General features: G+C 49.8%; 14 protein-coding genes across 20 annotated transcripts in view; 8 read left to right on the top strand and 6 right to left on the bottom strand.

Moving 5' to 3' along the window:
• The window catches only part of LOC120693189 (protein TOC75, chloroplastic), a 4,830-nt gene extending 307 nt beyond the window's left edge, over positions 1-4,523 (top strand). Inside the window, exons 1-7 of the mRNA XM_039976612.1 lie at positions 1-1,095; positions 1,439-1,660; positions 1,798-1,905; positions 2,505-2,699; positions 2,790-3,038; positions 3,408-3,662; positions 3,838-4,523. The exon at positions 1-1,095 is cut by the window's left edge and continues 307 nt beyond it. Of these exons, the coding sequence (XP_039832546.1) occupies positions 1-1,095; positions 1,439-1,660; positions 1,798-1,905; positions 2,505-2,699; positions 2,790-3,038; positions 3,408-3,662; positions 3,838-4,077 (2,364 nt within the window). The 3' untranslated portion in view covers positions 4,078-4,523. The remainder of the gene's footprint in view (positions 1,096-1,438; positions 1,661-1,797; positions 1,906-2,504; positions 2,700-2,789; positions 3,039-3,407; positions 3,663-3,837) is intronic.
• A 29,698-nt stretch (positions 4,524-34,221) lies between these two features.
• Positions 34,222-35,965, top strand: LOC120687568 (pentatricopeptide repeat-containing protein At5g59600-like). Its single transcript, XM_039969582.1, has one exon. It carries the CDS (start codon positions 34,299-34,301, stop codon positions 35,706-35,708), a length of 1,410 nt encoding a protein of 469 aa, XP_039825516.1. The 5' UTR covers positions 34,222-34,298; the 3' UTR covers positions 35,709-35,965.
• LOC120687571 lies at positions 35,957-39,504 on the bottom strand. Of its 2 annotated transcripts, none has more exons than XM_039969584.1 (6): positions 39,230-39,504; positions 38,974-39,119; positions 37,977-38,027; positions 36,972-37,193; positions 36,781-36,883; positions 35,957-36,686 (listed from the first exon to the last, which is right to left on the bottom strand). In XM_039969584.1, the coding sequence occupies exons 1-6, from the start codon at positions 39,313-39,315 to the stop codon at positions 36,140-36,142; spliced, it is 1,155 nt and encodes a 384-aa protein (XP_039825518.1). In that variant the 5' UTR covers positions 39,316-39,504; the 3' UTR covers positions 35,957-36,139. The 2 variants fall into 2 exon arrangements, with proteins under 2 accessions (XP_039825518.1, XP_039825519.1); XM_039969585.1 differs by lacking the exon at positions 39,230-39,504 and adding an exon at positions 37,413-37,573.
• A 209-nt stretch (positions 39,505-39,713) lies between these two features.
• On the top strand, positions 39,714-41,533 carry LOC120687573. The gene is made up of 3 exons (XM_039969588.1): positions 39,714-40,089; positions 40,218-40,384; positions 41,223-41,533. Exons 1-2 carry the CDS (start codon positions 39,781-39,783, stop codon positions 40,350-40,352), a joined length of 444 nt encoding a protein of 147 aa, XP_039825522.1. The 5' UTR covers positions 39,714-39,780; the 3' UTR covers positions 40,353-40,384; positions 41,223-41,533.
• Positions 41,534-43,248: 1,715 nt separating this feature from the next.
• Positions 43,249-44,701, top strand: LOC120687572 (E3 ubiquitin-protein ligase RDUF2-like). The gene has a single exon (XM_039969586.1). It carries the CDS (start codon positions 43,475-43,477, stop codon positions 44,309-44,311), a length of 837 nt encoding a protein of 278 aa, XP_039825520.1. The 5' UTR covers positions 43,249-43,474; the 3' UTR covers positions 44,312-44,701.
• A 3,363-nt stretch (positions 44,702-48,064) lies between these two features.
• LOC120687569 (aspartic proteinase PCS1-like) lies at positions 48,065-50,747 on the top strand. Its single transcript, XM_039969583.1, has 2 exons — positions 48,065-49,696; positions 49,806-50,747. Exon 1 carries the CDS (start codon positions 48,497-48,499, stop codon positions 49,694-49,696), a length of 1,200 nt encoding a protein of 399 aa, XP_039825517.1. The 5' UTR covers positions 48,065-48,496; the 3' UTR covers positions 49,806-50,747.
• Positions 50,748-52,427: 1,680 nt separating this feature from the next.
• On the top strand, positions 52,428-56,376 carry LOC120691246 (E3 ubiquitin-protein ligase SDIR1-like). 4 transcript variants are annotated; one of them, XM_039974274.1, is made up of 9 exons: positions 52,428-52,583; positions 52,817-52,999; positions 53,111-53,168; positions 53,262-53,314; positions 53,450-53,678; positions 53,760-53,895; positions 54,057-54,135; positions 54,572-54,685; positions 56,037-56,376. In XM_039974274.1, the coding sequence occupies exons 2-9, from the start codon at positions 52,919-52,921 to the stop codon at positions 56,166-56,168; spliced, it is 882 nt and encodes a 293-aa protein (XP_039830208.1). In that variant the 5' UTR covers positions 52,428-52,583; positions 52,817-52,918; the 3' UTR covers positions 56,169-56,376. The 4 variants fall into 4 exon arrangements, with proteins under 4 accessions (XP_039830208.1, XP_039830210.1, XP_039830209.1 ...); XM_039974276.1 differs by having other exon boundaries at positions 52,429-52,583; positions 54,057-54,105; XM_039974275.1 differs by having other exon boundaries at positions 52,477-52,999.
• Positions 56,377-56,843: 467 nt separating this feature from the next.
• On the top strand, positions 56,844-60,063 carry LOC120690669. 2 transcript variants are annotated; one of them, XM_039973410.1, is made up of 3 exons: positions 56,844-57,119; positions 58,976-59,625; positions 59,719-60,063. In XM_039973410.1, exons 1-3 carry the CDS (start codon positions 57,028-57,030, stop codon positions 59,778-59,780), a joined length of 804 nt encoding a protein of 267 aa, XP_039829344.1. In that variant the 5' UTR covers positions 56,844-57,027; the 3' UTR covers positions 59,781-60,063. The 2 variants fall into 2 exon arrangements, with proteins under 2 accessions (XP_039829344.1, XP_039829345.1); XM_039973411.1 differs by having other exon boundaries at positions 56,845-57,119; positions 58,874-59,625; positions 59,719-60,025.
• A 1,805-nt stretch (positions 60,064-61,868) lies between these two features.
• Positions 61,869-64,526, bottom strand: LOC120688610 (methylmalonate-semialdehyde dehydrogenase [acylating], mitochondrial-like). 2 transcript variants are annotated; one of them, XM_039970980.1, is made up of 8 exons: positions 64,167-64,461; positions 63,898-64,090; positions 63,413-63,470; positions 63,155-63,306; positions 62,976-63,066; positions 62,453-62,533; positions 62,309-62,363; positions 61,869-62,130 (listed from the first exon to the last, which is right to left on the bottom strand). In XM_039970980.1, the coding sequence occupies exons 2-8, from the start codon at positions 63,981-63,983 to the stop codon at positions 61,937-61,939; spliced, it is 717 nt and encodes a 238-aa protein (XP_039826914.1). In that variant the 5' UTR covers positions 63,984-64,090; positions 64,167-64,461; the 3' UTR covers positions 61,869-61,936. The 2 variants fall into 2 exon arrangements, with proteins under 2 accessions (XP_039826914.1, XP_039826913.1); XM_039970979.1 differs by having other exon boundaries at positions 61,871-62,130; positions 63,898-64,081; positions 64,167-64,526.
• Positions 64,527-64,610: 84 nt separating this feature from the next.
• On the top strand, positions 64,611-70,491 carry LOC120688609 (probable tRNA (guanine(26)-N(2))-dimethyltransferase 1). The gene is made up of 12 exons (XM_039970978.1): positions 64,611-64,983; positions 66,897-67,163; positions 67,264-67,351; positions 67,434-67,555; positions 67,931-68,070; positions 68,161-68,233; positions 68,391-68,479; positions 68,580-68,685; positions 68,784-68,996; positions 69,492-69,686; positions 69,798-69,875; positions 69,989-70,491. The coding sequence occupies exons 1-12, from the start codon at positions 64,891-64,893 to the stop codon at positions 70,292-70,294; spliced, it is 1,770 nt and encodes a 589-aa protein (XP_039826912.1). The 5' UTR covers positions 64,611-64,890; the 3' UTR covers positions 70,295-70,491.
• Positions 70,492-82,946: 12,455 nt separating this feature from the next.
• Positions 82,947-84,155, bottom strand: LOC120692064. Its single transcript, XM_039975275.1, has one exon. The coding sequence runs from the start codon at positions 84,029-84,031 to the stop codon at positions 83,723-83,725; it is 309 nt and encodes a 102-aa protein (XP_039831209.1). The 5' UTR covers positions 84,032-84,155; the 3' UTR covers positions 82,947-83,722.
• Positions 84,156-104,462: 20,307 nt separating this feature from the next.
• Positions 104,463-105,494, bottom strand: LOC120689306. The gene is made up of 2 exons (XM_039971605.1): positions 105,326-105,494; positions 104,463-105,157 (listed from the first exon to the last, which is right to left on the bottom strand). Exons 1-2 carry the CDS (start codon positions 105,492-105,494, stop codon positions 104,463-104,465), a joined length of 864 nt encoding a protein of 287 aa, XP_039827539.1.
• Positions 105,495-105,975: 481 nt separating this feature from the next.
• LOC120689305 lies at positions 105,976-107,954 on the bottom strand. The gene is made up of 3 exons (XM_039971604.1): positions 107,724-107,954; positions 107,557-107,607; positions 105,976-106,854 (listed from the first exon to the last, which is right to left on the bottom strand). The coding sequence occupies exons 1-3, from the start codon at positions 107,952-107,954 to the stop codon at positions 105,976-105,978; spliced, it is 1,161 nt and encodes a 386-aa protein (XP_039827538.1).
• Positions 107,955-116,144: 8,190 nt separating this feature from the next.
• On the bottom strand, positions 116,145-119,097 carry LOC120690796 (laccase-10-like). Its single transcript, XM_039973604.1, has 6 exons — positions 118,727-119,097; positions 118,401-118,552; positions 117,890-118,137; positions 117,674-117,802; positions 116,629-117,585; positions 116,145-116,538 (listed from the first exon to the last, which is right to left on the bottom strand). The coding sequence occupies exons 1-6, from the start codon at positions 118,823-118,825 to the stop codon at positions 116,408-116,410; spliced, it is 1,716 nt and encodes a 571-aa protein (XP_039829538.1). The 5' UTR covers positions 118,826-119,097; the 3' UTR covers positions 116,145-116,407.
• Positions 119,098-136,199: the final 17,102 nt, after the last annotated feature.

Raw genomic sequence — 136,199 nt, 5'->3', positions numbered from 1 at the left:
GCATCCTCCTCCGCCATACGCGCCGCCGCTTCGACCGGCGCGCACCCCGGCCGCGACCCGGTCCCCACCGAGCCCAGGATCGAGCTCCCCGCGGTGTTTACCCTCTTCTCGGAGGCCGCTAAGACCGGCGCTGCCTTCTTCATTGCCTCTTCTGGCGCGGCCTTCCTCCTCGGCTCGTTTGGCGTGTTCGGTGGCGGCGGCGGCGGGGGTCTCTTCGGTGGCGGCGGCGGATGGGGCGCGGGGGGCGGTGGTGCCGGCGGCGGCGGGGGTGGGGGCTTCTGGTCCCAGTTGTTCTCCGCCGGCGCGGCGAACGCGGACGATAAGTCGTCGGGGGATTGGGACGCCCACGGGCTCCCGGTCAACATGACGGTGCCACTCACCAAGCTCAGCGGGCTGAAGAGGTACAAGCTGTCCGAGCTCAAGTTCTTCGACCGTGCTGCGAGTGGGGGCGGCGCCTACACTGGGCCGGAGGATTCCTTCTTCGAAATGGTCACCCTGCAGCCCGGTGGTGTGTACACCAAGTCGCAGCTGCTGAAGGAGCTCGAGACGCTCGTCTCCTGTGGCATGTTTGAGCGGGTTGATCTGGAGGTGAAGCCCAAGCCGGATAACACCATTGGTCTCACTGTCTCCTTTGTGGAGAGTGTGTGGAGTGCCGCGAAGCAGTTCAAGTGCATCAATGTGGGGCTCATGTCGCAGTCGGGGCAGGTTGACTTCGACCAGGATATGACAGAGAGGGAGAAGATGGATTACCTCCGCAAGCAGGAACGTGATTACCAGCAGCGTGTCCGAGGTGCAAAGCCCTGCATCTTACCGGAAAGTGTACGTGGGGAGGTACTGGGAATGATGAAGAAGCAGGAGAAGGTGAGCGCCAGGATGCTGCAGAAGATCAGGGACCATGTCCAGAAGTGGTACCACAACGAGGGTTTTGTATGTGCCCAGGTGGTTAACTTTGGAAACCTTAACACCAATGAGGTTGTGTGTGAGGTTGTTGAAGGAGACATCACCAAGGTGGAGTACCAATTCCAGGATAAGCTTGGAAATATTGTTGAAGGGAATACCCAGCTTCCTATCATAGACCGAGAGTTGCCGCAACAGGTATATTGGCTACAACCATCACTAAACATGTTATGATGATTAGCTTCTGGTAATTCTTATGACATTCTATTTGACTAATGCAACTCATTTACGAGCCGCCCTCTAGGAAGACTTATATGGATTTATAATGAAAATGGCCTGTAGCATGCATACGTACTTACACTTGATGTTAGCCGTTATGTTTGCTGCTGCTGGTCTTCAAGAAAAAGACAAAAAAATGTTGTATGGAGTGCATCGTATTTAATTATGAGTCTCCAATACTCATTGCCCTGACATGAATTTTCTCCTAGTGTGTTTGCGACTTCAGTATTCAATCTGTAATTACTCTACTAATCTTTTACAGCTTCGACCTGGCCACATCTTTAACATCGGAGCAGGGAAACAAGCTCTGAAGAATATAAATTCACTTGCTTTGTTTTCCAATATTGAAGTGAACCCACGTCCTGATGAGACAAAGGAAGGGGGTATAGTAGTTGAAATTAAGCTTAAGGAATTGGAACCCAAGTCAGCTGAAGTAAGCACAGAATGGAGTATTGTACCTGGTCGTGAAGGCAGACCAACTCTGGTAATGTACATTTTGATTTTCAAACATCTGTTCCTTCTGGATTCTTTATATATAATTGCTATACAAAAGCTATAGGAATAAAATACCTCTTGTTATTTGTTTTGTGAACCTCATATCTTATGGCTACTTCCTTTTAGGCATCCATTCAACCTGGAGGAACTGTGTCCTTTGAGCACCGGAATATCTATGGCCTAAACAGATCAATTGTTGGTTCTGTTACCTCCAGCAACCTACTGAACCCTCAGGTTGGTTGGTGATGATTTTTTTTTTGTGAGCTATGTTGTCTCCAGTTTTTGGTTACTATAACCTTGGTCACTTGGTGCTATCTACTTGTAAGAGGAACATGTTTAACAATGAGCGAGTCCAGTGTGGCATTCTTGATCTTATGTTAGTTTCTCTATTTCGTTAGACTGCTGTATTTAAAATGCACATGTGTCATTGTTTACAATGTCATGTCTAATCCATAAACAATTAGAGCAATGGCCCTACATAGCATCTGAAAGGAATTATATTTATTTAACACTTCTGTCATAGAGAAGCCTGAAACTTCATTATTTTTCTGTTGAAATATGTTTTAAGTATTATTGGCCTTAATACCACTCCATTATGATGGAAATGTAGCACACTGGCAAGCGATGCAGTTCTCTGACAAAAAAACAGTCATGTGATGTGTCATTGTTACTTTGTCAGCGTCATTAAGAAGTACCTGTGTGTTTGTTGGCGATGTACTCTATATGTGCTGGATAGGCTAACATCTAACTGTCTTCTTGTTGGGTTTCTGCTAATGCATTTATATATAGTTCTTACACTGTGCACTTATCTGTGTTTTTTCTTTGATCTATAGGATGATCTTTCATTCAAGCTTGAGTATGTCCATCCTTACTTGGATGGTGTGGATGACCGTAGTAAGAACCGCACATTCAAAACTAGCTGCTTCAACACCAGGAAATTGAGTCCTGTCTTTGTTGCTGGTCCCAACATGGATGAAGCTCCACCTGTTTGGATTGATAGAGTTGGATTCAAAGCCAACATAACAGAGGTTTGCACAATATTATGTTCACTCAATCTTATGCATGGTTCTGTTCAAGAAATATTTGTAACATGATGAAACTACTATTTGGATTCTCAGAGCTTCACGAGGCAAAGCAAATTCACATATGGCCTTGTGGTTGAAGAGATTACAACGCGTGATGAAACTAATAGTATCTGTACCCATGGTTCTCGAGCAATGCCTAGTGGTGGTTTGAGCATGGATGGACCTCCCACAACCCTTAGTGGCACTGGAGTTGATCGGATGGCATTCCTACAGGCTAATATAACTCAAGACAATACCGAGTTTGTAAATGGTGCAATTATTGGAGACAGATACATTTTCCAGGTATGCTATCTATACCCTTGTGGTTTCGAGGACATACATTACAGTAAGCTTTCAAGGTTCAATCATTTTTCTTGTGGCACTAAGTAAGACTCTTTTTAAATAAGACCCAATGTTGCTTATTTATTTGAAAAGAGACACATTATACCTTCTTTTATTTCATCTTTTGATTTTTTTTTCAATTCAAGGCTTGGTACAGTGCACCAAATGTTTCGATGAAAGCTTGCGATTAAATGTTTTTTAAGCTCTTTTTTGGCTCAATGTTAATTGTTTTTGAGCCTCTATGTTGAACTCTGCGCTGATTTTTATTACTGACTATTAGAGTTTCTCATGGTAAAATACATATACTGAAATTTTTTTCCTTGGTTGCAGTTGGACCAAGGTCTTGGCATCGGAAGCAAAAACCCATTCTTCAACCGTCATCAGCTTACACTGACAAAGTTCATCAATTTAAATAAGCAAGAGAAAGGTGCTGGCAAGCCACTACCAGCTGTCTTGGTTCTTCATGGTCATTACGCTGGCTGTGTGGGAGATTTGCCAAGCTATGATGCATTTGCACTTGGAGGGCCTTACTCTGTTAGGGGCTTTAGTAACGGTGAACTGGGTGCTTCTAGGAATATTCTTGAGGTATGCATTACCAGGGAATTCTTGAATTTCATACCATGCATCATTCCAATCACCATAAAGATATATTTCCCACATATTCGTTTTGATTCACTGCTTTTGAATTAGTACCTGTATTGTCACTTGGGCATCGCAATGTGGTGCAGTAATTAATGTTTGTGTCTGTTAATCTATTCAGCTTGCTACTGAGTTGCGCATCCCTGTAAGGAACACCCATGTTTATGCATTTGCTGAACATGGCACTGACCTTGGGAGTTCTAAGGACGTGAAAGGGAACCCTACAGAATTCTTCAGACGTGTTGGTCATGGATCTTCATATGGTGTTGGCGTCAAGCTTGGGTTGGTAAGGGGAGAGTACATTGTTGATCACAATACTGGTACTGGGACCATTTTCTTCAGATTTGGTGAGAGATTTTGAGTGCACTTCATTCCGCCATTTGGGAAGGCACAGATATTCGAGGCATGCCATTTAACACAGCTGAATCCTGAAGAGAGATGCTTGAGGAATGTGAGAGAATTCAAATGGCATTGGAGCTCTGCTGAAATAATGAAGCTTTGTTATTTTCTGAGGAAGAGTGATAGCATAGTGTGAGATGAGTTTTTTTTTTAAAATGTAGGATGTAAGGTCAGGTATTTAGGAGCTCGGAGCTCATAAAAAAATATGGAACGTTCAGAAATATTTGACCCTGTCTCCTGTTTTTATGGTCAATCTGGCAGCGCTTCTGTCACATTGCCAAGTCGTTTTGCCATGTACCGTTTGTTCAGTTGGTTATTACAGTTTTTCTCCATTATCAGATTGTGTATTCTAGCTACGCTATGCCTTGTGTTGGATCTGAATGTTATCATTTGTCTGCGGCTTGTTTATTTTCTTTCTAAACCATGACTGCTGAGTACTGGGTTCAAATTCGAACTCAGAACAGACAAGATTTGTGTTGCATAGTTATGAGTATGATTATTTGGTAGGGCTGTGATATTCTAATTCAGATAATGTCAGAAATTAACTTTTGTATGTTGATTTGGTTGCCTAATGCCTATTACAGTACTGGGGAAAGTTTCAGCTGCAGGGCGAATTCGAGAAACAATTACAGCAGAGATCGATTTTACTGGAACATTAGGAGTCTTCACCTGTTTACGCAGAGAAACAAGTACTATCTTGGTTAGGGTGCAAATTGGTGATCGTGCATCTCCAACTCCAATTGGTTGTTGGTGTAGGACACTTTTTGGGCTGAAGGAGAGTCACAACAGCTTATTCGACAAGGGCGAAGCCCAGGGAAAAATAGTCAAGACCAAAATAACAGTACGAAAATCAAAGCAACACTGTAATTGCTCTGTCTCCAATAATCAATCCCATGTACAATTATAGGGGGGGTGTATTTATAGCCCAATGGCTCAACTACCCACTGGTCAAAATTTCTACAATACCCTCTAACTGCCACAAATACAGAATATTCCGTGTGCTCTTAGGTAATATCAAGTTTATAGACAATTCAGTGGATCACAGCTGGCCCGACATGTGGGCCTCTGTCAGTGCTGGGAGCCCTTCGACATTAGGCGCCTTCGCTGTCTACTCTTCGCCGCCGTGCAGGACGGGTCGAGCGCCGCACTTCGATCTGGGGCCTTGATCGAAGTTACTTCGCCTCGAGGCCTTCGCATCGCCTCAAAGCTACTTCGCCTCGAGGCCTTCGCTTCGTCTCAAAGCCACTTCGCCCCGAGGCCTTCGCTCCGTCCCGTGCCTCGTCGCGTCCCGGTGTCTTCGCACCGTGGCCGAAGTTGGCTCCCCCAACAGTAGCCCCTCGAGGCTTCGGATGCTCCTCGGGGCACCCGAAGGCTCGACTCTCTGGCGCGTGAAACGCAGCCCCAAGCGCCACCCTTCGGGCGTACGAGCGCGCGAGGACGACCTGAATATCTATGGAGTCAAAAGAGAAAGAGGGAGGCCTGCTGGCGAAGTTAGGAAATGTTTTTGTTTCCTTCGCGAAATTAAATAGAATAATTAAATTGAGAAAAAGACGGAACAAAAGTTTTTGGCAAAAGATGTCGTTATCCCTACGCCTCTTCGGATTCCCTCAACATGGTGTGAGGGCAAAACAGACATTTTATGTCGGCGGCGCCCCCCCCAAGCGTCATGGGCTGGGGGGCACTATATAAACTGGAACGGGGGGAGCTCACGTTCTCCACGCCTTAGCCCCCAGCCCCTGACGTCTTCTCTGCTTTTGCTCTCCGACACCTTCGCACTGCGCTGGTCGACTGATTCGCTGCGGCTTCTTTCTTCGGCCGCTGCGGCTTCTTTCTTCGATCGCGATGGCTTCTTTCGAAGTCATGGCGCCTCGCGATCGAGTTCGTTTTCGTCGAACCAACGTCCTCGGGAAGAGCTACATGACACAAGGCATGATCGAAGACCTGGAGAAGCGAGGTGTCGTTGGTGCTGGCCTCGCACGGCCTCCTCCTACCGGGGAGACTGAGGCAAAGCCTCGTTCTGACGAAGTCGTGGTTTTCCGCGACTTCTTTATCGCCGGCCTTCGATTCCCGCTGGATCCGGTTGTGGTCGAGATCTTCAAGCTCTTCGACGTCTACACCCACCAGATGACACCGACGTCCTTCGTCCGGCTCAGCCTGTACATGTGGCAGACGAAGACCTGCATGCTGAAGCCTACTGCTACGGGCTTCGGTCGCCTCTTCAGATGCCATTTCCAGCCGAAGACCGTGTTCGTGAAGACGGGCGATGTGTCTACAACTTCGGAGGCGGAGCCCCAATTTGGTGTGTATACCTTCACTTTCCACGGCACCGTTTCGAGCCTCGTCGTTGCTTATCGCAACAGGAGGGGGACTGGACTTCGATGTGGTTCTACCACAAGGTCTCCGTTGACGAGGTGACGCGAACCCACCCTCTCGTGGTGAGGGAATTCAGTCCGCTCCGGGAGCAGCCTCTGTCCGTGGAGGTGGACAAAGGGACGGAGGAAGCGAAGGCTCACATTGCGATGATTCGCGAGGTGTCTAAGGTCTTCGGGACCCGCGATATCGTCGAGGAATACATCGCCTGCAAATGTTTTCCCGTTCGCGAAGGGTGGTCCATTACTTCGCGGGCGGGAAGGGAGAAGCATGTGGGTGGTCTTCCGATGCCCAACTTCTCTACGTCTTTCGGGATCACAAAGGATGGTAAGATCCTGGTCGTATCTTTGTTTTTTTAAGTTCCTTTGTATCTTTTGCGCAGAGGTGGACCCCGTTGCCATTGAAGCTCTGGCGGATGAGGCCATTGGCGTTGAAGCTGCGAAGGAGCGAACCCTGCTTGAGTCCAAGTTGGGGGGCACTCGAAACAACCGGGTGTTCGCCTTCTTCGAGATCAAGGCTCCTCGACGCGCCGCCGACGCTCGGCTGGAAGAGGCTGAGGAGAGTAAGAAGACGAAGGGGGACCCTTCGGGTGCTGCCGAGGGCAAGCAAAAGAAAATGTCCAAGGGCGGTGGTAACACCGGGGCTCTGGAGAAGAAGAAACACAAGAACGATAGCGGAGGGACGCTTCCAAAGAAGCGCTCCAGTCTTATCGACGCCATTCTCACGCAATCCCCTCTTCATAGTAAGGGGGATTCTGAGGACAAGGTGGAGTCGAGCGGGAACAGCGCAACGGCAGCGCGAAGCCCCGTTGCTCTTGTTAATGTGGCTCCGGAGCGTGCGGTGCCCATTTTCTCGCTCCAATTCAGTGAGCCGGAGCCGGAGAGTGATGATGAGGTTACGCCGAAGCCCCGCAGTGCTGCTGGCTCTGGTGCGGAAGTCGAGAGGCGTGCCGAGAGGACGACTTCGTCCTCTTCGGGCGAGGAGGAGGAGGAGGAAGCTAATGCAGCGTATTCTGGTGCGGCCGTGAAGGGGAAACATATTGCCGCCGAGGGTAGCTCAGACGACTCGGACTCCTCAGATAGCAGCAGATATTTGATGAGTCAGTCTAACCCTTCGGAGATTGTGGAGGCTCTTGGGATGAGACATGCGAAGCTAATCGGTGGCCAGGTTGTCGGGAAAATTCGTTTCGAGAGCGGGCAGCATGAGCGGGACTATTTGGCCGAAGCGGCTGGCTCATTCTGCTTTTCGCTCATGGAGTGAAGGCTCATGCTGACTGGGGCCGAGAACGCGCTGCAATGTGCCGAAGACCTTGCGCTAAAGTCTTATGTTGCAGCGAGGTGTGCCAGTCGACTCTTGAATGCGGAGCGCGATCAGCCTCTGCGCATCGCAAGTCTGGAGCAAAAGGTTCGTAGCCTGGAGGAGGAGAAGGCCGTGGTTGAAGCCGAGCTATCTGCTTCGCGCGCCAGCGCAGAGACGGAGCTGCAAGCCGCCCAAACTGAGGCGGCCGAGCTTTGCCGGTCGCTGGAAGAGAAGGCTCAAGAGTTAAAGGTTGCGGAGTGTCGGGAGCAGGCTGCTACGTAGGCGGTTAATGCCTACTGCGAAGCTGTTCGTGCTGGTGCCGAACCCCTGCAACGTGATATCGCTGCCTTCCTTGGGACTATGGGCCTGTCTGCTCCTGACCTCTCTCCGACTGCCAACTCGATTTCTATATCTGAGCTGTTCCGCTGGCTTCACGCCTGTGTCTCCATGGCTACCTCCTGCAACCGTGCAATGGGTGACCTAAGCGCTACGGTGGCGGTGCGATCCCTTAGCGATGCGTTTTGCAAGTTGCTTCCTGAAGGCGGTGGTGTTGAAGCTGCCGTGACGAAGTCCCAACTGCGCTCAATGCGCGATTCAACTTTTGAATGGCCTTCGCCAGACGAGGTCCGCCCCGAAGCTCTTCCTCCCCTTCCAAAGAACATTGCGAAGAATTTTACTGCAAGTTTCTTCAAGACATGCGGGAGGGACCTCGTCCGGGCTGAAGCGGAGCGACTTCAGAAACAGGTTTGCTTGCGGTCTTTTTGGGCAATGCCGTTCTGTTCTGTTTTGATACTAATTTTATTTTCCTTCGCAGCTTCAAGACAATGCCGAAGCCTTCGCACGCGCCTTCCTCGGACCTACCAATGCGGGGAATCTTCAGGGCACTTCGGCATGCGGCGCATCAGCAATTGCTGAGGGCAAAGGTGGCCTTGGCGCTCCCTCTACAGACGATGTAAATGCCACGGGGCAATGATTTCTAGATGTAACTATTTTGGAGGAAACAATGTTTTGTAAGAAACTAATGCCTTCGGTGTCTGTGCAGGACCCTGCACTGGAACCTGTGTGGATCTCCGAAGGTACCATGCCTTTATGGATGCGATTTGGTTCTTTTCATGTTGCTGGTCAGGCCTGGGCTAAGTATCATTATGATCATCCCTGGGGTTCGTTTGCGGAATGGTTGGAGCGCTTGGAACGGAAATATGATAGGGATAACGCGAAGTCCAAACAATTTTGGGCTGAGTTTTCGCGTGATCCAAAGAGACAGGCGAAGATTCTTGCTGATAGATCGCTTCGTCACGAGATGAAGCGTATTTTAGATACGGAGCGCCCTTATACGCCAGCGAGGGGTCTTCTTGAGCCTAAATCGGAACCCGTCGACGAAGTCTCCGATGTCGGATGTTTTGTATATCGTCTGCAAGGGGACATTATGTCCGAATGAGACTCACGGCGAGCTTCGCTCGTTTTTAGGCCTGGAATTCGAAGCATATTTGCGGAAGACGGCCGAAGAGATAGTTGACCGCGCGGTCCGCATGGTCATCGAAGATGTGGACCGCGTTGTTTTCAAAGAGGAAACTTCGAGTGTAACAATGTATTCAATTTGATGGGCGAAGCCCTTTTTGTAAATATAAGTGTAAATGTTGTTTGACCGGAAAGTGAGTCCCTTCGAGGACAGTGTTGATTTTTGTAAGCGAAACGCCACCCCCCCTTCATTGTGCTTGGAGGGTGGTTTTTTTTTTGCGAATGTGGGTCTTCGGCTTCGCGAAGCCCCACTTTTCTTTTATTCTTCGAAGAGCCACCCCTATTAAGGTGAGTTTCTGTCCCTTCGAGGACGCATTATAGTTGTTGCGAAGCGCCACGCCCTTTTGCATGATCGGAGGGCGACATTCATAATTGAAATGATTCTTATATATTTTACGAAGCCATTTATATTTTGCATAGCGCCACCCCTATTTTGTTTGTTCAGGGTGTCCCACGACTGCGAGTGCGCGATATTTTTGTTCGTGAAGCGCCACCCCCCCTTTTGCGTTCTTGGAAGAGTGGGGCACATTACTGTCGTCGTTTCGAAGGTTTTCAATGCCTTCGGTTTTCGCACGATGGTGCTTTCTATGCCCTCGGCTCTTTGGCGCGGAAGGACTTTTATTTGTGGTGGCCTTCAGCTCTTTAGCACGTTTAGGCAAGCCCTGGGCCTTCAGCTTTCGCTCGATAGGACTTTCCATTTCCTCGGCGCTTTGGCGTGGAGGGACTTTTTGTAGGGGGCCTTTGGCTCTTTAGCACGCTTAGGCAAGCCCTGGGCCTTCGGCTTTCGCACGATAGGACTTTCCATACCCTCGGCGCTTTGGCGCGGAGGGACTTTTATTGCCTTCGGCACTTTGCGGAAGGTCTTTTCGACTGGGAAAAAATAAGAACTGAGGCCCAAGGGTGCTGCGGGCCGTTCAGCTCGGCGAGCCCTGGGCTCATTTCTCGAAGTGTTAATCACGTACAACGCACTGATGACTCCCCCCTTCGCTGCGACGAAGGAGGATAGATGCTTCGGTGCCTTATCAAAGGATAGTTTTTTATGGGGACCTTGTTTATATTTCACAAGGGGTTACATCGGGTTGCCGCCTCGTTAAAAACCTCACACCTTCGGCAATCACAGCGATTTGCGCGAAGGCTTCCCCTATGAGGAAAAGAGTACGGGCCCTTGAATACATTGTTCAAACTAATTGAATTATATTACAATTTATTACAAAAAAGGAAAATGAGGGGAGACTAGACATAGTAGCGCTGAAGCATGTCTTTGTTCCAGGAGTACGGTTCTTCAACTCCTTCAAGTGTGCGAAGCCTGTAGGCTTCGGGTCTTGCCATCGAAGTGACTATGAAGGGTCCTTCCCATTTGCTGTGCATTTTACCTTGTTGCTTGCTCTTTGGGATGCGACGGAGTACGAGGTCGCCCTCTTTGATTTCCCGAGGTCTCACCTTCTTGTTGCGCCACCTTCGGGTTTCCTCCTGGTACTTGCCGAGGTTGATTGCCTCTTGTGTCTTGATGGCTTCGATCGTATCGATCGTTGGTTTGATGTCCTCGTCCGGCATTTCGGTTCTGTATAACCCATGTCAAAGTTCTTCTAGTGTCATTGCCTCTTTGCCGTAGAGGAGCTTGAAAGGAGTAAACTTTTTTGGTCTCGATTCTATCATGTTATGAGACCAGATTACTTTTGGTAGCTCGTTAACCCACTTGCCCTTCGGCTATTCTGTGATGTTCTTCTTGATTGCGGAGAAGATGATGCCGTTCGCTCTTTCGACTGCCCCATTTGATTGCGGATGGTACACTGAATGTGGTGCAGTCAAACTGCTTGCCATTGTCAACTGTTACTTCTTTGGGTACGCCGAAGCGGCATACGATGTTCTGCCAGAAAAATTTCTGCAAAGTAGCGGCTGTCGGTGTCCTGACCCGGTGGTCCGGCACCAACTAGTGATGATGCTATGTGTTCCTTGTCCCAGATGGTTGATGCAGAAGGCAACACAGTCACACACGGGTTTAACCTGGTTCCGGCCATAGGGCCGTACGTCCAGCAAAGGGATGTGCGAGAGCACTGTACTGTCTTGCACCGGGGGTGCCTGTAGTAGGGGGTACAAGCGAGGCGAGAGAGGAAGGGAAGCTCCCAGATCTCTGCTAGAGGAGGAGTTGATTGAGGCGAGTGCCAATATCGGGATTCAGGAGAGCGTATGTGCTCTGTGAGTAGTGCTGAGTGTTATGTTCCACCAGATCCCCCCTCTTTTAAGATATAGCCTGCCTCCCCTTTTATAGACACAAGGAGGGGCGGTGTACACGTACAGAAGGGAGGAGAAGTCGTTGTCCTTTCCCCGAGTCGAGGGGGTGCAGTGGTCGAGCACTGTAGAAAGTACACTGTGGAGTATGGTGCCTGGCGTGACAGTCGTCCTTGGCCTTGCGGAGATCGCGCCGGTGTCCTGGCTACTCCAGTGGGCAGCGTGGTGGTTCCTGTGGAGGGCACCGTCCTCCAGGCGTGGCGTGGCGGCGCTCCGAGGGTTCTGCAGGTCAGGGTCCTGTCCTGGTCAAGGTCGGAGCCGCTTTCGAGGGTCGTGCCCAAGCCGTTCGAGGGTTCCACGGAGAGGAAAGTATGAAGGAGGTATGGGGAGTTGGCAGCACAGTGGATGGAGCAGTGCCGAGCATGTCTTGCACTGTGTCTTGGTTCCCACAGTGTCGCCACAGCGTCCGAAATGGCGGAGCAGTGATCAGAGTTGGCAGACGGGACTCCGGTCACAGCCACTGCGCGGAGTGGCTGCCTGACGCCGTCTGACCCGGATGCTGCAGAGGAGTGGTTGGAATTTAATGACTATGTACGGCAAGCGGGTGAGCGGAAGGGCCGTTTGTCCTTTCCATCGAGGGGTGGCCTCGAGCGAGGCAGAGACGATCCGCTCCCCCGAGGGTAGGCCTCCCACCCTCGAGCGAGGCGGAGATGCGGGGAGTCCTCGAGGGTCTCGGCGGGAGGCCCTCGAGAGAGGCGGAGATTGCCCCGCGGGTTCGAGGGGGGTGTGGATGGGCCGTACTGTGTACTTGGACCGTGGATTGGGCTTCTTTGAGTCCTTTCCTTTCCTTGGGATTGGAGGGAGGCTTGTAGGCCTTCGTGGGCCCGATTGCCTAACATGTGTTTGTGTTTTTAGGGCGATTTTAGTTCCCTGGTTAGGGTGCCACTAATCATGGTACCCGACATTAGCCCCCGAGCCTTTGTAGGGGTGAGCATCAGCCCTGCAGAGGCTTAACCCTTCGAGGGCATGACTCGGGTGCTAACCGCGGTGGTCTTGGTTTGCCCGACGGGGGCGCAACGGTGCTCCGGGGAGCATTGTTGGAGGAGTTTGATCCGGGATTAGGGTTCGTCGTTGGAGAAGCAATGAGGTGGCCACTTCGAGTTGTCTATGCAGATCATAGTCACTTCGAGCACCGCGACGCAGCCGTTGGGGATGTCGCCATCGTGCCGCTGAAGGCATTCGAGCAGGACTGCAGAGGATTTTGGTCCTCGAATGTGTGAAGTTTCCTCCATGGTGGCACATCAGCGCATCCGCCGGTGTTTTCCTCGAGGCCTTGGAGGAGTGTTTGCACTCGTCCAAGGGCTATAAACGTCGCCCTGCTTGGTTGCTTTACTGGGGAGGCTGCTTAGCTTCCTTTTCAGCCGGCATTGGCGTTCGTTTCAGCCGGACTTGGCGTTTTTTGTGCTGGCGCAGCGACTCGGGGTCCTGTTGAACCATCTGGCGGACGCGCGTTAAGAGTGGGGGGTTTTGGCTAAACACGTGGAACTTCATAATCAACGGTTGTCGATCTATTCGAGGGTGCGGTCTGAGCCGCGGTGTGCGAGGAGTCCCTAAGCCCTGGCCTTCGTGAAGGCGTTCAGGGGACCCTCGACTTTTATTACGACCCTCGTCGCCCTTCCGCAGGGAGGAGGGGTGAAGCGCACCATGCTACCCATGCCCGGGCCACGAGCTATGGCTGCTTCAGTGAGCTGTTATCGGGTGGTTCAAGTGGACGTCCATGCCCCATTCGGTAAGGGTCGGCTTGTGGTCCATGGACACGTCACATAAAGCGCTCGCAAAGGTTCGCTAGGCGTGGCTCGGACCCATTCGATAGGGTCCGAGGGCTCGATGCTCTCCCTCGATGGGATCCCCCTACTAGGCACCCTCGACTGGCCTTGAACACTGCGTAGGATGTCTCAAACTCCGCGTTCGAGGGTAGCTTGTACGGCACATCCATGTAGTCCCTGACTCTGGTGATCTGGGGCGCCTGTCGAACCCTCGACGGGCCAGGCTTCGAACCCCTGATCAGTAAGGCCTCGAAATTTATTTCCTTCGACGGTAAGGAATCCCCGAGGGAATATTCCGTAATGGTTCGCTAAACGGCGCGGAGTCCCCGATTGTGCGCGCCAGTCTCCCACTAGTCGTGGGCTACGTGGCCTAGTACGCGTAGCGCGGTGCGGGGCGCGCCTTTTCAGATGGCTGCCTCGGGTAGGCGAAGAGGCGTGGGCGGCGGCTGACGGATGGAACAGTGCTACCGTCGCGCCGTGCCCGTCGGTTACCGCGCCGTAATTATCGCTGAGTGCGCACGTGGGAGACTCTGTGGTCGTGGGGCTCAGCTGCCGGTGACAGCAAAATCTACCGCATTCAATGCGGTGGATTCAGGCCGCGGCGGTGAATCCGCCCGTCTTGATGGATAAAGCGGGGAAGGGGGGATTGTCTGGGCTCACCTGGCCACTTTGCCTTTGTCTCCCCTGCCTTCTCCGCCTCCCCTGCATCCTGAACCCAGAGCTGAGTGTGAGAGGAGGAAGAAGGAGAGAGCGAGAGCACACCTTAGCCATCATAGAGCTTGCTTCCCCGCATTCCCCGGCAGTTCGAAGCGGTCGGATGTCCAAGAGCCGTTGCCGTGGGGGAAGTCCACCGCCACCGTGGCGGTTTTGGAGCAGCTAGTCGCAGAGAGGCTGCTTCCGATGAACAACAACTCGGAGCGGCCGGCGTGGATTCCCCGGCGGCTGGAGGAGACCGAGATGAATCCCCCCGACGGCTACGTCGTGAGCCTCGTGCGGCTCCACGACCAGGGATTTGGTGTCCCCATCGGCAGATTCATGCGGGCGCTGTGCGAATACTATGGAGCGGAGCTGCACAACTTCAGCCCCAACTCCATCTCGCAGGCGGCGGTCTTCGTCGCCCTTTGCGAGGGGTATCTGGAAATTGAAGCACACTGGGATCTGTGGATCCACCTATTCCATGGCGAGCTCTTCATCGAGAACGTGCGGGGCCAGCCAAAGAGGTACGCTCGCGCCGGCGGCCTCATGCTCCATGTGCGCGGGTACAGGTCGCACCTGTACATCCCCAGCAAGATGACCACCAATAACGCCGGGTGGACCTGAGGGTGGTTTTACCTGCGCAACTTCGGCAACCGGCTCCCGGCATTCACCAACAAGGTGCTCCGGGAGAGGCCGGAGAAGTGGAACTGGAGGGTGTCGCCCCCACCGCATCAGGCCAGGCTCGAGGTGCTCACTAACGCGTTGCAACGTCTGGCGAGGAAGGGGCTGACGGCGGCGGCCGTCATCGCAAATTTTCACCGGCAGAGGGTGATTCCTCTCACGGAGAGAAACCTGCCAATTTTCGACCTCACCCCCGAGGCCCCGTACCCGGGCTCAAGGACGTCGAACGTGCCGCTCCCCCGTGACATCGCTGCACGGAGGGCGAAGAGTGCATTGGCGGAGTTCCCCGACAACCCAGACGATCTCTGGGAGATCAAGATGTGCCCCAAGATGGGGTACTCCTCTCCCCACTCCTTGATCCTGACTTGGTTTCATTTGCAGGGGGTGAGCCACAATGGCTATACCTCGAAGCCCCCGGTCCCGGAGGAACGCGAAGTCAACCGCCTGCACGGAGAGGCGGTGAAGAAGAAGAATGCGGCGGAGGAGGCCGCCGCCAGGAAGAGGAAAAGGAAGGAAAAGCACGAGAAGGAGTGCAAGATTGCACGAGCGGAGGGAAAGCCGCGGCCCGTCACGCCCGAGTCCACCGAGGAGGAGGACTCCTCTGACGTGGAACACCAATTTTCGGATGACGACAAGGCGGTGACGGGCGCGGGCTCCCCGCTGGTCTATCGAGGGGCTGGCGGCAAGGATGTGACGGTGACGTTGGGTGAGGCGAGGCTCACATCAGGATCACTGGTGGAGCCGCCGCCCGCAAGTATAGAGCGGGGGGCGCCCACGCCGGCGGCGGGACGAAGGTCGCCCGCGGCGGTAGTGGGCAGGCGATCGTCCACGCCCGTGACGGGGCAGAGGTCGCCCCCGCTGGCGATGGGTCAGAGGACACCCGCGCCCGCGGTGTCGACGGGCGGCGGAGGATCCGCGGCTAGTGCGGAGACGCCCGCGCAGACAGCCTCGGGGCTTTAGGCCGATCCGAGGGCGACACCCTCGGGTCAATCTTCGGGAGGTGTCTCCGTGCCGCGGGCCCGGAGGAGCGGCACGGGCAAGCGCAGCATGAGCGCCCGATCAGGGTAAGTGATCTTGATTTCATCCTTCGTATTCGTTTAATCGACACTCCTGTCCTGTTGACTTCAACGCTTCTTCCCCGATTACCCAACTACGGGGCCATCGCCAGGGATGTGGCCCAGCTTGCGCCGGCCAAGGCCCTCAAGACCGGGGTGCGCGCAACGCCGCACACGGCGCCACAGCCCCTGCCCGTAGTGGACATAGTGGCGGAGGCCGCGAAGCTCCAAGATGCGATGGCTCGAGGGGCCCAGAAGGCCCAACTGGCTCGAGCACCGGAGAGTGGGGGCGACGCCGGCCAGAGCGGCGTTGTAACGGCCGCTCAAGCCAACGCCGAGGAGGAGGTCGGCCGGGGCGGTGCGGATGATGCCGCCCAGTTGGACGTCAAAATCGAGGCTGGTCGGGGCGACGCGGATAGCGCCGCCCAGCCGGTCGCAGGAGGAGGAGCTGGTGGGGACGCACTGGAGCGCCCCGCTGGCCGAAGAGAGGAGGAAACCCCCGCCCCCGAGCCCCCGAGGGCTGGGGTCGAGGGTGTCACGGAGGAGGAGTCGGCGCCAAGGGCGCCGGCAGTGGAGGAAACCTGCGTCCCGGAGCCTGCAAGGGCATGGGACGAGGGTGTTGTTGCAGCGGCGATGGCGCAAACGGCGCCGGAGAACGTGGTGCCATTTGTGGAGCTACTGCAGAGCAGTGGGGAGTATGAGGGCTCGGGAGAGGTCAACCCCGTTGCGGCGGCCAGTGCCACTGACAAGATCACCGAGTTCGTGTCGGCCTCCGCGGAGGTACTCGGCGTGGGAACATCCGAGGAGCCCCGTCATGGGGAGATCATCCAATCCGGGGTCCCCTTGGAATTTCTCCACAGCAAGCAGGAGGAGGAAGCGGTCTGGAAAGCATAGTTCGAGGTCAGCTCTCAAATTCAGGACCACCTAGACTGCGCCCTAGGGCTTCACCGGACGACGGACCTCCAGATCAGTCAGGTAGGTGGCTCTCTTCCGGGAATCCTTCGCATTTGGTCTTGATTTGGTGAGTTTCACTCACGCTCTTCTATTTGCAGCGGCTGAGGGATATTTCATGCAAAAAGAGCGCCGAGCTAACCCGGCTGTACTCTCAGATGCACTGGCTCGAGCAGCACAATGCCGACTTGGTGCTCCGGAACATCGACAACAACACCAAGATGACAGACCTAGGGGCGCGCTAGCGGGCGCTAGAGGAGGAGCTAGCGCGGACCGCCGGCGAGCGCGACGTTCAGAGGGCCGCGGCGGAGCAGAAGGCTCAGGAAGCTGAGGCGCAGACTGCCGAGCTGCAGCGTGTTAAGGCAGCGCTCGAGCAGAAGGAGGCCGAGCTCCAGCGCAAGGAGGCCGAGCTCCAAGGTAAGGAGGCCGAGCTCCAGCACGATAAGGCGACCGTCGCTACGCTAACCGGGACCCATGAGGAGAAGGGCAGAGCCCTCGAGGAAAAGGAGGTGGCCGTCTGTAACACGGAGGCCGCCCTCAAGGCGAAGGAGGACTCCTTATCCTCGCTCGAGGAGGTCGCCCGGGTCCAGCAGGAAGGGGCGCAGAAAAATATCGCGGATGAGTGTTCGAAATTTCATTGTTGTTTGATCTGAGTTTATCGCAACTTATCTTGGTTCCTCTGATCAGAGCTGAAGCAGAAAGTGGCGGACGAGACTGCGGCGAAGGAGGCTGTCAACATCGCGCTCATGGCAGCACAGGTTGAATACGCTGAACTGGAGCGGACCGCTGTGAGCGTGTGCCAGGAGCTCAAAGGGGACAGTGCCGTGTCTGGTAGCTCGGTGGTCAGCCGCCTGCGAGCGCTAGGTGCCCTGATCGCCGAGCACGCCAAGAGCACTTTCCGCCTCAGTGTCCTGCGAGCACTCGCCGTGGCCTCGACGCACTACATTATGGACCTTCAGAGGGTGTCGTCGGGGTACGTCGTCCCAACCGACGCCGATGCGGATGCTGCGTCGGCCATCATGGATGACGCCGCCGCCGTCGTCGAGGAGTTTGCCACCGTCCTGGCCGGGAAGCTTGAAGCTGACATCCCCCACATAGCTGAATTCGATGCCGTTGAAGACCCGCAAGGGGGGGATGATAACCTGTAGGAAGTCTGGGCCTCGGAGCCTGTATAATAAGTTAGTACTTTGTCATAATTGTACTTCTGGATTAGGTAATTTGTTAACGTATATTGATGGTGTGGCCCATCGAGGCCTTGTGCGTTCGAGCCTTTGTTTCTCTACTTTATTTCCGTGTTCATGTATGCGTTTTAGATAGGCCTCGGCGAGGATGATTGCGTTCACAAGCGACCTGGACATAGGGAGGTGAGTAGGGATGCCGTATCGCGGCCGATCCCATTTCCTAGTCGTTTGCGCCTTGCGTCAGCCCTTTCTAAGTATACGAGAAACTTAGATTCGGAAAATTTTCAAAAAAACATTGGCGATTTTTGGGGACGTTCGAGGGTTCCCCCCGTAGTAGCCCCCGAGGGAGGCTTGGCTTTGCCGAGGGTAAAGCCAGACGTACCTCAGTGTTCGTGCGTATCCGAGCCCCCGAGGGTCCGAATAGTTCCCAAAAAATAAATAAGCAAAGCATACTCCTTTATTATTTCGGGACATTTTAAATACGAGTACAAATGATGTACAAATAGCTTGGAATTATAAGGATAGAAACGACGTAGCTGCTGTATGTTCCAAGAATTGGTGAAGACTTCGCCATTTTCATTCGCCAACTTGTACATGCCGGACTTGAGCACCTTAGCGATGATATATGGGCCTTCCCACGGTGGTGATAGCTTGTGGTGGCCCCTGTTGTCCTGTCGAAGCCTCAGCACCAAGTCCCCTTTGTTGAGGTCTCGGCGCCGAATTCTCTGCGCTTGATACCTTCGCAGGGACTGCTGATAAGGCGCAGAGTGTAGGAGCGCCATGTCTCGAGCCTCATCCACTTGGTCCAGCGAGTCCTCGCGGGCTTGCTGGTTCTGCTGCTCTCGATAGGCCTTGAGCCTCGGTGACCCGTACTCCATATCCGTGGGGAGCATGGCCTCGGCGCCATAGACGAGGAAGAACGGGGTAAAGCCCGTGGCTCTGCTTGGGGTCGTCCTCAGGCTCTAGATAACCGAGGGCAGCTCTGTGAGCCACCTCCGGCCAAACTTGTTCAGCTTGTTGAAGATCCTCGGCTTGAGGCCTTGAAGAATCATGACATTGGCACGTTCCCCTCGCCCATTCGTCTGTGGGTGTGCCACAGCCGACCAGTCCACGTGTATGTGGTAGCTGTTGCAGAATGCCAAGAATTTCTTGCCCGTGAACTGGGTGCCGTTGTCGGTGATGATCGAATTCGGGACCCCAAACCTGAAGACAATGTCAGTAAAAAACAGAACCACTTGCTCGGATCTAATCTAGCCGATGGGTCGAGCCTCGATCCACTTGGAGAATTTGTCGATTGCCACCAACAAGTGGGTGTAGCCCCCGGGCGCCTTCTGCAGTGGGCCAACGAGGTCCAATCCCCACACTGCAAATGGCCATGTGATGGGTATAGTCTGCAGAGCGTGGGCCGAGAGGTGTGTCTTTCGAGCGTAGAACTGGCAACCCTCGCAGGTCCGCATGACGTCGGTGGCGTTGGCGACCGCGGTGGGCCAGTAAAAGCCTTGCCGAAACACGTTACCCACGAGGGTGCGCGGTGTGGCGTGGTGACCGCAGATGTCAGCGTGGATGTCACGGATCAGCTCCTTACCCTTGGGAATCGGGATGCAGTGTTGCAAGATGCCCGAGGTGCTGCGCTTGTACAGCTCTCTGTCGATCACGACGAAAGACTTGGCTCACCTAGCGACACGTCGCGCCTGTGCGCGGTCCGAGGGTAGCACCCCTCGGTTGATCCAGTCGAGGTACTGGTCGCGCCAGTCTTGCGAAAGTGGAGCCTCGTCGATCTGCATTGCCTCGCCCTCGTCCTCCGAGGGTGCCTCGTTTTTGGTCTCTATGGGCTCGGCCTCATCCGCCGAGGGGTTCCTGCCGGGGGGGGCTCGGTGTTTGAGGGGCCTGGTCCCGCCGGACCCTTGAAATCGACGGAGGGCTTGGTGATGTTGCGAGCAAAGATGTTCAGGGAGACGGTGGTCCGCCCTGATGCGATCTTGGCTAATTCGTCAGCATCCTCATTGTACTTGCGCTGTATGTGGTTGAGTTCTAGGCCGTCGAACTTGTCTTCAAGGTGGCGCACTGCGTTGCAGTATGCCTCCATTTTCGGGTCATGAAAGCTAGACTCCTTCATCACTTGGTCGATGACGAGCTGGGAGTCACCGTGTACGTCGAGGCGCTTGACGTCGAGCTCGATGGCGATGCGGAGGCCACTGAGGAGAGCCTCGTACTCCGCCATGTTGTTGGACGCAGGGAAGTGTAGGCGAATTACATAGCGCATGTTCTCTCCGAGGGGTGAGATGAAGAGGAGGCCGGTGCCGGCACCAGTTTTCATCACCGACCTGTCGAAGTACATGTACCAGCATTCATCTTGGATTTGCGGTGGGGGCAGCTGAGTGTCCGTCCACTCAGCGATGAAGTTGGCCAAGATTTGGGACTTGATCGCCTTGCGAGGCGCGTAGGTGAGAGTTTCTCCCATCAGCTCCACAGATCACTTGGCAATTCTACCCTCGGCTTCCCTATTGCAGACTATCTCTCCTAGAGGGAAAGACGAGACCATGGTGACGGGATGGGCCTCGAAGTAGTGGCACAACTTGCGCCGAGCCAAGACCACCGCGTATAGCAGCTTCTGGATCTGCGGATATCGTGTCTTGGTTTCGGACAACACTTTGCTGATGTAGTACACCGGCCGTTAGACAGGCAGAGCATGACCCTCCTCTTGTCTTTCGACAACGATCACCGCACTGACCACTTGGGTCATCGCAGCTACGTATAGGTAGAGGGGCTCGCTGGCTATGGGTGGTGTGAGAATGGGGGCATGAGTGAGCGATGCCTTCAGCCTGTCGAGAGCTTCTTGAGCCTCGGGGGTCCACGTGAAGCGCTCAGTTTTCCTCAGGAGTCAATACAGAGGCAAGCCTTTCTCGCCGAGGCACGAGATGAATCGGCTAAGGGACGCCAGGCATCCCATGATCCTCTGTACCCCCTTTAGGTCCCGGATCGGTCCCATCCGAGTGATGGCCGAGACTTTCTCTGGGTTGGGTTCAATGCCCCGCTGGGAGACAATGAAGCCCAAGAGCATGCCTCAAGGGACCCCGAAAACACATTTTTTCGGGTTGAGTTTGACCCCTTTGGCCCTTAGGCAATCGAACGCGATCCTGAGATCAGCGACCAGGTCGTCCGCCTTCCTAGATTTTACAACGATGTCATCGACATATGCCTCTACGTTCCGCCCGATATGGTCCCCGAATACGTGAAGCATACACCGCTGGTATGTAGCTCCGGCGTTTCTGAGGCCAAATGGCATCGTGACATAGCAGTACATGCCGAATGATGTGATAAAAGAGGTCGCGAGCTAGTCGGACTCTTTCATCTTGATTTGGTGGTAACCAGAATAAGCATCAAGAAAGGATAAAAGTTCGCATCCCGCAGTTGAATCAACGATTTGATCAATACGCGGCAAAGGAAAGGGAACCTTCGGACATGCTTCATTTAAACTAGTGTAGTCTACGCACATCCTCTAACTTCCATTCTTTTTCTTCACTAATACAGGATTAGCTAGCCACTCGGGATGGAATACCTCCTTGATGAATCCGGCCGCCAGAAGTTTCTGCAACTCCTCACCGATCGCCCGGCGTTTGAGCTCGTCGAAGCACCGCAGGTGCTGCTTCACCGGCTTGGAGTTGGGTCGGATATCAAGGGAGTGCTCGGCGACCTCCCTCGGTATGCCAGGCATGTCCGAGGGGCTCCACACAAAGATGTCTACATTGGCATGGGGAAAGTCGACGAGCACCACTTCCTATTTGCTGTCGAGGGTGGCGCTGACCTGTAACGCCTTGTCGTCGGGGTGATTCGGGTTGAGGAGCACCTTCTTGATACCCTCGGCAGGTTCGAAGCTGCCCGCGTGCCGGTGCGTGGAGTCCAAGGCCTCGCTTGCCATCTTGTCGAGGGTGGCTGCGAGGGCCTCGTCCTCCACTTGAGCCTCTACGCGCTCGACACACTCGACGTCGCACTCGTAGGCGTGCTCGAACGAGGAGCCGACGGTGATGACACCCCTCGGGCCCGGCATCTTCAGCTTGAGATAGGTGTAGTTGGGGATGGCCATGAATTTGGCGTAGCAGGGACGACCAAGGATGGCGTGGTAGGCTCCCCAAAACTCACCACCTCGAAGGTGAGCACTTCCTTGCGGAAGTTGGCTGCCGTGCCGAAACAGACGGGTAGGTCGATCTGGCCGAGGGGTTGGACTCGCGTCCCCGGCACAACACCATGGAATGGCGACTTGCTGGGGCGGAGCTTGTTCAATCCGATCCCCATGAGCTCCAAGGTGTGGGCGTACATGATGTTGAGGCTGCTACCTCCGTCCATGAGCACCATAGAGAAGCGGGTGTTGCCGATGATGGGGTCGACAACAAGCGAGTACCGTCCCGGGTGTGGGACGTAGTCGGGGTGGTCCTCGTGGCCGAAGGAGATGGTGTCCTCCGACTAGTCGAGGTAGGATGGCGTGGCCTTGGTGACGGAGAAGACTTCCCAGCACTCACGCTTGCGCTGCCAAGAGGTCATGTTCGTCGCCGGCCCTCCGAAGATGAAGAAGGCATTCTCCACCGGGGGGAACTCGTCATCTCCACCTTTGTCACCAGCATCCTTCTTCTTGTCTTCATCGCGATGCGCGACGCGGTTGTAGTACTTCCGGAGCATCTCGCACTGCTCGAGGGTGTGGTTAATCGAGCCCTTGTGGTAAGGGAACGACTTCTTGAGCATGTCGTCAAACAGGCCGCCACCGCCTCGAGGGGGGCCTCGAGGTCCTTTGCGGTCCGGGGTAGCGACGAAGGCCGCGTCGGAGTCCTCCGCCTGTCCCGGTCTGTGCTGGTTCGGTGGGGCCGGATTCTTTCCTTTCTTCCCCTGCTTTTGCTTCTTGGCGGGGGCGTTGATCTTGGCGCTGCTGCCCTCTGCGGGTTCATCTTCCTTGCGCTTGTTCGCCTTGTCGTCAAAGATGGCACCAACTGCCTCCTCGCCGGCGGCGTAGTTGGTGGCAGCATTGAACATCTCGTTGGTACTGGCGGGACGGCTCAGCGCAAGCTCGTGCACCAGGTTCCTGTACGTCGTGCTTTCGAGGAAGGCATTGATGACCTTGACATGGGTGACGCTGGGGAGCTCGGTGCTTTGCTTGGAGAAGCACCGCACATAGTCGCGCAGGGACTCATTGGCTTTCTGCCGACACCCTTTGAGGTCCCAGGAGTTCCCAGGGAGCACGTAAGTGACCTGGAAGTTGCCCATGAACATCTTGACTAGGTCGGCCCAGTCGTGGATCTGGTCCGCGGGCAAGTGCTCGAGCCACGTTGGTGTGGCGTCAGCGAGGTAAAGGGGGAGGTTGCGGATGATGACCGCGTCGTCCGTCGCACCGCCCAGCTGACATGCTAGGCGGTAGTCGTTGAGCCAGACCGCGGGATCGGTCTCGCCCGAGTACTTGACGAGGGTGGTGGGCTGTCGAAAGCGCGGGAGAAAGGGAGCGGTACGAATCTCCCGGCTGAACACATGGGTGCCCGGAGGTTCCGGTGACTCGCCCCTGTCGTGCTCAGGGTCGAAGCGACCACCCCATCGAGGGGTGTACTTCCTGTTATTGATGATGTTGCAGGCATCGCCGTCGCCGGCGTGTCTGCGCGTGTCGTGGAGTCGCTCCCTTGCTGGAGCCCTTCCGATGCGGTCGTGCACCGAGGGTGCCTTCGCCCTGTCTGCTGCGGCTACCTTGCCCTTTCCTTCCGGGGGGAGAGTGCACCGAGGCCTCGCGGCCCTGGTGTGCTGTACCCCCGGCCTTCGGTACTGTCGAGCGCATGCGAGACGCAGAGCTCTCGGCTTGCTACACAGCATCCTGCTATATGAGCACCTGTGGCTCGTGGCACAGGTTGGGACCCAAAGTCGTAGATGGCTCAGGCATTGCTTGGAGTAGGTAGGCCGCAGCGACGAGCTTCTCGCTGGCCGTCTTTAGTTTCGGTGGTCTGTCGACGTTGTCGGCTAGGATCCGTTCATGGGCGACGCGCCCCGCCGCCCGGGCCTACGCGCCACGCACGGTGAGCTGCTGCTCGAGCGCAGTGCGCAGCTCCTGCATCTGCCGGCGCTGCTCATCGAGCCTGGCTTGAAGCTCCTTGAGTTGTGCCAGCTATGCCTGCCACGCCGCCGTGCTTGACGAAGAAGAAGGGGTCGCGACATGCACCACCACTTGGTTTGCTTGCGTGTCTGCCCCGCCATTCCTGTTATTGCCCGGAGCGTGTCGATTTGCCCTTCCCGAGCTCGACCATGAAGCACTCCCGAGTGGGATCGTAATCCCCCTCGCTGGAGTCCTCGGAGCAGGTGAGGCAGTACGCCGCTGCGAGCTGGAACGAGCGGAAAGCGTCGAGGTCACGGACCCCGGAGTAGTCCTCAGTCTCCTCGGCCGTGAAGTTGTCTATGAAGAAGTTGATGTCGTCGGCGATCGAGCCCGCCGTCTCGGGGTAGGAGTCGTCAGGAGATGACGCGATGAGGTTGCGGATCGAGAGGAGGTGATGACCTGTCAGATCCTCATACTCGGTGAAGTTGGTGCTGGATGAAGAGTCATAGGTGGCAGCGTTGCGCATCCCGAAGGGAAAGGGCGACGGCGCAGTCGCGCCCTCCCTGGGAGGCGCTGGGGCTGCAACCGATGGTGGTGCCGGCGCAGATGGCGCCGAAGCACGTGATGTCGAAGTGGTGGCTCCGTCGGCCGCGACACTGAGCTGTGACATGCCAACCTCAACCCACGTGGGGGAGCTGAGGCATGCCGCCCTGCGCCGCTCCATGCGCGCTTGTCGCGAGCGCTGGCCCGAGCGCCTGTTGCGCCGAGCTGGTGAAGTCGGAGCATCGGGGTTGCGTCTAGGCGAGAGGAGCTCCATGAGGTAACCGTTGCTGGTTGCCCTGAACTCAAGACTCCCGAACCGAATCTCGTATCCCGCTGGGAGCGGATCCGAGGCGCCCATGGGAAATGGGATGGATTTGCTCGCCATCCCTGGAGACAAATGGGAACAAAAGAGAAATGTCACGCAACTACCCCTACCTGGCGCACCAACTGTCGGTGTCCTAACCCGGTGGTCCGGCACCAACTAGTGGTGATGCTGCGTGTTCCTCGTCCCAGATGGTTGATGCAGGAGGCAACACAGTCACGCACGGGTTTAACCTGGTTACGGCCGTGGGGCCGTACGTCCAGCAAAGGGATGTGCGAGAGCACTGTACTGTCTTGCACCGGGGGTGCCTGTAGTAGGGGGTACAAGCGAGGCGAGAGAGGGAGGAAAGCCCCCAGGTCTCTGCTAGAGGTGGAGTTGATTGAGGCGAGTGCCAATATCGGGGTTCAGGAGAGTGTATGTGCTCTGTGAGTAGTGCTGAGTGTTGTGTTCCGCCAAATCCCCCCTCTTTTAAGATAGAGCCCGCCTCCCCCTTTTATAGACACAAGGAGGGGCGGTGTACACGTACAGAAGGGAGGAGAAGTCGTCGTCCTATCCCCGAGTCGCGGGGGTGCAGTGGTCAAGCACTGTAGAAAGTACACTATGGTGTATGGCGCCTGGCGTGGCAGTCGTCCTTGGCCTTGCGAAGATCGCGCCGGTGTCCTGGCAACTCCAGCGGGCGGCGTTGTGGTTCCTGTGGAGGGCACCGTCCTCCAGGCGTGGCGTGGCGGCGCTCCGAGGGTTCTGCAGGCCAGGGTCCTGTCCTGGTCAAGGTCGGAGCCTCTTCCAAGGGTCGTGCCCATGCCGTTCGAGGATTCCGCGGAGGGGAAAGTATGAAGGAGGTATGGGGAGTTGGCAGCACAGTGGCTGGAGTAGTGCCGAGCACGTCTTGCACGGCGTCGCAGGTTCCCATAGTGTCGCCACAGCGTCCGGAATGGCGGAGCAGTGACCGGAGTTGGCGGACGGGACTCCGGTCACAGCCACTACGCGGAGGAGTGGTTGGAATTTAATGCCTCCATAAGGCGGGCAGGTGAGCGGAAGGGCCGTTTGTCCTTTCCGTCAAGGGGTGGCCTCGAGCGAGGCGGAGACGATCCACTCCCCCGAGGGTAGGCCTCCCACCCTCGAGCGAGGCGGAGATGCGGGGCGTCCTCGAGGGTCTCGGCGGGAGGCCCTCGAGCGAGGCGGAGATTGCCCCGCGGGTTCGAGGGGGGGTGCGGATGGGCCGTACTGTGTACTTGGACCGTGGATTGGGCTTCTTTGAGTCCTTTCCTTTCCTTGGGATTGGAGGGAGGCTTGTAGGCCTTCGTGGGCCCGATTGCCTGTTTTTAGGGCAATTTTAGTCCCCTGGTTAGGATGCCTCTAATCATGGTACCCGACAGCGGCCGTGATGTCACGAAGCGCCTTGGCTTCGATCCACTTCGAGAAGTACTCTACTGCGACTGCTGCATACTTGAAGTTTCCCAGAGCTGTTGGGAGGGAGGGGCCAGACCGGAGGTCTTAGATGGACTTCTTCTGGTGGGAACTTGCTGTAGTGGGCGTGCTTCTGACAATTTGGGCAGGTGCGCACGATTTCGTGGGCATCCGCCACGGTCGAAGTCCAGTAGAACCCTTCGCGGAAAGCTTTTCCCACCAGAGCCCTCGTGCTGATGTGCGAAGAGCACATTCCTGCGTGTATTTCTTGCAGCAACTGCTTGCCTTCGACTTGCGAGATACATTTCAGCAACGGTGCGCAGACACCCCCTCGATACAATGTGTCATTGACTATTGAGTAGCTTCGCGCCCGAAGGGCAAGTTGTTTTTCCTCTTTCTCGTCCTCTGGTACAAAATGTCCCCGAAGGTAAGCCATTATGTTCAACCTCCAGTCTTCGCTTGATATTGCATTAACAAACTTTGCCGGCTCTTCGGCACAATTTACTGAACCACTTCTGATTGTTTCAAAAAACACATCCGAAGGCAAATGATTATTCTCTGCTGCTGCCTTCGCCAAGACATCTGCCTGTTTGTTCTGAATTCTAGGGAAGCTTCGCACACTGAAACCCAGAAAATATTTTTCCATGCTGCGGATAGCTGCCAGATACTTCGCTAGCTCTGGCTTGAGTGCTCTGTATGTTTTGCCAATGTGGTTAGTGATGAGCTCGGAGTTGGACTTGATGGACAACCTCCTTGCCCCCAAGTGCTCGTGCCTTGCGAAGGCCTAGAAGCAAGCCTTCATATTCTGCAATATTGTATGTGCATCCTAGAAATTCTAGCCTCGCTGCATATTTGAGCTGAGTCCCCGAAGGTGCTGTGATGATTGCCGAAGCGCCTGAGCCGTCCTTGCAATAGGCTCCGTCACATTCTAGCTGCCAGATTGCTTCAATGACCGGAGGGCTTTGTGAAGGTGCTGACGGTGTCCAGTCAGCAACGAAGTCTACCAGGACCTGAGATTTGATTGTGCTTCGCGGGACATAATCAATGGTGTGGGATGCCAACAGCGCTGCCCATTTTCCGATTCTTCCTGAATCCTCCTTGTTCTCAAACATGTCCCAAAGGGGAAAAATGTTGGGACCCTGATCTTGAAACTTTGGAAATAATGGCGAAGCTTCCTGGCTGACATTACCACTGCATAGGCCATCTTCTCCATTTCAGAGTAGAGCAACTTCGATCCATTTAGGGCTTCGAATACGAAGTAGATTGGTAACTGTTTTAAACTGCCTTCGACCATTCTCTCTTCGACTAGTGCCGCGCTCACCGAGGAGCTTGAAGTTGCAATGTATAACAGGAGCTCTGCTCCAGGCGAAGGGCTTGTCATTACCGCGAGGTTTTCCAAGTACTTCTTCAGGTCTTCGAAGGCTTTGTCTTGCTCAGTACCCCAGTGAAAATTTTCTGTGCCCTTCAGCACCTTGAAGAAAGGGAGTGATTTTTCTGCGGACCGCGAAACGAATCTGTTTAGCGAAGCCAGACGGCCTATCAAATTCTGTACCTCCTTCTTGGTCGAAGGTGGTCGCATTCTTCTGATGGCTTCGATCTTTACTGTATTTGCCTCGATGCCCCTCTCTGTGATCATGCATCCAAGAAGCTTTCCCCTTCTGACACCGAAGACACACTTTTCTAGGTTCAGTTTGAGCCCGTGCTTGCGAAGGTCTCCAGAAGGTCTGAAATGTGGTCTTCGCATTTTTTGCATTGCACGACGACATCGTCGACATACGCGGAGATATTCCTGTCCAGCTGTGTGTCAAGCACTGCTGCAATGGTTCTATTGAATGTGCAACCTGCGTTGCGAAGCCCCTCGGGCATTCTTACATAGCAATAAGTGCCGAAGGGAGTGGTAAAGCTGATCTTCTCCTTATCTGACATCTTCATGAAGATTTGATGGTAGCCGGAAAAGCAGTCTAACATGCTTAACATCTCCGACCCTGCCGCTGTATCTACCAAGGTGTCGATGCGAGACAGAGGAAACTCATCCTTCGAGTAGAACTTGTTGAGGGTGGTGAAGTCGATGCACATTCTCTAACTTCCATTCTTCTTTGGTACCATGACTACATTTGCTAGCCATTTTGGGTACTGTACTTCACAGATTACACCAGCATCGAGTAACTTCTGAACTTCGCTTTGTGCGGCTTTTTTGTGGTCTTCGGACATTGTGCGAAGATGTTGCTTACGCAGCTTAACCTTCGGATCCACCCTTAGCTCATGCTCCATGACTTCCCGACTGACTCCTCGCAGGTCCGAAGATGACTATGCGAAGCCATCCTGGTTATTTCTCAAGAACTGGATCAACCTGGACTCTTTGGCCTCTTCTAGACCTCTGCCTATCATTACTGTCCGATCCAGAACATCTTCGCAGAGCAAGAATTTTTTGGTGTGCTCAGCCGGCATGACCCCTTCTTTGTCGTGCCGCTCAGAACTGAGTGGCTTCGCTTCCTCTTCTTCGCCATCGTTGTTAACGACTTCGATTGCGTGCACATTTATCATGGTGCACGATGCATTGTCTTCGCATCTCCTGGCTTCTTCTTGGTTGCCGAGGATCGTGATGACTCCTCCAGCTGTTGGGATTTTCATGCATAGGTAGGCTTGGTTGATAACTGCTGCGAATTTGATGATACTGTTGCGGCCGAAGATAGCATTGTATGGGTAGGCGATGTCTACCACGTCGAAGGTTATGAGCTCTGTTCTCTGGGTATTGCCTTCACCAAAAGTCACATTCAACTCTATTTTGCCGAGGGCTTCAATTCTTTTACCCCCGAAGCCGATAAGTGGGTATTGGGACTTGTGTAGGTTCTTTTCTGTGAATCCTATTTTCACGAAGCATTGCCAAGTGAGGACGTTTGCGGAGCTGCCATGTCAATGAGGATCCGACCTACGTCGTTTCCCGCAAAGTGTACATAATTTCTGCCAGTGTTTGCCCGGATAACAAGAGGGTCGTTGTGTGGGTAATGATGAAGCCTGAGATCGGCTTCGGAGAAGGTGATAGGGACGTGGGACCAGGGAGTGCGGAAATGTTTGCATTCGCAGACATGCGAGATGGTGCGGAGGTATTCTTTCCTCTGACGCTTTGTCTCGTGCACTGGCTCATTCGATCCACCGGAGATGGCATTGATGACATTCACCGTACCTCCGACCGGATCATTGGCTCTCTCTGGAATCGTACTAGGTTCTAGCTTCGGCGGTGGAGGGAGGTAGTTGGAGGCTTGTGGCTGAGGTTGAGGGTGCCACCCTTGATGTGGCGCCGAAAGGGTGTGAATTTGCGGGAGGTGTGGTGCCGAAGGTGCTGGAAGGGCCGGTGGAGTGTATGTGGGGTTGTAGTGGAAAGTTGGGAATGATGGTGACAGGGTAGGATATGCCGAAGTCCAGTGAGGTTGCTACGGAGGCTACCACTGTATTTGTGGTGGCAGGCCTCGCGGCTGGTTGTTGTGGGTATAGTTGACGGGCTTCGGCGGTTGTTCGGTGTTTGCGGCTCTATCCAATTCTTCTTTCTTCTCCTTGATGAGGGGGCACTCACACGTCCAATGACCTTTGTCTCTACCATGAATGCAGCAGTAGGGCACTTTTTGCTTTCGGCCGGAATTTTCCCTCCGACCCCTATTGGAGTTACTTCGGTCGCTCCTCCCTCCTCTGTTGCTTTGAGGCCGGGAGTCGCGGGCTTCATCACCGGAGACCGTGTTCACGACCTTTGGGGTCTTCACCTCTTCTCATTCATCTCTTTGAATCTCCGGCGCTTTCCTTTGTCTGAGACGCAATACTCTTGCATAATCTCAAAGAGCCTGTTCAGGGTCTTCGGCCTGCGGCGCTCGAGGTATTCTCCGCACGGGCCAAGACTTAAGCCTGCGATTGCAGCATCGATGATGGTCTTCTCCGCTACATCTGGTGCCCTTGCGCGAAGCCTGACGAGACGATGCAAATACTCTTGCAGTGTGGATCTTTCTTGCTTCAGGTTGTGGAAGTCACATGAGTTGACTTCTTCAGACTTCGGCGCTCTGAAGGCAGTGGTGAGTTCTCTTCGGAGTAGGTCCCACGTGTGGATGTGTCCACCTAGGAGGTTGGAGTACCAATGCTGAGCGAGGCCCTTCAGCGAGAGGACAAATGCTTTTACTTTGCATGCCACGCCGCCTCCGGATGCTTCAATGGCCGCTTCGCACTTGAGGAGGAAATCTTTTGGGTCGTAGTCCCCATCGAATCGTGGGAGAATGGTGGGGTTGAAGCGTGGTGGCCACGGGAGCTCTTCGAATTCTATGGAGAGAGGTGTGGCAAGGTCTTGTTCTGGATGAAGGTGTTGCAGACGAAGCTGATGTGGTATCACATACTCGCCTTCCTCTTCATCCGAGTACTGTTCTCCTTCAATGAGAACGGGTTGTTGGCGAAGCCTTTGAGGTTGAGGCGCCTGTTGCACGGGTCTGGAGTCTTGGCGAAGGGGTTTCATCATTACCAGACGATCTCGAATGGCTTGCCGCATTGCCTTGCAGCGAAGTTCTTTTTCCTTTAACTTGTTGAGTTGCTCCTCTAATTCTTCGGCGGTGAGCTCTTGCCCTTTTCCCTTCGCTCTTGTAGCTGCCGGTGCATTCGATGTGCCGGCTTGTGCTTGCTGCGCTTGACGGAGACGCTCGGAGAGGCGTGCGTCGATTCTCCTCATGACTCGGATGTCTTCGACGGAGATGCCGAGGTCGTGGAGATCGACCTCGAAGTCCCCGTCAGCGAGGTCTTCGGCCTCGAAGTCTTCGCCATGGTCTTCGGTGTTGTTGTCGTTGCCGTTTGTCGTGACGAGGGTGTTGTCCGTCGAAGGCGGGGCTTCGGTCGAGGCGTTGGCCTCCGAAGTGCCAGGGTTTGGTTTCTTCTTTGCTGCCATGTGGTCGTGCCAAGGACGAACCGCGGGTGGGCGCCAAAACTGTTAGTGTAGGACACTCTTCGGGCTGAAGGAGAGTCACAACAGCTCGATTCGACAAGGGCGAAGCCCAGAGAAAAATAGTCAAGACCAAAATAACAACACGAAAATCAAAGCAACAATGTAATTGCTCTATCTCCAATAATTAATCCCCTGTACAGTTATATGGGGGGTATTTATAGCCCAATGGCTCAACTACCCACTGGTCAAAATTCCTACAATACCCTCTAACTGCCAGAAATACAGAATATTCCGTAGGCTCTTAGGTAATATCAAGTTTACAGATAATTCAGTGAATCACAGCTGGCCCGACATGTGGGCCTCTGTCAGTGCTGGGAGCCCTTCGATATTAGGCGCCTTCGCTGTCTACTCTTCGCCGCCGTGCAGGACGGGTCGAGCGCCGCACTTCGATCTGGGGCCTTGATCGAAGTTACTTCGCCTCGAGGCCTTCGCATCGCCTCAAAGCTACTTCGCCTCAAGGCCTTCGCTTCGTCTCAAAGCCACTTCGCTCCGTCCCGTGCCTCGTCGCGTCCCGGTGTCTTCACACCGTGGCCGAAGTTGGCTCCCCCAACATTGGTCAGGGGCAAAATGGTCCGCTCACTTGGGTTGTAAACTGGAAATGAAAAGGAAAAGACAGAAAACGAGAATAGGAGAAGAAATCCCTCGTTTCGAAAAAATTCGTACACTCAATATCATATTTTAAAAGGCTTACGAATTTAATATCAAGACAAGTGAGATGTGTGTATTCGATGTCAAATATCCAAATTTCTCTCCAGTTCTCTTTAGTTCAAAGTTTTGTACTAACTAGTAGAGTGTATGTGCGGCACGCACGTATTATAGAAAAACATAGTGAAAGTTTACTTTTATATATTTATATTTATATTTACATCTGAATCTGAAATTTTTGTAAGGCGTGCCAACATACCACAATCATATCGGTAAACTGAACATATGCTAGGTTCAAACTCTACTGCACCTCCAGTCCTCGAAGATCGGTCTGCAATATCCATGGTTCATGAAACTTTATAGCAATAGAAAAGAGTCTGTACAAACAATAATTTCATCACCACGTTTCAGCTTACTAATAACTAGCAACACTACACAACTGATGCCAAGCCCCTTATAGAACTTCATAATATTTGAGTGTATTATTTTAGGTGCCGCACTTGCATTGCTTAGGCAAATATGCCGCTTGAATATTGGATGGACATTTAGTCGAACACCTTATCTGCAATGATGGGGTTCTGCCGCCACCGTTGTCGTGAGATGATGTTGCTCTTCCCTACGGCAGCCCTACAGCTCTCCCGTGCTACCGATGCGGCGATGCCCATCCCATGATGCAAGACTGCGTTGTCCAAGAGGTCGGCTTGGAGCTGAGGACCGCATACGACGTGGCTGCAGGTTGCTCACGGCCAGCGCGCAGCTTCCTGCTCTTGGGTTGCCGCCACTCGCAGCTCTGTCCTCTCGCTTTGTTCTTTCTTCTCCACAACACCAAGTATCATCAATCTCTCTCTGTTCGTCCTCTTCCAAACGCTGTCGAGTAGCAGAACCATTTTTTCCTTCCGCAGGCACAGAAGCAGCTAATCAAAGCACTACCTCCTTTTGCCAAACCAATCAGCAACACATCATCTCGCTTCTATCACCACCGAGCAAGCAAAATAGCGCCTTGCGGCTTCACCTCTTTCTATTTCACGACATCAACATCTGCAGGCGGCGGGTGGAGGTCAATGGCAAGCTGCACGGTGCTACAGCGTGCGTGGATGATAAGGGTTTGCCGCGGCTTTGGAGCGCAGCAGGTCGGAGCCAGGGAATTTACGGTTGGGTATGCCAAACAAAAAAAATCAAAACTAATACGTAATATAATAGACAATTAAGTTATCACGACCATAATAAGTCCATGATAATAACCAGTGGCAGCCTCCTTCGTGCTGGTGCTGGGGCGCTGTTGCTGGAGCGGGGAGGCGCCTGCGGTTTGCCACTGTCGGAGTTGCCATTGCCGAGACGAGGAGGTCGGGAGGAGGGAGCCGAACTGCCGAATGCCGGTTTTAGGGACAAACGGAGGGCCAAGGGCCGGAGGCGCACTGGAGCAGACGCGGGAGCTGGGGGACTGTGGTTCGGGGCGAGCTGCAAGCAGAGAGACAGAGAGAGCAATTCTTTTGCATTTTGGGCTTTCTTGATGGGTTTTGTTGAATTGGGACCATAAGTTGTATATGATACTCTCTCCATTTCAAAATAAATGTAGTTTTTTGCTTTCAAATTTTGTCCCATAAAAAATATAGTTTTAGCTTGTTATGAGATACATCTAATTAAAGCAATATCAAGTACCAAGAAAGTATTGCATAGAAAAAATGTATAGAGCCAATCAAATATTCAATAGATATTATTTTTCTAGTTCCAATATGTATGCATTCATTGAGGATCCAGAAAACCAAATAAATAACACGGTTTTCATTCACAATTGGTAGAAGTAATTAGAGGTAATAAAGTCATTTCTTCGAATGAGTAATGTGTTTGAAATTTTCTAATACTACACTCTTTATAGGATGAAAGGAGTAGTATACATTTATAAATACGTATTAGCATTTTTCCCCAAATCTTGGGTATGCTTAGGCATATAGGGGCATACCCCTGGCGCCACCGCTGGTCGGAGCGGAGCAGCCGATAGGTGGACAGGCTAGCGGAGAAAAGATCAGTGGGTACGGCGGGCGGGTAAGGACACGGACGCGGTGAAAAAAACAATTGGATTTGGGGAGAAACATGCTCTATCTTGTGATTTTTATGGGTCTTCACCTCCTCCCACTTCCCTTGATCCTGACACACGGGTCCGGCGTAAGAAGTACGGTGAGCCTGATTTAGGTGAGAAAAATTTACAATTATTTTCGATTTTTATAGATTGTTTAAAATAAAATTCGATTTTGAAGGGCTAGTACAAAATTTTGAAGTAAAAAAATTGAATTAAAAAAGTTGGAGGTGCACCTACGAATTACTAATTGACACCGCTAATCCTGGTACCATTCGCAAGAGGAACGTAACTTAAGATCGGCTTGCAGTTTCCCGTTCGAGTTCCATGGATGAACGCGAACGGGCATAGAGCTCATGTGCGCAGGTGCAACATCCAACAGCCCATGGATGAAGCAGCTGACGAGTGCTTCCCGGCAAGGCCACCACGGCCGCGTCCTCCACCTCTTCTTCACCCGCCTCCGACCCGGCGACCGCGGTGCGGCGGACCCGCACCCCGCGGCCGTCCCCACGGCGCTCCGCGCCTGCGCGCGCCTCGGGGACGCCTCCGCCGGCCGGCTCATCCACGCGCTCGTCCTCACCCGGTTCCCGTCCCTCGCCTTCGACGCCGTCGCCGCCACAGCGCTCCTCGACATGTACGCTAAGTGCGGCCTCGTCGCCAGCGCCCGCAGGGTGTTCGACGAAATGCTCCGCAGTCACGACCTCGTCGCCTGGAACGCGCTGCTCGCGGGCTACGCGCGCCACGGCCTCCCGGAGCGCGCGCTCACGCTGGCCATCAAGATGCGGGGCCAGGGCCTGCGCCCCGACCTGGTCACATGGAATGCCGTCGTGTCCGGTTTCGCTCTGGCCGGCGACGACCAGATGGCCGAGGACTTGGTCCGCGCCATGCAAGATGACGGGTTCCTGCCGGACGTGGTCACCTGGACATCTCTTGTCTCCGGGTCGGTGCTGAACTTTCACTACGACAGGGCGCGCACACTGTTCCGGAGAATGGTGGCCGCCGGCACCCGCGTCCTGCCAAGCTCGGCCACGATTGCCAGCATCCTGCCTGCCTTCGCCAATGTCGCTGACGTGAAGCGTGGTAAGGAAGTCCACGCCTACGCCGTCGTGACCGGCGTCGAGCAGGACCTTACAGTAAGCAGTGCTCTGGTCGACATGTACGCGAAGTGCGGGCTCGTGTTCGAAGCGCACCGGCTGTTCGACAAGATGGTGGAGAGAAGCACGGTGACATGGACCTCCATGATCTTCGGCCTGGCGAATTCCGGCCACTGCCAAGAAGCCATCAGCCTCTTCCACCGGATGCTGGGCGACGGAGCAAGGCCGGGCCACCTGACGTTCACCGCAGTTCTAACGGCTTGCAGCTATTGTGGCATGGTGGAGCTTGGGAAGGGCCTGTACCGCGCCATGAAGGAAGAGCACGGCGTCGAGCCGAGGCTGGAGCACTACGCCTGCATGGTGCATCTGCTTGGCCGAGCGGGGATGCTCGCCGAGGCGTACGATTTCATCAAAGCCATGCCCTTGGAGCCTGACTGCTTTGTCTGGGGGGCGCTGCTGGGAGCATGCCGGAGCCATGGCAACGTCAAGCTTGCCGAGCTGGCAGCGTCCCGCCTACTGACCGTCGAACCGGCTAATGCAGCTAATTGCCTGCTGTTCTCGGACGCGCTGGTGAGCGCAGGCAGACAGGATGATGTGCTGAAGATGAAGAGGTTGGCTAAGAGAAGGCGCATGAAGAAGCTCGACGGCTGCAGCTGGCTGGAGTCTCCATAAGCGAGGGCGATATCATTCGTCTGACATCAGAAAATAGCAGAATTGATTGATCATAGATTCACTTCAGGTTGACCATGGCTTCGCGGTTCCTCAGAAGCAAATGCGCAGGAGGGTTTAGGTTAACCTCTATCTACCCCCTTCCTACAGTAATACATGACTGTATTGGATGGTACCGTTACCGTGACTATTAGAAAAAGAACATGCTATGCAGACTACTGTAATTAGCAGAAATGTTATTATTCACAGTATTTACTCAACATTTAGACACAACATATTTATTTATAACCACTGAAGTACAGCGTAACAGGGAGTTACTGTACATACATAGCAACACCAAGGTAATTTTGGAACTGGATGCTATTTACTTCAAGTACAACGAAGTAGCATGATCCCAGCTTCCTCTCTCATGCATGGTCTGCCCTCCGGAACGATCAATGACTATGGGAGTTTGATCCACCATTTGGAGCTGGACCCAAAAGCAAAACCATCCCACCCCCAGTTTCATCTCCTGATTCTGATCTCTCAACAGGGGGTGCCCTCCTAGCAGAAGCTTGGCGCATTGGCTCGAAGAATCTACCAGCCACATCAGGAGGTTGCTCGAAAGATTCCTCCCCAGGCAGAACAAGGAGCCCTTCATTCCGGAGCATGGACGGTTCATTGTAACATGCGATCCACAATGAGTCAACAAGCTGCCTCTCTTCCCGTGCAGCATCCAGATCTTCAGGAGTCATCGTCCTTATGCTTTCCATGCGTCTCCGGAGAAGCCATCGTAATCTGTCATGCTCTGCTAGTAGACTCCTATTCCCCAGTGTTGTGTCCCTTGCAAGCTCAAGCAAGCCCCCTAATGCTGCTTCTCTAACACCAGAGTCATCGCTGGATGCCAAACACATCATTAGGTGGGGGAAACCTAATTGTGCAAATACTGAGCAATCTGAATGGCTTTCGCTGAGCAGATAATGAATCAGACTCAATGCTTTCCTGCAAAAAAAAAGAACAAACATCTTACTCAAAGAGCATGTTGGCAAGGCATTTGCTGAAAAAAAATCACGCAGAATCAGATCGATTATGTTACCTCTGAAACCTTGCACTCTCTGAATTCAATGCATCCCTCAGTCCTATATATCCGTTGGCTAAACGAAATGCAGCAACTCCTGGTCTGTTGTTTCGTATCAATGCTGATATTAAATAACAGACACCATCAGACAAGGAAATTTACGATAATAATATACCCTTACCATCTAAAAACGTGGACAAAATACTTACAAGATAGTGCACCAAGAGCCTTTGTGCGAGCAGTAAGGTCAGGATCTGATCTGAAATTGGACAAGAGGGGCTCAAAACCACTAGCTTCCATGACCAACTGCTGGCTGGTTGGATTGTTCTGAACAACTGTTGTCACCACATCAGCTGCTTTTGCTCGGATACGGGCATTAGAATTTCTAAGGTACTTGATAACTGGAACCAATCCACCAACAGAGTGCAAGTCTAGAACACAGCAGAGAGGGAAAAATAAAATAAGTAATTCAAATAACAAAAAATTAGCAAAAAATTATTGTAAATTAATATTTTCAATTAGATCAATGGATATTATTGCTTCATTGCAAACAGTCAGTTCATCACAAAGTCAATTTTTTTTTTCTAATGGATCAGCTCCCCTTGAAAATTTGTATGGCAGCATATTGAAAGGGGAAGCTGAGAATTCACCTGAACTGCAATATTCTATTGCCAACAAACCACTATAGTTGCCTCCATCCATTTGTTTAGCCACCTCAACAGAAACTACTAATGCCATTGAATCATCCAATGATGTGAATGCATTCAGTTTGACACCAGTAATGCATGCCTCCAAGTGCTACCATGGTCTCCTACAGATGGAATTGTAGATTCACTTAAAAGCAAATAAAGTTGAGTTCATGTATGTATAAGTGCAACATTCATAAACCTTTATACATGCAGCAATTACCAACTGACGCTATTGGAGTTCTAATGGAGTTCCTGAGGATTTTAGGGTAAATTTTGGGTAGAATATTGTGCAAAGATGTGGTCCCAATGAGCCATCCACATCAAGGACACTCAAAAATCTCACGAAGGAGGTACCATGTTATATGCCACAATCGGAGCCATATTTGGGCTAGGGTGGGGGTCATACTAAGATTATAAACAAGAAGTTGATGGCAAAATAAGATACCCAACATGTAATTCTGCAAAGTTTACTTACTTAATTGATAACAAGACATGGGAAAAATTAAACATGAACATGGAGCATACCATTTGCCATGTCGATAGATTCAACATGAACCTCCAGCTCACTCAGCAAACCTGCAATTTTCAAAGCACGTGGATTAGTACCAATCAGGTATGAGGACACCATCACATACTAAATCGTCATTTCTGTTGAAACGTGCCTACAACCCTCAGATAGATACCAATTGTTCAAACAATCAGACCTATATCAAGTACGAAGATTAGAAGTACGACGGAAAGTGAAATTGGAATATATCTTCTACCAACCAAGAAAAAGGTGAAATTGGGAATAGCAGTGGTATTTGATATCTCGAACCACACAGAATATTCAACATTAGAGGAACAACATAATGACATAGTAAACTCTTTTCCCTTTCGAGAGGGAGGATCATTCCCTAAAGTAGAATCGTCTATTCGTTATACTGAGCTCCAATTTAGGATTCGAAGTTTAGCTCCAATGTTAAATGGGGGCTGCCTCTATTTTTTAGGGGCTTCTAAATTTGAGCGGAGAGGCCTGTAATCAGAGCATCTCCAGCAATAACCCCTAAATCGGACCCTCTAAATGTTAAATGGGGGCTGCCTCTATTTTTTAGGGGCTTCTAAATTTGTTTCAACTCCAGTAATAGCCCTCAATTCCAATATATAATAGAGGGCTCCCTAGAGACCCCCTAGGAATGGAGGATGGAGGAGGAATTTTGGAGGCCTCCCCAAAATAGAGGGTGAAGTAGAGGGTCTGCTGGAGTGCAGTTTTTTGGTTTAGCCCTCTAAACTTGGGATAGGGGGCTGTTTAGAGGGCCTGCTGGAGTTGCTCATAAGTGAGAAATACCCCTATTATTCCAATCAATAAGCTACCTAAAGAAAAATGGCTCGCCCGAATGCCCGATTCCATATCCATAACCCATAACTGAAACTCATCAACCAAACTAGAATTTGACCGCTCAAATGGACACTTGTAATCCTAAAAACCTATACTAGCATATGTGCTAAGCGAATCCCATCAACTGGGAATTGGCGCTCGTACCTTCGATGTCGTCGTGGGTGATGCCCTGCGCCTCCAGGACGGCGTGCGGCGCGCTCATGAGCAGCGCGATCTCCCGCATCCGGCTCACCACGTCCACCATCATGTGCCGCTCCACCGCCTCCGCCAGCCACCGCCGTTCCTCCTCGCTGCCGACCGGCGCCACCGAAAACCAACACGCGCTTCAGCCACCCACAACCAGAAGAAGCAACGGACACACCCCGCCTCCTTCCCACCATCAACCGAACGTCCCCCTTACCTGATGGCGCGGGACGGCCCCGCCCCGTCGACGTAGGAGAGGCTCCATTTCAGCAGCCCCGCCCAGCTCAGTCGATCCCCAGCCATCCCCGTCCTCCTCTTCCTATCCTCCCTGATCCCACGGCGCTGCCGGCGAAACCAAAAACCACCGCGCGTCCGCTGCGGTTGCTCCCTGCGGTTCCCGGAGCCGGTGATGTGCGTGCGTGCGTCTCCCTCGTGTCGCGTGCGTTCGTTCGCGGCGATGCGAGATATTTCCAGTTCTGGATAGATCAGACTGCGATGACGACTCGGGGCCAAAACGCCAAACAGACGCCGAATGCGGTCACGTCACGACGGTGTTGGGGGAAGGTTGGGGATAGGGACGGATCTCTCTGGAATTTACTCGGCTGTTCGGGCCCATGCGCGGAAGCTTAGTGGGTCAGAACAGCCCGTGTTGGGCTTGGCCGAGGCCTAGTTTTTTCTGATACGGCCCAGGCCTTTCTTTCTTCCCTCTCTCTTTCGGCCGTTCGTTTCGACCGTTCATTCGCTTCGACGGGCGCGAGGGACGGGATAATGGCGGCAGCGAGCTCGCTCTCCGTGCTGCCCCTCGCGCCGCGGAGGCCTCTCCTGCTGAGGCGCGCTGCGAGGAATGTGGAGGGAGGAGGGGGAGGGGCTCCGAGGCCCCTGCGCCTCGCGAGGTTGCGGCTGCGGCGCGGGCGCCAGGCCCAGGCTGCTGCCGCCGTGGCCGGCGACGCCGAGTTGCCTCTGGAGGAGGCGGAGGCCGCGATGAGGGTCGCGGCCGACGACGACAGCGTCACCGCCACGGTGGTGTCCGCGCTGCTCACGCTCGCGTTCGTCGGCCTCTCCCTCCTCACCCTCGGGGTGCGTGCCTGGGGCTCCTCGAGTGGCGAAATATTGGTCGTGTTGCGACCCGGTGTGGTGTTGGATGGTCGGTGCTGATCTCGCCAGCCTGTGTTTTTGGCTGGCTCTCGTTTCTTTGTGCAATGCAGGTGATCTACCTGTCGGTGCAGGACTTCTTGCAGAAGAGGGAAAAGGAGAAGTTTGAGAAGGAGGAGGCCGAGAGGCAGAAAGAGGAGGCCAGGAAGAAGAGGGCCAAGTCCAGGAAGAAGAGAAGAAATTATTGATTTCTGCCTCTGGTTTGTCTGGCCACCCCAATGTGAGCACTTGTTCTTCTCTTCCGCCTTAGCTTCTTGTAGTAGCAGTGACAGTGTAGGCAACATTGCACATTTAGTTTCACTTGAGGTTTTGCTTCCTTTTGCACTTTAGGTTAGATGTCATCAGTTCAGCTTCAGAACCATGCTAAACCAAATTACCCTACAACTAATTTGTTAAAGTGTGAGACTATAGAATTCAGACCTAGAACACACAACAATATATGTGGCCTAAATGACAGATTCTCAAGTTCAATTGACAAACTGCACCCACGTCGGAGGTTTAAATCAGACATTTACATTTGTACTTAAATGAGACTATTTATGCAGTTTACTCTTAGGTCAAATCTTTAGCCAAACAGAAATGTTAGCTGTACTTCCTACATGAACGCTTGCCTTTTTTTTGCGTTTTCTTTTCTCATTTTTTCTTTGTCTTCCACTATATAGGGAGATAAACAAAAAAAAATTACAAGTTTTTATGCCTTGCATATCGAACTGTTGAGCCAATAATTTTTCTTAGACTTTTAATGAATAGTCGTTGGCTCCACCCTTCGTCAGTGAACCAAATCCCTCTATGATGGCCGACGGTGTCAATGTTTCAGTTCCTCGTCTGAACCCTGACCATACAACTTCCTCTGTTCCAAATTTAGATCGTTTTGGTATTTCAGAATACATAAATTTTACTATGTAATAGCGTATGTCTAGGTGCATAGTAAAATTTATATACCTAGAGAAGCGAAAACTAGTTTGGAATGGAGGGAATATATATCTACCATATTTTGGTTATACTGCATACTTAAGAAAGTCTTGACTCCTCTGTCCATTGCATTTACTTTCATACAGGTTATGTGTGCTGCGTGCGCTAACTATGCTCTTCAGATGCAGATCAGTCTTCAACAGGTGCTTTTTATCAGATTTTATGCCATTATGAAGATTGATTAGCTCCTTGCTTTTGTTTGCCCTGTTCAAATTAGCCCCAAATTTTCCCATTTATTCAGGTTGTGAGTAAAATTTATTGTACCACAGATGCTTCACAAATTCTATATCTCGCTTAAATTGTTGGGCAACATGTCGCACTTCAATCTGAACCCAGAATTACTGACATGTTTTGATGAGTTTGAGTTTTCTGGGGTCTCCAGATATGATTCTTTTCATGCCAAAAAGTGCTAGTTTTGTTAGCAGTGTTGGGGTGAATGAGCAGTATGTGATTTGCTCTTTAAAATTTCCTCGAACCGTGTGCCGCTTTGGTTGAATTTAAGATGAAGCGTCAAATCCGCCTGAATTGTTGAATTACACACCAATAACTTTGAAGCTGAAGTCTTATAGTTTGTTGTTGCTTATATGTTGAAGTAGGTTGGATTTGGACTGGTTAGGCATTGACTTTTTTAGAGGTGTCTTGTAAACAGAAGCTACATCTATATTTTTATATTCAATATTCTTCTAGAAGAGCAAAATAACTTGGCCGTTCCTTTGTGAAATGTGCCAAGTGAGTTGTGAGACCTGTGAAACGAAGATAGTCATGAACTAGCTGCCTGTGCTGGATTATGTACATTTGCAGCCTCGGCATAGCCTGGAAAGGGGTTGCCTTGCATGGTGATTGGCGATGGATATGTTGTGTACCGTACAGGACAACTATGCAGGTTTCATCTTTGCAAAAAAAAAAAAAACTCTTGAGACTCTTCAACGATGTCTTATACCATTTATTTGTTAACCTTTTTTTTCGCAGAACCATTTATTTCTTAAGCTAAGGTGATATCATTCTTTTCGAAATTAAAATCAAGTCATCTATATATATTTAAGACAATGCCTGTGTGTGATTTTATTTGTTGGTGTTGAACTGCTCTGATCATAGACCACAAGGGATGGGGAGGAAGTTTCTCGTCAGCTCCCTTTCATTCCTCAGCAGACAAGGAGTCATGTAGCGTGTCTGATTGAGCATGACAGCTTATGAAGTTTCTTTGTTGGTTCTGTAGATCTGATCTACTCCCCTGACATACATGTCAAACTTTAACGACTTTTGGCATCTGGCTATTTTGTGCTTGTACATGTAGGCACACGTGAAGGTCAATTTTTCTGCGGTTATTGTTTTATTAACCAGGCAAAAGCGCAAGCGCTGTAATTAAGAAAGGAATTGAGGTGGTAACGGCAGGAGACCTTTGACCTCTGTATTCACCGATGATCATCTAGTGGTGATTCGAAAGTGACTGAAAGTGAAGTTGTTGGAAGAATGGCGACCATTCGCAAAGCCGGGAATAGTCTCAACAAAAGCCAAAAGTAAAATATTTGTGCAACATTATATTTGAAAAGTCAGAAACGAATTTTTGGAAAGTGTTGAGAAAATGAAAGAGCGAGAACGCATGTGCGCCATTTTTTTTGAACTACTAGTAAATTCACAAGCGAAGAAAATTCAGTAGTGCAATGACAGTGTTCATCCTTTCTGTTTGTGCCATGTTTAGATGGGTTGCGATCAACAAGTTTAACCGATTTATTTATATTCTGCAAGTTCATATCGGCCTGCTGTAGTACTGTTTCCAAACTGGTGGCCAGCGTCAAACCAAAACCGCAATGAATTTTAAACCTGTCTCCTTTTACCGCGCAAGTCAAAACCGCTTCCCTTCTTACATCCACACGCGGCGGTTTGCTAAACCCGCCCGGGCGCCGCCGAGCCATCCATCCCGGTGCCCGGTGGCCTTCTCCTTTGACCTTCCCCGGCAGGCTGGACGGTCAACGTCACCCCGGCCGCTAGCTAACGGCGTGAGCCTTCCCAATCGCCGCGCTCCACCTCCACGCCCCGGGCAGTCGCCGTCACCAGCGACGTCACCGCCCCGCCGGACGCCGTCCCACATAAAACTGCCCCACCCACTCACCCACCCCGCAATTCCCCTCCCCCCTCCTCAAGTCCTCATCCCCGTTCCCCGAAAGGCCGAAAGCCCCCCGAATCGAATCCGGCGGAGTTCGATTTGAGGATTTCGGCGCCTCGCCCCCGGAAATTTCTTGGATCTGAGGCCAGCCGTCGTCTTCGATCTGTGGCTGGAGTGAGTCTAAGTTTTCCGGCTCGATTTTGCTCGGGGGCTGGGGGATTTCGGTTTGCGGGGATGGAGTCGTCTCCGGTGTCCTACTGGTGCTACCGCTGCAGCCGCTTCGTGAGGGTGTCTCCGGCCACTGTCGTCTGCCCGGAGTGCGACGGCGGCTTCCTGGAGCAGTTCTCACAGCCGCCGCCGCGGGGCGGCGGCGGTAGCGGCCGGCGCGGGACGATGAACCCGGTCATCGTGCTCCGGGGCGGATCGCTTTCCGGATTCGAGCTCTACTACGACGACGGCGCGGGCGACGGGCTGCGGCCGCTGCCCGGCGACGTCCAGCACCTCCTCATGGGGTCCGGTTTCCACCGCCTGCTGGACCAGTTCTCGCGTCTGGAGGCGGCGGCGCCGCGGCCGCCGGCGTCTAAGGCTGCGGTGGAGTCCATGCCGTCCGTGACGATTTCCGGAAGCGGGGCTCACTGCGCGGTGTGCCAGGAGGCCTTTGAGCCCGGCGCCGCCGGGCGGGAGATGCCGTGCAAGCATGTCTACCACCAAGACTGCATCTTGCCATGGCTATCCCTCCGCAACTCGTGCCCCGTTTGTCGTCAAGAGCTTCCGGCCGCAGCCACCCCAGATGCTGAGGCGGATGCTGGGCTCACCATCTGGCGACTTCCACGCGGTGGATTTGCCGTAGGGAGGTTTGCCGGCGGGCCCAGAGAGCAGCTCCCGGTCGTCTACACCGAGCTGGATGGGGGCTTCAGTAACGGAGTCGGCCCGAGAAGGGTGACATGGCCAGAGGGAGAAGGGCAAGTGGACGGCAGTGAAGGTCGGATCCGCCGTGTATTTAGGAATCTGCTTGGCTGCTTCGGTCATGGCAGCCGGCAAGCGAGTTCGTCGCAATCTCGTAGTGGCTGAGCACAGTTTTCCTTGGTAACTCATTTTCAATTGATAGTGCCGAAGAACTAGGGTTAGTGTAAGAAGGGAACCCAGATTATAATTTCTTGGGACTTTTGATGTAAATGAAGGTCTTGCATTATCCCCTCTTTTGTCCCATTTAAGAATTATTACAGAGAGATGGTTATGAGCAAACATCTTGGAGTGAGTGTGGCAAGCAAACTAGGTCAAACAAGCACTTCAAGAAAGTAATAGCAATGAATGCTGGGGAAATCAGTCCATGGAAAAATTGTAGTTAGATTAGAGAGAATTTCTGTATTTACATCCCTACTATTTGTGTACATACTGGATCAGGATGAATTACCATTTTGCTCTATCTTATATTGATATAACAATCCAAAAATTTTGCGATGTTGCTTTTGTGCATCAGGCCAAACCCCATCATGTTTGAACCCACAAAAAAAATATGTGCATCATACATTAGTCATAAGTCATAACAATGGCAGAGCACTAGCTAATGCTTAATGGTCAAAGCATAGCCTAGCTGTGCTCCTGTTTCTAAGTAATGGCCAGCCAGCTCTACTCAATTTCCCTGGTTGTTTCCCACTGCAGTTATAATGCTTTTGTTTCATCTGATAAATAACAAAACCTCAATTACCCATACTCTTTATATGATGGTTTTAAATTGTTTTCAGTGTGTTTAACTGGTGTGGGTGCGTTGTTGTGTGTATTGAAAAAGCTTCTAAATCTAGCATTGTTGTGTGTATAAAAACACAGACTAAATTATCACATGTCCAATTATGGATGGTTTGATGAATTTTTTTTAATACAATTATACAACACATATCCAGATGGAGCTCACTTTGCTGCAGAGGTAAAGGCCCCTACTATTTATTTTCAGTTTTTAGTATATGAATAAAATGATGGGGCTGCTATCTTGTAGTAGACATTCTGTCTATGTCCATCCTTGTAGCTCTTATCCATCGTGTTTTGCGAAATTGCGAGTCATATGGATTGTACATAGTGGTTGGCCTAACTGTGAAATTGATCCTTATTTTCATCTGCATGTCCTTTCAAATAGTAACGGATTGAATTTTCAATGATGATTTGAGTTGTACACACTGACTAATTGCCATAGCTGTTGTGATTTCCTCTATTTGGATTTTGGTTATCTTTCATATGTATTGCTTTTGCCTCATTTGTGGTTTCAATATATGTCACAACTCAAAACGTAAAAGCTTCATTTGTTGTTTGGAGCACCTCGTGCTGCCTTATTATGCCTTTATTCTGATATATGAATACATTTATCCAGATCATAATCTTTACTTTGCTCACTTGAGAACCATATGTGCCATTTGGCCTAGAAAAACCCTGCTATATAGTGTGGTTGCATGTCTCTGTTGTCTGTTTCATTTACATCTTTTCTGGTTACTACATGAATGCTGAAACAACATGTGTGGAAGGATTCCTGTTATCCGCAGATGGAAAATAAACTAACATGAATCAAATATCTTTAAAGTTAGGGCAAATTCTCATTCTTCAGGTCTCAGTCCATGTGACAATTCAATTCCTGCTAGTGAAGCTTGTTGGTGTTTAGTTGATGTAATTTTCCTTTACCTCTTGTTTGGGCTGTCACATATTATTATATTATACTCTTATTATTGATATAGCTGTAAATCCATTTACTGCTCCCTCACCAATTATTTGATCATTATATGTTACATAAGATTTCTATATATTAGCTAATAAGTAACTAACAATGGATCCTAACTAGTTACTTTCCCTGCTATCCTCTGAGTAGTCATCCAGTGAATGTATATTTTTGTAACCTTTCATACACTGGTTCTTTGTCTTGCTACCTTTAGTAGCTAAATTGTTTGGAAGAAGTGTTGGTCTATATTACGCTTCTCTGTTGCTAATGGAAATTATCTTCTCTTGATAATTACCCTTCATGCTTCTTATGGTTGCAGGTCGACATGAAGAATTTCAGTGGTCCATGTTGACGGCGGTGATGGTCATTGTGAGGCTCCCGCAGTAGGTACAGTGTGGGTCTGCTTCTTGTTGTGTCATTACTGGGAATGTGGGGGCATGGGTCGGTAGGAAGACAACCCTGCCAGATTTGGCTTATGCATCATTATTGAATTGTGAGTTCATTAACATTTCATGGCAAATTCAGTTACACCCTTGCTGAGCAGTTTTGTTATGTGTGTCAAGATGAATGTGTTGTCTTGGTTGTTGAGCAATCAACATCCATGAATGTAGGTTGATTCAGCAGCCTGTCTGTGCAACCTTTGCATGCATGCAGCATAGACCATGGTGATGGTCAAGTATTTGGTCCGTTCGTGACAAAGATTGGATGGCAGCTGTCAGGTCAAGCAGGACTGGACCCATTTCAGACCATTTAGTCTGCTAATAATGGGTGCTTATCTTCACTCGGTTTAAGGTAAGCACCTTCTGTTAGGTACCTGAGCTTGAGGTTGGATTAATATCAATCAGGGAAGTGTTTGGCAGGATGGGTCAGTGCAGTGCACTGGAATCTGTTGGTGGTGGACCTGGTGACCTGGTCCTGGAGGGCTTTCGGCATTCTGGGCATCACTGTGAGTGCTGGACGAAAAGGATTGCTGCCGAACGAGCGCCCTAAACTGCTCACTGTGCGATGCTTTATGCCCATTCCTGACCTTTTAAGACGCCTTGGGAAAGGTTGCTAACTTTTCGTCTATGTGCCAATTCTGTGCCGCAGGAAGTGCTGGACGATGTGGGTGTTCTGCGTACCTTCGTGCGATACAGAGAATGTTTTTGGCAACGCAAGATATGAACCTTCGTCCACTTCCATGTTTCTGTGCGACGAACTCAGTTTCTCGGCAGCACGGCAGAAGTTGGGTGTGATTGTGAAACTGCGGGATCATCCCCAGTGCTTCTCTCAGAAACTCGACGGCTGTTAACACGCATAATGTAGCTAGCGCACACCTTCCAGTGGCCTGCACTATAATGGTTGCTTCAGAGGGAATGGTCCTGCAGCGTCCTTTCAACGCTTTGGTGTGAGGCGCCATGTTTTCTGAAAGCCTACTCCACTTTGTTGGTTCCAAGATCTGAGTACTCCATTGTGTGGTTGTCTCCGGACAACGCTGCAGGATTGACCAACCAGGGCGTAAAGAATGCGCGCGAGCACGCAGGATACAAGCGTTCCTGCGCCTGCAGATCCATGTTATTCGCCCCGGCAGTCTGGCACCAGCCTTCAGTTGCGCATGATTGGTGTGCCATGTGTGTGCATCATGATCGCTTCCATTTGAAAAGAAGCCGGGTGGCCATCCGTGTCGGGCCAACACATGTCTGCAGCGGCTGCAGCTAATCATTTGTGAAAACAGAACTGGATACGACGAGGCTCTCCTGCTCGACGTCTCGTGTACGTGTGTAGATTCTGGCGATCATGGCAGCGTTTTGACTGAGTGCGAGCCACGTATCTCTGATGCATGAAGCATGAACAACCAACCCTTTGCTACGCGAGCGTACTGGATGGCACTGTGCGTACCGCGGTGCCCGTTGCTTTCCCTTGACGTATCGGAATGTGCCGCCCTGTCCTGGGAGCCACTCGTCACCGTCGGGCGTCGGCAGAGGCAGCGCCATGGCCGCCGTGAAAAACCTGTACGATGAACGAGGGATGGGCTTCCCCGAATCCGAGATTCCCAGGTAGATTTTGACGGCAACGGAACGAGGGAAGGAAAGGAAGCGCAGCCGCGCAAGAAGATGAGGGGCTTGTGGGTGCGGTTGCATTTTGATTGGCAGGTCTCCAGACACCACAGCTGTCGGCCACGGGTTTCTCAACCGCAGGCACGATGAAATGGCGCGCTGCACCCAACGCCAATGCCTGGTCAGGTCTCTTTGGCAAATCTGACAAGAGATCGCTGCCGAGGCAGCTGCGCTGAAAGCAACTCGCCTCGTCCGAGGATCCTCGGCCGCTGAAGCTTGTGGCTTTGTCTCTGAGCACCAGCAGCGCCACCTGCCCGGACGGCCAACTCGTTTCCGAGCAATGAGCCAGTGCAGTGAGTACGCGCACTGGTGACGTCGCCGGCCGCTCAGGGGGATCGGTGAAGAAGAGGAGGGTCGAGCCTGTGGAGAAGCGAGGGCGGGAGGGGATGCAACCTGACGCGGACACGCTGCCGATACGCTGAACGGTGGGAGAGTAGAAACGGAGAGTGACCGCATGCCATGCCGCGAATCCTCCTCCTCTGCCTCTTTCTCCTCGCCCACTCAGCGGCGGCGGACGGGGAGGCTCGGTTCGGAGGTGGAGTGCTGCTTCCGCTGCGGGTGCAGGCGGCGTCGCTTGCGCCGCAGGCGCCGGCGAACAAGCTCCGGTTCCGCCACGACGTGAGCCTGACCGTGTCGGTGGCCGTGGGCACGCCGCCGCAGAACGTCACGATGGTGCTCGACACCGGCAGCGAGCTCTCCTGGCTGCTCTGCAACGGGACAGGCGCGGAGGCGTTCGACGCGCCGGCTTCGTCCACGTACGCCGCGGTCCGCTGCCGGTCGCCGGAGTGCCAGTGGCGCGGGCGCGACCTCCCCGTCCAGCCGTTCTGCGCCGCGCCGCCGTCCGACTCCTGCCGCGTCTCACTCTCCTACGCGGACGCCTCGTCCGCCGACGGCGTCCTGGCCGCCGACACGTTCCTCCTCGGCGGCGCCCCGCCCGTGCCCGCGCTCTTCGGCTGCATCACCTCCTACTACTCCGCCACGGGCGGCGGCGGCAGCAACGGCACCGACTCCTCGGAGGCCGCCACGGGCCTCCTCGGCATGAACCGGGGTAGCCTGTCCTTCGTGACGCAGACGAACACCCGCCGGTTCGCCTACTGCATCGCCCCGGGCGACGGGCCCGGCCTCCTCGTCATCGGCGGCGACGGCCTCGCCCTGGCGCCGCCGCTGAACTACACGCCGCTCATCGAGATCCCGCAGCCGCTGCCGTACTTCGACCGCGTGGCCTACTCCGTGCAGCTGGAAGGCATCCGCGTGGGCGCCGCGCTGCTGCCCATCCCCAAATCCGTGCTCGCGCCGGACCACACGGGCGCGGGGCAGACCATGGTGGACTCGGGCACGCAGTTCACGTTCCTCCTCGCCGACGCCTACGCGGCGCTCAAGGCCGAGTTCGCGAACCGGACGCGCGCGCTCCTCGCCCCGCTCGGCGAGCCGGGCTTCGTGTTCCAGGGCGCGTTCGACGCGTGCTTCCGCGCGCCAGAGGCCCGGGTGGCCGCGGCGCGCCAGCGGCTCCCGGAGGTGGGCCTCGTCCTGCGCGGCGCGGAGGTGGCGGTCGCCGGGGAAAGGCTCCTGTACAGGGTGCCCGGGGAGCGGCGCGGGGAGGGCGGCGCCGAGGCGGTGTGGTGCCTGACGAGAACGTCTCCGGTGCTCCCGCACCCATAGGTACTCCCATGCTCCCACAAAAAAATGCAAAGGAAAAGTGCACGGTAAATTCAACCAAAAATATATGTGGATAGATGATTCAATTCTCTACATTGTTGCAAAATTTCAGATCCAATGAATATTTGTGCACGGAGCAAGGAACAAGACAAAATCAGCATGTAAACGGGTCCGTTTTTACTGTTTATCATGCCCGCTAACAACATGCTGATTTTGTCTTTTTTGTTACTCTTTACACAAAAGTTCGTTGGACTTGGAATTTTGCAACAATGTAGAACCTGTAATCATGTATCCACACATATTTTTTTTTGAATTTACCAAGAACTTTTTCTTTGTATTTTTTTAATGGGAGCATGGGAGCACCTCATGGGCTGGGAGCACTGGAGACATCCCCGGTGCCTGACGTTCGGGAGCTCGGACATGGCGGGCATGTCGGCGTACGTGATCGGGCACCACCACCAGCAGAACGTGTGGGTGGAGTACGACCTCCAGAACGGCCGCGTCGGGTTCGCGCCAGCGCGCTGCGACCTCGCCACCGTGCGCCTCGGCAGCGGAGCATAACGCTTTCGGCACCGCGTGCGACGTGGCATCTGTACTCGTTGTGGGTCTCTCTGTCTCTCTCGCCATGGATGGCACACAAGCAGCAGCAGGGCGCAAAATCGTTGGTAGAGATGGTCTCTCCGATCACCTGCTGCTGTGGTCAACTTTCACTGCGTTCGGCTGCTCTCCAGACTCCAGCCCCTACAGTATTTTTCTCACATCACTCCAGCTCCAGCCTCCAACCACCAGCCATGTAATAGTATTTTTCTCTCACATCACTCCAGCTCCAGCCTCCAGCTCCAGCTTGCCGAACACGGTGTTAACTATTACGCGAACAAATATACGCAATGGCAAACTGGAATACTGCTATAGTTCAGTTGTTCGCATTTTGAAAGGGACGAAGCTACATACTCCCTCGATCCTGAAATATAGGACATTCTAGAGTTTGAAATTTGTACTCAAATGTAAGATATTTTAAATTGAGAGTAAACCTAACCATTTTAATTGTGCATTATTTTCATCTCTTTTTCCACAGAAACATGTGCATGCAGCCATGTAGGAGGAGGTGCATGGGAAAGGGTATACTATTTTAATTAACACATATTTAGTTATCCAAATAGAGCTCCAATATTTAATAATTAGGGGTAGAAGAGTTTTTTCTATGTAGCCATAATCTGTTCTAAAAACTCCAGAATGCTTTATATTTGGGGACGAAGGGAGTACGGTACTAATTAGGGGTGCCAATACGCCTTAAAAATGAAAAATAGTGATTGTATTTAAATTTTCACCATACTTGCACCTCCATGATTGAATGCAAGCGTGCCTTCTATCATTTGCTCTAGCTCCGCCTCCACCTTGTAATTACTAAGGCCATTCTCAATGCAAGTATCATGAGTTTCATTCTTATTAAATGACATGCCACATAGGCAAAAGTGATGACATGACGTGGAATTTAAGAAGAAAAAGAATAATAGAGTTTCATGGGGATGAAACTTGGTGTGCACAGTTACCAAGTGCATGAAACTGGAATGAAACTCCATTGAGAGCATTTGAGTTTCATCAACACACATTCATCAACTTCTATTGGTCACATGGTATACCTGATCATTAATACCAATTAACAATTAAATGTGATAGCTTATCTATAAAATTGTGCGATGAAACTATGCATTGAGGGCACGTTTAGTTGGTAAATTTCTTTGGGCAAAAATTTTCGACACTTTTTACAACACTAATTAGGAGTATTAAATATAAATTAATTATAAAACTAATTACACAGATGGATGAGAAATCGCGAACCGAATCTATTAAGCCTAATTAATCTGTTATTAGAGACCCGTGGTCCAATTAGGCTTAAAAGACTCGTCTCGGGATTTCACCCAGGGATTATGGAATGAATTTTGTCAGTTGTTCACATTTAATACTCCTAATTATTTGTCAAATGTTCGAAGCTACTGTAGCGCACGAAAATTTTTGGAAACTAAACAGACTCTGAGGGAGGTGGTCAAAGTGACATGGCACCCTTAGTAATTGTGTGATGAAACTATACACTGAGATTAACGTAAATCACTTGTGTCGCGCTCAAGCCTGAAGGCACAAAATAGCCTGCCGCAACAAGTGCACCTGGCACTGTCTTGCATAGGTTCTGAGCTGAAAAAAACTAAGACCGTGTTTAGATCCAAAATCTCAAAATCTAAATTTTTTTTAAATTGTCTGCATGGTGTATTAAATATAGTCGAAAAATAAATCGCATTACACAAATGGACTGTAATCGCGAGACGAATCTAATGAGCCTAATTAAACCGTAAACATGCTTTAATGATGGATTAATTAGGCTAATTAGATTCGTCTCGTATTTTACAGACGAGATTTATAATTAGTTTTGTGATTAATCTACATTTAATATTTTAAATGTGAAAAATTTCATTCCAAAAATTCAAAATCCAAAGTAAACTAAACACACTCTAAGTGCGCTTATATTCATCAAGTTTTGATTCTGCTGGAAAAAGAACTCGGAATGTATTTGGACAGTACCACAATCCCGCTGACATCTATGCTCCACTGAATTTTACAGGATTCTGAATATTCAGTTTCAGTCTTCGTGTTTCAAGGGCGCCGTCCATCACCAATCGAACGGGCCCGGTATGGCCACGCACCCTGCCACCCTCCACCAGGCAGGCCCAGCAGCACCTGCGGCGCCCGAACAGGAAACCGTAGAAAACCCACGCCTATCTAGCTCCTGCTCTCCCCTTCTCTTTTCCCCATCCGCGGCCGCTGCTGCTCTCGTCCTCCGCCAGCGAGCGAATCGCCGGCTCGCCGCGGCGGCTGGAGGCACCTCGCCTTCGATCAGGTGCGCGCCCTCCTCGAAATCATCCTCTCCCTCCTCATCCGGCTCCTGATTCGGTCCTGTCAGCGCCCAAGCCGCGCGCTGGGCGAAGCTTCCGGAAGCTTCAGGGTTTATCCCGGCATTTCATTTCCGCGCCCGGATCGGTTCGGGCTGCCGGAGTTTCTAGCAGGCTTCGGTTGGGGCGTCACTCTCCGTCACCTCTTCCATTATACTGCCGGTGATTTCCTCTTCTTCAGGTCCTGAGGCAATTTCGTTGCTGCGAGAGGCAGAAGGGGGGCGGCGGCTTTGGACTTTGGAGCCAACTTTCCTTGTTGCGGTGGCGGTGGCTGTTCGACGCCATGAGCTTCGTGTTCCGGGGGAGCAGGGCGGACATCGAGGCCGGTGGCTTCCCGGGGTTCGCTCCCGACCGCCGGGCCATGGTGAGTTTCTGCCTGCTCATTTTGCTAAAATGTGACTGGTGCTAGTGTAGCCTAACTGGATTCCTTGTCATGGGTCTCTGATTCCACTCATATGTATATGCTTGTGTGTAGCGAATTCATGCAGGAGGCAGGCCAGTGCATAGCAATTCCTTGGCTTTTCTTGTCACAGGTAATTTGGGCACGCCCTATCTATTGCTAACACTGCAGAACTGTTAATGTTTAGGTTTCTTTTTTTATAACATTGTGGTTTTTCCTTTGGCAGTTCTTGTTTTGTTCATGGTATTGAACTCACACCAGATGTCTCCCAATTTTTTGGTAAGTTATTCATGATGCACGCATGGTGTCCATGAGTCGTTTATATTTGGGCTCTTATTCTTGCGAAGCCTACAATTGTGTAACAGTTTGATAACTATATCTTTGTCGGATTGCGTGATATTGTCTTTTCTTTAGCTTTGGCTTGTTTTAGGGGTCTTCCTAATGGCCACGAGCCTTAGAATGTACGCCACGTGCCATCAACTCCAAGCGCAGGCGCAAGCTCATGCTGCAGCTGCCAATGGTTTTCTTGGACACACTGAGCTGCGTGTGCATGTACCACCAACCATAGCCCTTGCTACAAGAGGCCGGTTGCAGAGCCTTAGACTTCAACTGGCTCTTCTGGATCGCGAATTTGATGATTTAGGTGTGCAAGTACATTCCTTCAATTTGTTTGATACTAGTGTTTCCTGCAAATTTAGCCCCTTGAAAAATCTTTTTGTTTCAGACTATGATGCTCTGAGAGCGTTGGATGCTGACAACAGCCCACATGTTCCTTCTATGAGTGAGGAAGAAATAAATACTCTCCCTGTCTTCAAATACAAAATTCAGGCACAGCAGGGTAGTGCTTCTGCCCGAAAAAGGTAAGATGAACAATCCTTTGTGTAATTGTGTTGCATTGTTTATATGTCCCTTATCAAATTGGTTGCAGTATCTCCCATCATCACGATCTGACCAACCATTTAATTCTGAACTGGAGCAATTCGTATCAGTAATGTGTTTCTAACCATTTTTTTTCCAATAGTGATGGGCCACCTCAGCTATTGACTTCTTTGACTGTGTCTGGCAATGAGGTATTGACAAACACTGACCTGTTTCTCAAGGTGTGCTTACTTTGAAAGTATCTTATTAGCATCAATCATGTAGGTTGTTAAAAGGTCATGTTATTTGTGATGTCATAGTTGTCAGTCATATGTAAATGCAATATATTCTTACCATATTCCTTTTTAAAGCTAGCATATATGTATTTTACATTTTGGTATGACATGGCAATGCATTTTTGGCTTTTCATTCCAGTCTTTCTTTATTGAAGTTATGGACTTGTTGGCTGGCTAGCTTTGGGATTTGTATGATATGTTGTGTTAATGGTTTTCTAGTTTACACTTCTCTTATTGGATGTGGATTAATAGCTATTGTTAAGCACCATATAGCCAGTGTGATAGCCATCAGCCTCTTTGTGGTAGCACATACATGGTTCTGAGTTCGGACTTCAGACTTTGGGCCATGATGATTATTATTTAACTTGTTTCTACTGTGCAGAAAAAGCAAGCAGATAGAACCAGCAAAACTCCAGAGGATGAACTAACATGCAGTGTTTGCTTAGAGCAAGTTGCGGTGGGTGATCTGTTGAGAAGCCTACCATGTTTGCATCAGGTAACCATGCTCATTATCCTACCCTTGGTTCTCATTGTATGGCAACCACAGATTTCTTGGTTTTGTTTTTGAGATGATCCTGGTAACACCTGTTAGCTCTAGCGTGATATGGTAACTTGGCACGCTGTTTGCCAACATCCTAAAATCATGTTGTGAGACCAAAACCATGTTTGATGTACCAACACATTTGACCGGTGCATTTAACACATAAGTTGTTTTTACCAGTGACCACAATTAATAAAGGCAAAGTTGGGTGCCTATTTTCTTCTTAATATAAAGCCACCTAGTTCCTCCTAGGTTGGTCTAGTTTTAGTGTGTTTGAGAAAACCAATGAGCAGTTTTTTATGCATATATCATATTTTCTTAGAGTTCCAGGGGAAAACCCCATGTCCGTATTCATTGCAACAGGACCCAAGCCAGTGTTCAGCACATAATGTGTCTCAGTTTTCTATGCCCCCTATTTTTGCGCGACTAGCATAAAAACAGCACCTCATTTCACTCATGACTAATTAGACTCTCTAATCACTCCTCACGACATGCCATATTCTTCAAAAACACTGCATGCTAGGATTCCAGGAACCCTTGTCCAGCCAGATCAGACTCACTCGCTGTGATATGCATATATCATATCTTACCTTACAGTTTACATCTCACATTTGTTGGCAATTCGCTTTATACTCCTTCCAGTCACAAGTAAGTGACACTTCTGACCTGCTTCGGACATCGACACGACCTCCAAAATACAACTTTGACTAGTACAGTTAGTTACAAAATATTTATAAAACATAGAAAAAGTATAGTTCTATAAAACTATTTTTGGGGACAATTCCAGATATCCAAATTTAACATATAACCATAATTCTAACCAAAGTTTTAGTGAACATGTCACTGTAACTACTCTTTATTCAAGATCTGGAAATATTTTTGAAGCGATCTTGAATTCCACTGGCTAATTGACACATCAATGACTTCCTCCTTTGCTTTTGTCACGCGTTGCCCCATAGAGATTGGATTTGTCATATTTTTTATCCACACTCAAAGCCATAATATTAGGAACCAGATGTCTCAAAACAACAATCAACAATGTATATTAGGAATCACAAATGAAATGGTATCAACGGCCAAAAGATGTGATACCAATCGCCCCACCACCTCTAGCTTCCTATATTTGAGGGTTTGTAAGAACGTAAGAGGTTGTTGTGCAAGATGCTTGTTCATGTAGATGCTTGCCGCTTGTGCTGATGTTGCTACCAGTGCATTGATGAGAATGCAATGCTCTTGCATATTGCTAATGTTGATGTGCCTGATGCATCACTGCATGATTTCTTACTTAACCTTTTGTTGTTCACAGTTTCATGTAAACTGCATCGACCCATGGCTGCGCCAACAGGGTACTTGTCCAATCTGCAAGCACCAGGTGAGTGATGGGTGGCATGTCACAGGCAATGACGAAGAGGATGCTTCTTACACAGTGCAACTGTAACGTGTGTGTTAAGAGGAGGGGGTGGGGGTATGATTGGTTTTTCAGCCAATCTTGGGGTGTGCTCTAATCTCCATCTATCCTAACAGAGCGAGTGTGGAACCAGCTGTTCAGTGTGCTGGGTTCTTGTACAACTAATGTTCACTTCTCTCTGATGTTTGTGCATCAAAAGGTTGATGATATGTTTTCGTACCGGTCTTATTATGCTCTATTTCACTCCAGCTGGGACTTCTTTTTTCTTTCTGGAGAATGTTGATTGAACGGTTGGCTGCATCAAACTGCAAGAATGTTTTGGCCGAGCAATGCTGCATTAAACTGGGAACCTTGTTTTTGGATAACTTTGAGAATCTTTTGGGGGAGTTTCGGAGGCGACGCATGCGCATGTGCAATGACAAGATGAATCCTTCGGTCTTCGATTTTTTCATGGGCCGGCCGAGTATCGGCTCGGCTGTGGTGTGGGCCGCAGAGGATAGTCCTCAATCCTCAGCGGGCCATAGTTGTCTTCCGAATGCTCGGCTCGCTGGGATCTTCTATGAAGAAACTGTACTAGTGTAGGCATGGTCGCATGTTAAGCGTCGTCATTACGCGCAAGGGCCTACTTTATTTGCTCCGCAGAGAATCCGGTCGAGCCGGTGCCCGGTGGAATGGCCGGAATGGGATTGGGAGGGGCTTCTGTGGCCCTCTACTCGACTACTCCCACCCACGGCACAACACAGCACATGCACCCTGCTTCTCCCTCCCCATTTCTTGCAACTGTTCCGTCGAGGTGGTGACAGTTCTAGATTAGACACCACTTGCTCGGTCTCTCTTGCTCTCGCTCGCTTGCTCGCTCTCGAATCGCGGTTGGGGTTGGGGTTGCGGCATGGGAGCAGAGAAGGAGGAGGAGTATGCGGCGGCAGCGGACGCGGAGGAGTCAGCTTCCACGAATCAGCGCACCCTCAGCCTCAAAGGCTGGTCAGTTTCGCACCCTCTCTCCACTCCTCTGCTGTGTTAAGCTTATTTGGACTTCGTTTTCTTGATTTGCCTGCCATCAGTTGTTGTTGATCGTTTAGGAATGTGGGGTGTTCTCTCCTGTTCTTGTTCCTGTATGCGGTGATTAGGCAAGAGCTTGAGGTAGAACGAATGAGTGGTCAGGCGTGATTCCGATGAGATCTCCTTGCATAAATGGAGAATCGGCAAGCTGGCCTTGCAATGGGTTATGGATTTATGGTTACACATCTAGAGCTAAGCTTTTGAAGTGAACCGAAATGATTGGTATCTTTGTGCATATATTCTTGTTTCGTATGATCTCACGTTTGGGAAGGACTACGAGCTAGGAGTTTGGGGAGAACAACGATGACACTACACGTTTCGCGTAATTAATGATGTGGTCTATCAGGCGATGAAACAAACAAAAGTTAGTAGTGTTAAAAGAGTACTGCAGCTTTGTCGAACAGGATATGTTTAGCACTAGCAAAGATAACGAAAAAGAAAGACATCAAAAACAGTAGTTAGGCCGGGTTTTTTTGGGGGATATTGGAGGTGTGAAATCCCCTTGTTTCCATTAACAGAAAAACCAACCAACAGTTTGAGAAGTTTAGGTGGAATTGGATCAAGGAACATCAAAAGCACACTTTCTATGGTATTGAAAAATGAGGCAAACCATCACTTTGAATCATTAGAAAAGAGTGCCTGCTGGTTCTCTGTTCTATTTTAGTTTATCTTCCCTTTTTCTAACCATTGGGTTAAAATCCAACAGTTTGGAACATCCCTCTATATAGTTTATCTTCACTTTTCTACTAGGAACATTTTCTTCACTGTTGGAACATTGTTTTCTTAGACCAAAACATTATAAATCTGACAGTTTTTTTGTGATTTTACGAACATTCTATTTCGCAATCTGAAATATTTCATTTCAGTGCCAGAACATTTTTCCTTAGGCTAGAACATTGCGAATCTGGCAGGCTGTCGACAGATAAATAGTGTTTCTCATCTTTTAATCAAAAGGGATGACACATGGTACTTTATAATGTGGCCTGCAGTAAGGCTGTACTTTACCTTGCTATCCTTGATTACGATACATCATATTCAGCGCGTTCTGGTTTGTGGTCCTCAAATCTCAAGGGCAAACCACAATAGTAAGATGAGGATCCCATATGTTATAGTATTTATTATGATATGTGCTCCAATATGGTCACAAGCCAATTCAATAAATGCAACCTGCACTTGTGCTCAAATTCAGATTTGTGTTGCCACAACTTACTGAAAATCTTTAATGATTTGAATGGCATGTTGGTATGATGGAGTGACCAGCTGTGATAAAGCGTAATCTACACCTAATGTCCCACCTTAGAATCCCGCCAGAAAGAAATGGGAAGAGTAATTTGTAAGTTTTGCAAGTCCTAACTGAATGCCATCAAATTAGTGACGGGTCTTTTCGTATGATCTCCATTCCTGCTACGGATGCATGAAATGAATCAAGAGAAAGTGTATGAGAATAGTAAATAGCCCACTATGTGGACTGGACTGGGTCACCTCGTCCCAGAGAGAAGAGGTGATAAAAATGTCATGTGAATTATTGAGAAATGATATAAAATGCTGATTGATGACCATATTAAAATGCTACGGGTACATATAATGATGAGAATATTGTGTAACCTATTGAAAAAAAAACTTACATGAGACGCCAGCTTGTTTTGATACTTTTAATAACTTTCTTTGTTTTCTAGGTGATTGGTTATGTGTCTATGACAAATGAGGTTCTAGTTTGTAATGTGCCAGCGCACGCTGATCTTCAAAACAAAAAATATGCCTTACTATTTGTTTTACAGTTCCAGCAGCGTGAAAAAAGTTGACACCATCAAAAGTCCACATAAGAAAAGGAAATCACAGTACGAGCTGGTTGATCCAAGGCTGTTATCACTTAAATACAAGTTTCGGAACCGCTTATCTCGTCAGGAAGAGGATTCTGCAACTACAGAAAGCTTAGGAAATGATAGCATTTTCAAGAACAAGAACTCTGGCACGGACATGGTCAGCATACCTGAAGAATTGGACTCTTGTGATTGTGAGAACACTCTAAGCCTATTTGGTGGGTGCATCGAAGTGGATTCTAAAAATGGAATTCAAGGTCAGTCTATGAGAAAAATGTATGAGATACGGACATCTGCATCCAGTAGCTCGAGCAACAATTTTTCATCTGAGGCTTTCAGCTCTTCTCATAGCAGCGGCACCAGAGAAACTGACAGTTGGGTTATGCATGATGTAGAGCATGAGCATTCAAGTCTGATGCTGCAACCACATGATGACCTAGAGAGGATATATAATGTACTTGAACAGTATGATGACCTAATGAAGGACGAATTAGTGAATGGCAATGTCTATGGTTCTGCTGCTCATGCTCATATCACAGATGAGAAGCTTTACTCAAACGGCGTTGATGACTTACAGACCTTGCCAACAGGCCAGACTGGCTATCATGGTAAGCACCCCCACACATGCTTCGTTATGATTTGTTTGATTTGATTTAGACGCTAACACAGTGGGGTTGGCCGTGTTGATGACTATAAATCAGGTGAGAAGAAGCTGACCATTGATCAAGAATTTGAGCAGTATTTTTCAAACCTCATGCTTTAGAATGGAATGGATAATTTCGCGACAAAAAATGTGGCGTTAGACCTGTAAAGGTGGTTTACTTCCTGAGCAAAGTGCGAGCCTTACTGTTGGAGTTCTGTGTATTTTGTACGCCTAATGCCGTCACTGAATGTACAAATGTGTGATATGTGCCCCCTTTGCAGTTTGCCCTTGGCACCATCATGTATGTCTATTTATGTAGAGAAGAACATGTCTAACCTAAATAGTTTGTTCCTTGTTTGGTTCTTTTTGCCTAGCAAGTTTGAAATTGGACAGGATGGATTCACTTGCTTACGAGGTATAGCCAAATTGGATTTCCTCTCCTACCAAAGGTAAGTGCTTAGCATTGCCAAGGAAGGCTAGTGATTCTTTTTTTTTTTTTGGTCTTGTACTTGTTTGTTGAGAGATGTAGTGGGCAAGGTTGGCACTTGGAGACAATCAAACATGTCGTTCCAGTGTTCCCGAATGGATCGATATGATCATGAACCCTGGAATGGGGATGTGATATTGTGGACTTGTAATTGAACTTGCTGTAGTCGTTACGGAAGTTGAGATTGCCATAGTCGTCACAGAAATCTTGCCAAATAATTAGTAAAAATACGACCATTTATACTAATTTGGAACTCGAATCTAGGTAAGCAGGTTCTACCAAAAAGATGAAACTAACCAAACAAGTTAATGTTAGCAACCGCATGTCTTCATTGTCGGCTACATTCAAAAGAAGAATATTGACATGTCACCGACAAACCACAATTGTAGGAGAAGCGGTGGTGGGATGGTTAGCCCATTCCCAGTGGGAGTGTCGTGAGTATTAAATATGCTGACATGGCATAAGAGAGAGAAGGAGTGTTATGTGATATGAGAGGAGTATCGTGGTGATGACACTTCTCCGGCTCGGTTACCTAGTTTACAAACTTGGTAACTATGCTATGACACTCCCCACTGAGACTGGCCTTAGTATTTAGAAATTGAATCTAGCTCAACTTATAGGGTGGAGCCAAAGGGTTTTGTAGCCTACAAGAGCATTAGTAGCACCTCATACCGTGAATATTCTAGAATTTAATGTTGTTGTGCTTTCGGTAGTAGTTGACATTTCCATCGACAACGAGACGACCGTGGTGACTTGATTAATCTTGAAGATTTGCCAACTCAGTTTTCAAAGCTGCTCATATTTGTACGGTTTGTGTTCGAGCATTCATAGAGGATATAAGGTGATTGCGCGTGCATTGCGAGTATCTGAGTTGTACTATGTAGTTGTAAAACCTTTTTTAGTTTGAACTTGGATATGTTTCTAAAAACTTTGGTCGAACTTAAAAGCTAGAATGACATATATTTGAAACGAAGTAATACATCTCAAAAAGCTAATACGATTTTGTTCTAAACAAAATAATTTTACACAACGCAAGCTTGATCAGCAAAGAAGATTGACTCCAATGTACCCGGTTCTTTGGTGCATTTCTATAATAAGGAATATACTTTTTATCATAATTCTTATTCATTCCTTAAAATTTCTTACTGTATATTTTTGCAAACATTTTAATGTTTAGTTTCTCACGATATTTTTCCCCTCCATTGAGAAGCTATACCGATTACAAAACGGTTACCGTACATAGTGCTCTGAATAATAAATTCTGCGTGCAGAAGTCCATGTCCCTCGTTAAAGGTCTGTTTGTGTAATAATATAAAAAAGTACAACGTTTTCAAATAAAGAAACCGCACAAAATCTACGTAGTATACCCGAGTGGCCGAGTTTGGCTAGGCGTCAGTTCCTCAGTTTATATTTTCCGAAAAAAAAAGGTTAGGGCTAGTTTGGGAATGAGGGGATTAATCCCCGGGGCTTCCCTCCCCTAGGCCAACCCCCCCCCCCCCCCCCCCCCCCCTGCGCCCGTCAGACCCCGCGGGTGCGATATCCCCGCAGGGGTGCCCATCCCGGGCAGCATTTTGCACCTCTCCCCTGGCTGCTGCTTGCTGCTGCGTTCGGATTGATGCTGCTGCTGGCTGCTGCAGCAGCAGCCAAGAGCAGCCCACTCCGGCCCTCCGAACACGTGAATATATTCAATAGATCTAATCTACGAGGTACACACTTTGGCATGTAACTCAAAATCCAAGCACGTGTGAAAACTCAAAATCTGCGACGTACAAAATAATTCAATTCATTCTCAACCGATCGCAATGCAAGCCACAGTAGTTTCCCATCGATCAAATCCCAACACGTCCAATTCATCCATCACACAACAGGATAAGATTCTTGAGAAATTCATGAAGACAGAAGCAGAAGCACGCAGAAGCAGAAGCTGCACTTGCATGACTCGTGGCAGGCTAACAGCAGAAGTAGAAGCACGCGGTGAACAGGCTGCCAAAGGAAGAAATAAACAATACTAGACATCATCATCCGGAGTAAAAATATGATCAGTAGGAATTAAAATTTAATTGTTCAAGCAGCACATACGCAATACACAATGAACTAAAGATCATGAAGCTTCACTAGATATAGCTAGTAGCAACCTTCAGTAGTTAGCACATTACTGTACCTTCATCAGCCAGAAGGGTCGGACCAACAAAATTGCCATCCTCAAACTGCGGAACCTGCACATTTTACAGATTTCAGGACCGGTGGCAACAATATATAGTAGAACTACAGGTAGGCAAATAAATAAGTGAAGTATTGAAATTACCACAATATCCCTCCCGTCAAGCAAAAGAAGCGCACCACTGTCAACACCATTTTGGACTAACTTGCAGATACGGTCCTTCGCCTGATTACAGTAAAATGTTAGGAGAGAACCATGAATAATGAGAAGAGATAAAGGGCCTTAATTACCAAACTAGCAACTCTTTTGAGTATTAAAGTAAGACTGTAAGACAAAAGATCATCCAATTTAAAAATATATGGGCACCATTAGAAAACAAGTATCTGCAATCATGATATGACTATATAAATGCCATGGCCATGCTGCTACTTTTAACGCCAAACCCCCAAAGCAAGTTAATATGAGAAAAGGGCATGACTATGCTTCAGTAGTTCATCATTACTTGCAAGACTGAAGCAATTCACATATGGTAGAATGCCCAAAAATCATTCTTTTGTCCTAAATCCTGGGCTAAATTGGTGTTAGAAATCAACATTGACAAAAGCTAACTCATAAACTGAAACCGTAATTCGAATAACAAAAGTAATTAAGTACTCTAAAACCACACCTGTCTGCTGATCACTGGACCAAGGTCTGCATCATTAACCATTCCTGAATTAACAACGAGGCCACTTGCACGTTTCACAAGTTCATCCTCCCTATAAGAATATTATAGTTAGCATGCCACCTAAAAAGTTGACAAAAAGGCGTATTCTGAAAAAAAATTCAAATAGGGCAAGCTGGTACCATGATTCTGAACCTCCAACAAAAACAGCAGTGCTCAATGCCATGCACCTCTGCCCTGCTGCACCAAACCCAGCAGCTATAAGGGCATTCAGTGTGGCATCTCTGTCAGCATCAGGAAGTACAATTGCATGATTGTTTGCTCCCATGTTGCACTGCAAAGAAAAAGAAACTTGTGTTAGAAATTATGCTGCTTATCCGACACAAAAGGCACAAAATAAAATTAGTTCGGCTGAGAGTCCCAAAGAGATGAAAATTCACCTGAACACGCTTTAAAGATTGCCTTGTCATATCTTGCCTTTGCCTCCTCAGCAAGCGCCTGATATATACATAGCGGATCAGATATTTAGAAGGCCCAAACTCATGATTGAGCATGCAAGCAAATATCTGAAGCAAGCAACATCTTGCTGCCCAGTGTGGCAGTGCCCATGGACATCAAGTAGAAATTATCCCCAGATCCTCCATATATTTGAGACGAGAACCATGCTTAGCTGCTAACAATAACGTGGTCACCATCAATCCCAAACATGATGAGTACAGGGCAAATTTACCAAGACCACCGTAGAGTTCTTTGTGACTCCTAACCCCCTAAACCAGTTGGTCTCTAGGTCTCCCCGTTCCTAAAACCTGAACAGCGCGCCAGCATCCGGGCCAAATACCTCAAGCCGCCACCAATTCATGTGAACTAAATGGAAAAATATCCATGGACTCACGAAGCAATCAGATTCTTCGAAAGGGGTACCTACTTCCTGGAGTCGAACATGTTCTTGGAGAGACAGGCCTGGATGTTGCACGCCTCTTTCTTGCACGGCTCCTTGCTCGGCTGCGCCATCCCCTTACCTACCTCCTCCTGCCGCCGCCGCCGCCACCAATAACCGGCGAGCAGATGAACAAGGAGGGGTTCTTGAAGAATGGAGTGCTGGCCGAGATCTGCGAGTACTACTGATGAAATCAGGGGAAGAGTAGAAACCCTAGGTAATTGAACAGCCATATCTGCAGGAGGGGTAGAACTCACATGCGCCGAGGAGGAAGACGAGGTAGAGACGGACTAGCCGGAGGCGCGGCTGCAGATCGACGGGGAGGCCGAGCGGCTGCAGATCGATGGGGAGGCCGAGCAGCTGCAGATCGACGGGGAGGTCGAGCGGCGGAGGGGCGGCTGCACAGGGCGGAGGGGTGGCGGAGCTCGGAGGCGGAGGCGCAGGGTGGACGCCGGAGGTGGCGCTGCGATGTTTCCCTCCCGTCTCGGCCGTCGCGGCCCTCGCGATGACGCGGACGGGGAAGCCGTGCCCGAGCTGTCGAGGTGGGGAAGGAACGCCCCGGGGAAAATCGGAGGCTCGGGCTTCCTAACCCTGCAGCGCGGACTTCCAAATGGCGAGCTAATTTAGCCCGGGTCACAATTCCACGAGGGAGCCCGTCCCGGGGAAAAGGCCGGGATCCCGGCGGGATTTTGGGCTCCCAAACTAGGCCTTAGGGTTCAACTAAACCCCGCAGGGCCGCAGGCCCGCAAAACGGTTCGGCGTTTCGCTGCCACAGCAACGCCGCCGCCGCCGCTTCTCGCTCTCCTCTCTCGCTTCCTCTCGCCGCCATACACCTCCGCTCCTTTCCTTCTCCGCTCCTTTCCTTCTCCGCTCTACCTCTCAGATCCAGCGCGGCGATTTCTCCTCTTCCTAGCCCGGCTCCCCCGGCCCCCTTGTGCTAGTTTGGTTGGATTCAGGGGGCTAGGTTTTAGATTCAGAGACATGGCGGAAGTGGAGGACTACGAGATCATTAGGGAGGGTGAGGCCGAGATCCTCCAGCTCAAGGAAAAAGCCGCCTTCTTCAATCCCGTGCAGGTACCTCCGTCTTCCATTTTTTGTGTTGACTGTTTTTGTTTTTTTATTTTTGATTGTGTGTGGGTGGGGTGGGGGGGGGTACCTTGGGGGCTTAGAAGCTGTGGATTGGGGATACAATCTGCACCCCTGAATTAACTTATAGCAATTTACTGGAGTGACTTGCTGACTTCCAGTTGATCGGTCTCTAGAGCTTTGAGGTATTCTGGATGATTCAAAATTGAGTGCTGGGCCGCGATTGCTCAGCGGTTGGGTCCGTTGGTTAAATTTTATCCCGTTCTACCATCAGGGTGCATTTTGCCCAGCTCAATCTACTTCGTTATTGCAATTCATTATTTGGATATACTAGCCCCTCTCATAAATCGGAAACATTTATATTTTGCTAGGATATATGTCAAAAAAACCCAAGCAGATTCATTATAGCGCTTTTGTTTGCTGAATCAGGGCGTCCGTGTCTAGTCCGTTTTGGACAACGTGGTCCACTGATTTTAGGCCTCACGAGTTGATCACGTGAAGAACTGATGAGCTAGTTAAGAATGCCCTGGTGATGCTGCAATCCAAACACGCTGTTAGTATATAAATATTCGTTCTCTCATTTTCCCAACATTGGGTGCCAGCCAGTCGGCGATCAAGTCTTTGCCTCCAAGTTTACCTAATTCTGCCATCTAGGTGGTTTGTGGGTAGCTAAAGGAATTATCTATGAAACATATTTTTCTTATAGTACTGTGTCACGTATATGGGAAGCAATATAAGTTTGGAATTGCATAGAAACCGCCAACAGTGCATTCTATATCATGGTTTAAAAGGTATCGCCTAGTCGTCACCTTGGCGTCCAGGAGCTAAAGTTTCCGGTTGTCCAAGTCACCTAGCTCTGCATGCGTAAGGCGTCCGCCTTGCTCGATTTGGCGCCGAGCGTCGCCAAGGCGCCCCTGGCGGATGCTTTACGCGTGAAAAAACAGGGGGTCTGCAGGGAAGAGGTGGGGGGCGCGGGAGGAAATTGGAAGAAAATCGCTCCCCCGCGGAACTTCACGCCTTCCGCCTGCCGCGCTGGAAGGAAGAAACTGAGGGCAAGAAATAAGGACTGGAGGTAGGGAAGATAAAGGGGAGAGAGGAATTAGACCTTTTAGAGGCTAGAGCCGTCGGAGCTTGCACCTTCCCGGCAAGACCCTGCCGGAGCATACATCCGTGGCAGACCAAATCCCCGCCAAATCGCAGTTGCCGCGGGCGCAGCCCAGCCAGCAATGCCGCACATCTCTGCCCGTCGCTCCTCTCTTCCCCTCCAGCAACTCGATTGGAGCCCAACCATCCACCAGATTGAGCAGTACTGCTTCCCCCCCACCCTGCCTCCTTGCCTTCCGCCTGCTTCAAATTGCCTTCCCGGAAGCCCTTAGTTCCTGTAGGCCCACAGGTTGACCTCCCTTCGCGCTAGGCATTAGAGACTAGTTTTTGGCTAATTAGCTTTTGAGAGACGAGACATTAGACATTTTAGATTTGCTATCTTACTACTAGTAGTCTAGTACTCTATTGGCACTAATTATGCTTCATATTTTCTGAGGTCCGATTAGGTTCTGAATTTTAGTGGCATTATATGTTAAGATGTTTGTATGGCGTTGCCTTACTCGCTTAGGCGTCCGGAAAGGCTCGCCTCGCCTCGCCTCCCCTTACTGCCTTTTAAACCATGTTCTATATGTTATATTCTTGTGTACTATTGACAAAAAAAATTATATCAAATGGATTCAAATCGATCATTGAAGAAAATAATGGTTACAAATTATGAAGTACACATGGCTATGGATATTTTTCTTTTCTAGTGAAATAGTTACTTTTCTTGATAGTCAAGATTATATTTTTTCGAAGCTGGCATATTGAAGAGTAATTAATTATGATTCAAAGGTCAAATTTTACTGCTTCATTAGGTTCACAACAGAGACATGTCCATTGCTGTTTTAAGGGCCTTTGTTGCCAAGCGCAAGGAAGAACATGAAGCGCTGGCGAATAAGAGGAATAAATCGCATCAAGAAAACAAACAGAGCGAAACATCTGTTCAGAATGGAGAGGATGCTTCAACTAGCCATCTTGATGAAATGGATGTTGTTCCTGAAAAGGATCTAAATCAAGCTCAAGCAACAAAAACACCTTCCTGGAAAGTAACCAGAGAACTTAAGCCACCACTTGTTCTTGAGGTGACACATCTCATATTATGGAAATGCAGTATCTATATGCTTCAGTTTAACAATTTAACATTAACTGATATCTAGTATGCGCTGCTAATAAAAATTGCAGGCTTTGGCTGCTTCTGGGTTGAGATCTCTCCGGTATGCCCGTGAAGTTGATGGCTTAGGAAAGGTAGTTGCTCTGGACAATGATAAAGGTAATGTCACATTTTTCTAAACTTGCTTCACACATTCCTAATGCATTCCGGCTCTATTTCATTGTGGTTCTTGTTTCTTCAGCTTCTGTCGATTGTTGCAAGTGGAATATAAAGTTCAATGGTGCTTCCTCTACTAGTAATGTGGAAGCTCACTTGGCTGATGCTCGAGTTTACATGCTCACGCATCCAAAAGAATTTGATGTGGTAAGGCATTTGAGTACACATAGTTTAAATCTGACATTTTATTACCCTTCTTCATTCAGCCTTATGCAATGCAGGGTGAAAACATGATGAACATTGTCATACTAGCTTTTGATTGGAATGATGACTTCTCTGGGTCAGGGTGTGGGGGTTTTGCATTTCATTTGATTATATCTCTAGCTAAGACTAACTATGCCCGAGGCTCTAAACTTTGAAGTTTGTGGTATTTATTATGCAAGGGTAAACCATGCAGTTAAAAGTACTTAAAAGTCACATCCAGACTGCCTCTGAAATTTGCATTGAGTAATAATGATTCTCTGTAAATATTGCATTAATGTGGTTTGATCCACTCTAATTTTTCCCCATCCACATTCTTAGGTTGATATTGACCCTTATGGGGCACCATCTGTATTCCTCGACTCAGCTGTACAGGCTGTTGCTGATGGAGGGCTATTGATGTGCACTGCCACTGATATGGCAGTTCTTTGTGGCACCAATGGAGAAGTTTGTTACTCGAAGTACGTCAAATATAGTTCTTTGTGGCCACTTGTTCAAAGGAATGTTCCAATTGTGGAGTCTACAGCATAATGATCAATTATGTTTTGTAGGTATGGTTCGTACCCAACCAAGGGCAAATATTGCCATGAAATGGCTTTGAGAATCCTCCTTGCCAGTATTGAGGTACATAAAATGATTTGCAAATTTCAATATAAACTATGTATCACTTCCATTTGAGGCTTTTGCTAAACAATGCATCAATTCAATTCTGCAGTTTCCATGCTCCATCCTTCGGGTATCTTAGTTCTTCTTGTCCTTAACACTTTATTTTTACCCTCAGAGCCATGCAAATCGGTACAAGAGATATATCGTGCCTGTTCTCTCTGTGTTTATGGATTTTTATGTGCGTGTTTTTGTTCGGGTGTTCACGTGAGTTTCCCCTGCTATTTCCTTGTTCCTTCTTTTGTTCAATATTTGGTTAAAATACTTAATTTGACTAATATGGCATTGTATGTGGTTCCATGGGCAGTTCTCCAAGTGAAATAAAGAATACTCCTCTTAAACTTTCTTACATATATCAATGTGTTGGGTGTGATTCTTTCCATCTGCAATGTCTTGGGAGGAGTATTTCTAAGGTGTGTTTTGAATACTATTCATCTCCTTTATAAAACAATCCCTCAATTGTATCTTGACTATCTTGATTTGCCTTTTTCCTTGTTTTCTGTATGAACAGGATAGCACTGTGAAGCATGCACCTGCAATTGGGCCTGTTGTCCCTCAAGAATGTAGTGATTGTGGAAAGAAATTTAATGTGGGCGGGCCAATATGGTCTGCTCCTATTCATGATCAAGACTGGGTAGTTTCTACTTTGGCAGGTGTTAAGTCAATGAAGGATAGATATCCTGCATACGATAAAATTACTTCAGTTTTAACAACTGTATCAGAGGTATTGCTATAACTTCCATCTCTTTTACCAAATTGTTATTGTCATGCCTATGCGACTACGAAAGCAAGCCTTTCAGGTTTTAATGTTAATATTGTTTTATTAGTAAAACCATGTTACCATACACTTGAAAGAGTTTTTGAACAAGGCTGATGACTTGATGACCTATTGGCCAAGATTTATCACTTAAGTCAAAGAAAGAATGTATATGTGTAGGTTATTCAAGCTAGAATTTGGTTATCTAGTCAATTAGTTGCCCCGAGTGTAAGTAATAACCATATCTGGCTCTTTTTCCCTTCCTCTTCTGCATGATAAAAACTGAATCTTTGCAACTGGGCTGGCATTGACTTTGGAAAAGTAAAGGCTATATAACTTACCCTTTTTTTAATCTTTAGGCAACCAGCTAATTCTTTAATTGACAAATTATGTGCAATCAAGAAACTTTCGTGTGTACTGATTGAACACTCTAACTCCATTTGAGTTATTCTTGTGATGCAGGAGTTACATGACATTCCATTGTTTTTCAATCTCCATAACATAGCTGGCACCGTTAAGTGCACATCTCCATCTTTGGTTATGTTTCGGTCTGCAGTTCTAAATGCAGGCTATCGTATCTCGGGCACCCATGTTCATCCACTTGGTGTAAAATCTGATGCCCCTTGGGATGTAATTTGGGACATTATGCGCTGCTGGGTAAATTTTGATTGACCCCTTTTATCATAAGTTTATTTCTTCAGCTAGCTTAAAAAAATAGTGATGTTATCCATAGATGCACTCATAAACTTTTTGCATACATCAACACAGGTGAAGATTCATCCAATTAAGGAACAGCCCCATGACTCTCCAGGAACGACCATCCTTTCAAAGTCGCCAACGCTAGAAGTATGTTCCTCTATTAAGCATTGAGCTTACAATGCTCCTTATATGTTTTTTTTTTCTCCTGCAGCACGTGACAAGATAGTATTTTAAAATTCCTTTTTTGTTTGTTTTTGTAGGCGGATTTCTCTAGAGCAGGGGCTGCCCTCAGTAAGGCTCAGATGAAGAAGGTGAAGCGGTTCCTTCCAAACCCAGAACGGCACTGGGGTCCAAAGGTCAGAGCAGGCCGGAAGATCACGAGCAAACATGTCTCTCTCTTGGGCCCTGAGGCTATCAATAGTATTCTGAATGGAGCGGTCAGACACGAAGGTGGAAATGGAGCAGTGACGGACAAGCCAGCTCCAGAACCTGAAGGGATCAAGGAAGATGAACCCTCAACCAAACGCCAAAAAACTGGTGATGACGAACAGGCAAACGAACCTTGATCGCCAAAACCACCATTAATTTTTGTTTACTTTACCTTTATAATGCTTCCGAGCTTTACCCTGTGTTCGTGTGGTCGATTGGTTATTTGTATCACCTGTTGCTGGGACAACGATGGATTTTGATCGGACAAGTTTTGGGCTAGGTTTTACCTGTTGCTGGGACAACGATGAATTTTGATCGGACAAGTTTTGGGCTAGGTTTTGCTATGCTTTGCTGTATGTACGACGCGCCATGTAGGGCTGGTAAACTTGTGGCGAAACGTATAAAGGAGGGCATGCGTCTAACCAATCTACAAAACAAATGAAAATTACAAGCTCTATATATTACTGCGCTTTGAATGCAATACTGTGGGAACGGATTCCTTTGTCATAGAAACAAACAAGTGATCAGACGTCTCCACGACTCAAAATTTGGCCTGAGCAGCTGCTGCAGCAAGTGATGACAAGCAGGAGGGTATCGAGAACCTCCTGCGTACGGGATAGGCGATAAAGGGGTGGTTTGGATGAGCTAAAATGCAATTGCTAAAGTTTAGCTCTAGATGTGCTAATGGGGCTAAACATGAACTAATGAGAGCTAATTAAAAGCTAATGGATTCTAATAATTAGCCATTATATATGTAATTAGAATAACAATTACTTCTATTTGAAATTGTAAGTCATTCTAATTTTTTGAGAGTCAGGTTATTTTTATATTTAATCAAAATTATAGAAAAATTATAAAAATTAGTGGCACCAAAAAGATATAATATGAAAGTATATTTAATAAAAAATCTAATAGCACCAAATAGCTCATATGCAGTTCCAAATGGTCTACTAGCCGCTTGCATGCAAACAGCTCCTAGTTAGGCCCTGTTTAGTTCGTTTTACATGTAAACGCAAAAATTTTTTGCGTGAGAATCTTGCCAATTTGAAGTACTAAATGAAGTCTATTTACAAAATTTTTTGCACAGATGGGTTGTAAATCGCGAGACGAATCTAATGATGCTAATTAATCCATGATTAATCAATAATTAGCGGATGGTTACTGTATCATCGCTATTGCAAATCATGGATTAAGTAGGCTCATTAGATTCGTCTCGCGATTTACAGCCCAATCATGCAAAAAGTTTTGTAAATAAACTTCATTTAGTACTTCAAATTAGTAAAATTCTTTTGCACTTTTTTGTGTTTACGATTTTTTTGTGTTTACGGTTTTTTGTGTTTAAAAGGTGGGAACTAAACAGGGCCTTAACCAATCTCGCCTACCCGCCCCTGCCGGTCAAGAATCTACGCCTTCTGAAGTCTAGTCACCGGCAGCAGCATCTGCGACGGTGAGCAGCAGGGCAGGGCGGCGGCGTGGGGGCGTGCGCGGTCAGTCTCCAGACAGAGATAGTCAAAGCCACCAACTCTCGGCCGCCGCTCGTCGCCGGAATCATGAGTTCGTGACCCCCGCCGCAGCATCCCCACGCACGGGGGCCTGCTCATAGTCGCCACGGTGTCATCATGCGCACGCTCGCATGGATCCAAAACGGCAGTGCTAGGCTACGTGCGCGCGTAGGCGCGGCACCTGAATCCCCTCGGCACCCCACCGGCAGATTTTCCAGCCGGGCGGGAGCCCCCAGGAAAGATCGGCGAGAAGCCAGCGGCACCGGAGCGTGTGAAAGCGCTTTTTTCATTTTTTATATTTAAAAAAAATCAAAAATATATGCGGAATAGAGAAATTTTAAAAAATGGGTGCATATCACCCCCAATGGGCAACAGGGTGCCTGTCGCTCATCCAGTGGGCGACAGGACCTAAATGTAAAAAAATTACATTTAGGTCCTGGCGCCCAGGGCGCATTAAATAGTGAACTTGTAAAATCGATATAAAATCGTAAAAAAACAAAAAAAAACTCAATTGTTCTGGATTCTATGAAACAAGATCTATAACTTTTGTTGCATAAAGTTTTTCATTTGATCAATGTATCTTGCTCTATTTTAAATACCAGTTTAATGAACTTTTATTTAAATCTCAAGATTCATCCTTTGGATGCATGTCATCTTTGGCCAGAGTGTTGCATATGGTGAGCATAGACTTGTACAAAATTGGTAGGCCTATAAAACATTTCTAGAATAAGTTTTTAAATTAGATCTTGCAATATGTCTAGTTTAAATGAGTTATTTATCCATGTTGCTATATTGAGTATTAGAAGCCATAACTTTTACAGTACCATTATTTTATTTCCTAAGAGCTATAAATTTTTTTTGGTAAATTTATATAAGAACAACTAGACCAAATGAATTATTTCAAATTTTTCTAGGTACAAGAACTATTTTTATTGATTTAGATACATTGATCAAATAAAAAACTTTATGTAACAAAAGTTATAGATATTATTTCATAGAATCCAGAACAGTTGAGTTTGAATTTTCCGATTTTTCTACGATTTTATATCAATTTTAAAAGTTCACTGTTTAATGCGCCCTGGGCGCCAGGACCTAAACGTAAATTTTTTTATATTTAGGCCCTGTCGCCGGCCATTATGAGGCGACAGGCACCCATTTTTGAAAATTTCCCTATTCGACATATATTTTTGAAATTTTTTTTAAATATACAAATGAAAAAAAAGGACGTGTGAAACTCAAGATGGGAGCGGGCCGGGTCGACCCATTGAGTAGTCGGCCCGACCCATAAGAGCAAGGCCAATGGGCCATATGAGCCGGCCTCAAATTAGATATGGGCCATATGAGCCGGAGCCTACTGGTCCAACGGGCAAGATGGGTCGGCCCAAAATATAGCTCCCCTCAGCACCTGACGGATGCAGTTGGCTAGTTCCATCTGAGACGCACGGGAGAGAGGGGCATGGAGGTACCGAGCTTGCCGCGGCGGCGGCGGCGTCTCGGCGCGTCGCGCTATCTTCCGGCGGCGATGAATCTGCACGTCGTGCTCCCCTCCAGAAGCTGTCCTATCAGGTAAGCTTCTCCCATCTCTATTCTTCTCCCGTGGTTGTGCTAGTGTTTGTTTGTAGGATTTCAGTCTCTGTTCTTGTCCCGCGGCTATCCTGTACGGTGACTGAATCCCGTGATGCATACGACTTACAAGGGGATGAGTGATGTCCCTTATCTTTGCATGCCCCCCGTAACCCCAAGTGCTAGGAGCAGCCGGCCGCCGGCCCACTCGATATTTCCCACTGAGGCTACTAATCTATTGGATGCTTACTAAATTTATTTACCCACTTAACTAGTGTTTCCAGAACTACCAAATGTGAATACTGAATAGATCAGGGTGGTAGCCATCCATAAGCATCACCAATGCTAATAGATCCACTTTTCCTTTAAAGATCCATTCAAGATCCGAACTACACCTTCAAGCCATCATTTGAGGAATGGGAAAATGCTGATGTCATTTGCAACTTGCTGAAGGTATTCTATAAAGCCACTAATGTGATATCAGGCACAAAATACCCAACTGCCAACCTGTACCTTCATGTGTTGCTGAAAGTGAAGTTAACATTGGAGAATCAACATTTTGAGGAAGAATCTGAGCTGAACACTATGGTCAAATACATGAAGAAAAATTTTGACAAGTATTGGAAGGCATCATGGTTGGATCTCTGTATTCCTGTCATTTTAGACCCCCAATTCAAGTTGAAATACCTTGATTTTCGATTTAAACTAGAATTTGGGTATGATGCTATAGGAATGATTAGTAAAGTAAAAAAATCTGCTACATGGTCTATTCCAAGAGTACCTCAAATTGAATGATAACAGTTCCAAGGAGGTGATGTTGAAATGGCTATAAATGATCATGATCCTTTGGCAAGTTGGGATCAGCATGTCACCCTTAGTGCCCGATCTTCAAATGAGGCTCCCATTGAGCTTGAGACATATTTGTCAAAAGATACCAGTTCGTCGAAGTGAACAGTTCAATATCCTTGCATGGTGGCAAATGAGCTCAGCTGAATACCCTACATTGAGTCATATGGCGACAGATATATTGGCTGTTCCGGGCTTCCGGCTTCTACTGTTGCATCAGAATCTGCATTTAGTACTGGGTCAAGAGTACTATCAGATTTTTGAAGTCGAATGACTGCAGAAACTGTTGAAGCTCTAGTGTGCAAGACTGGATAAGGGCCACAGGTATGTGACTATGTGCTGCAGATTTTCCTTGGATAGTTGTAGCAAGCTTAACACTGAAACCTCATGCCCAACTGAAAATCTGCTCTTGTTTTTTGCAGCTAATACTCGGCGCCCCATGGATTCAGTTCATGACATTATCTTTGCTTTGGAAGGTATTGTTGTTTGTCGAGTTTTCAGCTAGCACTAGTCCACTAGATGATACATAGTTATCTTGCAGTGTCTTCAATAGCTTGTATTTGACCAGATAATTGTCCAGAAACTCGTAGAATGCTAGCTTTCATTTTTCTTTTGTGATTAGGAAAACTATGGGTCATACTGTCACATGTGATTTGTGCCCATCAAGACTTTTGCATAATATGTGCAGCTTTTACACATCTTCAGTGTTCATGATTAGTCCATTTGTATTCATTAGTTAATATGTAGGTTACTTCAGCAAAATGGATAGCAGCTTCATGGTGGTTTTTCTGATGTACTGATGAACATGTAGGTGAGGAAACTGTAGAGGCAAGCTCATAGAGCAGGAGGAACGTCATGCAGAGGGCAAGCAAGCAAGCAATTCAGTGACATTCAGCGGCAGAGCAGTGAAAAAACTGAATGAAATTATTTATGTATGAATACCATCATGATTGTTGTTGTAATAACGTTTGCTTGTGATGATTAACTGCATAATTAAATATTATTATGTGTTGGTGTCATCCTCATTGGATGATTGATGCAATATTTACTATATATGTTATGTTTGAAGAATGGGTCAACCCATTATGCCCATTGGGCCAATGAGGTCATATACATATGGTATATTGGGTCGGCCCGTGGCCTCACAATTTGGCCCTGAGGCCATAGGGGCCAGATTCAAGGTCAAGTTCGGGCCGGCCCATTCCCATCTTGATGTGAAACTTGTCGCCGTTCATGTGAGCCGCCTGTGCCGGCGCGGCCGCTCCCTCGTCGCTGTCGCGCCGAACAGCACCCGCTGCCGGGTCCCGCCGCACGTGGCTCGGCGCCCCCGCCCCGACGTGGCGGGCTGGGCCGCGCGGCGGGCGACGTGACCCACGACCCTCACAGCCCGGGCGCCGGAGGGGCCGAGGAGGGGCCCACTCGCGGTCAGGTCCGTCACGCCCGGGCTGATCCAGGTCCGGTTGGTGGGGGAGCGCGCGGGGCCGCTCGGGCCCACCACCCCCACGTGCGATGCTGCAGGCATGCATGACGTACTAAATGAAGTCTATTTGCAAAATCTTTTTAGGGATGGGTGTAACTTTTCGCGACGAATCTAATGACGGTAATTAATCGATGATTAGCTGCAGTGATGCTACAGTAGTCATCCTTTAATCGCGCGGTCAAAGACCTCATTAGATTCTTCAGGGTCACTAGCGCGGGGATTCTGAAGTTGGTTTTGTAAACTGACTTTGTTTGATACCATAATTAATGGTGAAAATTGTTACTATTCCTGAAGCCAGAAACCGAAATCGGGCCGGACCGGTTACCGGTCAAACCGGACCGGTTCCCACCGGTTTGGTTAACCCTGAAGCAGGTTGCCCAGACCGCAAGGCGGGCGCGTGCGAGTGTGCCCGTAAGCAGGTTGCCCAGACCGCAAGGCGGGCGCGTGCGAGTGTGCCCGTGCAGCGCAGCTACCACCAGCGCTTGCTTGGTTGGTTGCCCGGGCGGGCCGTCCGGCCGGGCCGCGCGCGGCGGCACGAGGCGGGTGCGCGTGGATCGGAGCGCGCGGTGGAAGGGCAAGGCAACCGGCGAGTCGGCGACAAGACGGCCGGTGCGGTCGAGAGGAGGAGCCCGCACGCGACGCAAGTGAACACAGCCAACGAGTTGTCCTTCGCTCCACGCGTGCACGCACGGGCGCGAGCTCGCCGCGGATAGGCTTTGATTCGACGACCGCGCCGCCGCGCACGCGCTCATGTGCCCGGCCGGCGGCCGCGGCGGACCTGAAAGCCCAACGCTGCCGTTACCAGTTCGCCGATCCGTCGCGCTTTTGAGTTTTCACGTCGCCCGCCCTCGGCCTCAGGCCGCACGGGCTGGCTGCTGGTGGGCGGTGGCACGTTCCATCAGGCGCACGGGGACGGGGGATCATGGGGGTATGGGACTCGAGGTTGCATCCGGCAGGGAGTCAAGACGAGAGGACCATGCTGCGTTGCCGGGTGGTTGCGGACCGGTGGTTCCCCCCGTCGCCTGGCTTTGCGTTGTGTGGAGTGGATCATGGACTTTGTTCGGAGGACTTTGTTCGGAGGACTTTGTTCAGAGAGCTCGGGGCTGATCCTTGAGCTGTGCGGTCACCGCGGCAGTGCCGATTTTTTCGTTCTGGGCTTGTGGCACGCGTTCTTTCTCGTTCCGGAGGGCGAGCTCGCTTGCAGGAGGGCGCAACAGGATCGCCGGATCGGGAACCCAGCAAACCCCCACCGGCTTTGCCCTCGTGCTATTTCCTTCCTGTCTTGTCAGTGATCTACTGCTGTTGCCGCGGAGAGGAGGAGCTATTCATGCCTCGCCGCCTCGGTGACCTGCAGCTGGTTGCCACCAGTACGCTTTGATAGAGCGATTCCTATTCACTGGGGGATTGGCCACTTGGCTTTGCAGATGCCGCACATGCTGAAAGTAACGGAAGAAGAGCTGAGAAGAACGGGACGTGTTGCTCCCGGACTCATCCCCAAAAAAAGGCCTAAAAAAAAGAAACACTGCAAAAGAATACTGGAAGAAGAGGCTACTACGCTAATTAATGAGGTCAAACGAACGGGGGGGGGGGGGGGGGGGGGCGTGAAGTTGGGGGCGCTCGGGCTCCTGCTGGTTGCTTTTACATGTATAGTATTACAAAAGTTGGCCCGATGTCCATACCACTAAAAAGTTTGGAGACAACTCTATATCATCGCGTTTTTTCGTTTTAACATACACGTCATTTTGGACAGAATGACTACTAACTGAGACTAACAGAGATGCACAAAGACATTGCTACCCTTCTGCCTTCTAGCCCCCGACTGCACGCTATGCGCCCTGCCCCGTTGCCCGCCACACAGCAGCTTGCCGCGGCCGTCGACGACGACGGCTCTTGTTCGGCCAAGGGCACGACCAAGCGCCAGCCCGTGCTCGAACTCGACGAGATCCTCGCTGAGTAGCAGGACGACGGCGCACACGACACCCCCCACGCGCAATGCTTTCACTGGCGGCCTTTGCTTGCGAGGTCGAGGCCGCCCGGCGAGGGAGGAGCGGCACGCTGGCCAGGGCTGTCACGCACGCCGCCGCGCCCTGGCCTGCGCGCCACGGGCGGCGGCGGCGAGCAGGCGGCATCGAGGAGCGTGGGCCCGGCCTAGAGCTCGGCACCGCCCCGGACATGCGGGCCCTCGCGCCACCGCCCTCGCCGCAGCTGCTCCCTGCCCCGCGCCGGCCATGGGCGCCGCCCCTGCTCGCCGCCATGGGACTCCCTCACCGCGCGGCGGCCCTGGCCCGGCCATCCTCGCCCCGGCCGGCCTCTCGCGGCCGCCCTCGCTGCTCGGCGGCCCCACCCCCACCCCCGCCCTCCCCGCACGGCGGACCGCCCCGGCCGTCGTCGCCGCGGCCGCCCGCGCCTCGAGGCGGCTCGGCCTGGCCGCCCTCGCCGCGACCGCCCTGGCGGCCGGGATTCAAGGGTGTGGGGCAGCGAGGGAGGGGCCGCGCAGCGGCCTTGGCGTCGGTGGTGGGCGCGTCGGCGGCCTCGTGCTTCTTGGCAACGGGGGCCTCGGCGGCCGGGACACAGGCGCGGACGCGTCCTTCTTCTTCCTCTTGCTCTTGGGCGGCGACACAGCTTCTTCTTCTTGGTCGGCACTGCCGCAGGGGACTGCCTCATGGCCAGGAGGAGGAGGCAGAGGACGACGTTGTTACCCGCGCCATTGGTATAAACTCTTGGTAAGGGGAACAATAGACAATTCCATAGGGGGTCCCACCTGTCAGGACTGAGAATCCGTTAAGTTTTAACGGCAGGTGGACGGAATGACGTGTATGTCAAAATGAAAAAACGCGATGATATAGAGGTGTCTCCAAACTTTTTAGTGGCATGGACGTCGAGGTCAACTTTTGCAATGGTATACATGTAAAAAGAAAATCCTCGGTCAGAAACTCAGTATGATTCTGATGCCACGGGCGGACAGCATTTCCCTTCCCCGTTTCCGAAAGCAAAGCTACCGATGCCATCTCCAAGCAACTAAACACGCTTTCGTATCAGCTCGTAGTATAAGCAATCAGCGAAACGCTGAAACGCATCAGACCGAGCCAGCTTACACGCCTGTCTTAGGCTGGTTCCAACGGGGGTCGGTACCGACCCCCGCCGGTCGGTACCAACCCGGCTACCGACCCGCGCCGGTCGGTAAGCGCGGAAACCGAGAGCGCGGGGCGGTAGCGCTACCGACCGGCCGGGCGGTCGGTACCGACCGGCGTTGGAGCCGCGCGCGGTCGGTACCGGCCGGTCGGTACCGACCCGGCCGGTCGGTACCGACCCGGCCGGTCGGTACCGATCCGGCGTCCGGTCGGCTGCCACATGGCGCTCTGTGATTGGCCAACGGCTGCCACGTCAGCTAGCCGTTGTAATTAGCCGTTTTTGACCGTTTGAACTCCAAAAAATTCGAAAAAAATTTCAAAAAATCACAAATTTCGTCCCCAACTCATCTATAAATAGAGAGGGCTGGTTGGAGCTCATTCCACACCTCTCACTCCCCATTTCACTCACTTCCTCCCCCACGCCATGTCTTCTTCGAGTTCAAGCGACGGGCTAGGCGATGCTCTCTTCGCCGTCGTTGAGGATACGATCACCGCGCTGAAGGCACAGATGGAAGCTTCATCCTCAAGACGGCGGGGTCCTCGTCGCTACATCCATCGTGATCGCGAAGACGCTCACACCAGGCTGCTCAACGACTACTTCACCGACAACTGTATCTATCCTCCCAACTACTTCCGGCGAAGGTACCGTATGCGTAGGAGTCTTTTCCTACGTATTACGGAAAGGTTAGGTGAATATTCTTCATATTTCACTGAAAGAGTTGATGCCACTGGACGTAGAGGTTTATCTCCTTTGCAAAAGTGTACTGCTGCCTTGCGCCTGTTAGCGTATGGCATAGCCGCAGATTCGATCGATGAGTACCTCAAGTTAGGTAAATCTACTGCTTTAGAGTGTTTAGAGAATTTTTGTGAGGGCATCATTGAGTGTTATGGGGCTGAATTCTATCGTCGGCCTACTGAGTCGGATCTTCAGCGTCTACTAGCTAAGGCAGAGGAGTGTGGGTTTCCTGGTATGTTAGGGAGCATCGATTGTATGCACTGGCAGTGGAGCAATTGTCCAGTGGGTTGGCAGGGCCAATTTACCAGGGGGGACATCAAGCATCCAACCATCATCCATGAAGCCGTAGCCTCATATGACCGTTGGATCTGGCATGCCTTTTTTGGTGTTGCGGGATCCAACAACGATATCAACGTGCTCAATCAGTCCCCGTTGTTCACTGATGCCATTAGAGGACAGGAGCCCACGGTGCGCTTTACCGTGAACAACCATGAGTACAATATGGGATACTACCTTGCTGACCGTATATATCCCTCGTCGGTGTTCATGAAGGGCGTGCCTCTTCCACAACTGGAGAAGCATCGTTTTTTTTCAGAGCAGCAAGCATCAGTGCGGAAAGATGTTGAGTGTGCATTCGGGATATTGAAGAAGAGGTTCAACATACTCGCCATTCCCGGACGTTCTTACTCTCAACGTACTCTTGGATTGATCATGCGTGCTTGCATTATTTTGCACAACATGATCATCGATGACGAGCGAGGCGGATCGTTTGACGAAAACTATGAGACTGTCACTTCTTTCGTCGGACCAGCGATCCACTACAACGCACCGCCGAGTCTAGCAATTCGCCTTCAGAGAGAGGCCGCGATGACATCAGGGCAAGTATATTCACAGCTTCAGAGGGATTTGATTGAGCATGTTTGGAACAAAAATCATCATTAGATTTATGTAATTTTTTTATTCTTATGTAATTTCCTTTATTTTAAATTGTCGTGTAATTTTTATTTCGAATTTTTATGTAATTTCCGAATTTTTAAATTTAATAAAATGAGGTTATTGTGTCCATTTAAATTATAAAAGAACGCGTTCTGAAATGGTTAAGTCTGGAATGGAAAAGCTGACGTGGCGCTGACGTGGCTGTGGGCTGAGGCTGCAGGCTCACTGATGGAGCGCTGGGGTCGAGTGGGCTGGCGAGAGCTGACGTGACGCTGATGTGGCTGTGGCTGCGGGCTGGGGCTGCAGACCCACTGTTGGAACCAGCCTTATCCACCACCCCTTCCAATCTATCTCCCGCGATCGGCGACGCGTACCCCACAAGTGTTCGGCGAAATGCCCACGAACACCGCCGCTTTTTCCTCCCACCCAGTGGTCATGAGTCCATGAGCACTACCGCGCTCGGGCGAGCGCCGTAGGCCCCCAAAAGAGCAGACACGATCGACACGCCGGCCAAAAACCCAAAAGCGCCGTGACGAAAATTTCACCCGCTTTGGCGGTGGAGCCGCGACCTGGACCGGCGATGAACGCGAGAGATGTCTCGCCGCGCGCGAGCGGGGCGGGGCTTCACCGGAGCTGGTTGGTCCGCGCAGCACTCCCTCGGTCGGTGCCGTCGCGGTAAGCTTTCGCGGTGACAGACACTGTGTTGTATCGCTGTGCGCGTGATCGGTTGGGGGATACGATAGCAGAGAGCACTGCCGTATCGATGCATGATTGAGCCGTAACGCCAGGCGAGTTTTTTCATCCCTGGGCGGGAGCGAGCCGCGAGCTGGGGGCGCGGACGTCGCGTCAGTGTTTGGCGCGGGCACATGGAGTGTCTCGCGGCTGAGGGTAGGGCGTGGGGAGGGAGACACGGGAAGGGCAGCTGGGAGGCACCGTGTTCAATCACTCGAGCCCTTTTGCTCTACCGCTGAGAGCACTCCTTAAAGGAGGGGCCAACGTTTGTAGGCTCCCTCTCGGAGCGTAGGCACGGTTTCGAAGCCATTTTCGCGGCAAATTTGCATGAGCAAGTTCGATTTTCTGTGCAGTTTGATAGGGAAAAACATCTGACGCGATGTCCATGCGTGGTTTCGTAGGAAACGTACCGTGCCCATTTCCATGCGTGGTCTGAAACTTCCGTCCCATGTTCAGATCGGTGCGGAAAGGAGGCGTCGAGGATGGGCAGCCTCGATCGCGCGCCGGGTTCTGCCTAAAAGCGCACGTCTCTCCTTGACCCGGCTTTGCTACATTCTGCAAGGCGATTCGGCCTGTCTCGTGGGAAATCGGGCAGGGGCAGCCGCAGATATCGTAGAATACTGCGTCGGGCGTGGGTTTCTTGCCTGCAGAAAACGAGCCATCCGCGTGATCCGAAGATGGAGTGTGCGTGCGTGCCGGAGCTTCCAGCTCGCCACGGCAGCACCCCAAAGCTTCGCCGGCCACCAACCCCTCCTTGCTTGCGACTGCTGGATTTGCTGCGCGGGAGCCCAGGGTCTGGGCCTACATGCTCGCCGTAAGGTCATTGTCATGTTCCCAGCTCCTGTGGAGTACAGGGAGATTTCGCTTTTGCTGGTGGCCTGGCACCATACGTAGTGGTGCTCCACTGAAATTTCGATCGGTTTTGAGCCTGTAAAAAGTTTTGGCAATTCGGTCTCATTCTCGCTGCTCCAGAATCCAGGCCAGTGCACTCAGGTTGTGCCGTACCCTCGCTTGGCGAATCAAATTGAACCAAGAGATCCACCACCGGTCGCGGCGACGGCAGCCCCCGTATCTTGGCGTGAGCGCACGGGCACATTTGCCCGTCAGGCAGGCGGTTTCAGGTGCAGCCCTCTTTGGCTCTCGGGTGGATCACAGGAAAAGGATAGGAATTGAGAACCGCAGGATAGGAAAGCAAGCTCGTTCCTCTGGAATCATTCCTTTGATTTGCCTCGGACACAAGCCACCACGCGTCAGCCGCGACGAACATGAGGTCCAACCGGATTTTTCTTTCCCTGCGTGCACAGTGAGAGCAATTCTTTTCCCCGTCGATTTCCTCCGAAAAGTTTCCCGTGAAACCAAAGACATGCTGACGTCCTCAATCCCAATCCTATCGTATCCTGTGTTTGCCCTCCGTTTCGCCCGTGAGCCAAAGGAGGCCGTATCCGTCGGTAGACGCCTCTCCTCCCCTGCCGCTGCCGCTGCCGCCCCCGCCCTGTGACTATGAGGTCACGGGCCGTCGTGTGGCGCTGCGCCTGCGCCGTCCAGGGATCCACCACCACCGGGCAAGCGCAGGCGGCGGCAGAGAGGGCGCAGGGGAGCTCGGCCAATGGCGGCGCCGCCGTGCTGGTGGGTGGCGACACCAGCACACATCATTTCGCCTGCATGCATGCGGGCGCTCTGTTGATCAGCAGGGGAGCGCGGGGGAGCCTCCTCTTTTTACAAGCGAGAGAGGCTGGGAGCGTGGGACTGGGAGGAGGGGGGTGGCCCAACTCACACTGTCACCCACGGCCAAAGCCGAGGCAGTAGCACATTGTTTGATGCCCCCAAATCGACCGTTCCAACTCATCCCCGGCAATTAACAAATGGGATCAAGGCACTGGAGGCTGACGTAATCTGATTGCCGCGCCAATTAACAAGTGATTTGGGCTCAGATCAGCGTGGAGGGCTAGTACTAGTACATCCCCTGCAGTCTTCTCTCGCTGCTAAACATGTGCGCCTCTGCGTGCTTGCTGGGCGGAGAGCCAGAGAGCTCCAAGGCGAGGTGAAGATTGGAGATGAGGAGCTGAACGAGGAGGGGAGCAGCAAGCAAGTGCAATAATGGAGGCCGTCAGATGGCCACGCCGGAAATGGCAGTCCCAAAAGGGTGAGGACAAAGGAAAAAAGGGGTGCCATCACTGTCACCATCCCCATTTACTGCCCTGGCTGCCTCCCCCTGCCAGTCTGCTCTTCCTCCCTCATCCGTATGATGCCTCTTGCTGTCTTGCATCCAGTCGTCTCCTCCCTCGCTATCACCAATTCACCCAGAGAGATCTCCCTCCCCTGATCTCCCCTTGAAGGAGGAGATCCCAAAACTGTCCACGATTCCACATCTACATCGCAGCACTAAGTACTGTACTATTCACTACTACCTAATCGAGCGCTAGTAATCAACAAAACATCCCAGAAACGGGAGGTAAAAAAAGAAGAAGAAAGGATTCAGGACTGATCTATACACACATCACCTAATCCGCCTTCTTCGCCACGTCCCTCGCTTTGCTTGTGCCCCCGTGCGTGACACTCTGATCTTGGCGGAGAAACTGCGGGTGGGAGGACGAGGGGAGGGAGGGGGGCCGAGCTTCTCCGCCGGCCGGCCGCGGCGGCTACGAGCAGTCCTTCCAGCAGACGAGCATGGTGACGCAGCGGCGCATGATGTAGAAGCGCGCCCGCTGCTCCTTGACGAGCCCCGCGCACCGGCTGGAGAAGGACGGCTGCGGCGCGCCGCACCCGCCGCCCGCCGCGGCGCCGGCGCCGCTCCCGCGCCGGCCGATCGCCTGGACGCCGTCCCGCATGCTGGACGACCGCTTGAGGAAATGGTCCCCGCCGCCGGCCCCGGCCCCCGGCACGCGCCGGCTCCCGTTGTTCCGGCTCTTCTTGGAGAACTTCCACTTCTCGTCGACGTAGAACTCCATGGATCGATGGCGCGCTCCCGCTGAGGCTGCTGAGGTAGGTGGGTGAGGAGGAGGAAGTGCGGTGAAGTGCGGCCGGGTGGAGTGGAGAGGGGGGAGGCGTGTGGGGGCGTGGGGAATCCCCGCCCTATTTATAACGGGGTGACCGAGACGGACCTGGGAGGGAGGAGAGGGCGTGGGGGGACGGGGCGGACATGGACCGAGACCTGGACCGTTTTTCTGCTGCAGCGCGGCAGCACCCATCCACCCGGTGGTGGGTTGAGTTCGACTGGCTTCCTACACACTACAATCCTATGCGGCTCGCTGAACCGGAGCCGGTATCCCATTCCCATCCCAAGGCCAATATTGTATTTGCTAGTTTTATTTCGCGTGGCCCTGAAATAATTTCAAGCCAGTTTGCATCATGACCGTTTCCAAAATTCCGGTCGTGGAGTTTTCAATCATTTGTGAATCCTGTCGTTGGTTGCTTCTTCTTCTTTACATTAGACTTTTTGTTGGAGCGGAGTGTTTTTATTCTTCAGTTTGACATGCCATCTCTTTTTTTTTAAATTACACATTACTATTCAGACACTCACACATAGTCACCCATGTGAATATACGTACGCAAATCCTACGTATTTTTGAAAGAAAATTATTGAGATTGACAAGGTCACCATAGGTACCTCACTATCAACGGGAACGTTGTCTACCAACGAAAGCACATACTGTTAAATTCTAAAAAATTTATTCCCACAGAACTCTTGTAATCACTAGGCTACAAGCTCTTTCTCATATGCACATCTCTTCTAACGTTTAAGATTTCTTTTTTTTCCTTCTAAATACGGAGAGAAACTATTCCCCGAAGAATATTCTAACACTTCATCGTAATCCTAATATAAGATATTTTAAAAGGTTATCCGTCAATCTGTTTGATCATGTACTCTACAATAAATATCCCCCACGATTCAGAATTTTGTGGTGTTGCGTGACACATCTAAATTGGCTATTGCTTGTAACTGAAATCTTACTTTTTAAATCCCCTTTTTCCTCATAGAGGTAACCTTATCTCGCATACGGTTGGGGGAAAAATTGATATACAGCAATGGAAATGTCACGTCATCTTAGAAAAGTGTAGAAGTGGACGAGAGAGGAAAATTAAGCTGATGATGTTACGGGCTGATGTAGACTATGGCGTTATGGTAAAATAAATCTCAAGTTTTCTAAGTTTGAAAAACCAATTCACATGACATGGTGGAGACAAAAGAGGATGATTGCATTTGTACAAAATTCTCCAAAGATCTAGATACTTCATCCGAGCTGAAATATAGTACAACATTTAGCTGTAAGCCAGTAACCCATATATTTTTTACCGTGTTACCATGAGTTATACAAGACCTTCTCAAATGGTCACAATTCAAGATTTCGGGGACCGATGAGTCCATGTGAGTTTAATCAATGCAAGGGGCGTACGGCTGGATTCTTTCGAGAGACAGTGCAAGCAAATCAAAATTTCCCCTCCTGCAAAAGGACTGCATTCCAACCTAATCACTCTGAGTTTCTCGTAAGAAAGCAAGAATTTTTAGAACGAATAAGAAAGCAGGATTCAGGGAGCCCAAGTTGCGTTTGGATCCACTCACTTGTTTCTTCAACGGCTCAACCATTAGATCAGTCTCAGTATAAGTGTTATCAATATAGTAATTAGGTAATCAAATCAAAGAAGTGTTATGGTGATAACACTTCTCTCAAAATTTTATAGCACCTGCATCTTCTTTTTTCATAAAAAATTTATCATATCAGCAAATTTAATGTTCACTATGGCACTTCTGCTGAAGCTGATCTTAAACGCAGCGGCGCTTAATCATGCTGCTCGCCTGCTGTTTTGCTCATGATTGATGATGCCCCCCAAAGGAGAGATGAGATGAGGCGTGGTTGCTTGTGATTTTTGTGTTGTTGCCCGAGTGAGGTGGCTTTGCAGTCCAATCTGGGCTGAGTCAGATGGGCCTGGAGGCGGGCCCTGCCGTGTTCCCCCGTGTCCACAGAGGCCCGAGCAGGGGATTAAATGCGGCGCATGTCTCTTGGGGCGGCCCCCACCGCGCCGTCTGATTATTATTTCATTCCGGTCCAAATCAGCATCTAAAAAGCAAAGTCCTGTGATGGCCGGCCTTGGATTAGATTTCGGTTTCATCATCAAGGAAAAGTAGCATGCTACAATCTCCTTGTTATCATCAGCTATCATACATTATTCCCGGCCCATCTTTTTTTTTGAAGATTATTATTATTCCCTGCCCATCAAAATAGGGATATGACCTCATCCCACGAGCGATTGATTTCGGTCGTTGGATTACCATCGGACCGCATGTTTCCGTTTGCTCGAGTCGCCGACTTGTAGTCTCGTGCACGTTCTTAACTGCGGCCTGGTTTCCCTGGTCCTGGACGGCCTGGCCTGGCTCCGATCCGTCCGCCCGTGGGCGCCTTTGACTCGTGTAGACGGGGCCTGCGCTGCGCGGCGGCAGGTCGCAGCTCTCTGGACGCCGCCCGTGCGTGCGTGGCTCGGCGCATCCCGAGGCCGCTGCGCCCGCGCGACGCGCCTTGCTTGGGTTCTTTTCCCACCCCGCAGAGCCGCCCGCGGCTGCCGGCGCCCACCCACGCGGGCGATCGGCCTCCGCAGCCGCCCGCGCACGGGGCAAGAGACGCTGCCGAAACAAACAGACAGCCGCGGCACCCGCCCGCGAGGAAGCGCGGCCTCCTCGACGTCCCACCCGCCCTTGTGCTTGTGGACGCGGCGGCCGCCGGGGCACATGGACGACGGGATGGAAGGGCCGTTGGATTGGGCCGAAATGTTGGAGGCGCAGGTGGTGGGCTCGGCGTCGGCATGGGGCCCGGCCCGGCGGCCTTATCCTCGTCTGCTGGTTCCGTTGGTCCCGAATGACGAGGGAGAGGGATCGGGTCGCCGGGGTGGTGCATGCATGCGCGCACGGTTCGTGCACGTCACCACGGCGGCATGGCGAGCCTACGCTGTTGTTTATGGCGTTGCCCGGCGCGGCCATGCCGTGCTACGCCGCCGCATTCGGCTCCCCCGTAGCTATAGGCTCGCTCCGTTGGGAACCGGGACGGCCCCCCTCCGTTTATCGGCCGGTCATGCTCTTCGAGGTCAGGCATGGTATGCCGCCCTCACAGCCCGTTCGGTTGGCTGGCTGATCGGCTGGCTGCTGTGCCGATTGGCTGGCTGGCTGGTTTGCTGTTGTGATCCGGCAGGTTTCTCACGAATGGCTGGCTGGTTGCTGCACCAGCCAGCCGAACGGGGCTTCAGCCTCGAATGGGCAGGCAATCTGGTGACCGACCGGTAATGGGATTGTTCTCACGAGATTACAGTATCTGCAAGCAGTCCGTCACTTTCGTCTACATGCTCGGGCGGAAAAGAAGACGCAGCTGTGCGGGGGGCGAGACATGACTGCACTGTCCGCACAGCTGGTCCTCACTTCCTCCCACCGGCGACAGCAGCTTAACCCACTCCACTGTGCGCCACCACCAAGCGTGCTGTTTATGGATCGGGACCGGCAGCTCATCAGCTGGGAGTTTACCGAGCCCGCTCGCTCAAAATGGTGCCGGGGCAGCGACGGCACGCCCACATCAATGACCAAGGCCTCCTCGTGCCCTCATCGTGGGGAGCCCCGGCGGTAGCCCGTTGTGCCGCTGGCCCAACGCATGGAGGCGCGATCAACAGGGAGCTCGACAGCATGCCCTGCCCTCTCGTAGGCGCGCACGCGCGAGGAGGCCACGAGGCGGCACGTGGGGCGCGACATGGACGGACTCGGAGTTTGGTTCATCCCCATCGACGGGCCGGGCCAGCCGGGCCCTGCGCTGCGAAGCTAAACTCGGCGAGAGGGACGCTGCGCCATGCCTGCCCCGCCCACCTACACCGCCTTATCCGTTGCGTGTAGGCGATCGCTGTTCAGGCAATCAGTAGTTTGGCCCGGACAAGCCGATGCAATTAATAATTGACTTGATAATCAAAGTGTTAAGTCTTCATCATCATCAGTGAGTGCGCGTGCGGGTGCTTGCACGGCCGGGCTGGGATAAAACTGCAAGTCGCGAGGCGCATGCGTGCGGTAGCAGCCCGGCAGTAGTGCCTACATTAGTCGTCATGCCCGTCCCTGTCTTTGGTCCTGGACCGAATTGGAATGACTTCTGCTGCCTTCATCATCTACATTGAGAGATTCCTGGTAGCAGTGGATTAGACCCGGCCCGTGCTACCGCCCTGAGCCCCTGACGTACAAGTGCCCATGTGATCGGCGGCATAATGCGAGGGCAACATCTTGGTTGAGTTAAAACACTGTTCGGCACACTGTTTGCTTTGGAGACGAAAAGGGTTCATGATGTGACCAACAAAAACGATCGATGCCTGCGTTATGCATGACCAGTTTGTTCGTATCGTATCACTCCTTGGGGAGCCTGTTCATGAAGATAATATTTTTTTCAGTTAAATAGTACGAACTTATTCACAGGTCTCCCGTGCACTATCTAACGATTCTTCTTCATTACTGCTGAATTGTTACGCATTGAGAACTTGTTGTAATGCGAATTCTGGCGGTATCCTGTTGAAATCTAAAATTAAAAAACTAGCAAATTGCTACTGTACTCCGGAATAATTGTGTATTATATTTTCTATTATATTTTTTAAAAAAAGGGACAGATAAGGAAAAAATCGACAAATTAGATGCATCTATCCTAACGTGATCTAACTATAGCTAACATGAAAATCTAACTACCGTAACATCATGATGCGTTCACCGAAACTTCCAAACAAATGTACGAAACCTAACTTATGTGCGTGTGATAAATGCACATATATATGAGAACATATCTAGTGGAAATCATAACCTTCATGAAAATCCGTGCAAATCACAACAAAAATGTCGTTTAATTTCACTAAAAAATCACACATGTAGATGATATGATAATGCACAACCTTGTAAAATATCTTGTCCAAACTCGACTTCATTTCTGAGATATAAAAATAAAAAAATTCAAGCTAGAAAGTTGTCCAAATGATTTGTTAGAAATTTATTATTTTTATATCTCACAAACGAAATCGAGTTTGGACAAGATATTTTAAAGGTTGTGCATCATCATATCATCTACATGTGTTATTTGTTTGGTGAATTTAGACAACTTTTTTACCGTGATTTGCACGGATTTTCATGAAAATTATGGTTTTCACCAGATATGTTCCCCGTATACATACATGAGTTGCAATATACAGGTGTAACATATAGTATTTCTTGACAGTGATAGGTTGATTTTTTCGTGACATAATAATTATTGTGTTATAACATATTTTTTGTTAGACGTGACAGATCCAATTTTTTGGAATGACAATTGTATTTGTATTATATATTGCGTGACATTCATACATACTCTAATGTCAAGGATAAAAAAAAAATCATGCTACTAGTTGTGCAAGGCTTGCATTACATGCGTACAACACCAATGGCTAGTTATTAATCTCGCAGCCCGATTTTGGCACAACGAGCACAAAACAGACGCCTAGAGAAAGGCGGGTTATTCTGCTGAAGATGATGTATAGTGGTAGGTATACACCCAAATACAATTCTACCCTAGGGCATGCATAAGGACTGGAAAACGTTTTTTTTTCCAGATATGTGTAGTCTCACGAGTAACAAATGCACATGATTCCTTATAAACAAGATAAAAAGGGTGTTATTGTCTAAATCAAACATTAATTAGTGTCTTTTTTTTGCGACTAACATTAATTAGTGTCTTGATCGCTAATGAGTGCATGATTGTAGTCGTCAACGGTTCATTCGTTTCGTGTAGTATCACACGCAAGTGCATAGTACCACAACATTTTAGGAAACTAGCACTCTGTTAATGGGCTAAGCTGGGCCTACATTTACCTTGCTCGTGCCGAACGACGGGCCAGGCTTGGGCCTAGTGGCTCCATTCGCGCGCAAGATGTCGCGAGAGCGGCAGCACTTCCCGCCATGATCGTGTGCTTGGTGGGAAAAGGAGGCGATGGGCTGGGCGCAGTGCAGCTGTGAGGTGCTTGGTACTTAATGGTGTTTTTGTCAGCTAATTAATTATAATGGCATGTTACTCTAATTTTTTTCTCTTTTTAAATTATTATCGTACAATACATTCTAGTTCATTTTATCAATTTTGAATTGAGGAATGTTGAGTACTCTATCCTGCTTGTGATGAGTGAATTGTCAACCGTGCGGTGTGATCGTGCGCTTGGCCTTTGGATTGCAGGTACACGGGAGCTGCCATGGAGGTGCTGTGGCCGATGGACCGTGCGGTGGACGGCGGTGAAGGGCAGCCGGGACCGGAGCTCGGACCGGGCGGCAGCTGTGGCGTCCACTCCTGGATCGAGGGCGCAAGCGGCGACGGAAGGCGGGTTTCTTGGTTTGCGCCACAAAACCAAGGAGGCGGACAGCGGTTGAAGACGCCAAGTCGTGGAGGCACGGGCGTCGGTCTCGGGACTGACGGAGGCGACGGGCGTCGACGGCGTCTAGGGCCTCGCTGCGGGCGAGGAGGTGACGGGCGTCGGGCGGCGTCTAGGGCTGTCAGAAGGCGGAGGAGGGAACAACGTCTAGGGCCACGGCGTGGAGGCGGGAATCTTCCCGCGCGTAAGGTTTTGGCGGTTTTCTCAAAACCGGCCACCTACCCGGGTTTCGCGGACCCTCCAAAACCGCAGACTGGATCTTCATCAAGACGGCGGCATCGCGGAGAAGACTTCATTTCGAAGAAAGAACCTCGGCCGTCGGATGAGATCGTTGTACAGGGGGTCCCTGGCACCGGTCTGACCGGTCCCTGGCACCGGTCTGACCGGTCCCGTGGGTATAAATACCCCTTCACTTGTGTTAGGAAAATGGCGGCTTTTGTATTCTGTTCGTGGACTCTCTGTTTCTCCAGGCCGCCGCCCCTGCGTCTCCCTCCCTCTGTTCCTCTCGTTTGAGTTGATTTTGTCCATGGATTGTTGAAACCTTGTAAGGGATTTGATTGGGAAAGGAGGCCCTATCCTCCTCGTGCCCTCTGGGCTTTTGATTTGATTCAATCACCTGGTTTTGTGCCTTGTGCAATGGATTTTCGATTTCGTTTTTGGCACACTTGATTGAGAGGAGACCTCGAGTTCTTTGCTGTGATTCCCGTGCTCCCAACTCTGACCTAAACCCTCTGGAATCACTGGCGTGTTCGAATTCGAGTTCTTGAGTGTTTGAGAAAACCCCAATCCCTTTTGATCTCCTCTCGAATTCTCAAGAATCGTTGATCTTTGGGTCGAGATCTTTTGGGGATATGCTCACGGGGTAGGGGCGAAGCATTCCCCCAAGTTTCGTCGGATTTCGTGGTCGTTTGCTCCGGTTTCACCGTTTGAATCAAATTTCTCGGGGGTTTTCTGGGTGCTACCGGTCAGACCGGTACAACGCACCGGTCAGACCGGTCCAGCGCACCGGTCAGACCGGTCCAGGCAGATCAGTTCTGCAGCTTTCCCGATTCGCTTCCGTTTTGCTTCGTGGGTTCGCTCGCTCGTTCGAGGCCTTTTGTGTTGGGTTAGCTTTTCAATAGTTACCCCAAACTTTGGTCAGAACGCTTGAGGGCTTGAGCGATTTTGGGACATAGGCCGACGATTTGAATTTCGGAAGAAATTTTGATCGGTTCCCATTCACCCCCCTCTGGTCGCCGGCTTCGGTCCCACAATTGGTATCAGAGCTTGGTTGAGGTTTTCAGTACCTTAACCGGTTCGAAAACCACTCGGCGACCATAGCGAGTCTTGGTAAGATCCCGGTATTTTCCGGCGAGGACTATGCCTACTGGAAGGTTCGCATGAGAGCCTTCCTGCAGAGCATGGGAGCCGATGTCTGGGAGATTACCACGAACCAGCTCTACGAGGTGCTGGCTGTTCGGACCACGCCTCTTCAGGTGACCCAGCACGAGGCTAACGCCAAGGCCGTCAATGCCTTGTTCGCTGGCGTTTCTCGTGCGGAGTTCTCACGCGTCCAGGGTTTTCAGGAAGCCCACAAGATTTGGACGTGTCTTGAGAACTACCACGAGGGTACACCTCAGGTGAAGGCCAGACTGTTCGAGACTCACCGGCGTGAGTACGAGAACTTCACACAGGAGCCGGGTGAGAGCATTGACCTGATGTTCAGTCGTTTTCAGTCGATTGTGAACAAGGTCAATGCGAACAGATCTGCTGGTGCCCTTGAGTACACAGAGCACGAGAAGTCTCTTAAGTTGCTTTACGCACTTGATCGCTCTGTGTGGGATCTCAAGGTGAACACCATCATTGAGTCTGCTGGCTATGAGACTCTGACGGTGAACGAGCTTTTCAGCAAACTCAAGGCCACGGAGGTGGATAACCAGACACGAGCCAAGCTCAATGGTGCCCCTCCTTCCAAGAGCGTCGCTCTAGTGACTGGCCCAGGTGGATTGAGCTCTAACGCTAACTCTGCTCTTGGCTTTTCTCTTGCCTCTTTGCCTTCTGTTTCAGATGAGCAGCTGGAGACGCTGGGCGACGACGACTTGTGCCTCCTCATCAGCAAGTTCCAGCGCGTCTACCACAATAGGCAGAGGAAGAAGAACCCCGGGTGCTACAACTGCGGCAATCTGAACCACTTCATCGCCGATTGCCCCAAGAAGTCCGGCGGTGGCCAGAACAACTCCTTCGACTACTACCGCCACCGCGACCGCGACGAGGGAGGCTGCAACAAGGACCGTCGGCGCCACAAGCACCGCAGTCGTGACCGGGGAGGACGCTTCGACAAGGAGTCGCTCAAGAAGCGCTTCCAGTACAAGGCCAAGAAGCGGGAGAAGGCCTTCCGGGCGCAGCTCAGCGACCTCGACAAGAGCTCCGACACCGACCGCTCTTCTTCACCGACCTCCGACGACGACGACAAGAAGAAGAAGAAGCGGGACAAGGAAGCCACCGGCTTCATCGGCCTTTGCTTGGCGGCCGGTCGGCGCAAGTGCTTCTGCACCATGGCGGGCGAAGCCGATGGTGCTCGTGCGTCTTCAGGTGGACATGCTACACCGACGCACTCCGGCTCTTCTCCTGGATCCGAGAGCGATTCAGAGGTAAACTCCACGATCGACCTGCTTGATACAGAGGTTAGGGAGTTGTACGCCGCTCTCGACAACCAGAAGAGGCTGCTTAAGGAAGCAGCTAGAGAGCGTAGAAAGCTTAGGGCTGAGCTGGCTTGTGCTAGGGAGAAATCTAGTGAGGATGAGTGCGCTGGCTGCATATCTCACATGAATAATCTTGTTGCTCTCCGTGCCAAGCATGATGAGAACGTCGCGAACTTAGATGTTGCTAAGATTTCGCTTGCTGACGTGTCTCATGAGCTCGCTAAGGCCAAGCATGAACTATAACTGGTTAAGGATGCTCCTATTGTTAGCGATTTGCTTGAATGCGAGGAGTGTCCTATCTTTAAGTCTGATCTAGCTTCGTTGCAGTCTAAGTTTGCTACTGTTGTGTGCGAGCTAGAAGAGATGAAGTCTAGGCCAGTTTTGCTTGGTGCATGTAAGCTTTGTCCCTCGCTTAGGTTGGAGCTAGAGAAGAAGAACGCTTTGATCAAGTCTTTTGGAAGGACTAAGGTCGTAGAGTCTAGCCCACCTATTGACTGCTCTGTTTGCCCTGGTTTGATTGCTGATTTAGATAGTCTTACGGTAGAGAAAACCAACCTGGAGAATGAGAATACCTATCTTAGGGCGATTCTGAGTTGGGTTTCTAGCAATGAGCCGCAGTTGGGCATGATGATTAAGCAGTTCAAGCGTGGTGATGGGTTTGGGGTCGGTTACACATACACGAAGTCAGACTTTGACAGGTTGTATGGTAAGATTGGCAAGGCTGCTGAAAACACTGCTAGCACGAGCACGCAGCCTTCGCTTGTTGACCCCGCGGATGGTGTGCTTAAAGAACCACCGAAAGCACATCCGCAGAAGCAGGTTTGGGTTCCAAAGCCCAATGAGCTGAGGAACTCCCTCGACACGCTCCCTGCTACCACAGCCCAGGTTGCCCAGAAGAAGAGGGCTGCTCCTCCCCGTCCGCAGGCTAGGCCTCCACCTCCCAAGCGTGAGGTGAGGTACCATTGCGAGTTCTGTGACAGGGAAGGTCATCTGGAGGAGTTTTGCTTCAGGAGGAAGCGGGCTGTGAGGAGAGAGCAGGAGAGACGGAACGCGGACATGTACTCTGCTCGGGTGCATGGTCCTTCTCGTCGTGGTGATAGGCAAGATGCTAGGGCGCGCCGTGTAGGTGGAGGTCAGGGAGACGGTGGTGGTTACCGTGCTCCAGCGGGTGGTCGCTTTGCCGGCCGTGCTCCTGGTCGTTTTCAGTACGGCTATGGATCACGGGACCGAGGCTTTGGAGGAGGTTTTGAGGCTCCACGCTTTCCTCGCGGTGGTGTTCGTCAGTCACGCGGTAGACGGGACGGGGGATACGCTTTGTCTGGTTTTGCTAACCCTTCTATAGAGCAAATGGCTCGACACTGGTTTGCTTCTCACTTTGCTAACCCCAGTGTTGAGACATTTGCTCACCCTTTGTCTCACTACTGATGTGCAGGTCGGAGGCTTGGAGAACAGGTGGATCATGGACTCCGGTTGTTCGCGCCACATGACCGGAAATGACAAATGGTTCTCCAGCCTCACCTCGATGCGCTCAAAGGAGTACATTGTGTTCGGGGATAATGGAAGAGGAAAGGTATGTGGAGTTGGCGATGTTCGAGTTTCTGATCGCTTTACCCTGAGAGAAGTTGCTTTGGTTTCAAATCTTGGTTTTAATTTGCTCTCTGTTTCGCAACTTCTTGATGAGGGGTTTGAGGTTCGCTTCAAGGAGGGCTGTTCGCGTGTTTTGGATTCCAGGGGAGATTTGGTTTGCCAGATTACACCTCGCGATCGAGTTTTCTTGGTTGACTTCTCTGGAACTCCTTTTGGCCCTTCTCATTGCTTGATGGCTGGTTCTTCTTCTGATTTGTGGAGGTGGCATAGGAGACTAGGACATTTGAGCTTCGATTTGTTGTCGAGACTGAGCTCACTTGGCCTGATCCGAGGATTGCCCAAATTGAAGTTTGAGAAGAACCTTGTTTGCCATCCGTGTCGCCACGGGAAAATGATTGCCGCTTCTCATCCGCCTGTTAATCAGGTGATGACTTCTCACCCTGGAGAGTTGCTACACATGGATACTGTTGGTCCTTCCAGGGTGATGTCTGTTGGTGGGAAGTGGTACGTGCTTATGATTGTGGACGACTTTTCTCGCTATTCTTGGGTCTTTTTCATGAGAACCAAGGATGAGGTTTTCGAGTTTGTTCGAGACTTGATCTTGAGATTGAAAAACGAGCTACCCCAGGCCATGCGAGCGATCCGCTCTGACAATGGCACAGAATTCAAAAACGCTCGTTTTGATGTCTTTTGCAGTGATCAAGGACTCGAACACCAGTATTCTTCTCCCTACACTCCACAGCAGAATGGAGTTGTAGAGTGGAAGAATCGGACGCTGGTTGAGATGGCGAGGACGATGCTCGATGAGCATAGGACTCCTCGCAAATACTGGGCTGAGGCGGTTAACACCGCTTGTTACGTGTCCAACCGCATTTTCTTGCGTGCTTTCATGCACAGGACTTCTTATGAGTTGCGGTTTGGACGCCAGCCCCGTGTTGACCATCTCAGAGTTTTCGGTTGCCGATGCTTTGTGCTGAAAGATGGAAATCTTGATAAGTTTGAGTCTCGCTCGTCTGACGGTGTTTTTCTCGGTTATGCTTCTCACTCTAGAGCGAACCGTGTGCTGATTATTGATACTAACATCGTCAGAGAGACTGTGAAGTCACTTTCGACGAGACTGCACCGTGCAATTCTTCTGTCTTTGAAGTTGCAGGAGATGATGAGCTCGGCACCTCCATCTTTGAAGATGAGAAGGAAGAAGCTGCAGATGGCAAGGCTGTGGCTACCACGCGTGTTGTGGACCCGGCTATCTCTGCTACGAGCTCGGACGATGACGAAGGCCCCGATCCGACTACGTCTACTTCACGGGGGCTGTTCGAGGAGGTGACTCAGGCTTCACCAGCTGCACCTGAGGAGGCACCAGCTTTGGTTGAGGAGGAGGCGACTTCGACACGGGAAGCACCGCGACACATTCAGCGCCACCATCCACCTCAACAGATGCTAGGTGATCTCAACGAGCGAGTCACCAGGACCAAGGTAACAAGTATCGCTGGCTTTGCTCATTCAGAGTTTGTTGCCTCTTTTGAGCCCAAAGATATTGGACACGCTCTTTCTGGTTCTAATTGGGTCAATGCCATGCATGAGGAACTTGAAAATTTTGAAAGAAACCAAGTTTGGGTTTTAGTCGAGCCTCCACCTGCTTGTAATCCCATCGGAATGAAGTGGGTTTTCAAAAACAAGCAGGGTGAGGATGGTTTGGTTGTTCGAAACAAGGCTCGTCTTGTTGCCCAGGGGTTTTGCCAAAAAGAGGGTATTGATTTTGAGGAAACTTTTGCTCCTGTTGCTCGTTTGGAGGCTATTCGAATCTTTCTTGCATTTGCTGCTTCCAAGGGTTTTAAGGTTTTCCAAATGGATGTTAAATCTGCCTTCTTGAATGGTTTTATCGAAGAAGAGGTTTATGTAAAGCAACCCCCTGGTTTCGAAAATCCCAAGTTTCCAAACCGTGTTTATAAACTTCAGAAAGCTCTTTACGGTTTGAAACAGGCACCTAGAGCTTGGTATGATAGATTGAAAACCTTTTTGCTGGCTCAGGGCTTTAAAATCGGATGTGTTGATAAGACTTTGTTCCTCATGCGATCTGGCACTGATTTCCTTTTGGTTCAGATATACGTGGATGATATTATCTTTGGTGGCTCTTCTCACGCTCTTGTCTCCAAGTTTTCTGAGCAGATGTCCAGGGAGTTCGAGATGAGCATGATGGGTGAGTTGCGGTTCTTCCTCGGGCTGCAGATCAAGCAAACTCCTCAGGGCACTTTTGTCCATCAAGCCAAGTACACTAGAGACTTGCTGCGGAAATTCGACATGAGTGACTTGTCTCCTCAGCCGACTCCGATCAGCACATCTACGGCGCTTGATGAGGACTTGGACGGCGAGGCGGTGGACCAGAAGGAGTACAGGAGCATGATCGGCTCTCTCCTGTACCTGACGGCGACGCGACCGGACATCCAGTTCGGCGTCTGCCTCTGCGCGCGGTATCAGGCTTCGCCGCGCACCTCCCACAGGCAGGTGGTGAAACGCATCTTCAGGTATTTGAAATTCAAACCCGAATTTGGTCTTTGGTATTCTGCGGATTCTTCTCTGGTTTTGGTGGGCTTTTCTGATGCCGATTTCGGTGGGTGTCGGTTGGATCGCAAGTCGACATCCGGCACTTGTCAATTTCTCGGTACATCTTTGGTGTCTTGGTCCTCTCGCAAGCAGGCTAGCGTAGCGCTTTCTTCCACATAAGCTGAATATGTTGCCGCTGCTAGCTGCTGCTCCCAGATACTTTGGATGAAACAAACCTTGCAGGATTATGGCTTGAGTTTCGGTAGGGTTCCCATCTTTGTAGACAACATGTCAGCCATTAGCATTGCAAAGAACCCTGTCCTACACTCCAGAACCAAGCACATAGACATCCGATTCCATTTCCTGCGAGACAACCATGAGAGAGGACACATAGACCTGATCCATGTCCCTTCAGAGAGGCAAACCGCAGATATTCTCACCAAACCGCTAGAGCAGGACACTTTTGCTCGCTTGCGAGGGGAGCTTGGGGTTTGTTACCCCTTTTAATTGCTGATTTCTCTTTGGTTAGCTTTGTAGATTTTATTTGCTTCTCTTTATTTTCTAGGTTTGGTAGTTGCATTGTGCATATGCATTGTACATGTTTGCATTTTGCATTGTCTCACTTGCACTAGCATTCTTGTATACATTGCTATGATCTTCTAGTGCCTGCTAGTGTGAGTTGATAAACTTGATCATGTATAGCTTGCTCCATTGTGTATATGACGTCATCTGAGTTAAGCTATTTTGATTTGAAAATCTGAAAACATGATCACCCTGTCTTGCCTACTAGCATGTTAGGGCGTGTTGATATGCTTTGCTATCTTATTCATGCTAGTGTGGCCTTTCGTTCAGCAATTCATACTTGAAATGATCTAAATCTGATAAAATTGCTTGAACTGTTCTGGAAATGGATTGAAAAGATCCAGGTGGGATTGCTTGTCGCACTGATCGAGCTTTCGGGACGGCTCACTTTGCACTTGTGAGAACCCGGGCAAGGCTGTGCATGACTGAAATGAGTGCTTTAAGCTTCTGATTGTCTTTTGGCATAGGCTTGGCCTTGTTGCTAAGTAAAGCATGACAAGCTTTCAACCCCTGGCACTTAGAATTGCTTGATATAAAAAAAATTTGATTGAAAAAAAAATGTTGGCAACTTGTTTTGGCTGGTTTGGCTCACCTGTATGAGTTTGAGTAGCACTGCTTTCCATTTCCTACTTGTTAGTGCTAGTTCATGGGTGATGCTTTTATTTCTCATAAACTGAACTTGCCTAGCTCTAGACTGATATGATATACCCTGTTGAGCTATATGCAGGTCTGGTTTGTGGATGCACACGTGCTTGTGACTAGATGTTGCTCATATCTTTGTATCCCTGAATGCTTTCACTTACACCTCCTGCATTGCATTCATTGCATAGCATCTGTTCAGGGGGAGTCTCAGCTTAAGGGGGAGCTTTAGGTCTTTTTAGGCTTGATGTGTGCATGTGCCAACAAGGGGGAGAATTTTGAGAGAAGTGATCGAACAAGGGGAGACTTGTTTGATTTTTGAAAAACTTGTTGTGCACAGGGCTTTGAGAGTGCATCATTTTGGGAGAGTTGTACTTGTGAGAGGGAAAAACTTTGCTTGGGGAGTTTCTGCTTTGGTTTTGGCTCCTGGTTTTCTCGTTTTCCCTCTGCTGCTTGCATGACTGCGTCGAGCGTTACCTCTGTCTTTGAGGAGTCATGTTTTGGCTTTTGATCGATTGCGTCGAGCCGTTGCCCTTGTCTTAGGGGATCGATCTGTGCTTGAGTAAGTGACTGTTCTTGCCTTTCTGAGCTTTTTGTCACTTGCTTGAGTTCTTCGCTTTCTTGCTTCTCTTTTTATCACTTCTCTGGTTTCAGGTGGTGTGTTGACAATGCACTCATCAAGGGGGAGATTGAGGAATGCTGAGTACTCTATCCTGCTTGTGATGAGTGAATTGTGAACCGTGCGGTGTGATCGTGCGCTTGGTCTTTGGATTGCAGGTACACGGGCGTCGAGTGTCGACGGGGAGCTGCCGTGGAGGTGCTGTGGCCGATGGACCGTGCGGTGGATGGCGGTGAAGGGCAGCCGGGACCGGAGCTCGGACCGGGCGGCAGCTGTGGCGTCCACTCCTGGATCGAGGGCGCAAGCGGCGACAAAAGGCGGGTTTCTTGGTTTGCGCCACAAAACCAAGGAGGCGGACGGCGGTTGAAGACGCCAAGTCGTGGAGGCACGGGCGTCGGTCTCGGGACTGACGGAGGCGACAGGCGTCGACGGCGTCTAGGGCCTCGCTGCGGGCGAGGAGGTGACGGGCGTCGGGCGGCGTCTAAGGCCGTCAGAAGGCCGAGGCGGGAACGGCGTCTAGGGCCACGGCGTGGAGGCGGGAATCTTCCCGCGCGTGAGGTTTTGGCGGTTTTCTCAAAACCGGCCACCTACCCGGGTTTCGCGGACCCTCCAAAACCGCAGACTGGATCTTCATCAAGACGGCGGCATCGCGGAGAAGACTTCGTTTCGAAGAAAAAATCTCGGCCGTCGGATGAGATTGTTGTACAGGGGGTGCTGCAGGCCAACCGGTCTGACCGGTCCCTGGCACCGGTCTGACCGGTCTAACCAACCGGTCTCACCGGTCCAGCGTACCGGTCTGACCGGTCCCGTGGGTATAAATACCCCTTCACTTGTGTTAGGAGAATGGCGGCTTTTGTATTCTGTTCGTGGACTCTCTGTTTCTCCAGGCCGCCGCCCCTGCGTCTTCCTCCCTCTGTTCCTCTCGTTTGAGTTGATTTTGTCCATGGATTGTTGAAACCTTGTAAGGGATTTGTTTGGGAAAGCATGCCCTATCCTCCTCGTGCCCTCTGGGCTTTTGATTTGATTCAATCCCCTGGTTTTGTGCCTTGTGCAATGGATTTTCGATTTCGTTTTTGGCACACTTGATTGAGAGGAGACCTCGAGTTCTTTGCTGTGATTCCCGTGCTCCCAACTCTGACCTAAACCCTCTGGAATCACTGGCGTGTTCGAATTCGAGTTCTTGAGTGTTTGAGAAAACCCCAATCCCTTTTGATCTCCTCTCGAATTCTCAAGAATCGTTGATCTTTGGGTCGAGATCTTTCGGGGATATGTTCACGGGGTAGGGGCGAAGCATTCCCCCAAGTTTCGTCGGATTTCGTGGTCGTTTGCTCCGGTTTCACCGTTTGAATCAAATTTCTCGGGGGTTTTCTGGGTGCTACCGGTCAGACCGGTAGGCACGACCGGTCAGACCGGTACAGCGCACCGGTCAGACCGGTCCAGCGCACCGGTCAGACCGGTCCAGGCAGATCAGTTTTGCAGCTTTCCCGATTCGCTTCCGTTTTGCTTCGTGGGTTCGCTCGCTCGTTCGAGGCCTTTTGTGTTGGGTTAGCTTTTCAATAGTTACCCCAAACTTTGGTCAGAACGCTTGAGGGCTTGGACGATTTTGGGACATAGGCCGACGGTTTGAATTTCGGAAGAAATTTTGATCGGCTCCCATTCACCCCCCTCTGGTCGCCGGCTTCGATCCCACATGAATCGATTCAATAACCCAAAAATTATCTAACTTGCATCTTTAGATGCTCCGGTCCGCAGGTTCCATGAGCATTGCCGCTGGACACCGTTACAGGTCTCATCTCACCTCACGGTGCGCAGCCGCGTAGTATGTTCTCAACGAGAATTCAGAGGTGCCTCACTTCGTGGAAAAAAATTTAGAGCAAATTTTCTATGTATCATAGAAAAATGTAACTCATCATCCGTATGCTGTTGGAAATTAGTATATCTTTTCTATACCATCATATATAATTGAGTAAAATGCACTGTAGGTCTTTAAACTAGTTGAGTTGTTCTGTCTAGATCCATGAACTTTGAAAATGCATTTTTAGGTCCAGGATCTATTTAAGTGAGTCACTTGAGGTCCAAAACTTGCCACGCCATCGCCCGCATCCGACGTGGACGTGCCACGGTGGCAGCGGGCGCGGTCAGGGGCGGGGAGGGCGGAGCGGCGCGCCACGCAGCACGCACCGCGGCCAGGGGCAAGCCGGGCTCCACGCCGCGCGGGGCTCCGGCGTTCCGCGGCGGGCGGTGGCGCGGCCTGCAACATCCGGGCGGAGGCGGCGCGCGGAGGCCGCGGAGCGGCGGCGGCGCGCGTGCGAGTGGAAGGAGGTGGAGAAGGAGCAGGGGCGGCCGCGAGCGAGGCGCCGTGCCGCTGAGTTCAAGCTCGTCCGATCCCAAGCGCAGCGGAGCAGGGGCCTCGCGGCGGAGCAGAGCTCCTGGAAGACCGCGCGCCGCCCCCTTCCTCCTCCCTCGCAGCGGCCCCAGCTCGGCTCCGGCCGCGGCGGCGGAGCTCCAGCTCGCGCGCCGGCGAGCCATGGGGGCGTGCGGCGGGGCAGAGGATGCTCTGCTCCGAGCACCTCGCCGTCTCCCCCTCCGTATGGCGCCAAGGACCCGCCAGCCTCAAATTGACCACGCAAACGGCACGGGCATGCTCAGAGGCTCACCCCAAAGCAGCACAGCACGACAGCAGGGCCCCAAATCGACTGGAGCACGGTTGACCACGACGGAGGCGGCGGCGGAAAGCTGAACGTCGACGAGCTTCGTGTTCCGGCCAACCTGCTGCACAAATCGACCAACAGTCAAGCCAGAGAGCACTATGGCATCAAGGCGAGCATGAGACAAAAGCAAGGAGGAAGAGAATGCGGCCGGAGAAAGCTGGCCATGGCAAGGCGGTCCGCGGCGGTGCGCCGGCCAGCCGCGAGGAAGAACAGGGCGGGTGAGCGGCTCCGGTACTGCGGGGCACAATTGAGCGGTGCAAGAGGTTCACAAGGATGAGGCGAACACATTGACACAACCAATTTGGATGGAGGGTGAACGGAATGGCTGGATTATGCCGGCGCGGTGGAGTTGTGCGACGGTGGCAGAGAGAGGGAAATTGGGGAGGATAGCCGGCGGCGGGGTTAAAACAGCGTGGCGTGCGCGAGCAAGGCCGAGGTCGATGGAGACGCCGATGTCCAAGAGGACAGCGAGGCTGCGAGCGCACGCGGGGGAGCTCGGCTCGGCCGCCAGTGCGCGCGGGGGAGCTCCGGCCGTCCGCCGCGGGCTCGGGCGCAGACGAGCTCTGCCCGGCAGCCGCGAGCGTGCGTGCCGAGGAGCTCCGCCACGTCCGCCGTGGGCGCAGGCAAGCTCCGCTCGGCCGGCGCGAGCGCGCTCCGGGGGAGCTCCGCCCTAGCTGCCATGGGTGCGCGTGGGGGGCAGCTGCGCCCCGGCCGCCGCAGGTGCAGGCAATGGCAAGCTCGGCTCGGCCGCCGGTACGCGCGAGGGAGCTCCGGCCGGCCGCCACGGGCGCAGGCGCAGGCGAGCTCTGCCCGGCGGCTCACTCGCGTACGCCACGCTCACCAGGCCAGGTGCCAGGTTGACGCACGCCTCGCGCGGACCACCGAGGGCGCCCTCTAGCTGCCACCGTGGCACGTCCACGTCGGATGCGGGCGATGACGTGGTAAGTTTTGGACCTCAAGTGACTCACTTAAATAGATCCTAGATCTAAAAATGCATTTTCAAAGTTTATGGACTTGAATAGAACAACTCAACTAGTTTAAGGACCTACAGTGCATTTTACTCTATATAATTTATCTTCCCCTACTATCATTACCGTCAAATTCGCAAGTTAAGGGTGTCAAACTTTTCCTTTGAGGACTTTTTTACCCCTCCTCCAGAAGCAGCGCTCAGCCATCCATTTCTTGGCCGATAAAAAAAAAACACGCCCCCTCCCGTCCCGCGACAGGCCGTCGCCCATCGTTCATCTGCTGGATCAGCGCCTTCAGAGTTGCTTCACCGAGAGCCGGGCCTCCGATGTGATCTGCAAGAAGCCTTCCACCATCACGGCATGGCTCACTGGCATCGGGACCTCTCGGCTTGCCTCGACCGATCTCGTCGATCTCTTGGAGACGGACGGCGAGTGCTAGGAAGTATTTGGAAATTTTGACTGCTAATTACAATGTCAAATAAAACTAGTTTATAAAACTAACTCCAAAACCTCTGTGCTAGGAACCCTGAAGTATCTAATGAGGTTTTTGACCGCGTGATTAGAGGATGGTTACTGTAGCATCAATGTAGCCAATCATCGATTAACTACCGTCATTAGATTCGTCGCGAAAAGTTATACTCATCCCTAAAAAAATTTTACAAATAAATTTTATTTACCACTCTATACATGTGAGATTTTTTTTTCAAGAAACGTGCATTTTAGGAATTCCAAAATGGTGTTGGGTAATCAAACAAGGCCTTGGTGGCCAGCCGCAACCCGCCTTCTTGAGCTCCGTGCAGTACGCTTCCACGCTAGTCCCCCGCGCATCCAGACGGCAGCACGCTCCTCAGAGCAAGGGCAATGTATATCACGAAATTGGCAATAGCCTGGGGTCCACCTTCAGCCATAATAGTTAAGACCGATCTCTCACAATGGTTCTGCTAAAAAACAAAGATAAGGTGGGTCCCACTCAGTAAAAAAATCCTCTGCCGAGCAACCGCTTCGTGTTCCTTCGCGCGAGATCGATCCCCAATTCCTTCTCTCGATTCCACCGAGCCCCCGTCGGCGCCGACGCCCAAATCCCCTAATTCCTCCCTCCTTCCCGTGACTGAAGCTAATTCTTGCTAGTGCTCGTACGTCTCCTTCTCCGGCGAGGACGGCGGCGCGGTCTGCGGGATCTACCGGGCGCGGCGGACAGCGCAGAAGAATCCAGGCGTGGCGCGGCGGTGGGCGAGCGCAGCCTGCGGCGGTTCGCGGAAGAGTCGCGCCCACGGCGCGCGGCGGGCGAGCGCAGCCTGCGGCGCTGTGCGTCAAATGGAAGCACCATGCGTCGCAGGAAGGAGCAGGCGCCCAAAACATGTGGGGTGCGGCTAATTTGTAAGTTTGGATTTTTCCCGTTCAAGTTCAGTTCCTGATTGTCGTGAAGCTAGCTGTCTAATTGATTGACGAGATATGCATACTGATAGCATGGCATGGTACTAAATTATTCATGAATATGAGACAATAACATTCTGATAGCTTGGTACAAACTCGTAAACTACAAGTAATTAGCTACTGAGAATAATGCATCCAAATAAATCTCAAATAAATCTCAGTACATGTGTGACTGATTCTAATTTTGATGTGTTGACCACCATACTTGTCCCACAAGTGTTGTATCAAATCCTCCTTGAGACGGCGGTGAGTTGTTCACAAATTTTATCGTTTTTCTCTAGGACATCAGTAAATCCATAGACGGGGCCTTCGGCAAGCCCTGCCATCTGAGGAGAAAATTGGCCTTGTTCATATGTGTTTTCATCTGGTACTCCATAGGAGCCTCTCTCATCCTCAACTATCATATTGTGCAAAATAACACATGCATACATAATATTTGCTAGTTCATGTTGTTCCCAAAGGCGTGCTGGATGGCGTATGATGGCCCAACGTTTCTGTAGAACTCCAAAAGCTAGTTCTACATCTTTTCTTGCTGATTCTTGATAATTGGCGTATAACTTATGCTTAGCACTTTGAGGTCTACTGATTGGTTTCACAAATGTTGCCCATTCTGAATAAATTCCATCTGCTAGATAGTACCCCATGTTATATACTTTCCCATTAACTGTAAACTGAATATCCTGCTCATTAGGCCTGCGAAGATATTGCTGACCAAATATATATCTAACACCTTGAACAAAGTTAATCATGCTTTCCATTGCTGTGCTTTCCGCAACACCAAAAGTTTCATCCATAAGATCAGCAGGTGTACCATACGCTAACATTCTAATGGCAGCCGTGCATTTCTGCAATGGTGATAGACCCACCTTGCCAAATGCATCTTGTCTAAGACGAAAGTATGGGGACCAATTACCAAGAGCTTCAACAATGCGTAAAAACAGGTGCCTTCGCATGCGAAATCTCCTACGGAATTGATCATCGGTGTACAAAGGATTGTCTAAAAAATACTTATCAAATAGCCTTTGGTGGTCACCTTCATGATCTCTTCTGATATACCTCCGATTGTAGCCCCCACGCCGGCTTGTACCTCCCTGCTGCTGCGCTACAAGTTGTGCTTCATGTTCAGCTTCAATCTCAACATCTATCTCAGCTTGCATTGGGTCATTGATTCCTTCCCACATCATCTCTTCTAGCTTCTCACTATCAGCTATAGAATCATCTGAATGAATGGATTGATCTTCTATGTCGGAAGACATTTTTTCCTGGTGGAATGGGATGTTGGGATGAAGAATGAGTGTGTGTTGTTCTGATGACTCACTTCCCCTATTTGTAGATGTTGGATTCCAACGGCTAGTTGCTGCTTTTGGCAGTACTCCAACAGCTAGTTGATTTGGCAGTATTCTAACAACTATATTTTGTTTTTGTCAGTATTGTAACAACTATTGTTTTATTTCAGGTTATCGTAAACACAGGAATCAGCAAGCTCCATGGTTAATAAATATTACTATTTTGAGATCAGGTAAAGATGTCTCCAACACAACATTTCACACAACTTCGACACTACTTATTATAGATTAATCATTACTTGCTGATACAACTTTGACACTAAATACTACTAAATACTACAAACTACAAAGAACTCATTACTTGCTGATACAACTTTGCACTGGATACTACTAAATACTACAACTTTCACACTGGATACTACTAAATACTACAACTTTGACACTGGATTACTCATATTTCTTTGAGTAGTTTGTCTACAATAGCTTCATGTCTCTTCAGGTCTGCTTCGTTGTAACCTGATGTGTCTTTCTCTGACAGTTTTATGTAGGCAAGTAACTTCTTCATTCTAGCTTCTTCTATTATGGCATCTGCTGCTTTCGCTGTTGCTTCTGCAGCTTTGATTGTAGCTTCTACTCTGAGTGAACTGGCTTGATGATAGAGCACCATGTTCTGAGTTGGCTGCTCCCCCAAAGGAGATGGTGAGATATTTTTACCTTTCACTTTCAACTTTGCTTTTGCTTTCTTCTGTCCTTCAGGACGTTTCAACTGCTTGCCCACTGTTTCCTCCTCAGTGTCATGGTTAGATGATGAAGTGTACGCTCCTGATTCTGAGAGTTTAGTCCTCTTATTCTTGGCTTCTTCTTCTTGTGCCAGCAGTCTACGCCATTTAGGTAGATCTTTGACATCTCTCCACAAATACTCTAAAGTGAAAGGTTTCTGCTTGTTTCCTCCTTTGTACCACTGATGAGCTTTTTCCATAACCATATCCTCAGATTGCCCACTGACATAGGTATTTCTAACCTTAGCATAAGCTCCACAGAACTTTGAAATATCCCTTTTCAAACCACCCCAGTGTGTCTTGCATTGCAGGGCTGTCCTTTTGCGGCTCTTTTCTGGTGTGTTACTGTTGAACTCCACTGCTACAGCCTTCCAATAGTGTTCAGCCTTCTGATCAGTTCCTTTTACAGCATCAATAGAGTGGTGACACCAAGCACTAAGCAGTCTTTGGTTCTCAAGTTCTGTCCAATTGACCCGTGTCCTCCCTGTAACCTCCTCAACCTCTTCACTGCTACTACTTGAGTCATTGAGGTTCACTGGTTGCTTGTCTTGCTGTGTTGCAGGCCATGGAGAAGTTGATTCTGATCCATGGGAAGAAGTGTTGCATGCAGCTCCGAACACTTGATTTGGTGAGTGCATAAAACTTTCTTGAGATCCAAAACCTTGAAATCTGATTGGTGTTGCATGTGGCCAATTCCCTTGCTGATAACTCGGAGGAGAATGTCCATAGGGTTGAGAACTCCCTGCTGGACCAAAAGGGTGGAAATTCTTAAAATTGGGGGCTACATATTGAGGAAAATGAGATTGTGGGAATGCTGCGGGAAATAGGGAAGGAGGGGAGCTTTGGCTCGAACTGCCTGGGTGTTGGTTTTGAGAGGATGGGTCAAACACACCCATGAAATCTCTTTGCGAAGGATCCATTTTGTTTGTCTGTAACTTGAAAATATGGAGTTGTGCTTTGATTCATTTGCCATGGGTTTGTTTTTTAGGAGTTGAAGCAAGGAGGAGCAACGGCTACATGCCTGGTGGGCAACGGATAGGAGGTGGGGCCAGCAACGGCAAGGATGCGAGGCGGGGGCAGGCGGCCGTTGGAATCTAGAATACTTTATTGTGTATACTGTACAGATATTGTATTTTACTTTTCTACTACCGGCCATAGCACTATTATCCGGTATTAGCTATTGCCTCAGCCGACAATGTTTATGACTGGCTGGCCCACCAGCATTTATTGCCTATTACCGTTTTTTTTCATACATTGTGGTTGCCCTCAGGGTACCCGCAACAATTATTATAAAGAGCACCTCTCTATAACATTGTCCACGTTATAGTTATAGAGAGCAATATAAATGGTTCATCCAACAGAGTACCTCTAAATACATACTTCAAAAATTGTGGACCCCACACGTCAGAATATTAATTACATGTTTCAACGGAGGCGGCGTCGAGCTCTGCAAGCCACAGCGCTGCTCCAATGCTACTCCACAGCACCACGCGCCGGACTGCCGACCGCCCGTCCTCCACGCCCCTGCAGCGGCGAGCGCCGGACCGCCGGTGGCCGCGCCACTCCTCGTCCCCCGCCTGCGACTCGCAAGCCCGCGCTCTCCTCGCCTCTGCGCATCCGCGACCCTGCCCTCATTCCGTCCCATCCCCATCACCGCGTCGAGCACGGCGGCTGGCCGGCTTCGCCTTGTCGCGGCGACTCCACTCCGGCGCAGCTGCGTCGACCCGACATGGTGGCCTGGCTCCGGTGCGGCGGCCTTGCTTCCCCCAGCTGCGGCCCTGCTTCGCCCTGGCGGCGTCGCCCCACTGCGCGGCCGCGGCCCCGCTCTGCCTCAGCAACGTCGCCTTGCGGCGGCAGCCATGCTTCACCTGTCTCGTCGGCTCGTCGCCAGGGTTCACAACCGGTGGCAACCGGTCCGGTTTGACCGTCAAACCGGTCCGAACCGTTTCCGGTTCCGGCCGGTACCCAATCGGTCAAAATTCAAAATTTAAATTTAAATTCAAAAAAAATGAAAAATTTCTAAAAATACTTCAAGGTGCGATGAATTTAATGGTGTCAAATTTTCTCAAAAATTCGTTCGTTTAACATACTTTTCGGGCATTTAAAGTTAAAACAAAAAAAGAAAAAGAAAAAATAAGACGGCCCATTAAGGCCCCCTTGGTAAACCGGTCAAACCGGCCGGTAAACCGATCTAACCGGCCGGTATACCGGTTACACATGCGATTTTAAATTTGGATTTGAATTCAAACCGGTCAAACCGGCCGGTAAACCGGTCTAACCGGTCGGTATACCGGTACGAACCGATTGAACTGAGTTTTTTGAATTCAAATTTGAATTTGACCGGTCGGTAAAAAAAACCCTGCTCGTCGCACAGCGCTCTTGTCCGGCCTTGCCACCCCGCGGCACTCTTCTTTGGCCTCGCCGCCCCACGGCGGCGGGCGAGCTCCGCCCTGCATGCCTCGCTTGACCCGGGGCCTCCTGCCGCACCGCGCGGTCTCGACGCCGACACGCCGGGCTTGGCCGAGGCGCGCAGACCACCGAGCATCATCGGCGGCGGCGGCTCCACTGGCGGCTGTGGCAGCTCCGCGCGGCCTCGCCCAGCGTGGGTGGGCTCGCCTTGCCGTACTCGAGCGGCGGCGACGGCAGTCCTGCGCAGCGTCGCCCGCCCGGCCGCACGCGTCGTCGCTCCGCCGTGTGCCTCCTCTCCCGCCGGCCCCGCCCGGCCTTGTGCCTCCTCTGCCGCCGCCGCCGCGCCGACAGCCTCCTCCGGACCGCTGCAGCACACCGCCGGGCTGGGCAGCCGCGTCGGCACCCTCTCCTCCGTGGCATCGCCTCGCTGGGGTCCCTTCGCCACCGCACGGCCGCACGACGCCACTGCGCCGGGCAACGCGGTGGCCCTCCGCCGCCTGGTGTCCGCCTCGCCCGGACGCCCGCGTACTCCGTTTGGTGGGGGCCCACCACGTTGCTTGAATTTTGTGCTATACGGGCCGTTTGGTTTTGTAGCGCGCTAGTGAATAGTGACACTTTGACCGTTTATTACGGTGTCAAACAAAGTCAGTTTACAAAACCAATTCCAGAACCCTCGCGCTAGTGACCCTAAAGAATCTAACGAGGCTTTTGACCGCGCGATTAGAGAATGATTAATGTAGCATCACTATAGCAAAATCATCGATTAATTACCGTCATTAGATTCGTCGCGAAAAGTTACACTCATCCATAAAAAAGTTTTGCAAATAGACTTCATTCAGTATTTCATGCGGGAAAGATTCTCTTCTAGCGCTAAGATTCTAGCGCGCATCCAAACAAGTCCAGAGTGTCGCTGGCGTAGCGGCAACTCCTCTCTCTCTTCTTGTCTCTCTCCTACGTGGAAGACTATCGGGCGCTCTTATCGGCCCGTTGCGGGTGCCCTCAGGTCGCTGCCCCGCTCCTAGCTCGCTCCTCCATGCCCCCACGTGGCCAGCGCCGGACCTCCTTTGGCAGCGCCCCCATGTGTCCATCATGCATGTTTGGCTTGTCAGTCAACCAACCAACATTACTGTTCTCTCGTATTAAATCAGCATCAGCCACCGGCCAAAACCAAACGAACACAGCGAATTAATATCATCAAAACGACAGCTAAGCTGCTGTTGAACAACATTGATGCTTAGGTGGGACCTTTCTTTAATTTGATATGACATACAAATTCAGACACTATTCTTTATACAAAATATTATTTCTGCACTCTAAAAATTCCTCCAAGCAGTATTTTGTCACCATGCGCAGCCTTCACATACCAGCTAGATCAACAGAAAACGCTATCTATTATGACCTTGTTTGGTTTGAGAGACTTTTCTATAAGTTTCTGAGATTTACGAGACTTTTAAACTAAACAAGAAGGACTTTTTAGAGACTTTTTAGGGCTAGAGGCTGTTGCTAGAGAAGCCCCTCTTGAGGAGTTTTTGGGACTTCTAGCCTACATGAGGCCTATAATTCCACACCTACCCCTGGTCTCCACCTCTTGAATACATGCATATTAGGAGTAACATGGTATTTTATGCACTCATTTAATAACATTTAGTCTCTTTTAGTCCTTGGAACAAACAGATAGAGACTAAAGTTTTTAGTCCAAAGACTAAAATTAGTCAGGAACTTTTAGAAACCAAACACCACCTATGTCAGGCTTGCACATGCGATCTGTCAAGCATTTAAGGGGAACATATATAGCTAGGCAGAAGAGAAGATTTGTAAATCTGCAGGTCTAATGTGTGGGTTACCAGCATGCATAAGTTAACATCCAACAAAAGCAAGGTGCCCCACAAATGGTGTCCAGCGGGTTATATCAAAACGCTCTGCTCGGCTGCTCTCAACCGCCGGGACACTTTGGACGACAGAAGGAGCAAATAACGGAAAATTAGAATTTGGAGTAAAAATTTATGACCGAAAAACAAAAAAAATCAGGGAAATTTTTGGTACGGTTAAAGTTTAGAGAAGTATTATGTGTGGTTGAGAGCTGGTTAAAAGTTTATGTGGACCAAAAGAGAGAAGAAGGTAGGCGTCTGGTCATCCGCCCGCTCAAGCCGACTGAGAGATCCTGCATGCACTTTCATTGGTTGAAGTAGTGGACCCCACCACTATCATTGCCTTTCTCCCCACCAGCAGCGGGCGTGGTTATTAACCATGCTCTTATATAAAGAAGCAACTAAAAGGGAAATAAATAAAGATAAAAAGGCTAAGGGCATTAGTAGTGTTAGGAATATGTATGTCTTAAAGGTCCTAAAACGGGGTCTTATGATCTTTTTTTAGATCAACAGGCTCTTAAGGTCTTTTTTGAAAGAGAGGAAGGTAGACAGCGCACACAAGAACAACCAAATCAAAGTACCTGGAGCCGCTCCACCGCTAGAGACGGCGAGGTCCCCTTGGGGCTCCTCCCCTTGGCAGCTCTCACCCATAAGCTTCGCTCGCCGGCGAGGTAGGCACCAGAACGGCCGGTGGAGGCTGGGGGGTGTGCTCATGCGAGTCGCACAAACGGATGGCGGCCAGCCTACGTGGCAGACTATGGCAGAGGGATGTCCATGTACGGCTGGGGGCTCGCCGGCGCCGCCATGCATCAGCAAGATGTGGGGGCGGCCGGATCCACTCCGGATGCCCATGACGTGGAAGTCGCTTCGACGCGCTAATTCGGCCAGGTGGAGCGCGAACGAAGGGGCTGGGCCTGCTGCCATGCGGATTATCTTGGCCTTGTTTAGTTCCTAGCGCCAGGGAGTTGCGCATTTTGACCAATAGTTAGAGGTATTAAATAAAGACGATTTACAAAACTAACTTCGCAACCCTGTTCGACTTCGCGAGACAAATTTAATGAGATCTTTGACCGCATGATTAGAGGTTGGTTAATGTAGCATCACTATAGCCAATCACCGATTAATTACCGTCATTAGATTCATTGCAAAAAGTTACATCCATCCGTAAAAAAATTTTACAAATAAAATTCATTTAATACTCCATGCATGAAAAAAAAATTACACTAGGAAGTAGCGTGGGCCAACCAAACGGGGCCAAGCCGGTGGAACTGGAAGTCGTTCCCCCCTGCTAAGTGTTCACAGCCACATGGGAACACATGTGCTCGCTCTGCTCTTGTTTGAACAGCACAATTATCGTTCCCCTCTGCTCAGTGTTCAGAGCCACAGGGGATCACATGTGTTCTCGCTGCTCTTGTTTGCACAACACATCATCGTTCCCCTCTTCTCAGTATTCACAGCCACAGGGGAACACACGTAGCAGAGCGTGGCGAATCCAGAAATAGATAGGGGGCTGCATTTCTTCTTCCTCGTCCTTCCTTTCTTCTTCTTTCCCTTCTTCCTCATTCTTTCTTCTCAAAAAAGGAGGGGGGCTAAGAGGGGCTCCATTGTTTGTGGGGTCTAGGGGGGCTGGAGCCCCCCTGGAACCACCGCTAGCTCCGCCCCTGAGAGGAGCGTCCGGTCCGGGTCGACAGGCCATGGAATAAGGCTCTGGCACTGGCAGGCAGCAGCAGGGCTCTTTTGCTTCTCCGCAGTTTTGTCATCATTTTTGGAAGTTGTCTGGACCATGGAAATCATCTTCGGAAGTTGACTAGACCATGGAATAAGGCTCTGCACTGGCAAGCGTTGCATGGACCATGGATACTAGAAATGTTGTTACTTCAAAAAAAGTTAATACAAAAAAGATACTAGAAATATTATCACCAGCTGTTTGAAATAGACGTGGGCATGTGCCTGTGCTGCTGCCAGTGGCGGAGACAGGATTGAGTTCATGAGGGGCTCTCCTCCTTTTCTTCCTCGCTCCTCCAACCTCTTCCTCCCTCATTCTTCTTCTTCAAATTTGTAGGAGAGGCTCGAGCCCTCCAGACCTACCACTGGGTCCGCCCTTGCCTGCTGCTACCTACGAATCACCCACCGGCCTCCCCCGTCCTCCTCCTCTGTCCTCTCTCTTAGAGATAGCATGTGATGTGCTTGCATCGATGGACGCGTATGCGATCGACCAGTAGAGCAGGGGCAATAATTAACTTATAGCCAAGCAAATACCAATACAGAGGAGAGAAGAGAGAAAAAAGTTTGGTTCTCGTACGAGCATCAAGCTGGGCACAGAGAAATATGCTGAACTATACATTATTAAATGTGAGGAGAACTAAAAAAGATACCATGTAGAATAAAAAATTTATTGTAGACAAATAAGAGATCATTTATTGTATATATTAGCTCTTACAACTTGACTAATAGCCAAACACTTGGGTCTATTATTAAACTTGCTCTTAGGTTATTCTTAGTAGAAATTTTATGGATGCAATTACCTAAGGTGACACACCATCTAAAAATATATGAAACTAAGATTGAATACATCCCCATAATGTATAGTTTCATTTATATTGTTGTTTTCTAGATTACATGCAAGACACAAGTTGTCTAGGTAACAGTGTACAAATGGTTTCATTGCAATGAAATGCATCTCACCTCTGTTTTCATTAATACACTGCCACATCATCAAAAATACTGGCATGGTAGTCTATTTAGTGCTCATAAAAGTCCCACTGACATTGGCTTCATAGACAATTCTCATATACCATTGAAACTTGGCTCCGTTTAGTTTCAGAGTTTAGCCCTCTCGCATGAAATGAGAATCTTGCTATTTAGAAGTATTAAATAAAATCTATTTACAGAACTGTTTGCACAGATAGGCGCTAATTCACGGGACAAATTTAATCATCCTAGTTAATTCATGATAATATACCTCATTACTCCCGAATTAGATCATGGGCTCTGCAATTAATTTGTGATTAGATTTTATTTGATACACCTGAATGATAAGATTCTTTTTGACGTTATAGAACTAAAGTTTAGCCTTCCGGAAGGGGGTGAATTAGATCGGGGGCTCTTTAATACTCCTGAGTGACATCTACTAATTATTGCCCTCCTTTGTTTTCAGACTCATCTTCACTGGCATCACTCCACTCTTCTTCTATTTCAGTAACAGGATTTGGAGGCAATGGATGTCCCGAAGTTGGAGTGATTGGGCTAGTCTCACCCTGTGAAGCGCTGCCTGGAAAGAAGGCTACTGGAGATGCTGGACTATTAGCTGCAAAACCTCCAACAACTCCTGGCAGATACTTCCTAATATTGGGAAAGGACCTCCATGGTAGCTTGCTGTTGTGGGAGGCAAGCTCTGGTAGCTTGGACCTGGAAATGGATTGATATTGTGTGCATAACGACCATGGAAGCTTGGATGAATGTTTGGGGGTGGGTAGTTCATGGGATAATGGCGTGGCTGAAAAATTTGCCTCAGTGTGTTTGCATCTGGATCTAAACTAATGAGTGAATAGTTGATCAGATTTATTAAGCTTTCAGAAGAGGACTTGTCCATTTGAACGGTTGGTTTTTGTAATAGGATTGTGGTCAGTAGTGTTGTGTGGAGATGTTAATGTGTGTACATATACAGTGGCTTTTGAAAGCAACGGTCGGCCTTTGGTGGTTGTGAGCCCAACGGCCATGAATTCTGCTACTGGGCATCGCGTGGTGCAGTGGGGAAAATGAGAACTCGGCATCGCTTTCACACCACACTGCGGTATAGATGGCCAAATGGGCCAAGCACGATGGGCCGGCACGAGCCCGGTCCGAAAAAGCACGACACTAGTACGGTCCGAGCACGGTTTCATAGTGTCAATGCCGGCACGAGCATGATCCTGGGCCGTGCCTGGGCCGTAGTGCCGGCACGGGCACGGCACGATAAATGGGCTGACACTATGGTGGCCTAGTTATTCTTGATGGTTGGATTGATTTGCAGTATTTCTAACTGTTGTATTGACTTGCCCTAAGTATAAAAGCAAATCCCTTCTTCTATCTCTCCTCCGACTGCACCAGCGCTCGCGGCGGCTTGCGGCAGCTCTCGCTCGATCGAGCGAGAAGCAAGCATCAGGAGCCTTGTTCTCCGTCCACCGAGGCAAGCATCAGAAGGCCAGGAGCCCTCTCTCCACTCGGCCCCAGGTCGAGGCCTCGAGGGCCCCTCTGTTGCGCGCCCCAGATCGAGTGGAGAGAGACCTCGGCCGCGGCAGCGCTCCCGCGACCTCGCCCGCAGCGGTGGCCTCCGGCGACCTCGCCTGCGGCAGCGCTCCCGCGACCTCGCCCGCAGCGGTGGCCCGGCCTCGCCCGCTATGGCCCGCCGTGCCCATCGGAACGACTCAGCTGAGCATTCGTAGTGTCGTGCTTGGGCCGGAATGCCGGCACGGTGGCACTAAGTGGCACGGCACGACAGCGCCGCCGTGCTGCATCGTGTCATTCTTCGCCGTGCCAGTGCCGTGCCTTGCTTGGGCGGCCCGTTTGGCCATGTATACACTGTGGGTGCCCTGCATTGGCTGCATGTGTGGTCCTGCTGGTCTGCCTGCTAACCCTGACGTGGCTGCTGCATGTCGTGCCGTCATATAAAGGTATTAATTAGTGATTTTTAGATGCACCTCCAACCCTTTTTAGTTCAAAATTTTGTATTATATTTTCAAAATCGAATCTCATTTTGAAAAATTAATACAAAAATTTGAAATAAAGAGGGTTGGAGGTGTAGCTAAGAGTCACCAATTTGCATCTCTACTCTCAGAGAGGGGAGTGATCGATGGAGAGAGAGGCATATTGCTGGCTTTGGATGGATGCCATTGCCATGCCTAACTAACTTGCTAAGAGCAAGGCTAATGATTTAATTTGTTGCTGGCTGTAAGAACCTTTGCAGCTCATCTCTCAACCCATTTGTATAATGGTTTAGTTCTCTACCATAAATATATGGCCCACTTGTCTATCTTACAAAAATTTTTAATTCTTGTGTCAAAGCTGGCTGTAAGCTAACAGCCCATTTTCCTTCTCTCTTCTTTTCTCTTCTCCACCTCAATATTCAGTTTGTTTTTAATCCACCATAATACTTGCTCTGGAGCTCGGTGCCATGCCAAAAGCACGCCCGCTTTATCACTTTCCGCGCGACCCTTGCGAGCCCGGCCGTTCATCACCCAATCAACGCGCAACCGCAAGTCGATGAGGAAAACGCTACGCTGACCGGCCTCGCTTTTTCTTTCCACGCGCGCAAGTGTCCAAGCTTGCGCAACCGCCTGGCCGTGGCCACCAGGTTTCGCGCGCGCCGCTTGCTGCTGCCGCGTATCCTTGGCCCGGAACGCCGAGCCACCCCCGTCCGCCCATCCGTGGCCACGGCACAGTCGCTGCAGCGTGTTCACATCAACAACTCAGATATGCACGCACAGAAAATCGAAGGGCAATCCTCCGGACGGTCTCACACGAACGAGGGAGCGGGATGGTCTTCTGCCGTCGAGATGCGTTCCCGCATTCATGTTCCTGCCTGCTACACAACAGCATGTTTTTATTAAGTGCAAATTACAACAAAAGCTTAAATTTGAAACTACTCCGGATAAAAAGGACGTAAATGACTTCCCGTCACAAACCACAACCCCTTTTAATCTTTAGAAGAATGTATAGGAAAATTACAGGTCTCCTTGACCTATTGTGTACGCTATGTACGAGACATTGTATCTGCACTGATAAGTGTATGCGAATCATAAGAAAGAAACAATCACAATCTTAGTCAATGTCTATGCCCGATCGATCTTCAACACTTGGGAAGATCAGCTGGCGGAGGCATCAACTTCTGCTCAGGCAACGGGCCGTCGTTGACCACCCATGCCATCTTCAACCCCCAGCTCGTGTGCACCTCCAGATGGCAATGCATGAACCACACACCTGCCGCACCAATTTTTTTTTAGAACAACGAGTCAAGTAATTTGATCGCAAGGACAAGCAACAAAGTAGAATAGCTGGCGCGCCGCTCACCGGGATTGTCAGCAAAGAACCTGATGGCCACCCAGCCAGCGGCCGGCACGCCAACGGTGTTCCGCTGCACCGGGTCGACGAGGTTGAACTTGGCCGGGTCCTTGGACGAGTCGTAGTTCCCGAAGCCTTGCCCGACCACGAAGAAGTCGAAGCCGTGCAGGTGCAGCGGGTGGCTCTCGGCGCCGAGGATGCTCGTGCCCTGCAGCACCACCTCCACGCTCGTGTTGTACTGCAGCTCCACCACCTTGGTCCCGTTGGAGACGTGTGTGTTGTTGGGCGGCGTGCCCGTGTAGTTGAACGCCTCCAGCGGCGCGGCGGGGAAGTCGGTGGCGTACACGCCGGCGATGTTGCTGTAGTGCGCCTGCAGGAGCGCGGTGGTGGGCATGCCGAAGGACACGTTGTTCATGGAGGCCGTGAACATGCTCCCGTTGGGGCCCTGGCACGTCCGGTTCGCCGGGCACGGGTTCGTGCCGAGCCCCACGGTGAAGAAGAAGGAGCGGTCCACGCCCCGGGGCACGTTGGCCGGGTACTCCGGGGTGGCCAGGCTCCGGAGCTTGGCGCTGTAGTTCGCCGCGAACGCCGTGTCGTTGAGCGTGGGGAGCGGGGGGCGGAGGAGCGGGAGGCTCTTGATGTGGCCCGGCGGCGCGTACTCGAGCACGGCGGCGACGGTGGTGTTGTCGAAGGTGCCCGGCTGGCCGGTGCTGTAGGGGCGCGCCAGCATGAGGTGCGTGGCCGCGGGGCAGCCCGCGTCCGGCTCGGCGCGGAGGAGCACGTTGGTGGTCTGACCCGGCGTGATGAGGACGACGTCCGCGTGGAAGGGCTTGACGTAGGCGGCGTCGACGTCGACGACGGTGAGCGTGTGGTTGGCGATGGAGAAGAAGAGATCTTCGTTGAGCGCGGCGTTGATGAGCCGGAGCAGGTACCACTTGCCGGGCTGCACCTTCAGCTTGAACGTGTCTGGCGGTGTGGGGTGGAGCACCGGATACATGGGCCGTCAGTTGAGCACGGGCTGAGTCATAATGGGCTAAACTGGGCCTAAATTTACCTTTGCTTGAGCAGTTGTACAACGGGCCTGGAAGCCCGTTGATGGTGAAGGCATCTGAAACGTTTGGGCCTGCTCCCGTCTTCAGGGCCTGTGCGATAATTGCCTCGGGATCCGTTTTAAACCACTCTCCTGCACCATGTACTCTTCTTACGTTCGTTTGAACACCTGGGGCACACACAAACACAAACGCACAAGAAGGTGTGGGAGGAGACGCACCGAAGATGATGGGTACTTCCTTGTAGGGCTTAACCGGGAAGGGGTAGGGCACGCCGCGCTTGGGGAGGATGACGATGGGCCCGTAGAGCGTGGCGCGCATCCAGGAGACGTGCGCGTGCCACAAGAGGGTGCCCCGCTGCCCCGTGATGGTGAAGTTGTACACGTAGCTCTGCCCCGTCCGGATCGGGCACTGCGTCACGTACGCCGGCCCGTCCGACCACCCCGTCCGCAGCTGCCGAACGCCGTGCCTGCTCAAATAGGTTGTGCTGATGATGCATCACAATTCCAAGAAACGAATAGGTGACGCACCGATGATTTTCTTATTGAAACTATAGCAGATTGCAACATTTTTTAAGCAGGTTGCAACATGACCAATGTTACTGCAGTTGGTGAAACGAATTGCCGGTTCCTAGCAGGTGTGTGCGCTGTGCGGTGAACTTGGTGATCGCTACGCACGAACAAAAGTAGGAGGAAACGAGCTGAGCTAGGCGTGGAGAAGAAAATAAGTTACCAGTGGATGGTCACGTTGTCCTTGACATTGTTAACCACCTTGACGACGACGCGATCGCCCTCCCTGGTGACGATCTTGGGGCCGGGGAACTTGCCGTTCACCGTTGGGATGGCGCGGGTGGTGCACAGCCGCGTCACGTTCTGCATCGTCACCTGCGTACACACACACACACACATGAATTAACCCATCAGATAACAATATAACATCGTTAACCTGTTCATCCACTTCCAAAACTTCATAGGTGAAAAGGATGAACAAAGCAACAAGGTAATAAAAAAAGTGAGAAAAACGAATGCCATGCATGCATGCTTGAAAATGCGCTTTACATTGAAGGTGTAGTATCTGGTCGCGCCGTGCGACGACTGCGGCAGCACCAGCAACGTGCCGAAGAACAGGAGCAGCGCAAGACCCGGCGGCGCCTCCATTATCCCCGGCCGTCTTCAACTCTCCGATCGCCGATGCCGGGGATGCCCGCCGGAGGCGATCGATTAGCTGTGGCTGCAGCTAGCACGCCCGGCAATGTGGGGGAGGGGAAGGGCTATATAGCTAGCGAGGGCATCAGTACAAATTGTGGTTGCAGTTTATTAGGTGAAGACATGATTTTTTTCCTATTTCCTAGGACGAGAAAAAACGGGGAGGAATTAGGTGAGGGTGATGATCGGAGGTGATGGGGAAAAAAAAGGAGGCGAAGCTGCTTGGCGCGAGCAGCCAGCAGCCGCTTTTGCTGGTCATGTACAGAGAGTTGGGTCAGCCTGGCTTTTAGAGTGCAGGCAAAGGAATGCCCCTTTTGACGTATAGGCGCGGCTGCTCTGGCTGGACACATCGTTTTTACTCCATCGAAAAAAGCCGCTGAATTTTACTATCCCATGGATCGTGTGCTCTTTGAGTTGTTGCGATCAGAGTGCGCCTCACGACTCGTGTTTGAGCGTGTTGCAGACTGAAATTTACCCTGCACTGCGTGTGTGATCTGATCGGGTCCAATATGATCATGTGTTCTTCTCAAGGAGTCAAGGGTCGACCACAAACCTTCGTGTCATTTTGTTGCGGTTTCCTTGTCGAGTCAGATCGAACGCTGGCTGATTAACATCTGACTAAGGATTGGACCCCATCGGCGGTTAATTTCAAGAGATGGATTCCTGTGAACTGAATGATCGACGACGGACGAAGCAGAGATTAGAACGCTGTAGCACCACCTGCAGGGCTGCTGTTCTTGGACGGGCCATCTCAAGACACTTACCTGAACAGGCACCAAACACCGCACTGTGCCAGATCAAGATCATCCATGATTGCATCCATGACTCTCTCTCTCTCTCTCTCTCTCTCTCTCTCTCTCTCTCTCTCTCTCTCTCTCTCTCTCTCTCTCTCTCTCTCTCTCTCTCTCTCTCTCTCCTGAAGTCCTGAGCAAGTACTCCCGCCTGTCCAATCTCCAAAGCTCGTCTTGGTGCAACAGGAGTGCTGAATTTCATGTCTGAACAACCCGGACATATGCTGTCGATCGATGCACCGGTTGGGCCTAGGTCGGCGAAGTGCCTCTGCCGTTGACCTATGAACGACGACGGCTGTTTCTACCAAGAGCGTCGCTGAAACGTCAGGCTGCACCAGCACTCACGCAGTCACGCTACAGGACCTGCATGCAGTTCAGGCAGCAATTCACCAATCGCCACGGCCCCAACCGGGCCAGTGTGCAACACTTCGGAGTCCAGCGATGAAGCATGACTAGATCCGGGGCATGAAATCCAGAGCACAAGTGCCTACACATGCGTTCAAGGCGATTGCTTCATCTGACAATCCGAAGCAGGTACATACAGGCCTGTAAAGGCAGGCTGCAGTTAGAACGTCGCTGGAAACAGCTTATCGTCGACATACTGTCACCGCTGTGCATGAAGTTACTGCAAACTGAAGGCAGAGCCACAGGTACCAGGGCTTTGCACTGATCGTCTGACCCGAGTGTAGTTCCTCCATTAGTTTCCGTTGCAGGATTAGCAAGCAAAGCGCCATGTGTTAGTGTGTGGTTTGGCGGCAGAGCTTGTCCTTTGCAAGCTCTTGTGTTGTGCCTGTCTGGGATTCACCTCGCCATGGCCCCTTTACTCTGTCTTGGACATAAAGGAAACAACTTTGAGTAAAACTCTAATAATCACCTCCCATTGTACAACCGGAAGCACACGCGCGCGCAGGAAAGAGGGTTTCTGGTTGGTGAGTGACAGGCGACAGGACGAGGACATGTATCTGATCTGGCTTTTAGGTTGCTGCCGGGACAGTGACGCGGCATCCTACTGAGATTCTCGAACTGCGCAGGACGTGTGCGCCCCCTTGACCTCGGCTCCCCGAGACGGCTCTAGCATGGCAAATGAGTCCTGAAACAGCAATGAGAGAATAGCTGTTGATAAGTTTGAAGTTGCCTTTTCTTTCGATTATCCAGGGGTTTCAGGTAGGCTTCCCACGCAAAATGGAACTTAAACAGTTGACCTGATGCGTACCGCATCAACATTTTGGGAAACGGGGTACTGCATCCGGCTGCAGACCTGACAAAATACTATGAAAATTCCAGTTTGAACTTAAATAGTATATTTGGGCTGTCAGTACTCTTTTTATTGAATTGTTAGGAGGGAGGCCCTACTGCATATTAGTTTTTGTACCAAAATTGAGGGAGTTTGTGTACAAACAGGATATGAATTAGGACGGAAACCTATTTCAAACTACTTACGCATTGTGATTAGGATTGTCAGCATTTATCAGGGATGACTCACTACTGTGCATGAAGTTACTACTTATCTCTATTCACTGTGACTGACACAAACTCATCCTTAATTTCTCTAAGCCACAGTGATAGAGATAAGCTCTTAGTATTAGTTAAAATTGGTAGCATCGCGATGTGTCCAAATAGTCCAGCTGGCGATGATTAGCTTTCTAGACCTTGGAGATCTTTGATTAACAAGTAATTCAAGTAGACTAAAGGACGGTTCCAACAGAATCCGGATAGCAGCAGCACACCTGACTAAGCAAGTACCGACGAACTTCTCTATCATCTGAAAATACCGTCACATTTGTTACACAGCTTCAACCTTCAACCTTAGGTGTTAGATAAAATGATACAAAATGCAAAATTTCAGGGAACCAAACAAGGATGGAATAACATCAGAAGGAAAAATTCATAGAGGTTCAGCTCGTGCACCGGCTTCCACCTAGCAAGCATGTCATGGAGGACCGAGCGTGGATGGCTACTCCGCAACTTGCAAGAGGCAGCTCTCACCAATAAAGTAAATGAGCTCTGAACCATGATCTCTTTCTCAAAGAACTTTAATTTTTGCCTTTCATGTTTTCGTCAGAACAATCTAATTATTAGTTTTGAAGTACCTTTAGCCTTTATTTGTACCTCTAAGGTCCCCGCGTGTTTGTTTACCAAATCAAGTTGAAGCTTGCTGAAGTGTTTAGCTCAAAGAACCAAAAAGGAAAAAATATGCAAGTGTCAACATAAGGTACTTGATGTTTTCGTCACGTTTTACATCGGTTGAAGCAACCTCAGTTAGTGGCTCGGTGCTCGGGAAAAATAATGGGATTCTTTTTCTTTATGGTGTGAAATAATGGGATTCAGACCACAGATGTTCCTACTACCCAAAGAAAAGCTCAGGGCCAGACAGACGCGCGCGCTCCAAAATGTGTGCAGCAAGTACATTGGTGCAGTGGCTTTTGGAGGTGCGACGTCAAAACCACGGGATTCGCGTTCGCCGGAGATATCCCGGAAGCACTAAATTACGCGGCGACGCCGCCGGATCCTATTAGTGCAAAACACATGGTGAAACCTGTAGTGCTGATTACACTTGGAAAAGGAGAAAAAGTTTTACTTCTGCAGATGGCGTTGATTTGGGGTGAAAAGAGTTTTAGGTCACTTGTACTTTTTTTTTTTGTCAAGCCTGAGGAGGCTACCGAAATATAGCCCGTTTGTCAAATTTAGGTTTCGGTTCAACCCAAAACTTTCCAAACTGTATTACAATGCCACGTGAGACACTCGGCCCGCGTCCTCGCGCAGCCCGACTCGCGTGCAAACAGAGGTCCAGTACTACAGCGCGTCGTCGGCAGGGCCAACTAAAAGGGCCAGGCCCGTCTTCTCAAAGAAAAAAGGCCAGGCCCGTTCTCTCAAAGAAGAAAAGGACAAAAAACTAAAAGTCCAGGCCTGCACGAGCTACGCAGCTGGTCGACAGGTCGAGCCGGGTTGCCAGCCAACCTTTTGTCTGCGATAATGCCGGGCGCCATGCAGTTGGAAAAAGTGTGCTATGTACCCAGCTGGAAAAAGTCTTAGACATCGATTTTCCAACCGATTTCTGCAAACCGAGACCAATGGTCTCGTTTTAAGACACCGGATTTTTTCAACCGGTGTCTTAGGCTTCCATTGGTACCGGTTGGAAAGACCAACCGGTACCACAGAGGATGCCACGCTGACGCAAGGTGGTAGCCCCTTTGGTACCGGTTGATCTTTCCAACCGGTACCAATGATCTTTCCCCTTATTTTTCTAAATCCAGTTTTGTTTGTTTTATTTATTACTGTTTATTTTTTTATAATTGCTAAACACACTCAAGCTCTACAGTACTATACGTTCATTGGTCGTACGTACGTGTTCGTTTTCAGAGAATATTTGAAACTAACTAAAAGTGAAACGCGAGCATATAATTAAGCTAATTAGATGAACTAATATATTTACAAATATACAAACATCAAGGCATCACGTTTAGAAATATTTACAAATGTACAAGTCATGTTTGTAGTCCAACTACTGGTAGAGCAATGATTATAATGATCTGGTAGCCGACGAAATTTTAGGTCAAGGGTAGAGAAACTAGGAGAAAGAACCACGTCGGCGGCTCACAAAACATCCGCTGAAACGGGCGGATGAACCCACAACCTGCTCCTATTGGCTACCGCCTGCATGCACATATCTCCTATTCGCTGTTTCATTTTCCTGCACATTAAATGTAGTGGGATTCACTACCATCACGTCGGCCATTCCAGCCGGCTAACGGTGAAACCATTAACCTGCTCTTAGTCGGGGAAGCCGGAAACGAGGAGGAATCGCGCACCGACGCCCCTCGCCGGCCGCACGCGTAGGCCTAGTCCTTGATAAATGATAACGCTCCTGGCTCTCCGCTCACGCAAAGAATCCCGTTCGAACAAAGCGGAGAAAAGCTCAGCAGTTGAGCCCCCGTGTTCTTTTAACCCGGAATCACATGGAGATGCGGGCGATCAAGCACCGTTTGCGTGCCGCGGAGATCACGGGCGAGGCGCAACCGTGCGTTGGATGTTCTCTCGCGTAGCCTACCAAGGTCTTTCTTTTCATGGTTGCAAAAAAAGACGATGCTTGCCGGTTCTAAATTGACCATATGGTGCACTCCTTCAGGAACTAAAATAACTTCTCAGAATTATATGATAATTTTAAACTTAGTAGCAAGCCACGTGGCTCCCCGTTTGGGTGACTCGGGTGCAGGGTTTTCCTTACCGGTAAGTTAAAAAAAAACAGAGGTAAGCGAGAAACGCGTTTATCGGATTTCTCGAAAAATTCTCAAATTCGCCGTTTTACTTTCCGACGAAATTTAGAAAAAAAATTCTCAATTTGTGCAGGAAATAACCTAGATTATTTCCAAACAATCTAACAGCAAAAACAAGATACAACAATGTATATGAGAAATATTGCAGCAACAGAGAGTCTGTTCAATATTGCCGCCGCCGCCGACATGGCTTCCTGTGGAGTCGTGAGGGACTGAGGGAGATGGGGAATGGAAATATGGATAACGTTTAGTGTTTGGAGGCAGCGGGGTGGCCTGATATTAGCCTGCACTAATTTGGTTTGGGCGGGGATTCAGAAGGGTCAAAAATTTTGGACGATAAGTAAAAAAACCGGACCCTACCAAGAAACAAGATTTTCGGTTTTCTCAAAAAATTCTCGCTGAGAAATTTTTCCTTGCTCGGGTGGCGGCCATCCCTAGCCGCCACCAAAACAGGCTGCAGGAAGTCCTCGCGGCTTGCCAGGAATGTGGCGGCGAGGCCAATCGATAGATCTTGACCGCTCGCGTTCAGATCTGCGCGGGAGACGGGGTGCAGCTGTCATCGCGGCGCCGCTGCTTGGTGCAGCGGAGTTCACGCATGGAAGGAGCTCGTGTGGCGTTGAGCTCTAGCGGCTGTGAGTCCGCGGCGCAGCCTCGACGGCGGGCGGGGCGTTGGTGGTGGCCGGCGTGGCCGAATCCGGTGGCGGTGGGGCTGGAGCCATCGCTTCTCGCGATCGAAGGAGCGGGAGAGGTGGTCTAGCACGCGTTGCACGCGTGCGTGGGCTGCGTGGGTGGCACGACGTCGGTGCTGATTGCATCTCGTCCAACCCATCGACGGCGCAGACGCGGTGGACGACGACGACGACGGTAGGGTGGAGGTCGTATAGGTGGCCGGTGGATCCACGGCTAGTGGGACCGGTTCTGGCCTCGCCCGAGCGGCTAGCACGACAACAGATGGGTGCCTGCTCACTGGTGGGGTGCTCAGCTTTGGCTCTCGAGCGGGCCGCCGGCTTGGGGCCGGCGGTGAGCATAGCGGCGACTTTAGCGGAGACCGATCTTCTTGTGTTGGCGCGTGGACCGGGTTGGGTGAGCACAGGAGAAATCTCAGCCGGGGAGCAAAGATGCTGCTTGTTGCAGGACTTCCTCGTTGGAGGCTTTGTCGATATGTTATCCTAATTGCAGGTCCGTGTTTGTCGAGTGATATGGGAAACCGTTCGAAGAATTTTTTGTTCTGTGTAGCGCTGGCTCGGCATTAGTGACATCGTTCGGTGTCATTCCCTTCCTGGAGGCGATGTTGACATTTTCTTCTACCTTTGCGCCAGACAGAGGTTTAGGTGGAAAGGGCAAGCTACAGACCATCCGGATATCAAGCTTCTAAACAAACGAATGATGTGATGGATTAGTAAGTGTGAATACATTGCAAGGTTGAAGCGAGAGCGAAGAAGAAGTTTGAATCTTAGTCTTCTAGATTTCTTCCTTTTTTATAGTTTTTTTGTATTTGTGAAATTCCTTATTTGTGGTCTAGAGTTTAAGTACTCTTGTATCCCGCGATCAACTCGGGCCCAGCTAATCAGAGCGCGCGCGTTAGGAGGGTTTGCAGCGTGCGATTTTGGACAGCAGGGTAATTTCCCTTTTTGGAAAGATTTTTTCTCCACAATTTTTTCTACAAAGTTATAATTTCTAAATACAACTTTCGCTTATAACTTTTTACACACATCTTCTAAAAGATAAATTTGCATCATAACTTTACGATACATACAACTTTGGCATATAATTCTTTCTTAACGACTCTTTGAAAAATATTTTTTAGCACAACTTTTACGATATATACAATTTTAATGCATAAATTTTTTCAGATAATTATGGATCATAATATTTTAGCATAACTTGTAGGAAGTTATCTATATTGGGAAGATTTCTCGTACAATTTTTTTTACACACAAGTTCATCATATAACTTTTTACACACAAAATTCATCATAAAAATTTTGAGTACGATTCTCAGTATACTTCTTTAGTATGATTTTTATAAAAAAATTATCAAGAGAACTTCATCACATAATAGAACGTAAAAAGAGAAAACTTGAAAAAAAATGATAGCACTTGCACCGTGTAACAGGGAAAACATAGAAATAAAAAAGGAAAACAACGGAATACATGGATAGTCAGTAGTCATGTGGGTGCGTGGAGACAGCTGCATCGTGGCTGTCGCACCGCGCGCTAGGAGGCGTGGTAGCGCGCGATTGTAGAATTAGCTATATATCGCCGAACCAAACGGAGGCCTGCGGGAGCCTCTGGCCTCTTCCGCTTGTACGATTGCAACGCGTGTACGGTGTACCTCTTGTGGCGAGAGAGATAGAAAAAAAGGTCACTGCCTGAGGCATGGCGCGTGGCAAAACCGTCGTGCTTTGGACAAGGTCGCGTTCTTCGTACGCAAGAGGTAGCTCGAGCGTCCTTGCCTAGCGATTTTTTTACCGCATCGCATGCTCACTGCCACCGCCTGGCCCACCCCCCCCCTTTCCTTGCTATCCTGTCTTCTTCTCTGTCCATGTCCTGGAAGGCACGGCAATGGATGTCTCCTCCTCCTGCAGCAATCCTACGCCGCAACCTGCTGACCAGGTCTGGTGGCGCGCTGACATAGCATTTGCGCTTTGCGGGCTGCACGCCGAAGGTGTCGAGGGGGGAGAGCTGACGCCGGCGCCGAGCGTTGTTGCCCTTGCGCATCAGCTCCCTCTATGCGGAGGAGAGCTGACGTCGACGCTCGGTTCCTCCTCAATGTCGTCGCCGGTTAAGATGGAGATGCAATCGACGACGGCCTTCGATGAAACCCCAACCGTTGTATTCACCTAGCTCAAGCACCAAACCATCAGCCTCCTAGACGACCTCTTCCACCGTCATAGCCACACCTCCAGGTTCACCTCCTCGCTCCCTCTGAGAAATGACCGCCTTAATCCCCACTGCCCTGCCCCGGCGTTGGAGCTCTGCTTCAAGTAATCTCCAATCTGTCCATTTTTTTCTGTTGGTTTACCTGCTTCTGGTCTAGATGCTGCCACAACAAGGACTGCCGTATTCCATGATGGCGATACAGCGACGGTCCTCTGTCGGTCTTCCAGCTTTGGGCCGCTGTTTCAAGTTGGCGTCACCGCACGACGTCCATTCGCGTCCACCACGTTTCCAATACGCCATGCCTGCAGTTGTGCAGCGTGTAGCCCGTCATGGAGCTAGCAATAGATTTGCGTGTGTGGAAGGGCAACATTCCTCTCTGGTGGTGAAAGTTGGGACAATCTGAGCCATTGTTTTGAAAGTTGGGACAGGTTTCTAACAACACAATTCATATGTGCAGTATCTTCGTAGTTGCATGAATGATTTTTTGGGCAAATAGAATTCATGTGTCAGAAGTCTTCGTGCCCACATTCTGTGTGCCTTCTCTATTAATTGCAGCACCCTGTATTATCTTTAATTATTGTGAAAATTAGCACTTTACAGTTTTTTGAGTTTTGTCATTACTTTGCATGTTTGTTTTTCAGGTAATTTCGGAACTTCTGCTGCTATAGATGACAGTAGGAATATAGGATCCGCTGAATGAATCCACTGAGAAGTGAGAAGATTGATAAGGTATTCTAGGATGGTAAGAATATCTGATGCTTAAATAGATGTACTGCTCCCAACTTGGACTGTTCCATTTACAAACCATAGTAAAATGGGTACACAATCATATAATATTCATGGCACCACTTTTTTGTCCCATTCAGATTTGAGTTACGGGCTACTATTTTTGCCTTAGGTTCGAGTTTCATGTTAATCGTACCAAGCAACCCCTGTTCAAACAGATGAGATAGGAAACAATATAGCCTTTCTGAAAAATTCTCCCTACAAACTCCCTGCAAAGATTCTGTCGTCCATTTTGTGAATCTTTTATGATACAACATTACTCGTATCTTAAATTCTTAATTCCTAACAATATGGATGGTTTTCTTGCATCATCATACTTTCAGGGCCACCTTTTGTGCATTAATGTATGGTTGCTTACAATATAGCAAAAACAAAATAAAAAAGACATATCCACGCACGTCTATAGGTCCACACCCCAAAGCATAAATGTCAAAGTATGCACACAATGTATTAACATATACTTCTTTGGTTGTAGAATGTGACTCCAAGGCTTCACTTTTGAATTCTTGCATTGTAAGCTCAGCTTCTGTCAGAGTGCTCTATGAGTCACTCGGCAGATCTAATTGGATGATGTTTTGCTATCGATTCTATTTTCCACATGTTAGAACGATAGGAACAATCTAAAATTTACCTTTAAAATTGATGGCGATTTACTTTATCTGTAGTAGTGTAGAGCAAACAAGCATTCAACTTTAGGGTGCAAATTGTAGTAATCTGGATGTTTACTTTCTTCATGGTGTTTCTCATTCAGCTTTTGTGTAAACATGCTAAATTTTCTGCGCATTCGGTTGCCCTTATGGCTGGTGTACCAAATGCACAGTCGAAAGATAATTGGTTTATGTTTGACAATGGAAGTTGTACTCATTTGTAATGCGGCCTAGGCATATTTATCTCAAGTCTTCTGTGTTTTTTGTTCAATTCTTGCTGCCTCCATCTATTGCACACTTTGATTAGAGAAAATATAGTTCTCATGATTTGTGGGGTGCCTCCCTTTTGAAGTGAACCAAGTTAGTAAACCTGAACAACCATGTCTTACTAATGTCATCTTTCCAGTAAAGTACCAAATGTTTCTATATGTACCTGAGTATCATGTCTCTTTGCAGCAGAGAAATACGAGATGAAAAAGGATATTTTAAAGAAAAAGTGAGACTGAAGATAATTGCATGTGTTCTCTAAACATAGCAGCTATCACGACTAATTTGGATTTGGACACGAGAGCAGCTAGCGATGTTAATTATTTGTTATTAACCAGCCAAACGCTAATGTCATGAGTTGTGTTGTAACATTAAGCCTTTCCATTTACTGCAATCACAACGAAACAACGCTACTACTGAAAGGGACTGGCAAGAACAGCACACGCGGGCGCGGCGAAGCGCCTTTCTTCCTAGTTGTGATACACATGCGGGTGAATGGAATGGAGCCGACAGCAGGGGCCCTACATTATTTTCCTTTTGACAAACGCAAAGGGTCCTACTACATTTGTGATACACATGCGGGTGAATGGAATGGAGCCGACAGCGAAGGCCCTACATTATTTTCCTTTTGACAAACGCAAATGGTCCTACTACATTACTACATTGGACATGGCTGCACAGCAGTTCAAGGCGCCAAGTCCGGCCCTTGTTTAGTTGCAATTTTTTTTGGAATTTTGGTATTATAGCATTTTCATTTGTATTTAGTAATTATTATCTGATCATTGGTTAGTTAGGTTTAAAAAATTCGTATCGCAAATTACAGACAAACTGTATAATTAGTTATTTTATTTAGCTATATTTAAAACTTTATGTATATGTTTAAAGATTCGATATGATGAAAAATCTTATAAAATTTTGAAATTTTAGATGCAAATAAAAAAGACCAGACCTTTCGATCTCGAGACGACCCTACGACTACGAGGGATCACCGCCGACATGACTGAATAATGAATTGTTTACGTCTAATCGGAAGGGAAGAGACCTAAAGGTGTTCAGTAACTACAATTTTTTAAGCCTCTGTTTAGTTCAAAAAAACACATCGAATCTTCCAATATATACATGGTGCATTAAATACAATTGAAAAAATAACTAATTACACAGTCAAATTGATTAGCACGAGCTGAATCTTTTAAGCCTAATTAGTCTATAATTAGATATTATTTGTCAAGTAACACCGAAATGTGCTACGGTACCAAAACATAAACTTTTTCACCAACTAAACACACCCTAAGTGATCGTGATCGGATTTTGCAAAACCCTGATTGGACGTTACATTCTGTTTAGTTGCCTTCAAAATTTCAAAACTTTACAAGATTTTCTGTCACATCGAATCTTTGAACGCATGCATAGAATATTAAATGTAGATAAATAAAATAACTAATTACACAGTTTGTCTATAATTTGCTAGACGAATTTTTTAAGCCTAGTTAACCCATGATCGGATAATAATTACCAAATATAAACGAAAATGCTACAATATTTTACATCCAAAACTTTATGCAATTAAACAAAGGCATTGCTGTTGAAGAATTGGAAGTACTCACTCAGCCGGTCAGATTCAGTTACACATGACAGGTTTTTGTTCTCTTGCTGCTCACAGGCTTTTAGCAGCTGCGTTCCGTCGTCACGAAGATCCGCCGCCGCAGCAAGCTTCCTCTGTCAGTTACTCGCCGCCACCGTCACGGACATTAAATAAAGTATTAAATAAAGTTTTTGGTTTGGGCTAAAAAAATTCGCGAAATTTTTTTACACCTTTAACCACTAATTGAGAGTATTAAATAAAGTCTAATTATAAAATCACCTGCAGGACCCCTAGTAAATTCGCGAGACCAATCTAACGAGACCTTTGACCGCACGGTTAGAGAACAGTTACTGTAGCATCACTGTAGTAAATTATCATTTAATTACCGTTATTAGATTCGTCTCGAAAAATTACATCTATTCCTAAAAAAATTTTACAAATAAAATTCATTTAGTACTTCATGCGGATATTCATTTTTTGTGTAATTTTGACGTGCCGTTTAACCAAACGCGGCCATGGAAGGTTTTTTTCTTATTCCCCCGTCCAGCACGAGGGAGCGCTTGATTACTAATTAATTCGTCGCGCACGTTGCTGCTACCGAACACCGATCGACCGACCCCTCCCACCCCTCCACTAGAAATGCCTCACGTGTAACTAGCACATTGCGTCGTCATGACCTGAAGCTATCCACCACTTGGTGAGTGGTGACGCTCAGGGACCTTGGGGATGGCTTGCGTTTTCAGAAGTTGACACGGAAATATCATCGACTGGTACTAGTACGAAGCAGGCAGTCAACGGAACAGTCCCGTATGCAGTGAGGGTGAGGCTTGGTTGGCTACTACTACTTCGTACGTACTTCCTCCGTCCCAGGCTCATAGGGTGGGCGATAGTCTCGTTACATGCCTCGTCATAGTAAACAGTGCAGAATTATTCTGCTGCAGCGTACAGTAGACCGTAGAGATTGTTCTGAAGAGTGACGATCTGTGCGGTCTGCCTGCTGAACAATACTTAACGCCAGCAGAGAAAGGGAGAGAAGGAAATCCGTTCGGTCTTCAGAATTCAGACCTGAAAAATCTTCAAAAATCTTCGGTGTTCAGACTTCAGACAGGTGTTGCTACCCTCTTTGTGCTGTATCTTTCGTAATAAAAGATGGTTGACAATGTTACATTGTTGTCAATCATCATGCCATGCGCGCACCACTGGCGCGCATTCGGCGAGTCCGTGGTCCTGGCACTACTATAAAAAAAAACAAGCTATGGAACCAGTTGGAAAAAGTCTTAGACATCGATTTTCCAACCGATTTCTGCAAACCGAGACCAATGGTCTCGTTTTAAGACACTGAATTTTTTCAACCGGTGTCTTAGGCTTCCATTGGTACCGGTTGGAAAGACCAACCGGTACCATAGAGGATGCCACGCTGACGCAAGGTGGTAGCCACTTTGGTACCGGTTGGTCTTTCCAACCGGTACCAATGACCTTTCCCCTTATTTTCCTAAATCCAGTTTTGTTTGTTTTATTTATTACTGTTTATTCTTTTATAATTGCTAAACACACTCAAGCTCTACAGTACTATACGTTCATTGGTCGTACGTACGTGTTCGTTTTTAGAGAATATTTGAAACTAACTAAAAGTGAAACGCGAGCATATAATTAAGCTAATTAGATGAACTAATATATTTACAAATATACAAACATCAAGGCATCACGTTTAGAAATATTTACAAATGTACAAGTCATGTTTGTAGTCCAACTACTGGGCCCATCAGGAGCTCGATGGAAGTCCTCTATGGATGTGACCGTCGTGGTAGAACTCGCCTCTAGGATCCAGGATCTCGTTCAAAATGAATCCGACGAGCTGCTCGCACACGGCGTTGATCCGATCAGTAGAGTAACATTCATCCCCCATTTGAGACATCTATCATTTAGGAAAAAAAGATTAACATCATGTACATTATAGTATAATTATGAAAATGTACTAGTGAATGGTTTGTACGTACTCTTAAGTCCTCCGTAGTAGGCTTCCCGCATGGAGTCATGATGTGCAAGTAGTCGCATACGTAGTACCTGCACCAATCAGTTCCTTGTTGTTTTCTTGCACACTTAAAGAGAAACAAATAAATTACTCAATTTAGAACAATTTGAGATTACTTAACTAGACAAATCTTTGTGAATCAACATACCGAATAATCCATTTTAACGTTCAGTTCGGACCTCCATTGACCACGTCCTTTGTTCGTTTTCACAAATTTTTTCCAAACCCTGCGCTCAAAGATAAGTTTGATATTTAGAAATTGTTATTAACAGAAAAAGGATTTGATTGTGCAAACTGAACTTACCTGTTTAAGGGTTCTATGATATGTTGGATTGCGGACTTTAGATTTCTCATTGAGTCAAAGACTACAAAATTGCCGGTCTCTACAGAAAGTATGAGTAAAATCCAATGATAACTGCAGATATAGATAGGATATATACATACATGCATTAGACGACTTAGTATTTATTTAGTAACATAAAAGAGGATTGAGTTGACCAAGGCTTACCCAAAGTTGTATGGTATGTATATATAGGATTTGTAATTTTGCCTAGTCAACGAATCGTACATGTTTTGGCACGTTGCCGTGTAATTTTCATTGAGCATTTTCTGTTTGACTAGCAAATGAGACATGAAACCGATCTGATGGTGCCATCCATGTTTTCGGCTTCTTTGAGTCTCCTGTCTAAACGATACAATAGAAATTATATAATGCACACAGATAATTATGTTCTTGCTAACAAAAAGCATTAATGTAGAGGTATATGATACTTACAGAACCCAAATGGTGATAATAGAGGCGTCGAGGGCTTGTCGATGGTAAATGTGATATAAATCTTCGAAGTACACCCAGAAGTCGTCCTCACCGCGGAAGAAATCATGGTCACGATACTTGACTCCAAACATTTTCCCTTCATCATTCGACATTCGCAGGTACCATCTATGCAAATTGAACATCTGCATGCCTAGACTTTTCTTCTCTTTCTCAGTGACAAAAGGTTTTCCATGCTCGAATAGAGTAAGAACGGGAGCGACAGGAATTTCCGCCTCCACTTGCCCCGTTGCCTGCTCTAGCGTTAATCCAATTTCAGAAAGAAATATCGCGGCCTGTAGGTCCGCCTGGAGTTGTACGTCCGTCGGGTGTAGGAGTGGCAACCCTGGCACCCGGAGGGGCTCGGGTTCTTTTTGTTGTGTGCCAAGCTGAGGAATGGTCTTGCCACATTTTTTTCTTCACATTTCTCATCTTGTGTGCCTTTGTCAGAGTACGATCATAGTCCGAGGCTAAGCTTTTTGGTTTTGGTGGGTTGTCTAGGTTCGTGAGAAGCTTTTTTCCTAATTCTTGATGTACCTTTTCCCTCGGTGGGGGGACTTTAGGCTTCAACTGTTTTTTATATATCGAGCAATCTCATCTTCCAACTCCTCAGCGGTCTTCTCGTAGGTCAATTTTCTTTCGACTATTTTCTGCTTCTTCTTTGAGGGTCCAGGCGCTGGGAGGGATGCTGTCTTTTTCTTGTGTTTTTCTGGTGCCGGAGGAGTTGGAGTACTCAGGGCCCTTTGCCCCGGCGGAGACGGTGGTGATGGAGGTGGTTGTGGGGACGGTGGTGAGGGAGGCCGCGGAGACGGGCGATCGGTCTGCACGGGAGCCAATGTGCTTGCAATAAGTTTGATGTCGGCCTTGCGCCATAGAATGCCCCCGTACAGTGACTCTCCCAATGTCTTCTCTCCATCCCCTCCAATGAAGTCGAGCTCAAGATCCGCATTATTTCCAACTATCTGCTCGACTGTGACGGAGGTGTAGCCAGGAGGTATCGGCCTTCCTTGAATTGTAGTACAAGGATTCAGGGGCAGGACTGACCTGTATGCGACATGAATGGATATATTTTTTGCTCGCACATGAAGCTCGCACGGTGTCGGCATGGTGATATCATCAACTGGATACCTCTGGTCATCTACCGCCGTTGGCTCAATCTGGGGTTGCTGTTCAGCTTGTACGTCGGGCACCGCCTTGGATGCACAGCTGCTGCGTCGCTGAGAGGCCGGGCTTATCACAACATCCGGGTGACCCAGCAGTGCCCCTTTGGCTTAGAGCTAGCCGCACTGCCTCATTGACGCTGGCATCCATCTGAGATTCCAAGGACGCAATCTTTCTGTTCATCTCTTCTTGTATGGCACGGAGTTTCTCTTCTTGTTCGGCTTTGTTCTTTCGGTGAGTCTTATAAGAGAAATCTCCGGCCCAAGCAACTTTCTGTGGGACCACACCGATGCCGTGGGCTTGTCCAGGGTGTTTCGGATTCTTTAATGTCCTGGTCAGCTCATCATTCTCCCTTTGAGGCTGGAATATTCCTTGTTGGGCCTCATCTATTGCTGTGACCAGATCACGGGACAGTTCTTGCATAAGCTCGAGCACGACCAAAGTTCCATCCAACTGGTTTAGTGTCACGCTGTTAGCAAATAACCACCACTTGGATCTATCCGGCCTATCCCAAGTCGTCGGCCTGATGCCTCTGTCCATAAAGTCCTGCTCCATCTTCTGCCATTTTTTTATTGCCTTCTTGTACCCTTCAGGCCCAAGGTGGTGGCTGTACTTCTTATTTGCTGCATTCGCCTTGGCCTGTTGGTATTTTTCGTGGGCTTCCTCTGATAGTTTGTATTGTTTGAACACCTCCCAGTATGGTTTAACTTGAGGAAGATCGTCCCAGTTCGGCTCCTTATCCTTCTTGATGTAATTGTTGGACAACTTCTTCTTGAAACTTGCAATGGCAAGGGCCATCTTTTTCAAGGCACATTTCTTCACAAGTTCTTGGTCAACTTCTTCAGGAAAAGTGAACATATCCTTGAGTTCTGTCCATAATATTTCCTTCTGATGTGGAGGCACGACGTGTTGCTGTTCTTCTGGTTTGCTCGATTTCCATAGTCTTGTGGTGATCGGAATTCGTACCCGAAAAATAACCCTACATTGGTTGACAAATTTCGTGCTAGCAGCCTCTGGAGCACTTGGATAGCCCTTTGCGTCCACTTCTGTGACGACCTGTCTTCCCTCAATTTTTTTGGTTGGCCGGCGTCTCCCTTTTGATTGGCTCAACGAAGTCGATGCGGAGGTCGACTAAATTACAGAAAAGATATGTTAATCGCAAAACTAATCTACCGAAGTCACCATGCATAATTAAGATACGTACTGGAACGTGCTGCTGATGGTTGGGCGGCGGCGCAAAGTCATCATCTTCTTCTTCGGCATCTCCAGACATATTCAGGAATGAATCAACTATCCTAGCCTCTTCTTCACCGATTGGTTGGGTGGTGTTGGCCCTCGTATCTTCGTTTATTGCGTCCAACATTTATTGCTTGGCGGCCTCGTCATCACCGAAAGAGTCCATCCTTAACTGAAACCGTATAAATGTGTAAGAGTTGGTGACCATCCTTAACTGAAGCACGAGAATTTAATTCTTTAAACGAATGTGTGTGTGAGAGAGAGTGTGTGTGTCTATGAGAGAGAGAGTGTATGTGTGTGTTTGAGAGAGAGAGAGAGAGTGTGTGTGTGTTTGAGAGAGTGAGTGTGAGTGAGAGAGTGTGTGTGTGTGAGAGAGAGAGAGAGTTAGTGTGTGTGTGTGTGTTTGAGAGAGTGAGTGTGAGTGTGAGTGTGTGTGAGAGAGAGATATAGCGAGAAGTCAGGTGTGCGAGAAGGAGCGATAGACCGTTTATGTGATCGAAGGAGATAGCGAGAAGTTTGCGCGAGTGTTTGCTTGAGTTAGTTTTAAATGAAAGTATAAAAATTCACTACATAAGGACATGTACATCTCATAATGACACATTTGAATTAAGAATTAAAAATTACATGTACATCTCATAATGACACATTTGAATTAAGAATTAAAAATTACATAATTGACATGTACATTGAATAAGGAAATACAAATACACATGTAAAGAAAAAGTAATTAAAGGAAACACTTAATATATAATACAGGAAACATTATATCCATAATTAAATTCTAAGAATATCTCTATAATTAACCTTGAGGATAAAACAAATTATAGCACAAGCAAAACTAACATTTAACTTGAACT

This window comes from Panicum virgatum, chromosome 9N, assembly GCF_016808335.1.
Source record: "Panicum virgatum strain AP13 chromosome 9N, P.virgatum_v5, whole genome shotgun sequence".
Taxonomy (NCBI): Eukaryota; Viridiplantae; Streptophyta; class Magnoliopsida; order Poales; family Poaceae; genus Panicum; species Panicum virgatum.
The sequence above is the reverse complement of the archived record's forward strand: the minus strand, read 5'-3'. Positions and strand labels throughout refer to the sequence as shown.

What these genes read in the sequence shown, in the direction of transcription:
- LOC120687568 (XM_039969582.1), top strand. Translation starts at nt 34,299, where the DNA reads ATGTGCGCAGGTGCAACATCCAACAGCCCATGGATGAAGCAGCTGACG.
- LOC120687571 (XM_039969584.1), bottom strand. Translation starts at nt 39,315, where the DNA reads ATGGCTGGGGATCGACTGAGCTGGGCGGGGCTGCTGAAATGGAGCCTC. An exon ending in ATCTATCGACATGGCAAATG is followed by an intron (nt 37,194 to 37,976) that starts GTATGCTCCATG and finishes GCTGTGTTCTAG; the next exon opens with ACTTGCACTCTGTTGGTGGA. An exon ending in GGCTCTTGGTGCACTATCTT is followed by an intron (nt 36,884 to 36,971) that starts GTAAGTATTTTG and finishes ATTTAATATCAG; the next exon opens with CATTGATACGAAACAACAGA.
- LOC120687573 (XM_039969588.1), top strand. Translation starts at nt 39,781, where the DNA reads ATGGCGGCAGCGAGCTCGCTCTCCGTGCTGCCCCTCGCGCCGCGGAGG. An exon ending in TCTCCCTCCTCACCCTCGGG is followed by an intron (nt 40,090 to 40,217) that starts GTGCGTGCCTGG and finishes TGTGCAATGCAG; the next exon opens with GTGATCTACCTGTCGGTGCA.
- LOC120687572 (XM_039969586.1), top strand. Translation starts at nt 43,475, where the DNA reads ATGGAGTCGTCTCCGGTGTCCTACTGGTGCTACCGCTGCAGCCGCTTC.
- LOC120687569 (XM_039969583.1), top strand. Translation starts at nt 48,497, where the DNA reads ATGCCGCGAATCCTCCTCCTCTGCCTCTTTCTCCTCGCCCACTCAGCG.
- LOC120691246 (XM_039974274.1), top strand. Translation starts at nt 52,919, where the DNA reads ATGAGCTTCGTGTTCCGGGGGAGCAGGGCGGACATCGAGGCCGGTGGC. An exon ending in ACACTGACCTGTTTCTCAAG is followed by an intron (nt 54,136 to 54,571) that starts GTGTGCTTACTT and finishes TCTACTGTGCAG; the next exon opens with AAAAAGCAAGCAGATAGAAC. An exon ending in GCCTACCATGTTTGCATCAG is followed by an intron (nt 54,686 to 56,036) that starts GTAACCATGCTC and finishes TGTTGTTCACAG; the next exon opens with TTTCATGTAAACTGCATCGA.
- LOC120690669 (XM_039973410.1), top strand. Translation starts at nt 57,028, where the DNA reads ATGGGAGCAGAGAAGGAGGAGGAGTATGCGGCGGCAGCGGACGCGGAG. An exon ending in ACCCTCAGCCTCAAAGGCTG is followed by an intron (nt 57,120 to 58,975) that starts GTCAGTTTCGCA and finishes TTTGTTTTACAG; the next exon opens with TTCCAGCAGCGTGAAAAAAG. An exon ending in AGGCCAGACTGGCTATCATG is followed by an intron (nt 59,626 to 59,718) that starts GTAAGCACCCCC and finishes ACTATAAATCAG; the next exon opens with GTGAGAAGAAGCTGACCATT.
- LOC120688610 (XM_039970979.1), bottom strand. Translation starts at nt 63,983, where the DNA reads ATGGCGCAGCCGAGCAAGGAGCCGTGCAAGAAAGAGGCGTGCAACATC. An exon ending in GTTGGAGGTTCAGAATCATG is followed by an intron (nt 63,067 to 63,154) that starts GTACCAGCTTGC and finishes ATATTCTTATAG; the next exon opens with GGAGGATGAACTTGTGAAAC. An exon ending in TTGACGGGAGGGATATTGTG is followed by an intron (nt 62,364 to 62,452) that starts GTAATTTCAATA and finishes TAAAATGTGCAG; the next exon opens with GTTCCGCAGTTTGAGGATGG.
- LOC120688609 (XM_039970978.1), top strand. Translation starts at nt 64,891, where the DNA reads ATGGCGGAAGTGGAGGACTACGAGATCATTAGGGAGGGTGAGGCCGAG. An exon ending in TGCTCTGGACAATGATAAAG is followed by an intron (nt 67,352 to 67,433) that starts GTAATGTCACAT and finishes TTGTTTCTTCAG; the next exon opens with CTTCTGTCGATTGTTGCAAG. An exon ending in TTTTAACAACTGTATCAGAG is followed by an intron (nt 68,997 to 69,491) that starts GTATTGCTATAA and finishes CTTGTGATGCAG; the next exon opens with GAGTTACATGACATTCCATT.
- LOC120692064 (XM_039975275.1), bottom strand. Translation starts at nt 84,031, where the DNA reads ATGGAGTTCTACGTCGACGAGAAGTGGAAGTTCTCCAAGAAGAGCCGG.
- LOC120689306 (XM_039971605.1), bottom strand. Translation starts at nt 105,494, where the DNA reads ATGTCTTCCGACATAGAAGATCAATCCATTCATTCAGATGATTCTATA. An exon ending in TGTAGCGCAGCAGCAGGGAG is followed by an intron (nt 105,158 to 105,325) that starts GTACAAGCCGGC and finishes GCATTGTTGAAG; the next exon opens with CTCTTGGTAATTGGTCCCCA.
- LOC120689305 (XM_039971604.1), bottom strand. Translation starts at nt 107,954, where the DNA reads ATGGGGATGGGACGGAATGAGGGCAGGGTCGCGGATGCGCAGAGGCGA. An exon ending in CGCCGCCTCCGTTGAAACAT is followed by an intron (nt 107,608 to 107,723) that starts GTAATTAATATT and finishes ACAATGTTATAG; the next exon opens with AGAGGTGCTCTTTATAATAA. An exon ending in ACCCTGAGGGCAACCACAAT is followed by an intron (nt 106,855 to 107,556) that starts GTATGAAAAAAA and finishes CCTGCAACACAG; the next exon opens with CAAGACAAGCAACCAGTGAA.
- LOC120690796 (XM_039973604.1), bottom strand. Translation starts at nt 118,825, where the DNA reads ATGGAGGCGCCGCCGGGTCTTGCGCTGCTCCTGTTCTTCGGCACGTTG. An exon ending in CCAGATACTACACCTTCAAT is followed by an intron (nt 118,553 to 118,726) that starts GTAAAGCGCATT and finishes GTGTGTACGCAG; the next exon opens with GTGACGATGCAGAACGTGAC. An exon ending in GACAACGTGACCATCCACTG is followed by an intron (nt 118,138 to 118,400) that starts GTAACTTATTTT and finishes CTATTTGAGCAG; the next exon opens with GCACGGCGTTCGGCAGCTGC.